We start from the raw sequence: 124,810 nt of genomic DNA, 5'->3' as shown, positions 1-124,810 counted from the left end.
GGAGGAGGCAGTAAGGGTGGAGGAAGGAGGAAAGGGGGAGGATATCCAGGTGAATGTGCAAGGGAGGGGTATGTGGCATCAATGACTGCCTCCTGGGGAGCGAACTGAGGGTGGGTGCAGTAGGAGGGGACGGTGAGCATGAGAGAGGGCACAGTGAGCCAGATGTGACACTAGCAGTAGACAGGACCACGAGGGTGGTTTCTGGGGACTCAGAAGCAGACATAGACCCTGGGTGGGAAGGAGGTCAATGTGGATAGGAGTGGGATTCTCAGGAAGATAGGGAATGTGCACGTTCACCTGAATATTCTGGAAAGACAAGGGTTCTCGTTGATACGTGATGATGGGGAGGTGGAAGGTGATGCCAGGGGGTCAACAGTGGTGGGGAATAGGATATGGGCAATTGGGGGAGGGGAAGGAATGGAGGAGCTGAGGAGAAACCTGACCAGGACCATGTTTTTGAAATCGAAAGTGAGCAGAGCCTCGTGTTGGGTGGGCACAGGTTGTGGGTGCAGAGGTCGGCTCAGATAGACAACTGAAAGAGAACTCCAGCAGGCAGTGCTGAAAATGCTCAGGACAGTGAAATAAGTGTGATGGAGGAAGGCTCCGTGTGCATGTGAGAATGCTTACACAAGGCTCCAAAAGGCCCTGTCACACACTCACTTCTCCCTCCAGAATCACTCGTGCTCCAGCTGCGAGCAGCTGAACTGCTAGTGTGGGGGTGATGCAAGGGGAGGACTCGCGAAGTCTGTAAATGAAGCTGAAAGACAACATTACACATTATTCAGAGAAAGTGAATATATTTTCAGATTATAAAGTGACAAAATGTGTTCATCCCCGTGCAACCATCTGTGATCAGAAATTCTTAACTTTTCCAGGCCAACTATTTCTGCTAGGTGCTGCCCTGACATCCACATCTGGGGTGGATACAGCCTGTGCATGGGCCTCTGGAGAGCCGAGGCTTTAAGGACCATGGCTTGCTTTGGCTGTCCTCCTGTGGATTAGTTGCTCCTTCTGTGGTGACAGAGGATGAGGTTGAGGGGGGTCACAGGCAGAGGGGACTCGGAGGGAGAGGACAACCTGTGAGATTCCTGAGTGGATGATCCTGTGGTGTCCAGCAGCTGCTCCTCCTCCCTCCTGGTGCCCAAGGGCCCTAGTCTGACTCCTTGAGGGGAAGGAGCACTTGGAGGAATGTCAAGGTGCCCCGTTTCCCTCTCGCATTGTCATTGTAGAAACTCACCCATGGACACCCCAATGGAGTGCAGGTCTGTGTGCATCTCCACATGCAGCTGAACAAGTGTTCGCCATCCTGCCCATGGAGACCTCAATGCGCATACATATGGGCACCATTTCATCAGCGAGCAGGCGGACGTACTTGTCTGACTCACAAGCCACTCTGTTACGGGCTTTCAACAGCTCTGCATGATGTTACCCCACCTTCTGCTGACTCTCCACAATGAGTTGGAAGGCCGAATCTAGAGGCTCGTCATCTGACTCAGATCTCACAGATGCCTGATCCCCAGCAATCCTCCAAGTGCCAGCGTGCTCGGCTGAACCTGTCTCCTTCTGCTGGAGACATATGTCTGTGTAGTGACTACCAGATTGTGAACCTGAGCCTGCTCTAGATCTAGGTCCACCTGAGGTGTGTGTTTCTGCACTGGTGGAGGGTGTGGGTAAGCGCTGTGATGGGTCTTCCAGTCTGCTTATTTCTAGCACTCCAATAGAGGATGTGTCCTCTTGCTGGAGGTGAGGAAATGGATAGAGCTGAGGGACTGGCTGGCTGAGGGTGTCAGTCGCCTGGCAGAGCTCCTTGTGAACCAACGTAGAGATAAGCTGTGAATGGCAGCAGAGTCAAAAGCAGGAGAGAGCACTCACAGTTGCGTTGAAAGAGGAATGTTGTGGTGCAGGATCCTCACGTGGAAGTTCACTGCTGACCTCACCGTCACCGTAGGCATGGTGCACATCCTCACCAGTCAGTGGGATGGCACGCTCCTCAAATTGAGTGAGGGGTCTAATGTGGGCCTCTCCACCTTGGTCTGGGACCTCTCCCTGCTGCTTTGAGCCAGCTTCTCCTGCATGGAAACAAATGGAGAAAGAGTGAGCAGGATGCATGGCACTGCATGGAATGTTTGTGTGGAGAGCGGAGCCATGGGTGGGATGAGGACTCGAGCTCCAGAGGATATAAGCCAGAGGAAGATGTGAGGGTGTGTGAGAATTAGTGATGCTGTCCCTTGAGGTGTGAGATCCCTGTGGATGTGTGATGGGTTTGTGCGCATGTGAGTTGAGAATGATGAGATGAGTTACTTACCCTGGTGGAACGGATGAGAGCATTCATCCTCTTCCTGCACTGAATGGCTGTCCTCATTTGCAGGACATTGGCACTGAACACCGTTGCCACCGCCTCCCATGCTGGATTGGTGATCTTGCTTGCTGGTCTTTTGCCCAGAGAGGGGATAGGGGACTTTGCGGCAGGTCTCCACTGCATCCAGTAGACGCTCGAGGGAGGTGTTGTTAAATTTGGGGGCAGCATATTTCCTCCCTTTGACAGCCATCAGTTCCCAGCAGCTTGCTATCCCTTGCAGAGTGCTAGCTCTGTGCAGGGGCAGCCTTTAACTATGGCACCCAATTTACTGAAGGCCTGAGGTGACAGCAGGGCCGGTGAATCAGAGGCCGCCCCACTAGCAACTCAGTGTGTTTCCCAAGGATGTATTATTAATAAGGCGGGATGTACCAGGAAGGGGACAATACAGCACAAAAAGGACCATTGTGACTGGAGGGTAAAACATCCTTTTTCCTGCCTGATCCTGCACTTAATGCAAATCTGGGACGATTCGACCCAAGATTTCATGTTTTAAGATTTCTACCATAACAAAAAAACTAAAACCTGCATAGACTAAACATTATTTAGTAGACAACTAATACACTAAACTACAGAAAATATACTTTCGCCATTAACTGCACCATGCTGTGTTCATACAGTACGCCACATTATCAGCAGGTATGTAGCCTTGTAAGCAGTCCCAAACTCCTCCTGGCTTTCCAATGGTACCCCTTCTCGCTGCCAAACAAGGGCAAGTCTTCCAGTGTCCTTTTAAAAGCTCCTTCACTCAATCTCCTGAATATCAGACTTCCAGTGGCAAGGCACTCTCTGGTGACTCCTTGGTCTATAAATCGCTACAAGCCTTGTCTCTCCATACAGGGATTCTGTTCTTACCAGCTTCTGGCTGTTTGTCAACACAAAAACAGACTTCCTCTCTGCTTGGAACAGCAGCAGCAATTTTTTGTCTTCTGCTCCAGGTCTCTCTGCTTTTCTGACTCTGTTAGTTTTTGTCCAGCAAGACCAGCTGCCCCTCTTTTGTGTCAAGGTGTGAAAATTTACACTTGAGTTTCTGAGTTTCCACCTAAGCCTCTGTCCCCATGACAACAAAATCACATGGACCTGTTTCTGGGCAGACTTCATTAAATTATCCCCCATTCTAGGACATCCTATCTTATCTTAAAACAAATCAGTTTAAAAAATAGCTGCTTTATAAATCCTCCCATTTGTAACATTTGGTTAAATACTTCAAGGGGGAGAAAATTCAGGGTTATGGGGAAAGAGCAGAGGAGTGCGTTTAATTGAGTAGCTGTACCAAAAAACTGGCACAAGCATGATGGGCCTCACGATCTCCTTCTGTGTGGTATCATTCCATGATCAAATAAAAATGGCTTCTCTGTGCACAGGGCCACATTCCCCAATCCTTGCATACAGTGAACTTCCCGGTAAATCATAGTTGCTTTGTTTGCAATTTTCCATTCATTGACATTCATGGGAAGAAAATTATGGGCTGTGCACCTGTGATTTTATCAGCCACCCAGAGTTTCAGGCCTTGTCAATGATCCGAAGCCTAAGACTGTTTCATTCAGGCAATATAGCCAGTGAGATCTCTTTCATTAATATACCACCATGAAAAACTTTGATTCAAGCTGTGCATGCTATTATTTACTCAAGGTTGAAAACTAATTAGGTGCACCTAGGTTGAGATGGGGCAGTGCTGGATCTCAGTATTGGCAATAGCAACTTTGTGCTCCAAAGAATTGATATTTGAGGCAGGCAATATAAGGCAGGCCTAGACTCAGGGTGGAATCGTCCCAGATTTGCATGAAGTGTGGTAGCGGGAGAATAAAACAATGTTTTACCCGCCGTCTGCGATGGCAGGTTTTCACGCTGTATCGTCCCAAACCCGCCACATTACTTATGCATTCCTGGGAAACACGCCATTTCCATGGCATACGGGCTCTCATTTTTCCACCACACCATCACCTCACCATCACACCAGACACCACATTAAAAGTACAGCCCAGCTCAATGCTTCCTGCCCAGGACTGTAGCAAAGAAGACATGGCCCCGAAAGGTAAGAAGACTGCAGCCCTCGAACACTTTTGGACACCATTGAGGGGTGCCACGATGTCCTCAACCCCTGCTCTGGCTGCAGGAGGGGCAGCTACATTACCATTCTGGCTTGGTAGGCAATGGCCGTGGTGATCAGTACCAAAATTGCATAGAAGAGGTCGGCCATCCAATGTAGATAGAGGATGAATGATCTCATCTGTGCAGCTAGGATATGGCAACCATCTCATCACTCTAAACTCGCACTCAAACCCGTCACACATTCACTGGCATCTCACTTACTGCCAGATCAAGAGACATCACCACCCATTCTCACATTAATACCCTCATATGTCCACCTGGCCTCATCTCCTCTGGAAACTACCTCCTCAGTCCTCACCATCTTGAGGCCACTTGCACAGATCAGCATGTGCCCCCACACACACTCTGGGATACCCTCTTTCCCCAGTCCAGCTCTTATCCTACAGCCTCTTCCCCTGCCTGAGGCCACTTATCCCCCTTCCCCAAGCAAGACCTTGCACGACGGGCTGTTAAAAAGCCACACATATGTGGCTGATCTGGTAGGTAGAGACCAACCCATGACCCTCCTAAAAGTGATGTCGTGCTGTCTGTGAAGCCTGACTCTGATGACTGTGAGTGCTGACCGAAGCAAGGTACGCAAACAAACCTTGAAGTCCTGAGCAAAGTGCAGCCCACCATGTGCACGCCTTATATATGCTGTTGTGAAACATGTCGACCTATTTTCCTGCCAACATGGGCAGATGATCCAGCAAGGGCGGGGATGATTCTGGCAGGCTGACCTTATAATGATATGCTGATGTATTATTATGAGATTCACAACGTCTGATGGTAGAGAATGTGGCCCGCCATTGGCGGGCGGAGTGGATGATCATAAACTGGTTTCAAAGCGTCATGAAACCAATTTTTGGCCTTTTCGCCATATTGTCTGCTCATGCCACCAAACACACCCGACACCCAGCGAGCATGGAAAGTCCCAGCCTCAGGATCACGAAGAATCATCTAAAAGCCCATAGCTACCTGTTTATGGTGGGGTTCTGGAAACATTAAACACATTAGAAAAGGAGAAGTGAAAACAGAAAGCTGGAAACCTCTTTGATAATGTCGCACTATCTGCCACATAATCATTTACTGTACATCTTTTAACTCATTTTACCATAAAGGAAAGCCACAGTGATTTAACTTTAATGGAATGGCTTCTTTGTGAAGCAGTTATATTAACAATCTGAAATTTATCACTAAAATAAAATTAGATAATGTTGGACATACTCAGCAGGTTGAAAAGGCAGGGTAAAATTTTGAGTGGGATCTTTCATCAACATTGTGAAGAATGGCCTCCACAATTGTACAATATATTGTCAGTGGTGACTGCTGCATTTACATTTTTGCTCAAATACTGTTGACTCTTAATGTTGCTCTATTCAAATCAATTAAAACAGATCAGCCTTTATTCAAAGATTATTAACACAAAACAAACAAACCTTTTAAAACAAAATAATAGCTTCTGATTCTTTCTGTGATAATATATGGTTTTATTTTATAAGAGTAGTTTTACTTTAGTTTGTCAGATCTACTGTCTGTAAATCTGAAATATAAAACTTGAGCGTGTTGAAAGTCTCAGAGCCTGTAAATCATATTTACCTGTAAGTCTGCTTACTCTGCAGATTATTGACATTAGCAATGGAACTTTTTGCCTTAAAATAGTTCAGACCAGAGAACAATTGCCTCATCAAATGAGAAAACTCTTGGGGTGTTAATGGTTTACAAAGAAAATCAGGTCGCCGTGCCATCAGAATGATGTTGATGAGCAAGCAATATAAGCAACAGAAACAAGCTGAAAAATGCTGTGTATGAATAATTTGCAATGAGAGCCACGGGTATTATAAACTCCCTATAGACTGAAGTTTAAATAAACCAGTGTTTCTCATGAAATAACTGGTATGGAGTTCTTTACTTAAACCTATGCTGTGCCAGGTTACTGAAATTGAACATGTATTTATTCAGGCAACATACACGTGTCATTCCTTTGTGCATGCTTGGAGACTTACAAATCCCACAGAATACTTTTACAAATTGCAGCCAATACATTACAAAATAAAGTGTTGAACAGTATTTTGAAAGATATCCATGTCAGAAAATTCACCTCAAAGATGATGAGACCACAGAGCAGTGTGCTTAACATTGGGCCAACATTGTGTGAGTTAGTGATATACCACAGATCCATATTTGGGCCAGTTTCTGGAAAGCTTGCCAAAAGGGGAACAATTATGTTTGCAAGTAGTCATTAAAAGACTGGCACTAGCACTTAAAGGGTGCTGCAACTTAAAGTTGCCATGGCACCCCAAGGCACCCTCCACAGACTATAAGGTGTATCAGTTGCCTGAAAGCCAGGATCAGTGCTTTATATAGGGCCCATTTACCGTAGAAACCAATGTGGAAGAAAGAATAACCTATTCCACATTTAATGCAGGCCCATGCCAATTTATCACATAATTGTACAGCCCTTTCATTGCTGATTATGCATGCCTATAACTGTGCAGAACACAGATTCAAGCTGAAATTTACAACTGATGTGCTTGGCACACTCATGGTTACAAAGGGATCCACCTTAAAATGGTTACAAAACAACTAATCTGCATACTTAATTACTAATACACAGGATGGTCTGCAGAATTTCAAACATGGAGGAAATGAATGACTCTGTGACAACTCCTTGGAAAAGTGCAGAAATGTGGTGATGCTTGGCAGCCATGTTGGGATGCTGTTCCCAGTCATAGTAAGGCCATGCTGGGCTGTTCATCAGTCACCTGTTTGATACGTGAGCAGCATTAATTAATTAGATATCCACCTTGGAGCAAAACATATGGACATGAATGAAAAGCAGCCTAAGAATAGGGAATGATTCTACATCGATATTGCAACTAGATTTCATTTTGCTGTGCGGAATGTATTTAAATGATCCCAGTATAATGATCCATGTTTTAATATAAAAAATATTTAAATCTAATATAATTTGGAAGGAGTTACCTTCCAAATGGTAAATTTGAAAAAAAGTTTATAACATATGTCAATGTTTAAGGATTGTAAGAATATCACTGCCATAATCCATTAAAGATTTCAGATAAGTCAATTAATGCTGTTACAATAATTTTGACAACAAAATGATTTTTTAAATCTAGTTTTCCAAAAAGAAATTCACTGTATGTATTTCTTAAGTTCAAAACTGTGACTGTTGCTGAACCTTTCTAATTGTATCAGTAGCTCTGTATAAAATATGTTGCCTGCCAGGATAAAGTTGCTGTGATGCAAAAGTAAATGTTAAAGGTTTACCTTTACTTCAATAATCTGGACACTATCAGCGGTACTAGCATTCAATCAAACACACCAGGAAATGTTTTATTTTATAGCTTTTATTTATTGCATTCAAAGTACTCAGCAGTCTTCATGGTATTATCTTTGGAAATTTTATAATTCAGATGTGCTGCCAATTGAACTATTCTGTACTAGATAACCTGCATCTGGCAAATGTGTCCAGACTGAAGGAAATGTGCACTACCCACTGAATAAACAGTTACTACTCACTTTGCACAAGCAATTTCTAGAGTAGCACTGAATACAGCAGCAGTCTAAAGCTAAGAAAGTTGATTTAAGCACTTCAGAGTAACAAAATAGTAAAAATCAAGTTTTCTTAATGATTTTAAAAGCAGTGTGTTTTATTTGTCAACTAGTTTGTAAGAAACTTAATGAAGCCCATATCTGAAGTATGTAATCTCATCAGCTTGGTTACTGTAGAAAGAAAATCTTATTTTGTGAATACATGTTTTTTTCTGTGTGTGTATTTGTGACATTGTAAATTAAACATTTTTGCAAATGTTTCTTTTGTATACTAAATATGTGGGCCTAGGAATTCAATTGTTCCATTGGCATAAAGCAGGTGCCTAACGATTCAGTATGGCATATTGGATCAGCCTGGCTTGGATATTATGGGCACTGACCAAAATTAATGTAAGCGCTGATTATAATGTTAAAATAAGGGTCCTATGATTGTTTAGTACCCTTTTAGGAAATAGATTTGATTGACAATGTGCCAAACCGGGGCAACAAATCCTTCTAACAGTCATCAAGACCCTTCAGGGATGGTATTTACAGGGCACACCCACTCCATAAAGGTTAGTCCTTAGGCTGCTAGCTAACTTCTGGGCCACAAGTAATTTTGATTCTGGTAACAAGATTGATTTGATGCTGCTCTGTTCTTGCCTGCTTTGTAAACAATTTCACTCCAACCATGGATGATTTGGTCTTTGGAGCTCCAAAGAATGTGGAAAAGAACAGGAGCAATTGGACGAAGAGAGGGCATGGGGCAGGATTCCATACCTGCAGTGGGATATCAGGAAGCGCTTTTTATACCTCAACTGTGGAAATGGCAGCAGGGTGTTTATGTTTCTGGATTAGTAATCCAGAGCCCTAGACTAATGATTGAGGGACATGATTTCAATCCCACCATGACTGCTGGAGAATTTAAATTCATCTAATTAAATAACTCTGGCATAAAAAGCTAGTATCAATAGTAGCAACCATGACACGACCAAGTTATTATAAAAACCCATCTGGTTCACTAGAGAACACCAGAGGAAAAGGAATGTGGTTTGGTCTATAAGTGACTTCACAGTAGCGTGTTTGACTCTTAGCTATAGACTAAAACCGGATAGACAATTGAGCAATAAACTATCCACCAGACACAGCAAAGCATATCCAGCTGAGTCAATCCTGTAAAGTACTCCTCATTAACATCTGGGGACTTGTGCCAAAATTTGGAAAGCTGCCCCACAGACCTATTAAGCCACAACCTGATATGATTATACTCATGGAATCATATCTTTCAATGTCCCAGGCTCCTGCTTCATCATTCCTGGCTAAGTCTTGCCTCACTGGAACGACAGATGCACCAATGGTGATGGAAGAGTGAGGAGGCCCTGGGGGAAATCAACTCCAGGCTCCATAATATCTCATGGCATCAGGTTATGCATAGGCAAGGAAAACTTCCACGGATTATGTCCTACTGCCCTCCCTCAGTTCATGAATCAGCACACCTCCATGTGGAAGAAGCACTCAAGGTAGCAATGGTGCAGAATGTACTCTGAGTGGGGGAACTTCAATATCCATCATCAAGAATGGCTTTGTAGCACCACTACTGATGTAGATGGCAGAGTTCTGAAGGGCATACCTGTCAGCATGGGCCTGCAGCAGGTGGTTAGAGAAACATAAGGGAAAAAAGCTTAGGTTCTTATCTTCAGCAACCTTCCTGTCACAGATACACCTGCCACGACAGTATTTGTAGGAGTGACCACTTCACAGTCCTTGGAGATGAAGTTCCGTCTTCACGCTGAGGATGTACACTCAATGTTTTTTTTAAATTTCTTGATGGGATGTAGACAACAGTAGCCAGGCCAGCATTTACTGCCAATTTCTAGCTATTCTTGAGATGGTAATGAGCTTCCTTCTTGAACTACTGCAGTCTGCGCAGCAAAGGCACATGCTCAGTGCTGTTGGGTCGGGAGTTCCCAGGGTTTAGATCCAGTAACAATGAAAGAATGGCAAAATGTTTCCAAATCATGATAGTTTTTGATTTAAGACCTTGCAGGTGATGGTGTACCCATGTGCATGCTGCCCTTGTTTTTCTAGACGGTGAAGAAGGTGCTGTTAAAGGAACCTTGGCTTGTGGATGGTGCACAATGTGGCCAGAGTACTGCTAGTACAGTGAGTGAATGTTTAAGGTGAATGGATGGGATGCTGATCAAGCAGGCTGCTTTTTCCTGACCATCCTCAGTAAATGAGAGTCTAATCACCTTTCCTTGACATTCAGTGGCATTACCAGTGCTGAATCCCCCATCAACATCATAGAGTTACTATTGACCAGAAATACTGTGGCTGCAAGAATGGGCCCCAGACTGGATATTCTGCTGCAAGTGACTCACCTTCTGCCTCTCCAAAGCCATTACAGCATTTACAAGGCACGAGTCAGGAGAGGGATGGAATAAGCACCACTTGCCTGGGTGAGTCTAACTCAACAGCACTCAAGACATTTGACACAATCCAAGCCACATCAACCCGCTCAACTGGCCATCCACCACTTGATAGAGTTCTTCCTCAAAATTACATCTAATCCACTATGTTACATTGTAAGGCATCACCTCAAAAAGAAACATTTCATTTTGGTACTTTTTTTTGTTCATTTACAGGGTGTGGGCATCACTGGCTAGGCCAACATTTATGGCCCATCCCTAATTGCCCTTGAGAAGGTGGTAGTGAGCTGCCTTCTTGAACCGCTGCAGCTCATGTGGTGTAGGTACACCCAGACTGCTGTTAGGAAGGGAGTTCAACCCAGCGACAGTGAAGGAATAGCAATATATTTCCAAGTCAGGATGATGAGTGGCTTGGAAGGGAAATCCCAGATGGTGGTGTTCCCATGTGTCTGCTGCCCTTGTCCTTCAAGATGATAGTGGCCATGGTTTTGGAAGGTGCTGCCTAAGGATCCTTGGTGAGTTCCTGCAGTGCATCTTGTAGATGGTACACACTGCTGCCACTGTTTGTCAAGGGTGGAAGGAGTGAATATTTGTGAAGAGGTGCCAATCAAGGGGGCTGCTTTGTCCTGGGTGGTATCAAGCTTCTTGAGTGTTGGAGCTGCACTCATGCAGGCAATCGGAGAGTATTTAATCACACTCCTTTCTTGTGCCTTGTAGATGGTGGACAGGCTTTGGGGAGTCAGGAGGTGAGCTACGCATCATAAGATTCCTAGCCTCTGACCTGCTCTTGCAGCCACAATACTTATATGGCTAGTCCAGTTCAGTTTCTGGTCAATGGTAACTCCTAGGATGTTGTTAGTGGGGAATTCAGTGATGGTAATGCCATCGAACGCCAAATGTTGGATGGTTAGATTCTCTCTTGTTGGAGATGGTCATTGCCTGGCACTTGTGTAGCATGAATGTTAATTGCCACTTGTCAGCCCAAGCCTGGATATTGTCCAGGTCTTACAGCATTTGGACATGGACTGCTTTAGTATCTGAGGAGTTGCGAATGGTGCTGAACGTTGTGCCTTCATCGGCAAACATCCTCATTTCTGATCTGATGATGGAAGGAAAGTCATGGATGAAGCAGCTGAAGACGTTTGGGCCGAGGACACTACTGAGGAACTTCTGCAGTGATGTTGTGGAACTGCGATGATTGATCTCCAACAACCACAACTATCTTCCTTTGTATTAGGTATGACTCCACCCAGCGGAGAGTTTTCCCGGATTCCCATTGACTCCAGTTTTGCTAGGGCTCCTTGATGCCACACTCAGTCATATGTTGCTTTGATGTCAAGGGCAGTCACTCTCATCTCACCTCTGGAGTTCAGCTCTTTTGTGCATGCTTGAACCAAGGCTGTAATGAGGTCAGAAGCTGCATGACCCTGGTGGAACCCAAACTAAGCATCAGTGAGCAGGTTACTGCTAAGCTTGATAGCACTGTTGAGGGCCCCTTCCATTACTTTACTGATGATGGAGAGTAGACTTATGGGGCAGTAATTGGCCGGGTTGGATTTGTCCTGCCTTTTGTGTACAGGACACACCTGGGCAATTTTCCACATTGCTGGGTAGATGCCAGTGTTGTAGCTGTACTGGAACAGCTTGGCTAGGGGCACGGCAAGTTCTGGAGCATAAGTCTTGAGTACTATTGTTGAAATATTGTCAGGGCCTACAGCCTTTGCAACATCCAATGCCTTCAACCATTTCTTGATATCACGTGGAGTGAATCGAATTGGCTGAAGACTGGCATCTGTGATGCTGGGGACCTTCAGAGGAAGCCAAGGTGGGTCACCCACTTGGCACTCCTGTCTGAAGATTGCTGCAAATGCTTCAGATGTATCTGGCTCCTCTGTCATTGAGGATGGGGATATTTGTGGAGCCTCCTCCCCCAGTAAGTTGTTTAATTGTCCAACACCATTCACGACTGGATTTGCAGGACTGCAGAGGTTAGATCTGGTCTGTTGGTTGTGGAATTGCTTATCACTTGCTGCTTATGCTGTTCGGCATAAGTAGTCCTGTGTTGTAGCTTCGCCAGTTTGACACCTCATTTTTAGATATGCCTGGTTCTGCTCCTGGCATGCCCTCTTGCACTCTTCATTGAAACAGTGCTGATTCTCTGGCTTCATGGTAATGGTAGAGTGGGGGATATGCTGGGCCATGAGGTTACAGATTGTGTTTGAATAAAATTCCGCTGCTGCTCATGGCCCACAGTGCGTTATGGATGCCCAGTCTTGTGTTGTTAGATCTGTTCCAAATCTATCTCACTTAGCATGGTGGTAGTGCCGCACAACACGATAGATGGTGTCCTCAATGTGAAGATGGGACTTCATGCCCACAAGAACTAAGAGATGGTCATTCCTACTGATACTGTCACGGACAGATTAATCTGTGGCAGGCGGGTTGGTAAAGGTGAGGTCAAGTATATTTTTCCCTCTCGTTAGTTCCCTCACCACCTGCCACAGACCCGGTCTAGCAGCTATGTCCTTTAGGACTCAACCAGCTGTGTCTGTGGTGGAGCTACCAAGTCACTCTTGGTGATGGACATTTAAGTACCCCACCCAGAGTACATTCTGTGCCTGGGCACCCTCAGCACTTCCTCCAAGCGGTATTCAACATGGAGTAGTACGGGTTCATCAGCTGAGGGGTGCATGGGGGCTGGTACGTGGTAATCAGCAGGAGGTTTCCTTGCCCATGTTTGACCTGATGCCATGAGACTTTATAGGGCCCAAAGTCGATGTTGAGGACTCCCAGGGCAACTCCCTCCCAACTGTATACCACTGTGCCACCACCTCTGCTGCATCTGCCCTGCTGGTGGGAAAGGATATACCCAGAGATGGTGATGGTGGTGTCTGGGACTCGATCTGTAAGGTATGATTCCTGGAGTATGACTATGTCAGGCTGTTGCTTGATGAGTCTGTGAGACAGCTCTGTCAATTTTGGCACAAGTCCCCAGACGTTAGACGGATTTTGCACGGTCGACAGGTCAGGGTTTAACGTTGTTGTTTTTGGTGTCTAGGTCAATGCTGGACGGTCCATCCAGTTTCTTTTCTTTTTATTGACCTTGCAGCAGTTTGATACAACTGGTTCGCTTGCTAGGCTATTTCAGAGGGCATTTATGAGTCAACCACATTACTGCAGGTCTGGAGTCATATGTCACCAGACCAGACGAGGACAGCAGTTTTAATTCCCTAAAGGACATTAGTGTTATCCATCCTTGGGCAAAACTATTAATGATTGTTGAAATACTTACCTGTTAAAATTATCAAATATTTAATGCATAAATATGAACAAATCAAAAGAACTTCAATTCAGTTACTGAGGAGAATTCCCAATTAAGATAAAGGAAGACATATCAGAAACACTGGTAGAAAAGGAGGCATCTTCAGAACAGGTGAGATGGAGACTGGAAAGAAAGGATTCCCCTCCAGCTTAGTTGACATGGCCCATGTCCATACCATTTCCCACTCTTCTGTTCTTACCCCTTCCCTAACCTCCCAATAACACAATAGGGCTCTGCTTGTCCTCATCTTCCATAACACCGACCTTCACATTCAATGCATCATTCACCCTGATTGGAACATCAAATGTTTCTCTTCCCCTCCCCCCCCCACTTTTTCAGCATCCTGGAGGGACCATTTCCTCCATGATAACCTGGTTCACTCCTAAAATCATCCCTAACACTGCGGCCTCCACCCCACCCACAATTTCTCATGGGACCTTCCTGTGCAAACACACAAGATGAAACATTACCCTTTGTCCCACTCCTTTCCCATGGTATAGGGGCCCAAACACTCATTCCAGATAAAATAGCAACCTAGACATAGGAGAAGGAGGCCATTCGGCCCATTGAATCTGCTCTGCCATTCAATGAAATCATGGCTGATCTGATAATTCTCAATTTCATTTTCCTGCTTTTTCCTCATAACCCTTGATCCCTGACGGATTAAAAATCTGTATCTCAGCCTTGAATATACTTAATGACCCACCCTCGATAGCCCTCTGTGGTAAAGAATTCCACAGATTCACTACCCTCAGAGGGGAAATTTCTCATTTCTGTCTTAAATGAGCAACCCCTTACTCTGAGATTATGCCCTCTGGTCCTAGACTCTCCCACAAGGGGAAACAACCTCTCAGGAGGCTTGACAGCGTTGATGCTAAGAATATTATGTTTCAATAAGTTCGCCTCTTATTCTTCTAAACTCCAACAACTACTACAGGCCCAACCTATTCTACCTCTTCTCATGAAAATCCCTCCATACCCAGGATCAACCTATTGAACCTTCTCTGGACTACCTCTAATGCAAGTAAGGAAAGATTTCCTTAGATAAGGAAACCAAAACGGTTCACAATATTCTAGGTGTGGTCTAACTAGTGCCTTGTATAGTTTTAGCAAGACTTCCCTATTTTTATACTCCATTCCCTTTGAAATAAAGGCCAACATTTCGTTTGCCTTCCCTATTACCTGCTGAACACAAATGCTAGCTTCATGAAGCTATGCTGACACTGTTTGATTACATTATGCATTTCTAGATGCTCTATTACATCCTTTATAATAGGTTCATATATAGGATGAAAACAAAGGAGTAGGCCATTCAGCCCATCAAGCCTGCTCTGCCATTCAAACAGATCATAGCTGATCTTCTGTTCTAAGGCAAGTTTTCTCCACTATCCTCATATCCCTTGATGTCATGAGTATCCAGAAATCTATCGATTTGCCAAACACGTGATAGAGAGCAAGACACACACAGATAGGAAGCAAATGATGGGGTAGATGAACATATATACAGCAAAAGTGAAAGACACAGAGGAAGAGATGGAAACAAGAGGGAAGTCCATGTGAGAGAATCAGTGAAGAACAGATGATTTGGATGTGAGCATGAATGCAACTATAAGAAAGCAAATATGGTTTTAAGTTGAATTGCTAGGGCAATACAGTATAAAATTAAGAATTCTATACTTAAGTAGAAAAAGGCATTAGCAGTCTTGTATGTAGCTTTGGTCTCCATTTGTGTTAAAGAAATTTTGACGACCTGAAGTTATTTGGGTGGGGGGGGCGGGGGTGTGTGTTGTTGGGGTGGGATGGAGTTGCGGGTAACCAAAATGTTACCCAGTCTTGTAGCTAGTTTTTTCATTGTCTGCTAGGTTATTTTGGACGGATGTGAGGGGGGAGTCAGGGGGCATTATCGCAAAACTTAGGTTAAATGCTAGGCAATATTGATATTCAGTTATTGCCCTCTAACTCCCTGCATTCTTCAGTAGTGTGTTCCAAAGTTATAATAGGTGAATTTCATGATACCTGGGATTAGGGACTGAGCAGTTATCACGTTCTTCTGGAGTTCAGTTCATTGCTTTAGAGGATCGGAGAAGAATTTACCAAAACTTCCCCTCTTCCAGGAAAATGCGTGATTGGAGGGTTCGTGCAGTATATAGATAGACTATGTCTGGAATGGAAAAGGTCTTATGTCTTTTCCTACTCTGCTTGTGGCTCAATGCTGTGTGTGAATTGACTCATGTTTCCTAAAATACGATAGTAACTACACTTCAAAATTATTTAATTGGCTTGGTACTTTGCCACTGATAAATACTCATTAAAATATTTTTCTTCAATATGGCTTATGGCTCTCTGCCACGTTAAAAGCAGAAAAACTGATTTTTCAGAGAAGAAATCGACTTATGTTGTAGAAATTTCCATACAGGAAACTGAAAAAAACCTCGGCAATAATAACTATATGGGATATCAGAAGGCGCAGTTTTCCAGGCTTTGTGCATGAGCAATAATGAGTTCAATTCCACACATACTATTGTTTAGCGAGCTCTTTTTTTAATTTATCATTTAAATCCATTACTATGAAACAGTATATGGTGTGCAACAGTTACAAAATTCTGTAGTTAGGCAATTTTACATGAATTAAGTTCTTTGCTGCAGAGCTGTGCAAACTGCTTTTTGAAAAGCGCTGATTTAGTCAGTCATTGGTGTGGTAGAACAATCCATAGCAGTGCAGACACCTGAAAGTTTCAAACAAGCCCTTGGAAGTTCTTAGTCCAAATCTGAAGAACTAAATCACACACTTAGAAACTTTTGGTTACCAGAAATCATTTCTTCTGGTATTTTCTAATGTAGATACCATACCCACTTGAGAAATGCAATTCCCACTTTGGTTGTGATCTTACAAAATAAGCAGGATGTTGATATAACTTGAAAATAAGGGCATTCAAAGAGGCAGAACTTGTCCAAAGAGGTTTGAAGTGGGTCAAAATCATTGTCAATGCAAGCTTTGATAAGATAAAAATTATCAGCTTCCATACTGGGACTTTGGCTGTTTACTGGAATAGTAGAGAATTAGAACTCTGCTATCAAGAGTACTATGCAGTACTGTACTAAAACACTCAAGCCTCCAGGTTCAGCTCAGGTGATGTACGAGATTTTCAGTTTTTACATGGACTGTTATTGTCCGTTTACCAGATCTCAACCCATCTTCAAGCAAACAAAAATAATGTTATTTACATGAAGCCAGTAATTTTGGATTTTTTGTTAACAGTCAGTAAACAGGATACACTGGCATCAGAAACTGATTGTTAGTCAGCTAGTATTGCATTTTGAAATCAAGAAACTATCACGGGTCTGGAATTTTCCTGAAATCTGTTTCATACATAAACACATTCATATGTTGGTTGCTCAAACATCATTTGATAATTGGTTCAAATTTGGTCCAGCTTTCAAAGTGTGTTAGGTTCTCTGGTCTTATCAACTCAGTAACTGATTCATCTCAACTAATACCAGACACCACCACAAAGCCTTTTGTAAGCAGGGCTAAGAAGTGTCTAAGTTTGACTTTTAAGCATCAGAATGACTGTGCATGCATGTTCTAATAGTATTACATCCAAAAATGTGGTTTCTCTATCACCAGTCTTGTGCAGATTACTTTTTGCTGGGCTTTTTCCTTCCATGCTCTGTACAGATTGCATAGAATTTATCTTTCGAAGCAGAAAAATCAGCTTTCATTTGAATGATGGAAATGAAAGGCCTCCATTTGGATATGTACCAAAAACACCCTCATACTAACCACGTTGACTGAGAGCGTCAAACTAAAATTATGGCCTCTACTAATGACCTGTTTTTTTCCCAATAAATTAGAATAGTTACTGCTGCTGGTGTTATCAAACAAAAAATGTTTGGTTAAGACCTGAAACTGGCTTTATTCCAGTACACATTACAATGTTATATTTAAGAGAATTGTCTGCCACCAAAAATCATCCAAATTGCCTTTACATTAATTCTATTGGTGGAATTGCTAATTCAGTCAGCATATATGTGCACTGGAGTGAAAATAAAAATAAGCATTATGATGAATTAATTTACAGCCTGTACCACGCATGTTCTAAGTATGATTAAATATTGTCCATTTAATAAAAACAATGCTATTGCTGTTGTGTTAAATACTTCACTTGAGTAATCTTATTTTTATGCAAGATAACTCATTCATGTCTGGAGCATTTTCAACTTGGGAATCTTCTAGAGCAAGTATACTGTCCATAATATTTACTATTATTTGCTTCAATAGCACCCTCTCTTCAGATTTTTAAACTTTTGCACATGACCTTTAAAATAAATGCATTTTGAAGCCATCCAGATCAAAGAATGCAGAAAGACAAATAGAATGGGATTTGTACCACTTCAATATACCTGTAAGAATGGACATTTGCTGAACCAACATGATGTCAAAATTAGTGTGTATTACGATGGAAGTCAGACAATTGAGGAATTAACAAATAAAAACAAACTTCAACAGGCTGAGTCACCTGGGAGTGGACACCTCGTGTCAGCTTTTGTAACGATGCTTATGCTGGTGCTTAGTGTACACTAATATAACTAATGCAATAAAAAAACATTAAAAACAAGTAATACTGACAAACAAATTGTAGTAATTCTTTGAACTTGGAATTGTGTTTAGTGTACAACTTATGTGCATGAGAATACTGTAGCATTTTAATAAGTCCTTGTCAACTAAAATCCAAGTTTCTATTGTAGTGATTATATCTCACAAACTGTGATCCTGACACGAAGCCTCAATCTTCCTGTGACGAGGAGAAGTGGCTCCCTTTGTTGGTGACTGTGAGGCTGCACCATGTGGTTCACTGCCTGTTTCAGGACCAAGAGGACATGATGCTAACTGCTGGGCTGCAACAATTTTTTTCCTGCTCAAAAACCCTCCTTCAAAACTGTTTTTCTTCTTGTTCTCAACTTTATCAGTTTCTTCATCCTGCACCTTTTTCTTGAATTCAGCCATGCTTTCACTTGCTCTCAGAGCCTCTGGTGCCCCATCCAGACTCCTGCTTGCTCGAGTGTCAGTCACCTGGGTCCTTCTGTCACTAATGCTACATTCAATGACTCCAAGTTTCTTTCCTTTTAGCTCACCTTCTGACTGTGCTGAAGAATCAGTCTCAGAAGCAGTGTTCCCTTTATCCAATATATTTTTACTGAATGTAAATGGCTGAAAGTCTCGGTAACTGTGAAAGCTTTCTGTCCGCCTTGCTCTTGCTAGCAGTGGACTCTCCCTATATGGTCTCACAGAACCATATGTTGCAGTCTCATGAAGAGCATCTGTGGCCTGAAGCTGAAGACTGAGGTAAAATACAAAAAAGAAAATCAGAGATCACTTGTAGTGAACAAAATTATTTTGGCACGTGTTCAACCATTACCAGCAAAATGTTATAGAATATCATTTTTTTTAACGTTTCTGCCAATTTTAGTCTACTTCAGGAGGTCTGTAAAGTGGTGTCCCTGCCTCTAAACCAGGAGCTCTGGGTTCAAGACCCATTCCAAGACTTGCTGGCCATGGAAGAAGCACCCATGGCCTGGTTCAACAGGTTGATAATCAGCCTGTTAATCCTTCCAACACTTCACCACTATTCCCCAAAGGGACAAAAAGTGCGTGAAGATACAAACAAACAAATCCATCACATTGCTAATATATTAGTAAAAATATACTTCTGTGCTAATTTGAGATCATACTTTCATCCTTTTCAGGATGTGAGTGTGTTATGTGGAAGGTGTGGGATAAATTTGTATTCCAGCGCACTCAAATACCACAATACTGCTTAAAAATTGGATGCAACTGCGAGCCTGATGGTGGACTATTATAGTATGTTGTTGCTACCTTTATCATTTTGGAGCTTTCAGCTCCAATGTTATTCCAATACAAAGAAGGATAGGCAAAGCTAAGGAAAAATTGCTGCCTGTGATGTAAATTATATGTCTCAATTTCCAATGTCATTCATTAAAATCACCATTTCCCATTTTTGTAGTGTCCATTGGAAAGACTTATAAATTGAGTACAATGGCATAATAATAATGGGTGGAATCTTCTGGATTTAGTCCCTGCCAGAACAGCGGGACCATTTTCGGGTTGGGAACCCAGATTACTAATGGACAGGCTTAGCTGTGGCTCTTTAATTCAGCTATAGCATCAGCACCCCACATTGAGGTTGCCCAACTAATTGGGAAGAGTGGGCAGAATGATGCATCCATTCTGTGAAAGGAAGATTTGTAATTAAAGGGACCATAGCATGGGTTAAAAGAGCTCATCCAGCACTTGATCACAGCAACTGCAGGAATTGAGATGAGACCTGTGAAAGTTGCTCACTGGGTTTTTCATTCTCACCTGGAGGCCCTGCTGCGGTATCTGTGTAGTTGCAATGACGTGAACTCTCCCAAGGACGGAGTAAGGGGGACAATCTCTCCAACAAGCAGATGTAAGTGGAGGTGGCTGAGTCAGCAGCAGAAGTGTGCCCCCTCCATAGTGAAGGCACTGTACCCAGGGGAGCCAAGAGCGCAAGAGAGGAGAGAAGGACAACATCTGCAGAGAGTGACTCTAGTATGAGGGCAGGAGTAAAATAAGATGATGGCGAGTGTTGGCTGCTCAGGAAAGCAAAGCCTTCCCAGCTTTCAGTTTTACTGAAGAAACCCCCTGCTTTGCACTTGCCTCAAGATTACTGAAAGAAACTATGGCCCTGGCAAGTTGCTGATAGGTTGGAAAAGAGGTGGAAAATTCAGAAATGAGGATTAAAATAGTTCTTATTTGGGCTTTTTAGTTACCTTAATAATTTTCCCACAGATCCAAAGGGGTTCCCTGCTCACCTTTAATCCCACTCTGCAGAAAACCAGAAGAGGGTGGGATGATATTGCGATCCCGTTCAAGTTCAGGGGATTTAACACAGTGTACGCAAGCAAACCTGCCTTCCTTGCCTGGGAAAATTCCCCCGATGGGTAGTTAAGTGCTTTGGCCGTCATTTCTCAAAAACATTGAATTTACAACTACTGCAGTCAGAGACAGACCTATTCTCCTCCAATCAGAACAAAGTGCATTCAAACATTGAAATGAAATTCAATATAGTCTGATGTTACAAATATGAAGTTTATAGGAATGTTATGTTTTGGGATGCATCTTAAATTTAGGGTAACACAGAGGAATGAAAGGGGGCCATGAGATCTGTTCTAACTCTGCTGTCAGTAAACCTGGGTGGTCTGATTGTTAAAGATTAAAGAGGGGACCAGATTGTTTTCTAAGGAATAAGGTGCAAGGTATTCACACTTGCAGACAATGGAAGAAACATCTGTGCTGACAGTGGATGGAATATTAGTCTCCAAAGACCCAGGAAGGAGCTAAGAATGTCAGGTTTTGTAATGGTTATACTTTAACCGTCTATTTAGTTTTAAAATTAAATGGAACAAAAGAAATAGGAGGGGTAGGCCATTTGGCCCCTCAAACCTGCCCCACCATTCAATAAGATCATGGCTGATCTGCTCCAGATCTCAACTCCTCTTTCGTGCCAGCTCCTCATAGCTCTCAACTCCCCGATATTTCAAAAATCTATCTACCTTCTCTTTAAATACTTTCAGTGATCTAGCCTCCACAACTCTCTGGGGTAGAGAATTTCAGGTATTCACAACCCTCAGAGAAGAAATTCCTTTGCATCTCAGTTTTAAATTAGTGTCCCCTTATTCTGTAACTATGTCCCCTAGTTCGAGATTCCCCCACTAGTGTCCCCCACTGATTCCCAGGAATCAGCCTAGTGAATCTCTTCTGAACTGCTTCCAATGCCAGTATATCCTTTTTTAATACGGGGACCAAAACTGTACACAGTACTCCAGGTGTGGTTTCACAAACACCCTGTACAATTGTAACAAGACTTCCTTATTTTTAAATTTTAACCCCCAAAATTTCATTTGCCTTTTCAATTACTTGCTGCACCTGCATACCAACTTTGTGTTTCATGCACAAGAACACCCAGATTCCTCTGTGCTGCACTTTTTGGAGTGTCTCTCCATTTAAATAATAGTCTGCCTTTTGATTTTTCCTACCAAATGTATGACCTCACACTTTCCTATATTAAACTCCATCTGCCAAGTTTTTGCCCATTCACTCAACCTGTCTATAACTCTTGCAGATTCCTTATGTCATGACAACATGCCCTCCCATCTATTTTTGGAATTGTCTGCAAATTTGGATACATCACACTCTGACCCCCTCCTCCAAGTCATTAATATAGATAATAAACAATTGAGGCCCCAGGACTGATCCCTGTGGCACTCCACTAGTTACGTCTTTCCAACCTGAAAAAGACCCATTAATCCCGACTCTCTGTCTTCTGTGTGTTAACCAATCCTCAATCCATACTAATACATTACCCTCAATACCTTGTGCTCTTATCTTGTGCAATGACCTGTTATGTGGCACCTTATTTAATGCCTTCTGGAAATCCAAATACACTACATCTACTTTATCAACTCTACTTGTTATATCCTCAAAGAATTCTAGCAAATTTGTCAAACATGATTTTCTTTTCACAAAACTACGTTGACTCTGTTTGATTGCGTTAAGCTTTTCTAAATATCCTATTTCTTCCTTAATAACGGACTCTAGCATTTTCCCAACGACTGATGTTAAGCTGGCTAGCCTATAATTTCCCGCTTTTTGTCTCCCTTCTTGAACAGGGACGTCATACTAGTGGTTTTCCAATCCACTGGGGCCTTCCTGGAATCTAGTGAGTTCTGGAACATTTCAACTAATGCCTCCACTATCTCTGCAGCCACTTCCTTTGAAAAAAATTGAATGTAAAGGATAGCTAATTAGCATTTCCACCTTGATATATGACCTATGTGATTGATGTTGTCTTGGAGATGGACTTAGAGGGGAAAAGTTCATAGGAAGCCCTCTGTAGGATTGGGTTACAGGCTTTCCAAAAGGCATCCCTGAAACTCTCAAAGGTCAGCCTGCCACGATCTGAGAAAGGGTAGAAGCAGCCAGTTCCTATGGTTCATCCTGCAGGCAGGAACTTGCTCTTGGATTGAAAAGTCCAAATCATGAGGATTTTGAAAGATGTTGCAAGATTTGCCTAACTGAAACAAGAGGGAGAATTTCTAGGGAAAACCCTCTGTGAAGGACAGTTCTGGGGTTAAAAGTTAACCGGCTTGGAAAGGAAAAGAACAGAAGTAAAGCCTCGGGAGCAAAGGATCACATTGTTGTAAAAAAATTCAGATGAGCTTTTGTTAACAAAAAACACATTTTTAATATGGGGTTGCAATTCCAGCCTACAATAGGCAGAACACTCTGCTTGAGTAAGAAGAAGTCGCTGTTCAGGCCAGAACTTCCTTCCAGAAACTAATATCACCTTATTTACTCTCCACTCGATACTGAGGCACAAAAAAGATAATTTCTATAGCTATCAGAGGGTTGAGGCACAAAGTCAGGCCCTAGCTTTCCTTGGCAAATGGAAGTAAAAAGAAACAGTGAGTTCCAAGGGGGTGGGCACGGTAAAGCATAAAAAGTGGGAAGCGAGAGAAATAGGTAGGTATGCATACATTTGGAGGAAGGACGGATACAAAGAAAAGTGTGAAGTGCACACAGATTAAAAGATTTTCAGAAAAGGAATGCAAAAGAGGGAAGGGGAGATTTATTGTCAAGCAAGGAAGCTGAGCGCTGAGGGCAAACAGTAAACATAAAGGAATGGAAACTTCTCAAAGCAAAGGGGTAAACAGGAAAATTAGAAAATAGATAGCTGCAGAAAGTTCCTTTTTCATCTTCCATGTTCGTGAGACAAACTAGTTCTAGTGCGGGCTTTGGTTTGATGAAGCACACAAAATGACTTAACACTAAGTATGTAGTCAAAAAACATTAAAATATACAAAACACGGCTCCTGTTAACCTTCAGCTAATGCTCAATGATTTGGCAACTATCTCCACTTTGTATATAAGGCCATAAGACATAGGAACAGAAATTAGGCCATTCGGCCCATCGATTCTGCTCCGCCATTCAATCATGGCTGATAAGATTAAGGGGAGAATGGGGTTGAGAAACTTATGTGCATATAAGGTTACATACATATACGTATGTAGCCTTATGGGATGAAATAGCAACTGGCTTAAACTTCTTAAGTGAGATAAACATGTACAAAGATTGTATTACAAAGTAGAAGGCAAATTCATGTAATTTTATTTTCTTAAAAAAGGACCCCAACATATTTTTTAAAGAATATTTGTTCATGGGATGTGGCTGTCGCTGGTCAGGCCAGCATTCATTGTGCATCTCTAATTGCCCTTGAGGTGGTGGTGGTGAGCTGCCTTCTTGAACCACTGCAGTCCATGTGGTGCAGGAACACCCTTGGAGCTGTTAGGAAGGGAGATCCCAGATTTTGACCAAGCGACAGTGAAGGAACGGCGATTTAGCTCCAATCAGGACGGTGTATGACTGGGAAGAGAACCTGCAGGCGGTGGTGTTCCCACACACCTGGTCCCTATTCCTTCTTGGTGGCAAGGGTCACAGGTTTGGAAGATGATGTCAAAGGAGCCTTGGTGAGTTGCTGCAGACAATCTTGTAGATGGTACACACTGCTGCCACTGTGTCCCCCGGTGGAGAGAGTGAATGTTGAAGGTGGTGGATGGGGTGTCAATCAAGCGGGCTGCTTTGTCCTGGATGGTGCCAAACTTTGAGTGTTGTTGCAGCTGCACTCATCCAGACAAGTAGAGAATATTCTATCACATGGGATGACAAGGCAGCATTTGCTGTTCATTCCTAATTGCCTTTGGGAAGGTGGTGGTGAGCTGCCTTCTTAAATCACTGCAGTCCATGTGGTGTAGGTACACCTACAGTGCTGATAGGGAGTTCCAGGATTTTGACCCAGCAATAATGAAGGGATGGTGATCTAGGTCCAAGTCAGGATGGTGTGCAACTTGGAAAGGAACTTGGTGGTGGAGTTCCCACACATCTGCTGCCCTTGTCCTCCTAGATGGTAGAGGTCACGGGTTTGGAAAGTGCTGTCAAAGCAGGGTTGGTGAGTTGCTGCAGTGCAATCTTGTAGATGGTACACACTGTGCATCAGTGGGCGAGGGAGTGAATGTTTAAGGTGGTGGATGGGGTGCTATCAAGAGTGCTGCCTTGTCCTGGCTGGTGTTGAGCTTCTTGAGTGCGTTAAAGTTGCATTTATATAGGGAAGTGGAGAGTATTCCATTACACTCCGACTTACACCTTCTAGATGGTGGACAGGCTTTGGGGAGTTAGGTGGTGAGTTGCTTGTTGTCTCTGATCTGCTTTTAGCCACAGTATTTATATGGCTGGTCCAGTTCAGTTTCTGGTGATTGGTAACTCCCAGGGTGTTGATAGAGGGGGATTCAGCGATGGTAATGCCACTGCATGTCAAGGGTAGACAGGTTATTGCCTGGCAGTTTGTGTGGCGTGAAATGTTTCTTGCCACTTATCAGCCCAAACATGAATTTTGTCAAGGTCTTGCTGCGTATGGACACAGGCTGCTTCAGTATCTGAGGAGTTTGGAATGGTGCTGAACATTATGCAATCATTTGTGAACACGTCCACTTGACCTTATGATAGAGGGAAGGTCATTGATGAAACAACTGAAGATGGTTGGGTTTAGGACACTACCCTGAAGAACTCCTGCAACAATGCCCCAGGACTGAAATGATTGACTTCCAACAACTAGAACCATCTTCCTTTGTACTAGGTGTGACTCCAACCAACGGACTCCAGATTTGCTAGGGCACCTTGTTGCCACACTCGGGGTCAAAAGCTGCCTTGATGTCAAGGGCAGTCACTGAGTTCACTCACCTGAGTTCAGCTCTTTTGTCCATGTTTGGACCAAGGCTGTTATGAGGGTCAGGAGCTGACTGGCCCTGGCAGAATCCAAACTGATCATCAGTGAGCAGGTTATTGCTGAGTAAGTGCCACTTGATAGCACTGTCGGCACCACTTTCCATTCACTTTTCTGATGATCAAGTAGACTGTGGGGCGGTAATTGGCTGAGTTGGATTTGTCCTTTTTGTGGACAGGACATGCCTGGGCGATTTTCCACATTGCTGGGTAGATGCCAATGTTGTAGCTGTACTGGGGCAGCTTGGGTAGGGGCGCAGATAGTTCTGGAGAACAAGTCTTCAGTACTATTGCTGTCAGGGACCATTGCCTTTGCAGTACCCAGAGCCTTCAGCCAGCAAAGCCCACATCCCCTATAGCAATAAAAAAAATCATGTAGAGTGAATCAATTTGGCTGAAAACTGGCATCTGTGATGCTTGGAACCTCAGGAAAAGGCCGAGATGGATCATCCACTCGGCACTTCTGGCTGAAGATGGTTGCAACTGCTTCAGTCTTTTGCACAGATGTGCTGGGCTCCCCCATTATTGAGGATGGGGATATTTGTGGAACCTCCTCCTCCAGTTAGTTGTTTAATTGTCCACCACCTTTCACGAATGGATGCAGCAGGACTGCAGAGCTTAGATCTAACCTGTTGCTTGTGGGATCGCTTATCTCAATCGCATGCTGCTTCCAATGTTTGGCATGCTAGTCCTGTGTTGTAGCTTCACCAGGTTGACACCTCACTTTTAGGCTATTCCTCAGAGTCATAGAGGTTTACAGCACAGAAAAAGGCCCTTCGGCCCATATAGAGTGCACCGGTCAAACGAGTATCTAACTATTCTAATCCCATTTTCCAGCACTAGGCCCATAGCCTTGTAAGCTATGGCACCGCAAGTGCACATCCAAATACTTCTTAAATATCATGAGGGTTTCTGCCTCTACCACCCTTTCAGGCAGTGAGTTCCAGCTTCCCATCGCCCTCTGGATGAAAAAATTCTTCCTCACATCCCCTCTAAACCTCCTGCCCCTTATCTTAAATCCGTGCCCCCTGGTTATTGATGCCTCCACAAAGGGGACAAGTTCCTTCCTGTCTACCCTATCTAGGCCTCATGCTGCTCCTGGCATGCGCTCCATCACTCTCCATTGAACCAGGGTTGAACCCCCAGCTTAATGATAATGGTAGAGTGGGAGTTATGTCAGGTCATGAGACTACAGATTGTGTGGTTGTATACAATTCTGCTACTGCTGGAGGTCCACAGCGCCGTGAGGGACGCCCAAGATCTGTTCAAAATCTTTCCCATTTTGCACATGGTAGTACCACACAACATGAAGGAAGTATCCTCAATATGTAGATGGGACTTTGTCTCCACAAGGACTGTGCGGTGGTCGCCCCTACCAATACCATCATGGACAGGCGCATCTGCGACAGGTAGACTGGCGAGCACAAGATTAAGTCGGTTTTTCTCACTTGTTGATTCCAACACCTGCTGAAGACTCAGTCTAGCAGCCAGGTTCTTTAGGACTTGGCCAGTTCAGTCAGTGGTGGTGGTACTGAGCCACTCTTGGTGGTGGATAACCAAGTCCCCCACCCAAAATACACTCTGTGCCTTTGCCACTCTCAGTGCTTCCTCCAAGTGGTGTTCAAAATGGAAGAGTACTGATTCATCAGCTGAGAGGGGACAGTAGGTGGTAACCAGGGGGTTTCCTTGTCCATGTTTAACTGATGCCATGAGACTTCAAGGATCAAAAGCTGATATTGATGACTCACAGGGCAACACCCTCCTGATTGTATACCACTGTGCCAGTGCTTCTGTCCTGTCAGTGGAACAGGACATACCCAGGGGATGGCGATGGTGGTGTCTGGGACATAGAATTTTTAAAAAAGACATTCATGGGACGTGGGAGTCGCTGGCTAAGCCACCATTTTTGATGCCCAGCTCTAATTGCCCTTGAGAAAGTGGTGGTGAGCTGCCTTCTTGAACTGCTGCAATGTGGTGTAGTTATACCCACAGTGCTGTTAGGGATGGAGTTCCAGGATTTTGACCTAGCGAGAGTGAATGAACAGCAATATAGTTCTAAGTCCGGATGGTGTGTAGCTTGGAGAGGAACTTGCAGGTGGTGGTGTTCCCATACATCTGTTGCCGTTGCCCTTCTAGGTAGTAGGGGTAGAGGGTTTGGAAAATTTGGCTCTGTGAACATGATTATTCAGGCTGCTGCTTGACTTGTCTGTGGGACAACTCTCCCATTTCAGTACAAGCCCCCAGAAGTTACCAAGGAGGATTTTGCACAGTCAACAGGGCTGGGTGTGTTGTCATTTCTGGTGCCTAGGTCAATATTGGGTAGTCTTCCGGTTTCATTCCTTTTAGACTTTGTGGTGGTTTGTTACAACTGAGTGGTTGGCTAGGCCATTTCAGAAGGAATTTAAGAGTCAACAGCACTGCCATAGGTGTGGAGTCATATGTAGGGCAGACCACATAAGGATGACAAATTTCTCTCTGTAGAAGGACATTAGTGAACCAGGTGGGTTTTTATGAGAATTGACAATGGTTTCATGCTCACCATTAGACTACCTTTTAATTCCAGAGTTATTAATTAACTTTCAATTCCAGCAGCTGCTGTGGTGGGATTTGAACCTGTGTCCTCAGAGCATTAGCCTGGGCCACTGGATTACTAGTCCAGTGACATTACCGACACGCCACTGCTTCCCTTCCTGCCACTACCTCAGAATTGGTTCCAAGATCTAAACAAGTTATCTGTTAACTAGTCAGTAGAGAATATTTATGGTGTTGAGTATATTCATTCACAGGATGTGGACATTATTGGTAAGGCCAGCATTTATTTCCCATCCCTAATTGACCTTGAGAAGATTGTGGTGAGCCATCTTCTTGAATACAACCAAGTGCCTTGCTAGGCCATTTCAGAGGTTAATTCAAATTGGCAAAGGTAGCCTGGAGGATGAGTTCATAGAGTGTATTCAGGACAGTTTCTGAAAACAATGTGTTCTGAAACCTACAAAGGAACAGGCCATTTTGGACCTGGTAACATGTAAGGAGATAGGATTAATTAAAGACCTCATAGTAAAGGATACTCTGGGCAAGAATGATCAAAACTTAATGGAATTTCACACTGAGTCTGACAGTGAGAACTGTGGGTCCAAAACTAGTGTCTTAAACTCAAATAAAAGCAATTGCAAGGATATAAGGACGGAGTTGGCTTAAGTGGACTGGGGATAAATAGGTTAAAAGGTAAGATGGTAGAGAAGCAATGGCAGACATTTCAGGAGAAGTTTCATAACTCTCAACAAAGATATATTCCATTGAGGAAGAAAGATTCTACCAGAAGAATGCATCATCTGTGGCTAACTAAGGAAGTTAGGATGGTAACACATTGAAAGAAAAGACATACAATGCTGCAAAGATTATTGGTATGCCACTAGGATTGGGCAAGTTTTAGAAACCAACAAAGGATGACTATAAAAAAAAGGGAGAAATTGGGAGTATGAGAGAAAACTAGCAAGAAATAGAAAAACAGAGTAAAAGCTTCTATAAGAAAGAAAACAGTAGTTAAAGTGAGCACTGGTCCTTTAGAGGGTGAGACTGGGGAATATAGGAAACAAGGCTAAAGAAGAGGTTTTGAGCAAGGGTATTTTGTATCTGTCTTCACAGCAGAAGACACAAGAAGCATTCCAAGAATAGTAGAAAATGAAACGGCAAGAGGGAGGAACTTAAAAAAAATCACTATCACGAGAGAAAAAGTAATGGGAAAACTATTGGAACTTAAGGCTGATAAGTCCTGGATTTGATGGCCTGCATTCTAGAGTCTAAAAAAAGTGGCTGCAGAGATAGTGGATGCATTGATTGCCATCTTCTAAAATTCCCTAAATTCTGGAAAGATCCCAGTGGACTGGAAAACCACAAATGTGACAGCTCTGTTCAAGGAAGGATGGAGACTAGAAGGCAGGAAACTATAGACTAGTTAGCCTAACGTCTGACATCAGAAAATGCTAGAATCCATTACTGAAGAGGTAGTAGCGGGGCATTTAGAAAATCATAATGCAATCAAGCAGAGAAGACATGCTTTTGTGTAAGAAGAATCGTGTTTGACAAATTTATTAGAGTTTGTTGAGGATATAACAAGCAAAATGGATAAAAGGGAACCAGTAGATGTAGTATATCTGGATATCCAAACAGCATTTGATAAGGTGCCACATAAAAGGTTACTACAAAGATAAAACTTGTGATGTTGGGTCATTTTCAGGTTGGCAAGCTATAACTAGTGAAGTGCCACAGGAATCAGTGCTGGGGCCTCATCTATTTACAATCCATACCAATGACTTGGATGAAGGAGCTGAAGGTACAAAAGCAAGTTCTGAGGAGGATACATAGAGTCTGCAAAAGGATATAGATAGGTTGAGTGAGTGGGCAAGAATTTGGCAGATGGAGTATAATGTGGGGGAAATGTGAGGTCGTCCACTTTGGCAGGAAGAATAGAAAAGCAGAATATTATTTAAGTGGAGAGACACTACAGAAAACTGTGGTACTGAGGGATCTGGGTGTCCTCGAACATGAATCACAAAAAGTAGATATAAAGATACAGCAAGTAATTAGGAAGGCAAACTGAATGTTGGTCTTTATGCAATGGGAGTATAAAAGTAGGGAAGTCTTGCTACAACTGTACAGGGCGTTGGTGAGAACGCACCTAGAGTACTGCATACAGTTTTGGTCACCTTACTTAAGCAGGGACATACTTGCATTGGAAGCAGTTCAGAGAAGGTTCAATAGGCTGCTTCCTGGGATAAAGGTCTTAAGAGGAAAGATCTTATTGAAACATTAAGATTCTGAGGGGGCATGATAGGGTAGATCCTGAGATGATGTTTTCTCTCATGCAGGAATCTAGCACTAGGGCGCATAGTTTCAAGGTAAAGGGTCTCCATTTAAGATGGAGATGAGGAGGAATTTCTTTTGAGGGTCGTTAGTCTTTGGAATTCTCTTCCCCAGAGACAATTGCCTATTCCTGCTCCTATTTCTTATGTTCTTACGTTAAGATATAACCACATTACTTTGGGTCTGGATTCACATGTAGAGCAAATCAGATAAGAATGGCAGACATCCCCCACCCACCCGCCCCCCACAAATAACAACAATCTAATAGTTTCATGGTTTTCCATTATTGATGCTAGCTTTTTATTCCAAATTGTACTTAACTGATTGAATTTAAATTCCCCAGCTGCTGTGGTAGGATATGAACCCATGTCTACTGATCATTAGTCCAGTCCTCTGGATTACTCATCCAGTAACATAACCACTATGTTTATTTTTTTATAAAGCAAGTGCATTTTTTCCCTATGAAATCCTTGAAGCCTCCCCAAGTTAGGGGAATCCAATTAATAAAAGCAGATTTATACAAAATATGTTGGTTCACCACTCAATTCTTCCCCAACCTCATAGCTTTGCAGTACTTCCAAGAACTGTATGAAAAAATGGACAGCTTTACAAGTTATGGAAATTAGATTTAAATAAAAACAAAGTGCTGGGAAAACTCATCAAGTCTGGCATCTGTGAAGAGAGAAACAGAGTTAATGCTTTGAGTCCAGTGTGACTCTTCCTCAGAACTGGATTCTGAAGAAGTCATATTTGACTTGGAATGTTAACTCTGTTTTGCTCCACAGATGCTGCCAGACATGAATTTTTCCAGTACTTTTGGTTTTTATTTCTGATTTCCAGCATCCACAGTATTTTGCTTTTATTTTAGGAATTAGGCTTTGTTTATTTCAAGTAGAAATTAGGGACCCACAACGATAATATGAGGCGCAAATATCCAAATAAGAACATGTTTCATAATAACTCAAAAAGCCTTTAACAAAAATGCTGTGACAGCATTTCTAATGACATAAAAGTGTAGAATTTTTAAAAGAAGCTAGAAAAGCCTCTACCTACACTATCCACTGGGACTGTCTTTTTTCTTCTTTGGAAAATCTGCTCCTGCTGTTAAAAGATAGCAAATAAAATAGTCTGTTTGATAACCAATACCTTGAGCTTGACTCCCGCAGTTTGGTATGTTGTACTAGAGAGGCAGCTGGACTGATGTTAGGAGTAGCACAGCGGGATGTGCTCAGATCACACTGATCCAGCAACTTCAGCAGCTCTTCTTCAGTGGGGCCTCCAACATCTAGAAGAAAAAGAATTGATTATTTCATGAACCATACATGTCCTTTTACTGATAGTGGTTTAAATTAGCCATCTGTTGCTATATAAAAGGGCACCAAAACAGACAATTTCACAACTGTGTAAAGTGCTTTGCTTTTAACTGTAGCTTTAAGTTAAACTCTATACTAATTTCTGTATTTATTTCAGCTATGATCTTAAGAGATGCAGATGTGCTTTTAACAGATCCAAACTGTCAGATCACTTCATTTACATTATGATTGTACACATGGCAAGGAATCTGAACTGTAGCAAAAATTACCATTAAAAATAATCCAGCAATACACATAATAGACTCTCATGTGTGCACAGAAGCATACACATGATTGCACATAATACCAAATAACAGTAAATGGCTTTAAGTGCCTTTGTATAATTTTCTAATTTAAAGGTGCTATATAATTACAGTTTATTATGGGTGAAAGGGTAATCCAATTTCAGGTTTGCAATAACCACAAAGGACCCAAATTTTGAACTTGTCACTTATAATCTCTTGTAATTCCCTGATTGGATTATGTCTCTTCCTCTTGGGGATGCGCTATTCCTAATAGGTTCTCAATGGGCATTATCCATTATTTGAAATGGAACTCACTAACAGCCAGCCTTTTTTTTTTAACAGAAACAGAACTTCCACAGGACTCTCTGGTGTTCCATATTTAACATTCTTTGCTGAATTCATGAGAATATTAGTTCCAGTCTACTGGCGGCAGAACATCAGAGATTTGTACTTTTTAAGTATATGCTATTTACCAGTTCCTAGAGCTGGAATTTGGTTAGAGGTGGTAACTCGTCATTGGACCTGTCTTAAAAAAAAGCACCTTGACACACATGGGCCAGGATTTTCCTGTCGGCGATTTGGGGACGGGGCCCGCTCACCGACGGGAAAATGACGCCCGGAGGAACCCCGTGGGCTCCTGATTATACATGAAACTTCATCCATTGGCAGGATGAGGTTTCATGTCCGTTTTTAAGAAGTTTCATAAAGTTTATATGTTTCTTATTAACATGTCCCATCTCGTGTGACATTGTCACATGAGGGGGACATATAGAAAAATATTAAAATTATTAATTTTTGGAGTTTGTTTTTTTACCTGTCAGTAATCTCCCTGAGACAGCACTTGGTCTCGAAGCAGTACGTTCTTTTGCATGCATGCGTGAAAGAGCGCACTTTGACAGATGGGGAATCCCCCCCCCCACCCCTTGCACAGGAAGCGTATAGTGCTTCTTGTCGGGCAGGCCGCTGGGCGGGCCTTAATTGACCTGCCCGCTCAAAATGGTGGCGGGCCCCGTTTCGGAGGCGGAGTTCGGCTGCCCGCCCACCACCAAGCCGGTGGAGCCCACCCACCCACCAAGGGCAAAATTCTACCCATGATCTTTGTTCCAGGGGACGGGCAGTCAGGGAATGGAGTTGAGCATGCTGAACCCAGAAGCAGGGTGTTGGGGTACATGGGGGTGCGCAAGTGCCAAGGCAGGCTGGTTAGAAGGCCCACCTCTATTCTCTGCAACATCATCCCAGTTCTATTAGAAGATTTTAGGCCCTCTAGCTGTGACCCCTCATACCCTCTCACCCCCAACAATTTTATGTCCAATTTGGGGGAGGTGGTGGCATAGTGGTATTGTCACTGGACAGTTAATCCAGAGACCCAGGTAATGCTCCGGGGATCAGGGTTCAAATCCCACCACAGAAGATGATGGAATTTGAACTCAATAGAAATCTGGAATTAAAAGTCTGATGACGACCATTGTTGATTGTCGTAAAAACCCATCTGGTTCACTAATGTCCTTTAGGGAAGTAAATCTGCTGTCCTTACCTGGTCTGGCCTACATTTAACTCCAGACCCATAGCAATATGGTTGACTCTTAACTGCTTCTGAACAAGGGTAATTAAGTATGGGCAATAAATGATGTCCTAGCCGGCGACACCCACATCCCATGAATGAATATATTAAAAAAAATTAAACTTATCATAGCAGCTACCTTTGGTTAACATGCCAAAAAGGTGGATAATACACTCTGAACTGCATTTATTTTTTCCCCTAATTGCAATAGATTTTCATCTCACCTCTCTCTTCCCCTTTGTTTACCATGTCCATGGCAGTCGTCAGGTCCCACATCTGAATGCTTCCATTTCCATGACCTGTGAAGAGGTACCTCCTTGGTCGAGAACCCATCCGACTAGAACCTTCACATTCCCTCACAGTAAATGCGGTTATTGTCATGCCATCTACTGCCTGGATCTCACAAATCCTGCAATCAAAAATATCGAACAGCAGGATTTCTAATGTAATTAGGTGTTAATCATAGTATATGAATCATTCCTGAAGATGCAGGAAAAAAAACTGTTAGAGACTTACCTTTTCCCTGTAGAGGACAATCGAACAAACAGCTTGTTAGTGACTGGAACAACTTTCTGGATGAAAACCTGTTGGTCATCCCTCTCCCCAAATGGTCCTATAAATCATGAAATACTCAAAGTTGCAATCAAACAACACACAACGTCAGCTCTTAATAGTTTAGTTTGATGCTAAACAGTTAACTCACGCAGCCTGAAAATTGCCACATCATTTCCATCAAAGGTCATAAGACAAATGCAAATAAGGAATGCTATTTGATCCATCTATTTAGGCTCTCCAATCAGTCACTGCATCCAACAGATTCTTAAATGCAAGGTTTTTGCACAATTATCTTTTTCCAAAGTTCCTTTGTATGTGTTGATCACCCCCATGTGTGTAAGTAAATTCCTGATGTCCTATATTTGTCTTTCACTAACTTGAACCTGAGGCACTTCTTCTCTCATCAGGGTTCAGCTTGAAAAAAATGTTCTGGATTTACCTTTTCTAATCCATTTACAATAGTTTAAGAAATTGAGAGATTCCTTCTTTTGGCACATCAAACAGGCATTTGTTTCCAAACCAACTGATGTTTTCTGATTTACACCAAAGGAATGAATGATGCACTCTACAGCGCAAAGCAGGTGGGAAATGAGGCCATCTTTACACTGTGCCAACAATGCAATTAAGCCATTCAAGTGCCATTTCCATTTGTTATACCTGCCAACCTTAAGGCTTTTCAGAAAGAAATGATAAATTAGTGAAACTACAGGAACTTTTACAGATCAGCATCTACTAAAAACTGAGTTCACATTCTCGATCTGAATTCATTTTTGATCATTTAATAGTGATTAGGCAGGGACATTGATCCTTCTAAACACATTCATTTCTTGTCTCTGCGGTGAAAGAACAGAGTTCCAATGTTGTAAAGCAATGCAAAAGGTGGGGAAAAGAAATTAATACTGAGGTATTGTCAAATGTTGGAAATTAGCACATCCGAACAACATTTAACTTCTGCTATGATTTCTAAGTATTTTAACGTCAATAGCTTTATCTCTGAAACCCTGATATTTACCTATGTCATTTCCAGCTGCATAACTTCCATGGCTCTCTGTCTCCTCTAATGAAAGTATTTTGAAAGAGGCCAGTGGGGTGGAGCCTGGCTGTGTGGAGATCATCCCTCTGAAACGAGTGACTGTCCAAGTTCTCACATGATTATTATCGGCACACACTGCACGACAAAAGCGGTTAATCATATCAGCTCACATGCAACGTTCAGAGATAAATAAGGAAAGCAAAAAACATTCAGATTCATTTCATAAATATTTACAAATATAGAAGTATACAGCTTTTACCATGTGAACACCATCAGTACAGAACAAAACAGCACTCCCTTTCAAGCACTTCACATTAGCAGTTAGAAGAGGATAATCCCAATTACTGGAGAAAATACATGTGCCATCTCAGATGTATATATGAAGACTGTCTCTAGTCAATATTTCTTGTAAGATAAAAGTTTTTTCAAATGCACTACAAATATAAACCAGAGGAAGTATTTATCAATGCTTTTAATTCATGACAAATAACAAACAGAACAATTCTTCTCCATAGGTTAGACTCAGAAGCCATTCATAATATTATTGTATGTAATTTTCATCAGTGTATAAGCAGAAAGACAGGTACCTCAAGCAATAACCCAGTGGATAAGTATTATGAAAGGTGGATTATTAAAATCCAAACATGTCAAATAGAAATCTGCTTTTGGCATAATAAGAAGTAGGAAATCTACACTGACAACTCACAAGTACTACACAAGTAAAACAAAAGAAAATAGAATTATACAGCATAGAAACAAGTCCTTTGGCCCACTGTGTCCACGTCGGCCAAAATGTTGCAGCAATTCTTGTTAAAGACGAGCGTTGGCAATGCTCCTTCTGAGTTTTGGTATAAAACTCAGCCTGACCCTACTAATTCATAAAAATGACAGCACTGGTTTCACTGCACCAAGTACACTCAGCAAACATTTAATGCATTCAAGCATCAGGTTTGCACAGAATTGCTCAATAAGTCCCTTCATATGTAACATATCATGCAACCATCAGCACAGCAATTATATGCTGTATGTGATGTGTAAGGATAAAAGTACAAACCAAATGTGGTGGTGGAGGTAGTTTTATAAGGCATAGGTCAGATCCCATCTCGAATTGTGTGTGATCTTCCAGTCACTTCATCACAGAAAGCATGTTATTGCCCTCCCGACTGGTAAGGAATAATGATGATTCAGGGTATCAGGAATTTCTGTTATGAGGAAAGGTTAAAGAGAATCCAGCTTGTATTTACTGAGTGGACACTCTAGTAGTTGAATTGAAGTTGAAGATTATGAAGATCACTAACAATGCTCCAGGTAACTTAACTTAGGTGAGTAAGATTCCAAGTACCAGAGGTTAAAATTAGAAACAGGAAGCTAAGTGAAATTGATCTTTCTATTTGAAGGTCTATGGGATGGTGGAATGAAGTTACCAGTAAAAACTACTGAAGTGGAAAATATCAATTGGTTCAAGAGACAACTAGATAGATCTACTTCTGAAAAGAGAAGACATTGACATATATAGTGAAAAACTGCATAGGAGGGGTTAGTCCAACTAAAAGAAAGCTCTGCTCCATTCCTATAATTTCCTATTACGATCTTGATCTGTCTTCTCACCTTTCTAATTTCTGTGGAACTACATTTCCTAATTTGTCTTCTTGTTAGGTTATTTGTATATTTTTTAATAACTGAAAATTAAAAAGGCTTACAACAGCTACCACACACTAGGTTATACATAAAATTTAATTGGGAAGACATTAATGCAGACACTATTAAAAATGTAAACACAGTCATCTCATATCCAAACAAAACTCAGAAGCTTACCAGACACCAGATATTTTTCAGACAACATGATTTTAGTTACTGGGCTGCGGTGAACTGTGAAGGTCTGAAAGAGCTGGGGACCTGACCCTACAGTTTCAGGATGTTGGACTATTACACGCACTGCACCAGAACTGGTTCCATATGCAATCTCAATCCAATTGCCACTCACACCTAAAAATGGAGCAAGAAGCATTTGTTAACCATGTATTAGCTGAAACTTTTTAAAATTTGATTATATCCAAAGTCTCCAAGTGTGATAATTATTCAGCCAGAACCTGTTCCTTCTTTTCTCTTTTCTCGTTTGACAACTGACTTGTGCTGGGGTACAGCTTCAGTACCTTGCCTGGCCAACTCAAGTAAGCCCATGCAGTGAGTAGTGGAAAGCTATTCTATTGTTAAGGATATTACCTTAAGGCCCAGCCTTATCTCACTAACATACACATCTATTTTGCAGCAGGGGCATCAGTAATGTTCAGGAGTGAGAATTCTGATTGATTTGTAAGTCAAGGGGGCAGCAAGTGCAACAAGTTTTACTTCTACTACCCACTCCTGCTTAAATGAGACCTTAATAAAATTGTTTCCTCCGAGCTTCACTGTATCTGAGCACCACAACTGAATCTACCCCCACAATCTCTCACTGACATTAGCATTTCCGTTTCCCATCACATCATTCAATACCTAGGAAAGCTGGTTGCCCACTGCAGCCTCTTAAATGGTACTGTCTGCTGTTTTGCCTGGTAATCTATGAGTGATATTAGCAATGGCTTAGTACACACTTCTGTGAGTTTAATTAACAGACTATGTTATATTGGTCATTGGCAATGTACATACTTGTTTTTGGAGTGAGGTACACACTTAATGCAGTGATGGCATCGTTTGATGGATCATGATAAAGTTCAGTCACCAGAAGATCATTATCCTTCATCCTTAATGGGAATTTCTGCATATCTACAACCCAGAACAGGATCAATATTATTATTAACCAATGTGCTATAATTTACAGATGAAAAATAAAACATTAAATCAATCAAGTCAGAGGGTAGATGTAGCCCTTTAAGCTTACATTTTAGAATAAAATGCACAAGGGGAATTGTTTGCAGGGTGGAAAAAACATGTCAGGAAACAAATGGCAATATTTAAGGTCAAATAAAAAAAAGAGGTAAGTGTCAAGTAAGTCACTAGACAAAGTGCATAAAGGTCAGCAACAAGCTTCAAAGATGTAAGCTGGCACACTGGCAAGTAGCTCATAATTTGTATATTTGAAACTGCCATAATGCTAATCAGATAGAACAGCTACTTTACTGCAAGAATGAGAAATAAGGTAAAGTGAATCTAAACGCAAATGAAGCATCAACTTCCTTGGCAAGCATCAAATGAGTGAGGTGCTTATAGTGGAATCTCTATTATTCACCATTTCGGAGTGGCCCAATGGTGGGTAATGAAAATCAGCAAATAATAGATGGTCTACAATGTTTTACCATGTTCTTATGTGAATGTCAGATGTTGACTGTGATGCTGCACAGCTAATGTCCATTATTACTGTGTAGTCTCCGAATACTGACTCCATGTTGACTATCCATCATTGGGGTAAGTAGCAAAAGATTTCAAACAATTACAACAGACTTCTTACCTATGTAATATACTGATCCATTGTTACAGCCCAGCAGAAGGAATGTCCCCGCTGTGTCACAGCTTGTGATAGGAACGACCTCCTGTACCTGCATATTTCAAGAGAATTTTAAGGAAACATGGATCATATTGCAATTATTGATATCTTCACTTGGCGAAGGTAATATTCAAAACCAAAAAAGCAGTGAAAATTGTTGTAATGGAACATATTTAGGCTCAATTAAAAACTGAGTTTTGAAAGACTACCAAAAAGATAGATTATAAACAAAAAGTTACACTTACCTACATACAAACAAGGAGCCGGAGTAGGCCACTTGGCCCTTCATGCCTGCTCCGCCATTCAACAAAATCATGGCTGATCTGCTTGTAACCTCCCGCCTACTGCCGATAACCTTTCACCCCCTTATTAATAAAGAATCTATCTAGCTCTGTGCTAAAAATATTCAAAACCCTACTTATACTGTCTTTTGAGGAAGAGTTCCAAAGACTCATGACCCTCAGAGAAAAAAAATTCTCATCTATCTTAAATGAGCGACTCCCTATTTTTAAACCGTGACCTCTAGTTCTAGGTTCTCCCAGAAGAGGAAACATCCTCTCCACATGCACTCTCTCAAGATCCCTCAGGGTCATAATTCTCACCGATCATGTACAACAATCCACACCAACGTAATCTGTCAATTTGTATTGCACTCATGTCTATCAGAAACCGAGTGTGCCAGAATTATTTAACATGGAACACCTATAGCCAGTAGGCAGAGACTAAGTTACACAACACTTGTCAAAATAGAGGTAAAAGAACAATGGGGTTAAGATTTCAGTCCTTGCAGCTGTCTGTGCCTGCCACAGAGGTAGGAAACTGGAGACAGGAATCGTGCCCAGACTGCATTTTAAATATGCTGCCTCAGGTTTTTTGTTTACTGGGGACAAGTAACTTGTACCAATCCACTGCACATGCCTAATAAAACCTCCAAAATATAATTACAACCCTATTCTTCAAATCCTGGTGGCTTGTATCAATCTGACGACAGTATGCACAGCTCCTCTCAGTAAGCAGAGTAATTGGAAGTGACTAAAGATATAAAAACAAAAAACTGCAGATGCTGGAAATCCAAAACAAAAACAGAATTACCTGGAAAAACTCAGCAGGTCTGGCAGCATCGGCGGAGAAGAAAAGAGTTGACGTTTCGAGTCCTCATGACCCTTCAACAGAACTGATTGAATATTAGGAAAAGGGTGAAATATAAGCTGGTTTAAGGTGAGGTGGGGGGGTGGGGTGCAGTGCAGAGAGAGAAGTGGGGGGGTGGGGGGGTTGTAGGGACAAGCAAGCAGTGATAGGAGCAGATAATCAAAAGATGTCACAGACAGAGGAACAAAGAAGTGTTGAAGGTGGCGATATTATTTAAACGAATGTGCTAATTAAGAATGGATGGCAGGGCACTCAAGGTACAGCTCTAGTGGGGGTGGGGTAGAAAGAGTAGCAGGGCATACAAGATTTAAAAATAATGGAAATAGGTGGGAAAAGAAAAATCTATATAAATTATTGGAAAAAACAAAAGGAAGGGGGAAGAAATGGAAAGGGGGTGGGGATGGAGGAGGGAGGTCAAGATCTAAAATTGTTGAATTCAATATTCAGTCCGGAAGGCTGTAAAGTGCCTATCGGAAGATGAGGTGCTGTTCCTCCAGTTTGCATTGGAGAGACCAAATGTAAACTGGGCGACCGCTTTGCAGAACACCTGCGGTCTATCCGCAAGAAAGACCCAAACCTCGCTGTCGCTTGCCATTTTAACACTCCACCCTGCTCTCTTGCCCACATGTCTGTCCTTGGCTTGCTGCATTGTTCCAGTGAAGCCCAACGCAAACTGGAGGAACAGCACCTCCTTTCCGTTTCTTCCCCCTTCCTTTTGTTTTTTTCCAATAATTTATATAGATTTTTCTTTTCCCACCTATTTCCATTATTTTTAAATCTTGTATGCCCTGCTACTCATTCCACCCCACCCCCACTAGAGCTGTACCTTGAGTACCCTGCCATCCTTCTTTAATTAGCACATTCGTTTAGATAATATCACCACCTTCAACACTTCTTTGTTCCTTTCTATGTGACATCTTTTGATTATCTGCTCCTATCACTGCTTGCTTGTCTCTACAACCACAACCCCCCCACTTCTCTTCCCCCATCGCGCCCCCCCCCCCCCCGCAACCTCCCACTTTAAACCAGCTTATATTTCACCCCTTTCCTAATATTCAATCAGTTCTGTTGAAGGGTCATGAGGACTCGAAACGTCAACTCTTTTCTTCTCGCCGATGCTGCCAGACCTGCTGAGTTTTTCCAGATAATTCTGTTTTAATTGGAAGTGACTTCCTGCTTCTCTTGAAACTGTATCTGCCTAGGACTACCAAGTAGTTTTTCAATCTGACTCCAAAACTTTGGTTTCTTTTGTTAAATTTATTTCTGACCTTTGTTTTAGTTGTGTTTCAATTTCATTTACTTGGTTTTCATGTTTCTTATTCCCCATATAACCATGCATGAAACAGGGTGTTTTGTTTAATGTGCAGCAGCCCTGTTGGTTGAATAGAAATTCCTGTGGAATTCCTCTTGCTTTCTAGGGAGCTAGAAATCAAGAATCATCAGAGGGATGAGTCTGCCTGTACCTGAGACAAGTGGCACACATCCATCATTACCCAGATAGGCTGGTCCACAGCTTTCACCAGCAATTCTTGGTCATGTCATACAAGGCTTCACAAGGAACTTGGTTTTCTAGTTTGGAATTGAGTCCTCAAGGTGGCCTCTGTTCCACCAGCAGAACATGTGTCTCAGGAGGTTGGAAAATAAAATAGCATACGCAAAGTGACAGGCATATACAATTTGTATATTAACCTCCGTGTCAGTAATTGCGATTGCATCATTTAATTTGGTTGATCTCAAATAACTTGATTTAATGGCTTGAAAGATGTGACTACTGTGCGGTTCACTACTCTGTATCTTGCAAGGAGTGTTCGCCTGCACCATGGGTATGATTGTGATGCAAAGTCTGGGCTGTAAGGTTGAGAGAGAACATTGCCTGGGTGAGAAGAACCTAAGGAACAAACCACATTTTGTGGAAAACAACTGTTCAATTGTCGAGATGCATTTGCTCTGGGGCCATGTTTGATTGACCAATTCCTATATGTGGGCCAATTCTGTCTCTTGCTAATTCTAGCTCCTGGATATTTGGGTATAGTAACAGGAAGAATGGAAGATTTTGGTAAGAGTTGACTACAGTCTTCTTAATATGAAGAAATACAGAGATCAGAAGCATGGAACAGAATACTGTTTTAAAACTGAGGAGCAAACAGGCCACAGTGGATTTAGTGTTGTGCAACAAACCAGAATTAGTTAACAATCTGACAGTAAGCAACATCTTGCAATAACTCAGGATAATACATCGGAATTTGATAGAAGGTCAGAGGTGCAGCTGGCTTTAAATTTAAGTAAGGCAAACTTTGAAGAGATCAGATCCAAGTTGCCCATAGTAAACTGGCTGAACAGTTAATGGGTAATTTACACACCAACACTGGGAAGTATTTGATATGATAGAAAACTAGGGGATAGAATACCCTGAAAAGGCAAAGGTCCCACATGTAGTTAAACAACCATGGTCAATAAACAAGCTAAGGAGAGATAAAAACAAATGCAAAGAAAAGCAGACTATGAGAGCTATAAAAAGCAACAAAAAAGACAGTGAATGGGTAAAGCTATGGTAACTGGAGTTCAATGTGGGGAAGTATGGGATCATTCACTGTGGCTCTGAGAAAGGTAATTTGAATATTTTCTTAGGTGATGTGAGGCAAGAAGCTGTGGAGGAGCAAAGGATTTGAGTGCACATATAAACACATCCCTGAAAGAAAAAGATTAATTAAAAAGGCTGGAAAGGAATGGAATGCTGGGTGTTATCTCAAGGGAATTGGAATTCAAAAATGAGGAAATGGTGCTTCAGTTGTACAGGTTCTTGTTCAGACCCCATCTGGAGTACTCGTTCAGTTTTGAGCACCAAACTTCAGAAAAATTATATTGGACTGAACTCCCTACAGCACAGATTCACCAGAATTATATCAATGTTTGAAGAGTTAAATCATGAGTGCAGATTGCAATAACATGCTTGAATTGCTTTGCATTTAGAAGGTGGAGGGTCAATCTAATTTAGGTCCTTAAATGATAAAGAGATTCCATTGTGCAAATTTAAAGAACCTCATTCCTTTGCTGTGGTAATCAAGAACAAGGGGACATAATCTTAAAATTAGAGCCAGGCTATTTAGGATTGAAATCAGGAAGCATTTTTTTTCACACAAAGGGTAATGGAGATCTGGAACTTTTCCCAAAGGGCTGCGAATGCTCAGTTAATTGAAATTTTCAAGGCTGAGATTGTTAAGATTTTTATTAGGTTAAGGGTATCAAGGGATGTGGGCCAGAGACAAGCAAAGGGGCTGAATGGCCTATTCTTGCTCCTATTGTCCTATGGAAAGCACATAGTGTTAAAGTAGCTTATCAATGTTGCAAGAAATAGAAACTCTGGTATCCTCTAAATTGCATAATTGAGCAAAGCTCCTCAGACCCATTTTAAGCAGCTACATATTAATTTAGCCATCCTTCAACCAGGGGAATTGGGCGATGTTTCACTACTTCATTTGCCCACAGAACTTGCTTTGTCTCTAAATTGGATTTCCTTTCACTTAATTTATTTACAACACTTATCCTGTCCCATCTTTGGCAAAGGCTGACAAATGTCTGAAATTCATTTAAGTTTGAAGACTGAAAATAATATTTGTCCACATGTGCAGATATTTAAATTCAAAAGGGGAACACAGCTTTTTAATTTGGTCTTGCTGGCTAGAATTCCCATTTATCTTGCCCCCCACGCAAGTGTAAGGCTGTACTGGCAGCTAGGTATAATTATTTGAATGAACTGAAACAGTTCAATTTCAACAATGAAATTTTGAGCAGTTGGTACATTGCTTAAACTTTTGCACCAACAATACTACAAAAAGCCTAATTTTGTGCTGGTGACAGTATTTCAGCCACATTGGGCAGGATTTTACCATCAGCAAGCGGGGGCGGAGCCTGCTCGCTGACGCGTAAAATGACGTGCGGTGACGTTGGGCGGAACTCTTGACGTCGCCGCTCCCTATTTAAATTTTCAGGAAGGCGGGGGTGCTGCAAAATCAGCTGCCCGCCTGCCGACCTGTCAATGGCCAATTGAGGCCATTGACAGATCAATTAAAGTAATTAGTGGACCTGCCCATCCAACCTTAAGGTTGTTGGGCAGCCTAGGAGCCCTGGCGGGAAGTAGAAAAAACATGAAACCTCATCCACAGGCGAGATGAGGTTTCATGTAGGGTTTTAAAACAAAGGTTTTTTGGGAAATTATGAACATGTCCCAACTCATGTGACATGAAAGGGAATTTTTAAAAATATTTGTGAAAGTAGAGGTGATCTCCCTGAGGCAGCACTTAGTCTCAGGGAGATGAGTGTGCTCTTTTGTGCGCACTCTCAAGTTTAGATATTCCCCCACCCGCACAGGGAGCGAATAGTGCTTCCCTGCAGACATCACGCTGGGCGGGCCTTAATTGGCCCACCCAAGTAAAATGGCACGTGCCTCCGATTGGGGGTGCCAATCGGAAGCGCGCCCGCAAGGGTCCACCCATCATCCTCTCCCCCACACCCTCCCATTTCTGGCCATTATGTCTAACTCACTGAATCAGCTGTTTTGTACTCGGCAACACTTTCAGTGAGATTATGAATAGAAGAATTTCATCCCACCCCACCTTCCAATGGTGGTTGGAACATAGGACTTAGGAGGAGTAGACCATTCAGCCCTTAGAGTGCTCTGCCATTCAATAAGATCAAGGCTGACCTGGTTGTGGCCTGAACTCCACTTTGCTCTCTGTCCCCCATAACCTTTGTCTATATAAAATCTAACTCTGCCTTTAACAAGTAACAAGTAACCAGTCTTCAATGCTTTTTTGCCACTGGATTTTGCATATCTTAAGGCATGAATGAACACAGGAGCTTTGATGCAGTATTGCCAAATTACTAGTTTGCTAAGCGTGACAAAAAAAAATTCAGCACCCTGTTTGTTCTGACCATTTGCGCACACGAAACCCAATGGATTAGATTTATACTAAGCCTGCATATTTGTATGAATGAATGATCCTGGATACAGAAAATAATTTACTCAGCATCTTACAACATTTGCAACGAATGAACGTGAGGAGTCAGCGAAATAGATATGGTCACCTTGTTCTATTCTATCTCCAGCATAGGATCAAAAATGGTAAAAATAGCTAATGAAAGTTAACAAGATTTCCTTAAGATTGTAGCTCACCTGCCAGTGTTGGGTGACTGCATTCCACACTCCTACTTTCCCGGTGTGACTGGTTGCAACCAGCTGATTTCCAATAAAGAAGAGTGCATCCACTGGGACGCCAAGACTAAACACACCTACAAAACAAAAAAGCAGACAAGTTTGTTTCTACATTTCGCAGCAATTCCCTCATTTTAGAGCTGGCAAATGTAGTAATGAATAGGATCTCTCTTTTATCGAAACTCAAGGTCATGAGGTGGTAACATCACTGTGCGATGAACACCTTTATCTGACATAAAAACTGTCTTTACTCCTTTCAACTGACAAACATTTTAATAAATGGTATATCATAACTTTGCTTAAATATGTGGATTATGTGGAACTACTGTACAGATAAATGCCTGTGATTGTTGTTTTGTTTTGCACTTCTATAAGACCAAAGAATGACAACCAGCCTGCACATTTTTGAGCCATGCAACAGAGCTGCAAACAGCTAGCAGATCCAAAAGTAAATAACAGGCCTACGAGCATTGCCACTCTGCATTTCTTTTTAATTCATGTTTACAGGGTTACAAGGGAACAGAGAAAATGAATGCAAAGAGCGCAGATTACTCCAGAGGGAGGACACACTCAGTGAAAATTACTCACAACAGCATGTCAACTCCTTCCATATTTGAAGTGTCTCTCCTGTTTAGTTTAAGCAGTCTTGAAAGCTGCCAGAAAAATAAAGTATTTCATGAAGAATGACAGGATTGCTGTCCTGAGGGTGACAAAGGGTGGGGTGCAGCGCAAGTATCCCAAGGAGCAGTAATGGAATTGTGTTTCCTTTTAGGAAGGAGGGTGCAAAACCACAGGAGGCAGACAGTAATAAATACAAGCAGAAAAGAGTTGACGTTTCGAGTCCTCATGACCCTTCGACAGAACTTGAGTTCGAGTCCAGGAAAGAGCTGAAATATAAGCTGGTTTAAGGTGTGTGTGTGGGGGGCGGAGAGATAGAGAGACAGAGAGGTGGAGGGGGTTGGTGTGGTTGTAGCGACAAACAAGCAGTGATAGAAGCAGATCATCAAAAGATGTCAACAACAATAGTACAATAGAACACATAGGTGTTAAAGTTAAAGTTGGTGATATTATCTAAACGAATGTGCTAATTAAGAATGGATGGTAGGGCACTCAAGGTATAGCTCTAGTGGGTTTTTTTTTTATTTTATATAATGGAAATAGGTGGGAAAAGGAAAATCTTTATAATTTATTGGGAAAAAAAAGAAGGGGGAAACAGAAAGGGGGTGGGGATGGGGGAGGGGACTCACGACCTAAAGTTGTTGAATTCAATATTCAGTCCGGAAGGCTGTAAAGTCCCTAGTCGGAAGATGAGGTGTTGTTCCTCCAGTTTGCGTTGGGCTTCACTGGAACAAGGCAGCAAGCCAAGGACAGACATGTGGGCAAGAGAGCAGGGTGGAGTGTTAAAATGGCAAGCGCAGGGAGGTTTGGGTCATTCTTGCGGACAGACCGCAGGTGTTCTGCAAAGCGGTCGCCCAGTTTGCGTTTGGTCTCTCCAATGTAGAGGAGACCACATTGGGAGCAACGAATGCAGTAGACTAAGTTGGGGGAAATGCAAGTGAAATGCTGCTTCACTTGAAAGGAGTGTTTGGGTCCTTGGACGGTGAGGAGAGAGGAAGTGAAGGGGCAGGTGTTGCATCTTTTGCGTGGGCAAGGGGTTGTGCCATAGGAGGGGGTTGAGGAGTAGGGGGTGATGGAGGAGTGGACCAGGGTGTCCCGGAGGGAGCGATCCCTACGGAATGCCGATAAGGGGGGTGAAGGGAAGATGTGTTTGGTAGTGGCATCATGCTGTAGTTGGCGGAAATGGCGGAGGATGATCCTTTGAATGCGGAGGCTGGTGGGGTGATAAGTGAGGACAAGGGGGACCCTATCATGTTTCTGGGAGGGAGGAGAAGGAGTGAGGGCGGATGCGCGGGAGATGGGCCGGACACGGTTGAGGGCCCTGTCAACGACCGTGGGTGGAAAACCTCGGTTAAGGAAGAAGGAGGACATGTCAGAGGAACTGTTTTTGAATGTAGCATCATCGGAACAGATGCGACGGAGGCGAAGGAACTGAGAGAATGGGATGGAGTCCTTACAGGAAGTGGGGTGTGAGGAGCTGTAGTCGAGATAGCTGTGGGTGTCGGTGGGTTTGTAATGGATATTGGTGGACAGTCTATCACCAGAGATTGAGACAGAGAGGACAAGGAAGGGAAGGGAAGTGTCAGAGATGGACCACGTGAAAATGATGGAGGGGTGGAGATTGGAAGCAAAATTAATAAATTTTTCCAAGAAGTTCCTCAAGTTCTGTCGAAGGGTCATGAGGACTCGAAACGTCAACTCTTTTCTTCTCCGCCGATGCTGCCAGACCTGCTGAGTTTTTCCAGGTAATTCTGTTTTTGTTTTGGATTTCCAGCATCCGCAGTTTTTTTGTTTTTATTATAGTAATAAATACAATGTCACTGGGCACAATTTCCTTTTAGGAATATAGTTTTGGAAGATGTTTGCATAAATTTCTTTACACTGACAGTGTAAAAGTAGTTCCCATCTTTTGGAATTTTGAGTCATTTAACAGTGGCCTTCAAACTCTTTACTGTCAAGGACCCTCAACTAAAATTCTGAAAGGGATCAAACTCCCACTGACACGTTGGAATGTGGGGTTCTGTACTTTTTAGCGCACCACCATTTTATCATCAAAGCCCCACTACATTGTGCTAAGTGTTCCCTTTTTAGAAAGGCTTACAGGATTACACAACTGGTTGGCTTGTTTTATCTACAGCAACTTTATTTATAAATTGTGTATGATAGTGGATTTTAGGAAACTAGGGACTGTCATAGGAGAAGGAAGAAAGGGTGTTACATCAAAATAAACACACACATTAGTGAATTCAATAAAGCCATTAACTACCAGCATTACAGTAAATTAAGACTTGAATTTGTTTTCAGTAATGACCCAGGCTTACTGCTACCATAGAATGCAGTGTATCTTTGATGTGGTAGAAATTATGGTAGTTTTCCTAGCCTTTAGTGGGCTTTGGAGGGGCCTGTGGCCCTGATCTGCCAGTTAATCTTTTTTTAAAAGGAAACTTTTAATTTGATCAAAATTGTAGTCTAAATATGTGCAATTGATCTTCCTATGATGAATGGCATTAGCTCGACAAGCCTTAAAAAATTAAACACTACTCATATAACAATGCTGGATGCAAAGGGCAAGTAGATGTCTTCTGAATTCAGTGCTATGACACAGATGACAAAAGAATATTCCCATTATTTGGATATTAAATATTCCTGCCCATATTTGGATGGATGTACTGTATGCCACCTGCCACTTGCAGAAGGAAATAGGTCAACTATTAAAACAGACAAGGAACTGATTTAATGTGTCTGCGGTCCATTTCTTGTGGGTGGTGGAAAATCCCAGCCATTACCTCAAATTCAGAGAAAAAAAGTGGTATGTGTGTGTGTGTTTGTGTTGGAAATAAAATCAAATATTGTGTAGATCAGAGATATTTGTCTAAAAAAACTAAGATTCCCTTATCATCACTCATATCTAATTACATAGAATTGAACAAAACGTGCATATATTGAGAAAAGGATGCTTACCATGCCAGTAATTTCTCTGGCACAAGATGAAGCAGAATTCAAATACAATCCTTGCTGTGATAAAAACATAATGCAATGCTCGCTTCAAGTCATTGATATAACTGAATTACAATTCTAAAAACTTTACTTACTGATCTATATGGATCTGATACACTCGATTGGAAAGGGTATTAAACTGCATCAGACTTTAAACACTGTTCAAACCAGGAATGGTCACCAGTTGGAGAAAAAGCAAGCAGAATATTTGAAAGAAGGAATGCAGATGATAAAACTAGAGATTTCAGTCTCAATGAGAATGTTTTTTTTAAATGCTTTACAATGGTATGTTAGCCACTTAACGTGACATTGAGGTCAAAGACAGACAGCAAGGCTATTTCACAAATCTTTATGTCAGTCGTTAGCCTACAATCTCTCTATTGCTATGTTTTCATTATCACTGTTACTATACACACTTAAATTTGATGTTTCAGTATATATTGCAAAAAATTTAAAATGAGGCATTTCATTAACTTATGGATTTCACTTAGCTCCCCAGACAATATGTAATGTATATAAATTTTCATGTAAGAAACTTGCAACATGTTCCCACTGTCGGAGTTAGTCAAAATCAGAACAAAATTCAGATATTTGAAGAACAATATTTTATGCATTTTCCTAGACTTCAATATATTTTATTTCAGATGATATTGGACATTTAAAATGCTATTTGGAAGTTATGCCAAATGTTAAGTTACTGACTTGAAATGTAGATTCTCTATAAATGTTATAGTAAAATTTTAAACACAAATACCGTCCCCACTGCATATAGTGAGCTATATTCCAGTGAGAATTTGCCTGCTATACACAGCAACCAATGTCGTCCAAAATCTGAATACAAATTGCAGCTAATGTGTCTCCAGTTTCCAACTGTTTCCCATAGTTGTTACCAGCAGAAACAGTGACTGAAGCCGCTTGATGATCTAATTTTCTCTGAAATAAGCAAAGCGTTTAAAATAGTAAGTACTGAACGGCCAAAGTAGCCAGCATGCTTAATTAGTTTTAAGTGATGACTTTGCAATTGACATTTATGGTTATCTCAAAAAGTTAATGCCATTTGCCTGATATAGCCTGCTGTTCATAATAAGCTTAGACAATGCAAGTCACGGGAACTTTATAAAGAAAGCATTTATGATTTCACTGCAAAGAATAAACAGTAAATTTCCCTCTTTTTAACATGCAACCGTGGGAGGCAGGGAACAAGGAGAGCAAGCAGTGGCTAATACAGAAAGGAAGGGAAAATAAATAAACTAAGCAATCTGATGGGTCATGTCTGCACACCCTTAGGACAACTTTAAAGGTGACATTGGTGGTGAAGATCTGGAAATAGGCTGCTGCTCACTGCCCATTCTTTTGATGTGTTATGGTGCTGCAGAAATTATAAACAAATATTAACAAAGAGTATCTCAGCCTCAGAATAAACAAATGCCATATAACCACATTAGGACATTCTGTAGCTTTATCATCATTATACTACATGAAAACTCCTTCATGAAGAGATATTTCTCTTACGCATTAGCAATATTTTTCCTTCTGACTTCAAGCCATTATTGTGACCATAGGTTCAGCAGTTTATTCAAGTTTATCAATCTATATGATCTTCATTAGGAACTGGTGTGACCCTTGGAGTGGTCTAAGCACTTTTTTGACACGTGCATCTGTTTAAACTCTCACAGTAGGATATGCAATTAAAACAATGTTGTCATGTGTATAACTTTTAATACAATAATTAAGAAATTTAAACCTAGTTGGTGCCCTTCTTCATTCCTGACTCAGTGAAATTCAGTGTTACCATGACAGTGAGTTGTCTCTTACTAATGACAAATTAAACAGACCATAATTCTTTAACATGTGAAACAAAAACCTATACAATGAAATATTGCAGATACATTAGTGAGAAGTAGGAAGCAGTACTTTAAAATCCCTTTTAGGGAAGTCAATCTTTCCTAAGCAAAACTACTTGCTGAAGAGCACCCACCATGTTTAATTCCACTTCCAGCCTCATGCACGTCAAGTGTCATAAATATTCATGCCAATTAAATAATGCTACAATTTACATAAACATCTGTTGTGCATATTAAACCCCCTTTTTCCAATTGTATGTTGACAACTGGTAACTTGTAATAAATTCACCTGGGGAGAGGAACCATCTCCCAAGCTCAGCAAAGGAATGACAGCCTTACAGGCAGGCACAGTAATGGTGATAACTTGCTTTAATTTATTTTCAAAATATGCATTAGAAGCTATTCTGAAATAGATTTGGGTTGACACATAAATCTGCTTATTTGCTGGGTTTGTCCCTGTAGAAATCTACTGTGCAGCTTGCAACAAAGAAACAATAGGTATGAAAAATGCAAAATCAGGGATTTTCAGAAACATCTCTCTCTCTCTTAAGGAGTCTTGAATTAAAAGGCTAAAACTGCTAGAAACTTCACAAAGGCAAAATAGTGCAGATGCTGGAAATCTGAAATATAAACAAAATGCTAGAAAGGCTCAGCAGGCAATGAAGCATTAATGTTGCCTGACCTGCTGAGTATTTCCATCATTTTCTGATTATAAGCTAGAAACTTCAGATTTCATCAAAATAAAGTTAAGGAAAAGAATGCCTCAGACACAGTTGATTCGCACAAAATACCAATTCTTTGAGCAATCTGCCAGATTATCGTGTATGCAATATAATACCTTTTCTTTCTGCAACTCCTACCCCCTTAACCCTGCTTCAACCTTCAATTCTCCAAAAGTTGGTAACTCATGTTAAACTATCGTTCCATGGATGCCTTCGGCTCTCTGGTGCCTGTCAAGTGACTATTCTTACCAGGTGACACTACAGTGTTGGCAAGCCAACTCCCTGCTAGCACATCACAGCTGAGACCATTACTGCCTTTACAAGACATCCCACACATGCAAGGTGCAGCACATATTACGGGACACCTTGAGAATCATCTAACATTTCCCCTCCCTAGAGCAGGGGTTACAGCCAATTATAAGCACCTTTACAGACACCCCAGGAATGGTTAGCTTACTCAACATACTCCAAGAATCAAACCTGGGATCTCCTGTACCGTAGGCTCAATATCATGCCAAATGGTGCAACCTTTAGATTACCCCAAAGTCCCAGTCCAAATAAAGCTAATTCAAGTTACTGCTGCCCAATTGATCCTAGTGCTGGTCTCTTCATCATCTGAATAATAGCAAAAAAAACCCAAAAATAAAACAACTCTATTCACTCCACAATATAGTTGGTAATCACTTTCAAAAACTATTTTTTGTTAAGTAGATTTAAAAATTAGCAACAGAATCTTACAATTGATAAAGTGCCTCTAAGGCAACAAAAAATGCCAAGATACCGAGATGAATGGTGGACATTAACCTGGAATTAACAGAAATTGCAAGACCAAAACTGAAAGGCTGGTGTTAAGGCAGCTTTTATTATAAGAAAAATTAAGAGGTTTAGGGAAACAGAGCTTGAGTATGCAACTGTGCCAGCTAATGGCTTTGCTACCAATTGTGTAGTAAGTGTTTGGTGCCTGAATCCAAGAAACAGATTCAACAAGATCATGGCTGATCTACCCAAATTCCAGTGTCCTGCAATATCCCTCTTAATTCCTTTAGCACCCAAAAATCTATTGATCTCTGTCTTGAATATACTCAATGACTAAGCATCCACTGCTCTGTTGGGTAAAGAATTTGAAAAATTCACCACCCTTTCAGTAAAGAAATTTCTCACCACAATCGTAAGTGGCTGACCCCTTAATTTAAGACTGTGATCATGTAAGGTTTTGATAATACTACTCATTTTTAAGGTTCAATGTTGATCTGAAAGAACATTTATGGATTTTAACTTGACCACTCTTTAAACAGTTCAGTTTGAATTTCTGTGAGTGAGATAATTAACAGTTAAGGTAGGCTGGGAACGGGAAGACAGTTACTTGTAAGAAGCTATTCTTGATGAACTCCTTCCTCCTTCTGTACCATGCCCTAAGAGAGCATTGGCAACCATGGACTTCCATTGTTATAACAACGTTTGTTATAATTATGCTTGACAAAGTACTGCAGCGGTTTGCCATTGCCTTCTGCAATATGGCTGACCAGGAGACTCTCCCATTCTTACTGCCTGCCATTAGACATATTGGAAGGATTTACACGCTGATAATCAACCTGTTTGGCACCTGTGGCTATCAAATCCTGAAGTGGGATTTGAACCCAGAGCTTCTGGCTCAGAGGTAGGGATGCTACCACTGTGCCACAAGACCTCACTGATGAGCCTAAATTACCTAAAAGGTGCCAAGATATCTGGGTTCAAGGATTGTACTTGCTTTAAATACACTAAGTGCAATTGAGGGCTTCTTTATGAGCTTTAAAGAAATAAACAAAAGGTTTGAACATAGCAGTTTGAACTTAGTATAACACCTTGTCTTTAAACAAGAGCCACGTGTATTATTAGATTTTGGTTTACTAACTGCCTAAGCGATTAACCATATCGGTAGAACAGAACATCAGTATTTTTAAAAGTGCATCTTTTTCTGACATTATGGTCGGAATTATTACTCTAGTTATAGAGGTGGGGTGACACCAGATAACCCTCAGCCTAAGCCTAATGAGAAAGGTTAATTTTGACTATTTGCTAACAAGGAAGAGCAACAGTCAGAATTAGGGGTAAAAGTAGGAAAATCAGAATCTTTGTTGGCACAGTTTTACCATTGCATTTGTTATATGATTCTTCTGAGACACAGTCCAACATTAATTCAGAGACAGAAGGGGGAGGGAATTGCCTGTGCTGGCAGTATCCAAGGAATCCTAAGGCCTTGAGAGATAAGAACTTCCATGTTGTCTTCACTGCTTCTGTGGATGCATATGTAACATCTTGCTTAATAAGTTCTACTTGAATTATAAATACTAGTTATTTGTAACTTGTTTGGTCAGGCACAACTGAGGACCCCATTGTTATAAATTAAGAATTCAGAACTTAGATATTTTAAATAAAGGGGTTTTAAACCTCAAACCCCCCCCACCCAAAACTTACAATCATTTGCTCTACGTTCCCCAGTGAGGTGAAACTTTTCAGAATCTACCCTGCTAAGCCCTTTAAGAATTTTATACCTTTCAATTAGATCACCTCTCATTCTTCTAAACTCTAGCAAATATAGATCTAGCCTACCCAATCTCTCCTCATAGGGCAATTCCCTCATCCTCAGAAACAGTCTGGTGAACCTTTCGCTGCACCCTCGAGGGCAAGTATATCCTTCCTTAGGGAAGGAGACCAAAACAGCATACACTATTCCAGGTATGACCTCACCAATGCCCTATATAATTGTAGCAAGACTTCTTTACTCTTGTATTCCAACCCTTTTGTAACCAAAGCTAGCATACTATTTGTCTTCCAATTGCTTCCCATATTTGCACATTAACTTTCATAATTAATGTCCAAGAACACCCACTGAAAGCAAACATTTCCCAGTTTATCATTCAAAAAAAATTAGTTATCTGTCATGCTCTTGCCCACATATCTAAAAAGCCTTTTGCCCTCTGCAGCTTCTTTGCATCCCCTTCACCACTTACTTTCCCAGGAACTGTCTGTGGGGTGGAAGGTAAGTATTGGAGAATGGACTATGAATTAGAGATGCAAACTGGGATATAGGACTGGAGAAGGTTGCCAAGGCAAGATGGAATGAGAGCATAGAGGTAGCTGAATAAAAGGATGATTTTAAAATTAATACCCAGAGAACAAGGTGTATATGAGGCTGATGAGGGTTTAAATTACAAGGACAACTTGTACAAACATTGTTTGTATTTTGAGTTTAGAAGGTTGAGGGGTGATCTAAGTGAGGTCTTTCAAATGATAGTGATTCCACAGTGTTCAACCAGAGCACTATTTCCCCTGGTGGGGGAACCCACAAAGAGGCATAACCTTAAAATCAAGAGTTGGGCCATTTAAGAGTGATTTAAAGGAGCAATTTTTCACACAAAGTGGAATACTGTTCCCCAAATGGCTACAGATGCTGGGCCAATTTAAACTTTCAAGATTGAGATTGATAGATTTTTATTAGGTAGGAATATCAAGAGATATGGAGAAATGGCAAATAAATGTAACTCTTTCGAGTACAAACCCGTTTCCATTCAGATGTAGTTACATTGTTTCATAGTTTGCCATTGTAAGATTTGAACTCTTGATCTTGGGGTTACAAACCCAGTACCATAACCACTTGGCTATTTAGGCCAAGCCCGGCAAATAAATGTAACTCTTTCGAGTACAAACCCGTTTCCATCTGTTTCAGATGTTGTTTCATAGTTTGCCATTGTGAGATTTGAACTCTTGATCTTGGGGTTTCAATCCCAGTACCATAACCACTTGGCCATTTAGGCCAAAAAAATGATGTAACTCTTTCGAGTACAAACACGTTTCCATCTGTTCCAATTCAGATGAAGTTACATTGTTTCATAGTTTTGCCATTGTGAGATTTGAACTCTTGATCTAAGGGGTTACAAATCCAGTACCATAACCACTTGGCTATTTAGGCCAAGCCCTGCAAATAAATGTAACTCTTTCGAGTACAAACCCGTTTCTATCTGTTTCAGATGAAGTTACATTGTTTCATAGTTTCCCATTGTGAGATTTGAACTCTTGATTTTGGGGTTACAAACCCAGTACCATAACCACTTGGCTATTTAGGCCAAGCCCTGCAAATAAATGTAACTCTTCTGAGTACAAACTCATTTCCATCTGTTTCAGATGAAGTTACATTGTTTCATAGTTTTGCCATTGTGAGAATTGAACTCTTGATCTTGGGGTTACAAACCCAGTACCATAACCACTTGGCTATTTAGGCCAAGCCCTTATAGTTTGCCATTGTGAGATTTGAACTCTTGATCTTGAGGTTACAAGCCCAGTACCATAACCACTTGGCTATTTAGGCCAAGCTAGAATGTAACTCTTTCGAGTACAAACCCATTTCCATCTGTTTCAGATGAAGTTACATTGCTTCATAGTTTGCCATTGTGAGATTTGAACTCTTGATCTTGGGGTTACAAACCCAGTACCATAACCACTTGGCTATTTAGGCCAAGCCCTGCAAATAAATGTAACTCTTTCGAGTACAAACCCGTTTCCATCTGTTTCAGATGAAGTTACATTGTTTCATAGTTTGCCATTGTGAGATTTGAACTCTTGAGCTTGGGGTTACAAACCCAGTACCATAACCACTTGGCTATTTAGGCCAAGCCAGAAGCTAACAGCCAGGTAATCTGTTTTAGCGATTGCTGCCTGAAAGGTAAATATTGGCCAGGACACTGGGGATAGCTCCCCTTCTCCTTGAAATAGTGCCATTGAATCTTTTACATTTAGCTAAGACAGCATGTAGGGCCTCAGTTTAACATAAACATTTATTGTAACTCTTTCGAGTACAAACACATTTCCATCTGTTTCAGATGAAGTTACATTGTTTCATAGTTTGCCATTGTGAGATTTGAACTCTTGATCTTGGGGTTACAAACCCAGTACCATAACCACTTGGCTATTTAGGCCAAGCCTGCAAATAAATGTAGTTGCAGTACAGTTTAGCCATAATCTAATTGAATAGCAGAACAACTTCAAGGGGATTAATAGCCTGCACCTGTTTCTATCTCTTCATGTCCATAGGACAGGGGTTGGTGACAGTGCAGACTTTTTGCAAGACAGATTCCAAGACACAACCTTGAGTTGGAGTTTGTGCAAGGCTGAAAAAAGCGATCCTTGAAGCAATAGATATGATTTTGGTGGTAGTGAGGCTGGAGTATGGGCTTAGGTAGGATCACCAGTCTGATTCCGAAATGGTTCCACTTATTCATATTGAATTTTCTTCTGCCTACGCTGAAGATCTAGTTAATGGTAAAATTGGGCCATTGTATTAATCACCTCTTATGTAGAGGCCAGCCTACACTAGCTTGCAAAGAGACCACGGAAGTTGTTCCACTCGTTCAACTTCTGGGAGCTATGAATCATGTTTAAATAGCCACATCCCCATGAAAGACAAAATAGAATTCTGTTTTATTCTATAAATGCGCAATACATACCTATTTCATTGCCACTGCCTCCATCCTGAATGCTCCACAGGATTATGCTACTCTCAGATGCCACAGCTACCATCTTGTCTTTATCACCAAAAGGTCCTCCAACAACTTTGGCATTAACTGCTACTCGTTCTATCGTCCAGTCCAAGTATGGACTCGTGAAAACCTGCTGCCATCCAGAAGACTCTTTAATTCTAAAAGTGAACAAGAAACCTTACTCAGTAAGGAATTTTCATCAATATAATGCATACAATGCTTTAGAAACCAGAACATTTTCTAACAATTTGCAACAGATTAACTTAGTGGGTTGACTACTATCCTCAAAAGGATAGAGAAGTAAATTATGAAAATCTATGGAAGTTGAGCTCATTTTCTTTGGAACAGAGATTTCAAGATGAAATGCTAACTTAAATTTTTAAGATGACCAAGGAATTGATAAAGTTGATGCAAAATATAGCATGTGTTCAAATACCATAGCATACAAATTAAAAATTAAAAAGCTGGGAGCTAAAAGGAAAATAAAGTAACACTAAAGAAAAATGATCAAGAATAATTTACCTCAGATGAGTTCATTTCTGGAGAAAGTGAGGATTGAATATGGCTTAATAGTCTTTGCCAGTTTCTAGAAATTCAGATGTTAACACATTCTAATAGACTGGTCAGCAAACACTAATCCCTGATTAAATGCTGCATTCCACAATTGGCCCTCTTAAGGCTACAGTTTAAAATCTAACCAGGCAATACTGATCTACTAGCAATAACAGAGCTAACCTGAGTGGCTTTTATCACCTAAATAAAAGCAAAATACTGTGGATGCTGGAAATCTGAAACAAAAACAAAAATTGTTGGAAAACTCAGCAGGTCTGACAGCATCTGCGGAGAGGAACACAGTTGACGTTTCTAATTTGTATGACTATTCATCAGAACTAAGGAAATAGCGAAATGAGGTGAAATGAGCTGGTAGAGGGGGGTGGAACAGATAGAGCTGGATAGAGGGCCAGTGATAGGTGGAGGCAAAGAAGAGATTGCCAAAGATGTCATAGACAAAAAGACAAAGGGGCGTTGATGGCGGTGATAGTATCTAAGGAATGTGCTAATGGGGACATTAAGGGTAGCAAGCAGGACAAGCTAAAGGCAGATGGCCTTAGTGGGGGTGGGGTGAGGGGAAAGGATCGAAATGGGATAAAAGGTGGAGATAAAATAATAGATCAAAATAAATTTAAAAATAGGTGGGAAAAGTATATTTTTTTAAAATTATAAATTATTGGAAAAAGGGGGATCGGAAAGGGGGTGGGGATGGAGCAGAGAATTCATGATCTGAAATTGTTGAACTCAATATTAAGTCTGAAGGGCTGTAAGGTGCCTAGTCGGAAAACGAGGTGCTGTTCCTCCTGTATGCGTTGAACTTCACTGGAACATTGCAGCAGGCCAAGGACGGAGATGTGGGCATGAGCAAGGTGGTGTGTTGACCTTCCGTCTGTCCGCAAGCATGACCCAGACCTCCGTGTCGCGTGCCATTTCAACACCACCCTTTAGCACATTCCTTACATAATATCACCACCGTCAACACCCCTTTGTCCTTTTGTCCATGACATCTTTGGCACTCTTCTTTACCTCCACTAATCACTGGCCCTCTATCCAGCTCTACCTGTCCCACCCTCCTCTTCCAGCTTATATTTCACCTCATTTCTCTATTTCCTCAGTTCTGATGAAGAGTCATATGGACTCGAAATGTCAACTGTGTTCCTCTCCACAGATGCTGTCAGACCTGCTGGGTTTTTCCAGCTATTTTTGTTTTTGGTTTTTATCACCAATTGTTATAATCACCTCTTCCACTGTCTCTACGTCTTGCCAAAGGTGGAAGTTCCAGAGCAAGCTCAGTTCCTCAAAACCCCTTGCGATGTTAAAAATTTCCATCCCAATGTCGCCATTTTATTTCTACCATCCACACCGGTCGTTCTCATTTTCCCCAATGATATTTGAAGCAGTTCTTTTCATCATTCAGACTTTCTTTGCAAGAAAGCATGCAAGTGTAGTACCTCCTCAATGGTTCAACAGCAAGGATCTGCAGGTGGCATAAACTCACCAATTGCACATCTCCTCAAACTGTTGCTTTGGCTCCTCTAGTATCAGTCAGGCCTATATGCCAATCAGCCATCCATGTTCTGTGCCTTGCCTACTTAGCCCGAAACCACAACTATCAGCCAATGAGCAAATTCCCAAACCCTGAATTATTGAGATAATGAGGCACCAGAGAGTCTTTCAACCTCCCACAAGGTCCTTGACTTTCATCATGATTGTCAATATGGATTCAAACCCAAATAATAAGTCATTATATGCAACTCAAGACTATTTCTCTGTCACTTCCAAACAACAGGAACTCTCCTCTGTTGATTAGTCGAGTCCTTCACCCCCATTATAACGTTTCTCACTTTTTTTTCCTCTTCCATGTACTCTTGATCCTACAACTCATTCACTGCTATTCCCCTGCTGATTGGGTTTCTTGTCGTCATCTCAGGTTTGAGTTATGCTATCCTATACTAGCTCAATTCTCCTCCATTTCAATAGCAATCTTTCCAACTTGCACCAGTCCCTCTGTATCTTTCTCTGTGGGTCCAGTATTCCTACCCATTCTGCACCGATAATCAAAACGTCCCTTCCAAACATCTTCAATTCTGAGGCTTGGGAAGGGAATCGGAAATTCAGAGACCTGGGGTGGGTGCAAAAGAAAGGGAAATCAGGGATTCAGGGGTCTGGAGGGGAAATTAAAGGCCTGCCTGGGAAGCAAACCAGATGGCTGGGGAATGGGGTTTGGAAAACCTGGGTGCTAATACCTGATAGCTTTGTCCACACAGGTATGCAGGATCCAGCAAGTAGGTGTAAAGGCAATTATCTCCTGGATCAGGCACCCACATCTGGGTGCAGCTGTTAAATACAAAAAGTTGAACAACAATGAGGCTCACAGCCTCATTATCAGATTTTAAGTGCCCAACCTACCACCTTGGAACAGGTTGGTCACCCATCTACCTTCCCACCTTCATTAAAGCCGGAACCTGGTTGCAGTCTGGATTCTGATTTTTAAGGCTTTAAAACCCATCTGACACAAATCTTCTGCTTTTGGATGGTTAAAATTTCCTCCTTAGCTGGGCTATTGATGAATCATCACATTATAAAATTTAATGGAAGTGTTAATGGGAAATGATGAATTTTTCCTGATTGCTGGACCAACATCAAACTTTGTCTTATCTCATTCCTCTGCATTTTAACCCTCATTCTCTAGCTCCCTGAGGGCAAGAGGAATTGCCAGAAAATGCTATCTGACAACATAAATTACTTTAAGTGGGTTTAAGTTTCAATGTCAAGATGTGGAATAACACACAAAAGCCAAAAATGCAACAAAAGTCAAAAATATTAAACAAAAACAAAAATAGTTGGAAAAACTCAGCAGGTCTGGCAGCATCTGTGGAGAGGAGCACAGTCAACGTTTCGAGTCCGAATGACCCTTCAACAGAACTGTTGAAGGGTCATTCGGACTCGAAACGTTGACTGTGCTCCTCTCCACAGATGCTGCCAGACCTGCTGAGTTTTTCCAGGTATATTTTTGTTTTTGTTTTGGATTTCCAGCATCCGCGGTTTTTTGTTTTTGTCAAAAATATTAAATCAAGCAACAAGTTGTAATAAAAAAAAAATAGCAAATCAGAAACACAATTATCTTCAAAATAATCCCAAAGCAGCACAACTTTAAGGACTTTTTTTTTTAAGGGCAGGAAATATTTCCGTTGCAACCTAATTTTGATACTCTTAGAAATGCCCATGCATTTCCAGGGTAATCCTTTTGTTTCCATAATATTTATAGCCTTGATGGGGTTTTTGTTCACTAGTAGTGAAAGCCTTCAGTGACAGCTAAGCTGCATAAAATAACTCAGCAATTTTAGCCTGATTTTCCACTTGCCCTACAGGTGAAAAAGAACTTGTATTCCTACCCACATATTTTAACCTTCAAAGAATGTCACAAAAGAAATATCACACCCTACAAAATTCCTCACTTCATCACATGTATATATTAAGAGTTGCCAATGAACTGTCAAAAGATGGTGAATAGATTTAAAAGTCACTGTAGGAAGGTGCATAATTTACAGCATGTCTGGTTACCTACATTATTTTGATCCCTTTATCAATGCTTGCCTCGATTTTCCCGAGGTGCTGTATGAGATTTATTTCATTTATGCAGCCTTTCATCTTCAAAAATAAAAGTCTATTTATTCTAGAATTACAGAGGTTACTGACTGCCAGTCTCTTAGATTGCAAGTTTTTATCCTTTATATATTGGGAGAGAAAAGTACTTAAAATTCAAACTGGCAGGAATTAAAACACAAGTGAATTCCTTTAAGTACCCAAAGACTAAGGAAACAATTGAACATGAGGATTCCCAAGTGAGACTGTCAGAATATAAATTGTTTCCTGCAATAAAATCAGAAAATGCTGAAAATATTCAGCAGGTCAGGCAGTATTTGTGGAGAGAGTAGCAGAGTTAACATTTCAGATGACCTGACATGTTGGGGAGAATTTTCTCCTTGTTGGGCGGGCCGGTCGCAAGCGGGAGCTGCCTGCGGTCGGCTGCGCACTGCCATTTTACATGGGCGGGCCAATTAAGGCTACCTGTGTGGGCAGGGGGAGCAGGGAGAGTCGTGGCCTGCGCTGCAAAAATCTCCAAGGCATAGAGCTGCCTCAGAGATTATGTTCATTGTGAAACATCAAAATTAAAAAAGTTAAAAATCATTTACACATGTCCCCTCATGTGACAACATCACATGAGCTGGGACATGTTTATCAAATGTTTAAAAAATTATTATTAATTTAATAAACCCTTCATGAAACCTCATCCCACCCGTGGATGAGGTTTCGTGAAAAATGCAAAGGCTGCCTGGGCTCTTTGCCTGCCTGCCAACCTTAAGGTTGGATGGGTAGCCTTGACAATTAGGTTGATCAGTGTATTAATGGCCTTAACATGCCTTTGACAGTTCAGCGGGTGCACAGCCGACTCTGGTGCATGCCTGCCGAATGAAAGATTGGAATGATGTGTGGTGATGTCAGGACTCACGGCCAACGTCACTGCGCATCATTTTACACGTCGGCGTGCGGGGCCCACCCCCGCACACTGAACAGAAGATTCTGCCCATTAACTCTCTTTTTATCCCCACAGATGCTGCCTGACCTACTGATTATTTCCAACGATTACTGTTTTAATTTCAGATAGCCAGCATCCATAATATTTTACTTCTGGATTGTTTCCTGTAGTTATGTCATGTCATGCCATAACACAAACTGCAGTTCAAGTGCACAAGAGAATCATCTAAAATATGAAATGAATATGTTTTCATAATGTTAGCAAATTCTACATACATGTTAATGTGTCAACCAAGATAGTTAGTCATAATCTGAAACTGGATTGATATCGTGGTTGGAGGAGATAAAGAGCATGCACAGGATTGGAACCAAAATTAGAAGAGGTCTATAAGAGAATAGTGATGAAATCTGTAGAGTTTGAGACTGTTAAGATGCTGGAAGTTGGAGGTGGCCTTAGCAGAGATAAGATGTGGTTGAAGCCTGAATGGACAGAGTGTCTTAAGGAGGCTATAAGAAGAACAAGGATTGGTTTCATGATGAAAAGGACTAAAAACTCCATGAGTAGAGTAGATGTCAGAAAGGATTACTATCACGAGTCCAGAATAAAAATGACTATGCAGGGGCTGTTAGGGATGTCTGCTGACAATCCCTTTAGCTGATTTCCCAGGTTGAATAGTAATAATGCAACGGCCATAACAGCAATGTTGCTTGGCAATGTAAGACTACCTGGTATAAGCTGCACTCTTTTGCTGCTTGGGGGATATAACGGGTGCTATGATACAAAGCCTCTATTTTAAAATAATGATAACTGATGAGAGTATTCAAGAAAATCAGAGGGGCCGTGTTACATTTGTGCATTAAGCAGGTGCCATCACAACTCTGGAATAACTCATTTATGCCGAGATGGAGTGACAAGCAATCTCCCAGATTCCTCATTAAACACGATCAAAAGTATGATTAAAAATATGAAAAGTGATCAAAACTATGAAGAAAGAAAAATACAGAATGTTGAGAAACATATAGCAGGTGCAAAGGTTGTGCTGAGATGTTAAGTTGCTCCCCCTTTCACATGATGGAGAATCTAATTCAAGCAATTTTTAAACATCAATCCGTACATCTTTTGTTGTGTTCCTGATTACATATGTTTATCCTGTTCTTGTATCTCTTCAATCCTTTTTTCTTTATCCACCTATCCAACCTAATCTTGACTACTGACACGTTCTGTCCCAACCACTAACCCTGGATGTGAATTCAACCTCAAGTATGAGTGAAGAATTTTCTCTTGCCCTCTGTCCTACAGCTTTTACATGTAACATTGTACATACTGCCATTCATTTTAGACTCAACTAACAGAAACAGTCTGTTAGAATGTTAAATACTTCTATTATATCACTTTGTAATCTGCAATGTTTTAATGAAAAGTATCCAACTTTTCAAGTCTTTCTTTGCATTTGTATTTTCTCATACAACAACTTATAATTGCATTTAACTTTTAACAATTATAAATCCCAAAACACTTTATGAGGGCATTACAAAAAAAAACACCAGGCAGCACCCTGGTGAACCTGTGTTGTACTCTGCCTAAAGTCTCAATATTCTTCCTTTAGGTTGAAGTCTAATATTGTATACTGAGGTCTTTGGAGGTACTTTTAAATGATATACAGAAATTCTACAGAACTGAGTTCTCATCAGAAGACTCCAATTGCAATTTCTCTCAAGAAGGCAATTTACCAGGCTGTCCTGTAAACAGCAAAATTCTGCCATCTTTTAGCAAGTTGATTTTTGACTCCTGTTAACAGAATGATACATTAACTGAACTGACACTTTGGTACCTGTAACAAACCACGAAGTGTGCATAAGCTACAACAATCCAGTTGTGATGACCAGCTACTATCAGAACTTTCCGGGGATCCACTACTGTGCCTGCCAAAAACATAAAATGTAAGAAAATTACAAAAAAAAATTAAAATTCAATTTCAAACTGTGTAGATACATTACGCTTCATAATTTCATAAAGAAATATTGGAATATATTTCACACTGTTGACCATTTGTTTCTTTAATGATATCTGAAAGAACAGTAAAAGGCACAATGCATAATGTATATTTGTGAATATAGAGGATGGTTCTCTGGGTATGTTAAAAAAAAAATTAAATCTTAATTTCAAATTGTGTATATACATTTCATTTCAGTAAAATGCATGCATGATCCTGATACCAATATGTCAAAACCTGCTAGCAATGAATTGGTGATGGGGAACCTGCTGCCAGTGGATATCCATGGGCGTTATGTCCATTCTTCATGAAAATATATGCATCATCGCAATATCAATATGGAAAAACCTACTTGTAATGAAATCAATGACTGAAATTTGAATTAATTTATAGTGAAAACTTGAGCTTTCAACTGTTTAGCCTATAAGGAGCAATGGGATAGTTGTCAGTGGAACAGTTCAGTCCTCCACAATCAAAGCATTTTGAGTTCTCCATTTCTATTCAATTCAGAGTTAATCATCTAGTGAATCAGAACCAATGTGATATACCCTGAAGAACAGCATATAATATTCAGATTCCAAACCATACCTCTCACATATCTCATTTCTTGCCACTTCAGCAGTGTTAAAGTATTACCTCTTGATTTTGTTCAAAACAGGAACAAAGCTCATGAGGCCTGAGATTGTTACCGATAGAATGTTAAGCTCACCCAGAGAATGAAAATCACCTGGACATTTTCCAGTTTCTCTCATGGGTGGAAGCAATTTCAAAGCCTGTTAAGTACAAAAGAGAAACATCCAAACACGAAAAGGCTTTAATACTCCTGTACATCACCGGTTGATCAACAGGTCAGATTTGTAATCTGGTAGCTCTATAGAGGCGAGTCTCATGAGTGCATGTTAATAAACTATTTTAATAGTATGACCTTCTTATTTAATCGAGACTCCATAACATTGCATTCCAACTCTAACTACACTAGTCATCCACAGTGATAGTATATTGTATGAATAAATATCAATAATTTGGCACGATGGTATAATTTTCTGAGTGCATGCTAGTGCAGCGAACTTCGCTCACCAGCAATGCATGCCACAGAACCATGGATATCCACTGGCAGCAGATTCTCCATCACCAATTCATTACAAGTAGGTTTTTCCATATTGATATTGTGATGATGCATATATTTTCATGAAGAATGGACATAACGCCCATGGATATCCACAGGCAGCAGGTTCTCCATCACCAATTCATTGCAAGCAGGTTTTGACATATTGGTATCGGGATCATGCATGTGTTTTACTGAAATGATATGTATATACACAATTTGAAATTAAGATTTAATTTTTTTTTGCATACCCAGAGAACCACCCTCTATGTTCACAAATATACATTATGCAGTGTGCCTTTTATTGTTCTTTCAGATATCATTAAAGAAACAGATGGTCAACAGTGTGAAATATATTCCAGTATTTCTTTATAATTTAATGAAAGTGGCGTCTGCTCAAATGAGCTCAAGGTCCAATTTAAAGGAAACATTTGATTAAAAAGCAGATGGTGGAGTGGTCTAACTATAATCATTCAGCTAGCTTATTAAGAGATAAATATTTGTGCATGTGTGTGTGTGTTTTAGAGGAAAAGGAAGTATGTCTCTTCTTACCCAATCTGGCAGACCCTTCAGTCGAGATAACTCCAGCTGACACGGAAGGAGCTATGTTTGAACGAACCACACCCTCTGTTGTGCTCTGTCCAGCTTTAATTTCCTGTGAGGGTCCGGGCCCTCCAATACTTCCTTTTCTACTGGGAATAGCTAGCAGTGTTAAACACATCAATCTTTAACTACTTAAAAAAAGTGAAACATGTGAATATTCTCCTAATACCTAGAAGACAGCACTTACACCTGCCACATACAAATTTAGTCAATTTTCTTTCACAGCTTCTCCACTACTGTGTCTTTCTCATTTAAAGAAGAGTCACAGTCAGTGCCACTTTGCAAGCACCTGGCACCCTCTGTTCTAATATACTGTGCTACCTGAAGTCACCTAAATCACTGACAAGTATTCCTTTTTCCCTTTTTCTATACTTGGGGATATCAAATGTTGTATTTTAACAGATTTGCTTCTACAGCCTGTTATAGAATGGTAGAGTTCTGCAGTCAAGGTTCTTTGTTATCACTATCTGTCTCCAATTTGTACTGTTAGGTTCAACTCTTGCACACCAGTCAGTATCATATAAAACACTTGTATTTGGGGAAGCCTTTCCACATCTCTCCAAGGCACCCAGACAGATAGTTGATGAAGTTTTTTGCCTGATGGGCAATGAGTCCCTGATCTCTTGTCTCCAACCTCTCTCACCCCTATTTTAACCTATCCTTGCTCTTCTTTCTCTATTTTATCAATATTGTAATGGTCAGTACCCCAAACAGCATTTCACTCATTCCTCCCAAGTCCTACTCCCTAGCACACCCACACAAAAACACTTAAATACAATGGCCCAAGTCTTTCAGTATAGGGAGCGGAGAATGATTCAATTTAAATTGCTGATGCACCTCAGGACCCTGAGGAAAACCCAATGAGTGCACATGCGGAAAGTTTAAACTTCCAACTGCTGGTTTTACCATGCCCGTATTGTTGCAAGATAATGGCTGAGGCTAAATGGCCATAACCATAAAGACTTGGGCTGTTTGCTCTATATTTTGGTGGGTTTTTACACTGGTTTACTTAGGGTTTTTCAGAGCAGGTGTAAAACATGCTGAGCAGAGTAACTCTAAATCAGCTGCAATGTAAAAGGACAATGGCAACCACAACTACGTTCACCCCATCCCAACACTGCTCAACACGCCCTCAACGATATATAGTAAGCCCCCAGCCCCGTTCTGGCAATGTTCGCCCCCTGCTGGCTCACCCTTCCCTCACCAACCCTCCAAGCAATGCCACCCCATCCCGTACTGCCCCTCCTAACTCAACTTCCAGAATTCCTCACTCCTATCTAGCCAATGTCAGAACAATCAGCATTGTCAGAGTTCTGAAGTGGGGGAGGGTGGACACTGTTGATGGTGAGGGGGGAGGTTGAGCACTGTTGGGTTTGGCAGGGTGGAGTCAGCACTGTAGGGGTGTGAGGGATGGAGGATGAGAATTTTTGAGGTGAGGAAGAGGACTGAGCATTGTTGGGAGTGTGAGGGAGGAGGCTGAACAAGTTTGGGGGCGAGGGAGGGTGAGCACTGTGGGGAGGGGTGCAGGAGTGTGTTGAGCATTGTCAGAGTTTGAGGGAGGGGTTTGAGCCTTGCTGGGGGATGAAGGATGGTGAGCATTGTCATTGAGGGGAATATGTTCAATGTCGGAGGTGACAACTCCATTTAAAACAGTGTAAGTCATTGAACTGAAGACAGACATTAAGGGGCATGTCTTCAGTCCATGATGAAACAAGGGCCATGTTTTCACTGGAATTACACTCACCACTTGGGCTCTTCACTCTGTTCATTAGTGCATCCCTGCTGGAGCTGGCATTTGAAAGTGCAAAGGCTCCAAAGTAAAATGGTAAGTGGGCAGATTATATAGCAGTCAGTGGCAGACACACCATCTCTGCCATTGATCAGAAGATCTGGGCCAATTTAGGTTTCTGATATATTGGTAGCAAATCACAAATGGATCCTTGCACTTCCTATCAAAAAAATGTTCTCTCATATATCTCCATGTCCACAATTATAATAAAAACTGCCCATGTAAAACTTGTCTAGCTGTAATTGGGGAAAGGTGGGAGTATATGGCTAAGGGAGAGAGAAAGCGAGAATGGGCAGGCAGAAGAGGTCAAGGAAACTGTGAGCAAAAAAATATTGCTTGGAGGAAAGCCGGAATAAGAGTCTGTGATTAGAAAAGCAGGAAACAGAGCAAAGGAGGCAGCAGGAGTGAAAAAAGTAAGCTTTAGGGAGCAGGTAGCAATCATAAGCTGGGCGATTAGTTGGAAAATTGAACCAGCTCTGGGAGATTGGGGAGGGGGAAAAAAATGGCAACCAACAGCCTTTGTAAGCAGTGAGACACAATGAAAATTGAAACCATGGTGATGGAGGATGGTTGGCAGGAAACTATACTCATCAGGCAGCAACAAGGGAAAGTTGCAGTCAGTAAGGTTGGAAGCTGCGATCAATACATTAGTGCAATGTTGTACATAGATGCTGCGGGATAGAGAAATATCAGGAATTCTATTTGAGGAAGCAAAGCTAGGCAGCAACAAGAGCCAGTTGGTTTGGAGCAACTGCACATGTTACTGGCTTAGTGTGGGGGAAAGAAGGGTGTTGGCAGCAACAGGAGCTACTGGAAATGGCATATTAATGAGATAGGAAGAATGGTGGTAATGGAGTCATAGATCCACTGCATACAGGCAATTTGAAGCAGGGCAGAAGACAATCAGCAGTGTGGGAAAGATGATACACAGCAAGGGGAAAAATAATTTTTAAAATTCAATCTAGCTGCAGATGTTCCTGCTTGTTTCCTTCACTACTCTACAGCAACATAGCTTTTGGTTAAAGTAATAAACGCTCCACAGTGACATTCAGTGGTCAGAGCCTGTAACTGTGTGCAGATTTCTCTTTTAACTAGCATTGTTTTAGCAGTGAATCTTCTGTGAGATTAACATTGAAATCCTCTATCAGATTGCCATCTACAGGTACAATAACCATCACTTATACAAGTTGCAACTTTTATAATGGATTTTGTCGTGAATGCAGGCTGAAAAAAAAAGTTCTTCGGTGTAATTGATTGTTCAGGACTAATCACTTTAATTCTTAATTTCTGAATGTTGAATCAAAATATTACATTTAAATCACCAAAGGTAAAATAGCAGCTGATGTAGAGGTCCGTTCAAAAATTCTGAAATCTTCCTAATGAACTATGGATAACCAGCTGTAATATTACTGATGATGGAAACCGAGTTTTGTAACTCAGTAGTGTTCCCTATTTGCCACAAACTGCCCATTAATGTTAAACGTTAGTCATTTTAAAATTTGAATTGGGAAGTTCAAGCTCATTTAGAATTTGCCAAATGTACAGAATTTAAACTAAATAACTTAAAAGTTCAAATTAAATCTGAAGTCTGGATCTAGATTATTTATATCATGCCTTGATCTGACCTCAATAACCCCAAACTTACTTCTACTGATCAGTGAGGGAAATGCCTTTATACTTCAACAATAGCAGCTTGCATTTATATAGCATCTTTAACATTGGTGCATTACAAAATTGTTACTAAATCAAAATTTGACACCAAGTCACCAAAGGAGCTATCAAGGCAAATTGTCAAATAGGTAGGTTTTAAGGAGCATCTTAAAGGAGAGGTAGAGAGGCAAGGGGCTGAGAGGGGGCCAGGGCAGCTGAATGTATGACCAACACTGGTGAAGCAACTACAATCCAGAATGAACAAGATGCCAAACTTGGATAAGCGCAGAGTTTTCAAAGGTTTGTAGGGCTGGAGGAGGCTAGAGATATGAGGAACAAGGCCACGGATGGATTTAAAAACGAGGATGGGAATTTTAAAGACAAGACTCTGCCAGGCCTAAATTCAGTCTTAAACCTGCTTTGGTGGATTTTTAAACCTGCATAATGAAGTCTCAGTTGTCAAATGTTAAACATTGACACAATGTGGTAAAGTTTGAATCACACTTCATGTTCTATCTTAGGTTTTTAGTCTGATTGGTATATGAATTGCCTTTCAGAAGCGGTGTCAGAACTTGTATTAAGGGATAAAAGAAAGATTTAAAATAATAAGGACAATAACAACTGGCTAATAACTACACCCCGAGTGACAAAATACATCATTTTTGGTCAACCCAGAACAGTGTTGTGGAGAAACCTGTAGCCTAGACTATGCCACCTGCCCTACAACAAAAGTAGCACTGTCATGGAAAGAGTTAAAGATAACAACCAAATAAAGCACAAATAATCAACATGAAAAAGGAATGCATGTTATTAGCTCGCATATTTATGAAGTAGTGGTATATTACTCAGAAGACTATTGACCATGACGGTATGAAGGGAAAATTATTAGCAGAGCCATGGTCCCACATGCTGAAATATTCAGTTCCAGCTTAAAATAAAAACAATGTACCTGGAGGTGGCAGATAGCCATGGAAGAGAACACTGCCACATGATGACCGCTCAAGTTCTTCACACAGCAACAGACGCCGAACTAAGTAGATTAAAAAAAATACATAAAGCAAATGGTTCTATATAATATTTACCTTCTCAGGCATCAACCATTTCCAATTAAAAGTTCATGGAACACACTGCTAGCATTTAACAAACTCTGGCATTCTTTTTCGTTTAAAAATAAGAAACTCCATTGGCAAGTAATGACACAGGTGGCACAAATACAAAACAATTCCTCAATCTCAAAAAAAATACCCACAGAAGGAAAAAAAAATCCAATTTAAATTTAATCTGAACAAAAATTAAATCTTTGTTTGTAGTCAATCCCAAAACCCTGATTTTTATCAACTCAAATCCAAAAAGCCCGAGAGGGTAAAATATAAAAGAAAGGTATATTTGAAGAAGGGATTAATCCTCTTCAAGGGAGGTTTTATGAATGGACTCAATTCCACAGATAACTTGTGCCAAACTACTTAGATCCATAATAGGTATAGCTTCTACTGAGTGTTGGTAGAAAGGTTATATTATATATTTAAAAGAAAAATTTATCTATAGTTATAAAACTAAAGTGAAGGGTTGAGATTGTATACAGGATAATCAACAGAACTGAAAGAGAGAAGTCAAGCAAAATTGGGAAGCTACTGATTAAATGACATCATCATAGATAGTGGGGAAAAAGTAAAGACAAGGAGAAATAAAAAGTTCCACAATTATGCACACTTGAGATCCTGAAAAAGAAAAGCAAGAGATTGAAGAGTTGACTGTTAATACAGTGAAGGTGTAAAACATTGCACTTAGACTTTAGCAGAAACAACAGGGAAAATTTAGAGATTGAAAGCTAGAGGTAAGTGAGAGATCAGGCTCATCAGTTGACAACCTTTACTTGCATTCAGGTATGTAAGAAGTATTAGAAATGCCTGTCCAGATATGGGAGCAGTATCCAAGTTTCAACACACTTTTTTTTAAGAAGTTAAGTTGAAGGAAAATGAAGTGTTTAGCAATAAGGAGAAAACAAAGATAAGCAAGGCTTTAGCTGTGGAGAGAGGAGCACTTCAGTTAAGTGAGAAGCAATAGTGAGGACAATTCTATTAGTAAATGAAGAAAGACTAAGGCACAAGGTGGAAGCTACAACTGAAAAGTAAGATATTCTACCTTGACTTTGTAGACAACAATTTTTACAAATTTTTAAATTTCACCATGGTATGAACAAACTATACGAATGAACAATTGAATGTCAGCATACCACACTTTGCTAAAAAGATTCAAGACTGGTTATTTGTGGAATATTTAATAAATCTGAACCATGCTGCACAAGCAGAAATTGTTAAACAAGACATACTAAGTACTCAATAGATGTTTGTGCATTCTTCCATTCATTGAGCGATTTTTTTTTCACCTCCCTCAATTTTGATTTACCAGTTCTAATTTTATATTCTCTGCCAATCATTTTACAACTTAGATTGCACAGTAGAACTATAATGAACAGTATAAATTCATCCGATTGAACCGTTAAAGAGGAACTTTAGTGTTGAGACAAGTGACTAGAAATAGTAACTGCTTACCCCTAGGTAAGTACTGTAACATTTGTTACCTGGCTTTCTCCCTTCCTCAGAGCGCTGACTCATTCTGCTGCAGTTTCACAAGTGTGAGCTATCCTCCAGTACCTTAATTAAGGTAATTTCCCATATTTAAGTCTAGACATTGAGTGTTCCTAGACAATTAACCAAGGAGGGTATCAAAGACTAACCCAATCCTGTTCACTCAAATGTCCACACTTTGCAGCAGACCTCAGTCAACAGAAATTACGGGTGTATTTCCTGGTTTATTTTACTGCCTCCATTTTCCCAAGCCCCCAGACTAAAGTCATCGGTCAGAACCTTACCAGCGCACCGTGAGTCCCAATGTTAGTCTAAAAGCAGCTCCCAAGCCCATGCAGTCAGATTGTGGAACTGCAAGGGTGAGTGGCGGTCAGTTAAGAGGCCTGTGCTGCACTGCCCTTCAATTAAGATCCAATCAGAGGGCCACCATTACTGCAGCCTCACCAGCACCACTGATAGAGGTAGCCACGTCTGAGGCTGCAAGGAATAGGAGAGGGCACCGCCACATAGAGGCTGGTGAGCGATTGCTGGATGTGTCAGGGCCAGTCAGCAGGAAACGAAGGTAAACGAAGCTGTGAACCTTCCAGTGGCAGTTTCGGAGCCATGGGGTGGCCATTACTGCCCTTCCTTGGTTCATGAAGCCTTCAATAAGGACCCCATCCCTTGAAAGTCGCAAGGAGGCCATAGTTGACGGACTCATCATGCAGTTGGGGGGGCGGGTGCATTTTGAGGCTTGTAAAATCCTGGTGGGATCGTAAAATGGCCGACAATAGGCTAATTAATTGGCCACCTGCCTCTGGCAGGCAGATAAGTCACTCCCATTCCCACCTTTGGAAATATCCCCTAACAGCTGGTACACATGGGCTGTCCTCCTGAAGCCTTCACTATCATGTTATCCTGGAAAAATTCAGCCCAATGAGTTTGAGTAGTCCCAAACTGAGATAAAGTAATTTACCATGGGTTAGAGATTGAATTTCAGACCTGCCTTCTTTGGACTCCTCAGTCCTATACCAGGTGGTACATTTAAGCAATTATTGGGATGAACTCCAATTGAACATTTTTTAATGTATTTTACTATTTATTAATTACTGCCCTTTAGGCTCCTCCATTTCACTGGACCAGCACATTTAAAACAATGGAGGTCGGTTCACAAAAAAATAGAATTGGTCTGTGAATTGACTAAACCAATAGATCACAACATTAGGGAGCTGACACACCAGTAGAGCCCTTATAATTTCGCCAGTGAAAAGGATGAATGCAGGTAAAGTCCTATAAAAGATGTCAAACAATAGATGGATAGTATGAGGACTTAGCCCTAGAATAACATTCTGCTGTACTGTGAACAGCACTTAGAGTAATAATCAGAGTTAATCATCTATGGACTATATGATTTCATTTATTACATAAACCTATACCCTGCAAAATAGCTTTTCATATATTGCAACAACAGAATAATGATAAATCCTACCTAACGGAGTAATCCCGTAAAATTCAGCTTCATGCCTCAGAACATTGATGTTTACTCCCCTGCATGATAAGCAAAGTTGTATCAGCATTGTTTTTAAATCAACGTCTCTTAACAAACCATTTAAGAGTCAAAATGACATACAATATTAAATCTGGAATTCACTTCCCCAGATAGTTTGTGGATGCCAGTCATTGAATATATTCAAGGCTGAGATCAATAGATTTTTTAGATTCCAAGGAAATCAAAGGATTTGGGGATCGGGTGGGAAAACGTACTGTGGGTTGAGGGTCAGCCATAATCTTATTAAATGGCAGAGAGTCACAAAGGGCTGTAATAGTCTATTCCTGCTCCTATTTCTTTTGCTCTTATATGGTGCCTCAAGATGTCTTCAGGACCTCCCAAGGGGTTTCATGCACTTTTTAGTCATTATGAAAGTAAACAATGTGCATGACGTAAAGCCTCACCAACAGCAAACGAGATGCGTGGCCAGTTAAGTATTTTTGGCAGCACTGGTTGAAGGAGAAATATTGGCAGGACATTGGGAGAGCTTGACTTATCTCTCAATAGAAGCATGGGATTTTTGATGTTCATCTGAACCACGGGACAAGCAGACAGCACCATGGTCTTTATACCTCATCTGAAATAAATTCCCTCAGTACTGTAATGAGTCAGTCTGGATGACAAATTCAAGCTTTAAGAAACCCCAGAATATGTATTCACTGGAATTAGCGCATATATACCAAATAACGAAAGTGTATGCTCTCCATATGAAGCTTGCCCATTGCTACTTATACTTGGCCCAATTCTCCCTACAGATGTTTAAAGAATGAACAGTATTATATTTAACTGATATTTCAATCCTACATTCTGATTAATGTGGATAGTGAACAATGAAACAAAAGGTTAATTTAAGACAATATTAACAAACATTTCATTGGAATATATATGCATAAAAAGTGAATTTTGTGCACTGAAGTAGAAAACACTAAATTTGGTCCATGCGACAGCACACATCAACTAAACAGTTTACACCTGATCCTGATAAACAGCCTACAAGATTCCCAATAAGACAAATTTACTGAACCTAAAACACTTAGAGAAAATAAAACTGCAATAGTCAGGATTCTGAATCTCGGTTAGGTCAGGAATCGAGAGCGAAATTCAGTGGCAATAATAAGATTTGCACTCACGAGACTCTGAGGTCTACACTTCATATAAATTCTAAAATAAAATTGTACAGCCTCAACTTACTTTGAAATTAGTATTCTAGATTTGTTCTGTAGGACCCAATGCAAAGATCACAGGGAAGATATCCTCCGTTCACGACTTCACTATTTCTACTGAAATCATAATCATGCTCTCTATACTCATAGTTGATTTTGCTACAGATATCAAAGAATGTAAAACTTATCCCATGTAATCAAACATATTCAATGTGCTCAGAGGCATCACTGGAAATCATTTTAAGAAATAAACTTTTGAAGGAACGAAAAACAAATCAATTACATTGCGCATTTCTGTTGGGTGTGTTGATTATTACTTATGTGTAGCTAGTGTTATAATTTTGAGAAAAGCTTTCCTTACCTTAAATCTAACTCTTTTGTCCGAAGAAAATTTAGAATTGGTGCAAACGCTGTAGGATCTCTGTCAATAAATATCTATGGGGGAGAACATACATATTTTAGCAGCAATGAAAGGTATTATTTTAAATATTTAATGAGGCACTGAACGCTCATACCAGCACATCTACTGTACATACTACTGTAAGTGTAATGCAACATTGTGACCATAAAAGAAAGGGATTTTTTTTTTAAGCTTCAAAGCTTTGGATGATATTTTGGGATCCTTCTGGAAGATAAACATTGAACAAGAACGAATATTCTGAAAATGCCAGTCCTGTTTGACATAATAAGTGACTTGATTGCTTGCTTATTCATTGGCCAAAGAATCAATAAAGGCCAAGTACTTCCACTTTGGGCACAATGGCCAATCAAAGCACAATCTGTTCCAATCATTTCCTGTTTCGAGAAGTCTTCTCTTTTCTCCAGTTTCCATTCAAACCCATTTACTTGCATAGTGCCAAATGCAAAATCTGCTATGAACCAGCGCATTTGGGCAGAATTTTACAATCACCAACACCCCCCCCCACCCACCCTGGGTGGGAGGGGGTTGCAGGTGGAAGTGCCTGTAAAATTCCCCAAGAGACTTTCCCTCTACCTTCCCCAGCCTGTCCACAATTTTACAGGCGGAGGGTGAAGTCTAGGTCAGCCCACCTGCCCTCAAACCAACTAAGGCCCTTAAGCGGCCAATTACTGTCTGTTTATGGGCTGCTTCCCTCCCAGCTCCAATTTTGACTCCGGTGGGAGAAGTACAGGGGGGGGAGAAACCCAGTAGACCTCGATTGGGGAGTGGGAGCGACTCCTTCAAGGGCCCCCTTGCCACATCACGTGCGCTGCCATTGCCCCCACCACCCAAAGGTCTGCCCACCGTGGGTGCCCCCCCCGCCCCCGGCCTCTCCATCAAACATCCCACCTCTTTCCCAGTCACACCTCCCCTCCCTGCTATGAGAGCCTCACACCATCTTCCTCCCCCAACTCTCACCACACCTGTGAGTTCCAGGTCTCCAGCTCTGCTTGAAATTCCAGTCCTGGCCACTGCTGCCGGTGGCACTGATGGGACAGCTAATCAGATTGGCTGGCAGCTCTCTGAGGTGGGACTTCCATCCAAGTGAGGGAACTAAATGGCTGCAGGGCTACTGTGATTGGCAGAGTTGCATTCCCTGCTGACTCCATGTAGCAGAGCAGGAAACCCTGCTGTCTGAAAAATCCTGACTGTAGTGTTTTTAAAAAAAATGTTCCTTCAAAATATTTTTGTTGATATACTTAAAAGTGGTAACTTGGTACAGTTTGATTAAAACAACTGAAAATGTATTTATCACAAGCAGCAAGCATTTTTACTCTGTGATTTCGCAACCCAACTCAATTTTAAATTACAGATAACAGCTTAAGTTTTATTGGGGTACAGTGGTCAGTTTTCTGCATTACACCTCCCAATATCTAAAAGTTAGAATGGACTGAATGTTTACTTACCTGACCTGACAGAAACAGGGGATCAGAAAATGTAGGGAACCTGGAAATTAGGATTCCTCAGGTTCACCTGCACGCAGTATGAGTTATTTGTTCGGGTTACACCATTGTTAAATACCCCTCCCAAAGCCAAGCTTAATCAGCAAGCTTAACTTCCAGTCTGGCAGGGAGCTGGGCTGCAGGGTCAGCAAAGTCTATGCTGAAGTGTGGCAGTGAACTCAGGCAAAGCAGCTTGATTGCTTAGGAAAGGGTGCCCCAAAGCTAGGAGCAGTCACTGATTAATTTACCAATGAAGCATAACATATTGATACAATACTGATCTCTTGAACTGTAAGGGTAAGTACATAATACAAAATCTCTATTAGTACATGGGGGTAGGTGGTGGCGAGGTGATATTGTTATTGGGCTAGAAATCCAGATAAAAATCTGGATTTAAAAGTCTGATGATGACCATGATTTGATTGACCTAAAAACCCATGTGGTTCATTAATGTCCTTCAGGGAAGGAAATCTGGTGTCCTGACCTGGTCTGGCCTACATGTGACTCCAGACCCACAGTAATGTGGCTCATTCCCCCGAAATGGCCGATCAAGCCACACAGCTGTAACAAACCACTGTGAAGTCTAAAAAAAAAGGAATGAAACCAGACAGACCATCCGGCATCCGACCCAGGCACCAGAAACGAAATTGGCAAAGGCAAAGTCCTCAGGCAGGCATACTGAATCCAGGTGGGTGTAAAGGCACACACCTTCTGTATCAAGTCCTCACCACAATGAAGCTCTTGGGCACAGGTATCCCAGTTGGCCAGGGGTACAATTGAAAAACTGAATGACAACGAGGCGCAGAGCCTTTTAATCATGTGAAGTTCCACACTGCCTCTTTAGAGCAGATTGGCTGCTCTATTGGAAGTGGGCAGGCTGGAGGAAGGAATCTGATTTTAAAACTTTAAACCTACCCCTCAACATTTATTTTTAGGTCAAAATTCCATCCTATATTTCCATTTTTCAGATTCTGATCAAAAAACATCTGTACTTTGCCTGTAGTCTTGTTTTCACTTTATTCTCTGTGGCTACCATTGCAACCTAGACACATGGTCATTCAGAGGTATTATATAGTGACACTGAAGGCTTTTAATTTGTTATTCACTGTGTAACTCTTTCGAGTACAAACATGGTTCCATCTGTTTCAGATGAAGTTACATTGTTTCATAGTTTACAATTGTGAGATTTGAACTCTTGATCTTGGGGTTACAAACCCAGTATAATACTGAAATCCTGCTTCTCTCAGCTCAAATCTGCATTTGTCTTCAGAATTCACAGAACATTAAGAGGATCTTGAGCTCCACTCAATAGCTTCTGACAGAAATAATTCTTGATTTAGAACCCAATTTCTTAAAGCTTCCAAGGAGGCATATGACCTGCCCCACAACTTATTTTCTCTCTTCTCCAAACACTCCCCAGCCCAATCTGGAACTGTATTTTCTACAAGCCTGACTAGACCTCCATTTGTTATACTAATTTTGAAAACATCTGCTTTTGTTAGATTCATTTAGAAAACCAGACTTGAAGGGGAAGCTGATTTTTTCCAGTTTTATCCTTAAGGTAAAAATACATCTTTTCCAAAGTAGCACTGATCAGAAATAAGCTACTTTGTATACTTTTATTATAATAAGGAAGGATGCCAAGGCCTTGGACAGGTACAAAGGTGAATTACCAGGGTGCTGCCAGGGATTAAGGGTTTTGGTGGAGATTGGAGAAGCTGAGATTGTTTTCCATAGAGCAGAGGTGGTGAAGCAGAGAGGCATTTAAAATTATGAATTGTTGGTAAAACTCTTTCTTCCAACAAGTGGGTCAGCAACCAGGTGTCACAGATTTAAAATAAATGGCAAAATAACCTAAGAGTAAAGGAGGATATTTTTTTTTTCACGGTGGGCTGTCAAGAATTAGAGCACACTGCCTGATAAATTGGTGGAATTAGGTTCCATTGGAAAATTCAGAGGGCATTTGGACATGTCAGGGGTATGGAGATAAAACTGGAGTATGGCACTAAATTGCAAAGAGCCACATTGGCATGACAGACCAAATGGCTTCCTTCTGTACTGTAACATTCAATGATTCGATAAGTTAGTTTATTTGCCAATTTCAAAAAATGAAGCTGAAATGCTAAACTTCTACCACCAGATGGCATTAAAGGCTACAGTTTCTTGCTGAAATTGAGCTTTGTTGCAATAGACTTAGCATCACTACAGGAAAGGTTGCAATCTTTTGCCCAGCCCACAATCACACAGCTTATGCAAGAGGAGATAATTCCATAAATAAAAAGCGGATCTTCATACATTTTTAACAAAACAAAACCAGAATGTTATTGCCTCATTGTCAGAAACATGTTTAATTGCTGTGGAATCCAACTGCCAGATATTTGCCTGACCACAGGTCTAATATCATTACCCTGACATATCACAGGACAACATTATCCATTATATACATCAGAAGATAGTTAACTTGAGATTATAGCTTGAAATTTTGCTTTTTAAGCAATTCAAGGGGAAAAAAAAAGCACCATCCAACCAACACCTACTACTGAAAAAAAACTCCCACTAGAGCTATACCTTGTGTGCCCTACCATCCATTCTTAATTAGCACATTCGTTTAGATAATATCACCAACTTTAACTTTAACACCTATGTGTTCTATTGTACTATTGTCGTTGACATCTTTTGATGATCTGCTTCTATCACTGCTTGTTTGTCCCTACAACCACACCGCCCCCCCCACCTCTCTCTCTCTCTCTCTATCTCTCCGCCCCCCACACACACACCTTAAACCAGCTTATATTTCAGCTCTTTCCTGGACTCGAACTCAAGTTCTGTCGAAGGGTCATGAGGACTCGAAACGTCAACTCTTTTCTTCTCCGCCGATGCTGCCAGACCTGCTGAGTTTTTCCAGGTAATTCTGTTTTTGTTTTGGATTTCCAGCATCCGCAGTTTTTTTGTTTTTACCTACTATTGAAATGGTTTTCAAAATTTTGACCTCGTCACTGAAAAGGCTGAAACCCCTACTCTCCTGGGGTACAATATCATAGCAATCATTCCCAACAGCACTGAAGCACCAGAATGATAATCTACTGGAAATGCAAGGTCCAGTTATGCAGTCTCTTTTCACTAAGTTCAACACCAACTCATGCAATTTATCAATGAAAACACATTTTCTCTAGCAAAAGCAGAAGAATTAATTGATTAACACTGAGTATCTCAAAAATCCCCCACATTATTTTTTGAGAAACCATTCAGCAGGTTGTAGTGTTTAACAATTTCAATCCCAATTAGACAGTATAGTTACCTGTCAATCAACCTAACAAGTCAAAATGTGTGTAATCTGAATTTAAAATTAATGACCCAAGTGTATGTGCACATACTATAGAAAGGTCCAGTTAAATAATTACTTGGAGCCACAGAATATGTTCAAGTACCATTCATAGCACAACTTTGGGGTCAATGGGGCTTTTCTCCCCTTCACCTGTGGTCCTCAGCTGTTGTGGCTCCATTCATAGCATGCTTGATATGGGATTCTCAGGTCACAAAATAGATACAGACAACAAAGGCCATTCAAACAATCAAAGCTCATTCGTGTAGGGACACAGTATTCCACTGATTCTTAAATTATTCAAGACTTTTAGCTTTCACTAATGTACTTGGAAATTTATTCAAGAATTATCTTTTGCTGGGCCAAGAAAATGTTCTCACATCAATCCTAAATCACTTGTTCTATAGTCACAGTTTAATGTGAAATAAAATTTCAAATAAAACATTTTCAACACTGTACATATTCTTCATGTAAAAGTCAAAAGTTTCTTAAACCAAATTTTTTAGGCCATAAGTCATGGGTCGACTTTTACATGAATAATGTTTTTGAGGGATTGACAGGCATGTTTGATTTGGGCCTAAAAATGACCATCGCAATGTAATGTAAAAACAAACACCACTAAAGAATATTAAATCTCTAACATTTATTATATAAAATTACAAACTATATACCATGACAAATTAACTACAATATTTCATATTGCAATCCTTTGAACTCACTCTGATCACTACCTCAATCACCAAACTATTCATCCCAATAGCCTGGTTGTATAACATCACTACATGGATCTTCCTCATCTTCGTTATCATAATCGAGAGTACTGGTAACCTCAGAATCATCATTCTACAAGTAATCATCCTCGGTACCATTGGGCGCATTCAATATTGCACATTTTAGAAATGATTTTTTGACAACATTGGCATCTAGTTCATGCCATTCGTCTATGACCCACTGGCACAATGTTGCTAGTGAGGGTTCTGCCATTAGTGGATGGTTTTTCACCTTCCAACATCCAATGGTTTCACAGCTTTTGAATACTGCTCACGAGAGGGTTATTTATACAGACATCCAAAGGTTGAACAACACTGGCAGGAATAACTGCCACATCGGCGTTGATTGATGTCACATTATGAACTACATCATTGACAAAATGGAATTTGAACATGTTCCAAATGAGCAAACCTTTTCCTTTGCATAGTCCTCCTGGTCTCAAATTACACACTTTTGATCCATTTCTTGCAACTGTCCTCTTCCATCCAGTCTCTCTCACGAACATGGACGACAATGCATTTCTGAAATTTCTCTTTGGGAAGAGTTTTGCACTTGAAGATCACTGTCCACTGTAATTTTATGCCATCCGCCATAGAAGATGGAACCACGAACCAAGTCTTTGCACGGTCAGTCATCTTTACAGGGGAGGCTTTTTCACCAACCTTGGTAACAGTGTTGTTTGCTGGCATGTCAAAGTTCAATGGTGTTTCATCCACATTTCCCATGCAGACCATCAATACACATTCTTCTCTTGATGTCCGATGACAAAACGGTGGAATTTGATGATTTTATCGTCAAGTTCAGGGGGCAGATGCTGTGAAATTTTTCTTTTCTCAGTGCTAAATCATGCCCTTTCATGAATCTTGAGTACCTTCTAGCACTGGCCTTGAATTCCAAAATACCATCTTACTTTGTTTCTGAGGGCATAGAGTCAGATGGTTCTGCAGGTGATATGACCATTTTGCCAATGCTTGTTAAACCATTCCGCCACTTTTTTCTCCAGTTTAAAATTGAGTTACGTACTTATTATTCTTTCAAGAAGGCATGATAGATCATATGGCACACATTAGTTTTGCTGATTGGTTGGCAGATTGCTGCTAGAATTGACGGAAGGAAAGTCTAAAGATTCTTGCCTGTACCTTTAAATTAATGAATCTTAGTAATTACCGGTAAGTGATAATCACAACGCAGTGAAAAATTATTGCTTGTAACTTCTGAACTCTGGGGAGTATCCAAAGCATGCGCTGCGGATCACCACCCAGCAAATGAAGTCCCCAGGTAAGGATAGCCCCGCGACTGCCTGGGAAATTCAGACTTCCATTGGGCAATTGCCCTGCAATGAGAACCATCCAAATGTATGATATAAATCAAACAATGGATAATTCCGACTGTCTTAGAGTAATAGTTACCCAGAAAAAGTTAGAAGAATTAAAACCACTTTTAACTTCTGGTAACTATAGTGCTGACTAAACCCCATTGACAACCCCTCCCCCCCCACAGGTCTCCCCACAATCGCCCCAACCCTCCCAAACAATCCCTCATCCCCACCAAATCCCCATCTCCCATGGGACTGGCCCACCTCACCAACCCAACATGGGGCCACCCAACCACCCAACACATCCCTGACACCCCCCCCACCCCCGCAAAGGGCAACCCCTGAGCCCCCCTGCAAAACCCCCGACACCCCCTCAAGGGACTCTACCCCCCCCCCCACCGCCTTCCACAAACCCCTCCACAAGGGATTACCACCCAACCCCCAGGCCCCCCTATGGGACTCCCACCCCACAAACCCACCCGCTTGAGTCCCTCCCCACAAACGGCTGAGCCCCCAATGGGATTTCCCCCGGAAGCCTGAGAACACACCCCCACGAGAACACTACCCCCTCAACAACCTGCCCCTGCCCCCCCAAATGGGACTTCCTCCCCAGAACCCCCCACCCCAACTCGCCCTTAGAACCATCCCACCCCCGACCCCTCACCCCAAGGGACTCCTCCTCCACAATACCCTGACCACCCCCACCACAGGACTCCCTCCCCACAATCCCACCAAACCACCCCCCACCCCTCCCCTCAACCTCCAAACCCCGCATAGCGCTCCGCCAACACCCACCCCTGGCCTCCCAAGGTACCGTCCACACAGGACTGCCCCAACACTCCCGCTCCACAACCCCCCATGTAACTCCCTCCCACAACCCCCTGGCACCCCCACGGGACTCCCCCCACCCACAACAACCCCGTTACCCCTCCCCCCACCCTCCCCATTAACCCCCCCTCCCAATGGGACTCCCTCCCCACAATCCCCCGACACCCACACCCTCATGACCCAACGGAACTCCCTCCCCACAACTTCTAGGCCACTCATGGACTACCCCCCACTCCCCCAAAGCAACACCCCGCTCAACAACAGCCTCCCGTGGGACCCCCCCTTCCCAACAGGACTCTCTCCCCACAACCCCCTGACGGGACTTCCTGCCCACAACACTCCTGACACTCAATCCCTCCACGGGACTCCGCCTCTCCCCACCCACAAGCCCCCCACCCCCTCCAGAACGCCCCCATGTGACTCCCCCCCCACCCCCCCCAAACCAACACCACCGCCCCATGGGATGCCCTCCTCCACAACCTCCAGGGACACTCACCGACCCCCCCACTGCCCCCCCCAACCCCCCCACTCCCCCCCCCCCCCCCCCCAAAACCCCAACTGTACCCAACTCTCCCCGATGGGACTTCATCCCCACAGACACCCCCCCCCCCCCCCCAAATTCGGGTTGCCACTTCATGCAAATTATGGGCCTGTTATTTTTAGGCCAAAAGTTGTGGGGTCAACTTTTATGAGATTGACTTTTACAAAAGTATATATGGCATATCTATAAAATTACCTATCAATCACTTTCAACATCAAAAAGTCCATGTCCCTGCAGTGTTTCCTCAAGTCACTGCTCTGATATTAGTGATCAGTCATGTGATTTTTTTTTGCTAAACAGCCTTCAGAACTTGACTACCTTGCTTGTGCATGTGTCTTAATGACAAGGCTCAGGCACAATGCCTTGGTGTGGTCTGAGTAGAGAACAATTTCCTCTAATTGATAATCTACTGTTCAAGCTATATGGTTCATCATTCAAATTGCTTTGTTGACAGTTTCTGCACATCAATTCAAATCTGGGCATCAAAAGGCGCTAAAACAACTCGACTTTTTTAAATTTCAACTTTAGCTATTGTTAGCTGGGATTCAATGTCATTCCCTCTCCAAAAACAAAATAGCTGTTGGGAATGAGGCTATTCTAGTGTCAACCCAGAAAGTGAAAGGGCATGAATAACATAGTTATTATTGTCATTTCCAACACTACTTTCTTCCTTTTCTAGTAGGAAAATGCCTGGCCTCCACAGTGGCATAATTGTAAAAAAGATCATTTGTGTGGGGAAATAACAGCACTGGTCCTTGGCAGTCCTTCCCTGATGCAAAATTCCTACTGATCTTCAGGACTAATTAATGGCTGCACCTATTGGCACTGCAACATTCGCAGAGGACTTCCCATACATCTGGTAAGTAACCATAACCCATGCATAAAAAAAGATGTAACAACTTGAAATACAATATCATTTACATCTGAGTATTCCAAGATAAGTAACAAGGATAATACAGTGTAAAATGTTTTATAGATTAACTAGAGATAGTTATTTACTAGGAATATCAACAACAGTAAGGAGGGAATGGTATATCTTCTGTATGCCCTGAAATATTTTCTGTATTTGGAACTTTTCCAGATTAAAAAAAAAATCAATAATGATGATCAAATCCATGATTTCATATTAGAGAGTCGCCGATAGTATGTGTGAAGACATGCTGACCATGGGGAGTGACACAGAAGGAACCAGAGAAAAGTCCTCGAGTCTCATTATTAGGCACCCTGTTAACTGATATAAGTTACATTCACTAAGCAAACACAGTCATTGCACCATTGTCAGAACACTTGATTCCTTCGAGAGCCAGCGCAGGCGCAACAAGCTGAATGGCCTCCTTCTGTGCTGTGACTATTCTGTGATTACTACAAGAGTCTGGCTCACATTATACATCGTGCATCTGTGGGCACTGGTTTTGCTGATTCCTATTTTGAGGATATAGCCACCTTATTCTGCGTAAGAGCAAATAAGGCTGGCAAACTATGTCGGGAGTTGCTTTGGTAATCAATAACACTGTATAAAAGGAACAGCCATCCAAGGAATCTTCCACTACAAATCTCTTTGTGCAACTAACACAATCACTGTTTTAAAAAAATATGCTTACAATAAACTAATGCCCCTGTACACAATGTAACATTTGACAATTTTAATCACCTTAACAAGTATTTTTTTTGAAAAGGGATTCTGGTTTTCCAGAAGTTTGAGTCTTTGGCGGTTTTGATAGTGGAAGTGTATGTAAATACAATGCAGCCATATCAAATTTTATATACTATCAAGTCAGGAAAGGAGAAATTAGGAGTGTGCATTATGTAGCCATGAAAAATACATGTTAACATCATAACTCATGACATCTCTATTGTGTAGCAAAGCCATCCAGGAAGTTAATAAGCAGGGTGATCAGTTACACTGCTTTGTACGAAGTGCAAATGGCCCAGAGTAATTTGCTGAGTTAGCTGTGGGCACTTAAATTCTTGGTAATCAGTTCCAAAGCACTGTTCAGGTGCCTGGGAGTAGAAAGTGGCAAATAGTTAAGTGAAGGGGCAAAAAAAGGTTAGTTAATATTAAGTTTTGAAAAAAAATCATTACGAATGAAAAGAAAAAGGGAAAGCAGCAATGATGACTTCTGTATTTGCAACTTTGCTGACTAAAGTAACTAAGCATGATTCGTTATTTGTGCATAAATGAATGCAGGCAGATTCTTTATACAGTGTGCTCCTTCAGAAGGATTAAAGAACATTCATAAGCAACAATAGCGCTTTGCTTTAAAAAAAATCAAATCAAAAGTATCAGCTTACCGCTCCAGTTTCATCCCGTAGTGTTGAGATTCTCCCACTCAGCAAGCTGGAACAAAACAGTTACTAGTAAATTAGTATGAAGGTCAGTCCTTTCTCTAATTTGAAGAGACTGTTCAACAATTTTGAACAACATGTACTTGTTTATATTAGAGGATGAACTGCCACAGGAGGTTATAAATATAAAGTTAGATCCATATGATTGGTACACGCAAATATTAACAAAAGCAATGGTAAAAAGGCCCTATTAGGGCAAAAAGCAAAATATGGCAAATGCTGAAAATTTAAAATCAAACAGAAAATGCTGGAAACACAGCTGGCAGTATTTGTGAAGAAAATAAAAAGTTAGGATGGATTTCCATTTAGGTCTATGACCCTTCGGCAGAACCAAAAGATATGAGACATCTGTAAACTCAGATGAGCCTCCAACCTCATTCATGCCATCATTCAGAGTCTTTTTCTATCTCCGTAACATCACTCAACTTTACCCCTATATCAGCTCATCTGCTGTTCAACCATGTCTTCATTATCTTTAGCAACAAATTCCTGGTTGATCTCCCACATTCAACCCTCCAAAACTCTGCTGCCTGTGTCTTAACTCACAGCAAGTCCCAATCTCCTATCACCCTTGTGCTCTCTGACCAACATCAGCTCCTGGTCAAGCAACATCTTGATTTTACGTTCCCTCCCTTGTTTTCAAATCCCTCCGTGGCCTCGCTCCTCCTATCTCTGTAATCTCCTCCAACACCAAAAATATCTGCACTCCTCTAATTCTGGTCTCTTGTGCATTTCTGTACTAACAGTAACATAAATATGAAAACAAGATACTGCAAATACTGGAAATCTGAAATAAATACCAAAAAGGCTGGAAATACTCAGCCAGTCAAGCAGCATCTATGGAGAGAAAGAGTTAATGTTTCAGATCAATGATTTGAAAGGTCATCAACTTGAAACATTTACTCTTGCTTTCTCTCCATAGATGCTGCCAGACCTGTTGAGTATTTCTAGCATATTTGTTTTTTTCTTTTCAACATTATGTTAAGAATAACTTTTGTCTTATTTTTACTTTTTTAAAAGCTGTCTAAAAATTCAAGTTGTCATCCTGATTTGTTCGGACCAGGAAAATTTGAGCTAGCCAATCTTGTTCAAGTCAACAACAAAGGAACGACAACCAGCATTCCGTCCCATCCTTGGGGGGAAAGGTTTCAGTTACCGATCACGATTTAAGAGACCACTGCTGGAGACTGCACTTTGCTTCTATGTCAAGTGAGGGTATTTCTTGCCTAAAATGATCTGGAGAGAGTACCAGAACTCTGGTGAAAAGCTACTTAAACGTTTCTCTCTGCACAGATGCTGCCTTACCTACTGAGTATTTCGAGCATTTTCCATTTTTATTTCAGCTGTCCAGCATCTGCAGCATTTTGCTCTGATATAACCTGGCCTGCCTCAGATGCCCTCTCACACTCAATATCTAAGCTATTGAACAACAAATGAACATTTAGGTGAGACGCCATGGGGCTGCTTTGGAACCATTCTGAAGTACCTTCAGAAGTGGGAGGAAAAGAAAAAGAATAAAATTCATCTTCATGTAAAAGCTGCACGCCTAGAAAATCTTCAAAGCCAGAGTAAATTTCAAAAAATGAACAGTAGTTAAAATAGTCATTAGTAATACATACCACCACGTTCACATCAGTGAAAAAGTGGAAGTATATCTCCAGACTCAGGTCAGCAATCTGATTACTGTAATAAAGCCAAGATTTAAAAAACTTCCAGGAAGCACTTTTAGGTTTTGTATCACCTGCAACATAACTGCATCAGAAAGGGCCAAAACATACAATAAATTCCCTTTGAGTTTAGGTAAGATAGTTAGGGCAAACAAGTAGGAGGAATTGCAAGACAGCTAAGGTCTAAAATTGGTAATGGTAATGTTTAGAACAGAAGGCAAAAAAATGAGACAAAATGTTGGGAATACTCAGCAGGTCTGACAATATCTGTGCAGAGAGAAGCAGAGTTAACATTCCGGTTGTTGAATGTTCTCTCTCCACAGATGTTGCCAGACTTGATGCGTCTTTCCAGCATTTTCTGTTTTTACTTTGGATTTCCAGCATCTGCAGTATTTTGCTTGTAAGAAAGATGACACTGTCCTGAAGTATAATATTCAACACTAACCATTAACTTACCCTGCACATAAGTTTGAACAAAATACGAAGAGAAACAACACAAATCTATAGTTAAGAATCGCTGTTATCTTCACTTTGTTTACAATCAATTAAAAAATATGCATTTATGCTGCGTTAAATAAAATTGAGCAAATCTGGGAACAGTTAAAGCAACTTTAATCTTGGTAAGAACAGTGTTAAACAGCCTTACAGAAGAACATTATCATGCTCTTTGATATGCCATTCCAAATTGTATATATTTTTTAAATATGCTCGAGGAAAAAAAGATTTTTTTCCCCAAACAATACACATGGGTCATTTCAGGCTGTTCCCTGGACTATAGCAGTGACTACAGAGTTAATCAGAGAATGTAGTAGCCTCGGGAAAAGGACCGACTTGAAATGAATAAATACTGATGTAGTCAGAAAATCAAACATTTTAAACTCATTTTACTTCTGGTAAGTTTCAGGAATTTCCATTTTTAAATGGACATTAGATAATTAAAATGTCAACATACATTTCTGGACTTGAGCAATTGTTAATCCAATCCAAACAAATGGAACCTTGGCAACTGTATCACCTGGTAGTTCTGTGGAGTCACATTCATAGTCTTGGGGACAGCCTAAATGTGTCCCAAGTATGTATTTTTCCTCTCTTTGTAAATATTGGTAAACTGGAATGATTTCTAAAGAACATTATAATGTTCCCATGTCAATTAGGATCATAATACAGTCAAAGCCGTTTTTCTATATTGTTTTTACATTTCCACTGCAGCTTGGAGGATTTTTTTTTTTTTACAAATACTCTTCATAGATCTAGCTTTGTGAGAATTACAATTTGAACCTCAATCTTACCTAGAGAAAAAGGAGTCTGGAATCCACATTAGTGTTTGTCTTGAGGTGCTGAATCTACAACCACAAAAAAGTACTGTTTTATTTTGCAATGTAGCAATAAATTGAAGACATCAAACAACGCTTACCAGATTCCTCATAATGAACTGCTTAGTTTTTCAATTTTAAGTTCCTACCAAACGAATAATACAAATCTGGGTTAGCTTGTGATCATGGCCTGGATTTTCAATCACCCATGAGGACGAGAACAGAAGCTAGCACTTTTTTGAAATTGGTGTTCTTGAAAGGTGTGTCACTGGCCTGATGCTTCCGGGATGAAGTGGTATTTTCAAAATGAGGGCAGGAGAGTGGAAAAGAGCTGGGAACCCATTGGCTTCAAATTTGGGACCTATTAAGCTCCTTGAGGAGCCTGTTAACAGGCCAGAAGGCAATTTTCCAATCACAAGTTGCTAACTCAGTCTGGTACACATTAGGGCACAGCTGTTGGATTCAATGTGGGGAGCTATTTTAATCAAAGAGTTTTTGGCACTATGGATTTTTAATGAGAGATCCGACGCAGTAACTTTTAGTTGGCCACTGATCACTTCTCTGCATAGTGAGGTTGCTGGCCCTCAGATGTTCTGCCTCTTCTCTTCTGCAAGGCAGAAGCAGGCCCTGTCATGCCATTTGCCTTTGATGATCATGCTCAGCAAGCAGCTCCAGCCTCCTAGTAGGCTTTGATGCCACTAATTGGATGCCTAGTTTGCCATCAGCCCAATTAGGGCATCTACATTTGAGGATTGTTTCGCAGATGTGGGCGTGGTAAGGACCTGGAAATTATTCAGGCATCAAGTTCCTGACCACCAGATTTAAAATCAAGCCACAAGTTTCTTAATTTTAGTCTTTCCCCTTAATAAAAGAAACACATTGGGTACAGACCCAGTGGATGCCATAGGCTGCTCAGATTTATAGATTATATTGTCAACACTCAAGTATTTAATTTGCCTCCTATTCACTGGATTTTTTTTTACATTTGAGATTATGTTTGCCTATTATTAATTGCATATCATGTGTGGGGAGGGAGGGAGGGGTGATGGTGAAAGGGAGCAGATGCATTGTTTAGGGACAGTTTTATATCCTTTTTGCATTTTATAATAAAATTACTGTAACTGTCAAAGATGTAACTGATGGCCAAAACAGTGTGGCATCTCAAAGCACAAAATGAACCACCGCAATATTACAAAATGATAACATGTAACTAATTGCCAGAAAGCTATATAGAGGAAATGGCGTAACAACATTCTCAAAAGTTGAACATTAGCATTCTGAATATCAACAGTCCTAGTCCATAATATACTCTACTATAATATTATGGCATAGTGTTACTGTTTACATTGATGCAAAAGTTAACATTGTTGGAAACTATGTAGAACAACTTGAGTGTAAGATCATCCAAATCCACTTAGGCAAAGTACACCTTGAGGAAGTAGTCTGACTATGCTTTGGCTTCACAGTAGCTTCATTATTTTTAATCTTTCAATTTCCTATTGACAAGTACACAGCCGCTAGAACAGAACTCAATTTCCCTGACCAGAAATGACAAACAGCCAACAGTGTAATTCAGAAATAGTAATCAAGCAGTGCTTCCAGCAGGTACCAAACCATAGGGAAGAACTGTGTGCTAATATTCAATTTTTAACGAACTGGATCACTACAACATTCTGGAATGACATGGTAGATATACAAGACTCAACCAGAAGGGGCTAGAAACTGACTCTCAGCTTAAAGACATATTTGGCAAGTTGGGGGTTTGGCAGGGGGGTGTGGAGTGGTGGGGGAGAAGCAGGGCGGTGCCATCGACAGTGATATGTGAGATGTCTAAATCCAAACATATTTTCTCCCAGCTTAAGAAAACACGTGGCATCAGGCTAGGTATAAAAAAAACTGAATGGAAGGAAGCCATGTGCGGAAGGGAAGAATAGATATACATTTTAAAATTTTATTCACATGGCTACACATTGCAGGGAATTAGGAAAAATATCCAAACAGATATAGCAGAGGATTGCAAAGAGGAGGGATTCAGTGATTGCATGCAGTCAATGTTATGACAAATCTCGTGCTTATATGCTAGTCTTTTGTTTTGAGTGCCAATTCCGTGGATAATTTGTTGGTTTCAGTTTTGACACTTATTGCAGTTGCAGAATCAGAAAGCCACTTTTTCACGGATTTATCACTCTGGCCTGAAGTAAAAGCAGTGTAAGTGCAGGAAACAGGCAAGTAAATGCCAACCTCTGGTACTCCAAACTAAACATTTGTCAGGGTAAAGTTCTGTCTGCATGGTGACGTAGAGTAGCCAGAGGTGAGCAACAGTGAGCTACTGAGAAAGATCAAATGTCCGTTTAAGTTCCAAAAGCTACTCCTGCACTATGGGAGAGGAATAGGGACTTTGATAAATGCAAACTGTCTTTCTTAAAATACTTATTTTGAGATCAAGGACATTGCACTTGTTTATATAGTATGAGTGTGTGGAAATAGCTAATCTACACCAGCCATGGGAACAATTCAAACATTTCAATATTCTCGGACCAGGGAGGATTAATTGTAAACTTCTGAGTAACAACAATTGTCATAGGCTACTGCATCCCAGCAAACACAAAGGGGGAATGAGTGCGCACAGGGAAAACTGTAAAAAGGTACGAGGAAACATCAAAGAAATTATGCTGTTCATCCAAATATTATATTCTGCAAGTAGATTAACAACTTGATTACTGCAGAGCCGAGCTGATGCAAGTGGATCGTCTAACACTTTCCCCTCCTTGGTAATGACATAAAATGAAATGATGTGTTACTAATGGTAGTTCTTACATAAATGGGCTACAGTGGTTCAAAGCGTGGGCTTACCACCACATTATCAAGGGAAATTAGGAATGGGAAACAAATGCTGGCCATCCCAGTAATGCCCACATCCCGTGAATGAATAATTGTTTTAAAATGGAACCGACCTCAGATCCAGTGCATTTCTATTTCCACTTATGAATAAGCAAGAAATGCATAATTTACATTATAGCACCAAACTTGTTTTTGTGGCCTTGAGAGATCGGGACCACAGTCTTATGGCCATTAGTAAGCTTAAAAGAAATGTTCTCATTAATTGCCTATATCTCAAGTTGCCAGTTTTGCTTTTATTAAATATTCAAATAGAGAAGTTTCAAAACATGTTCTGTAACCTTAATCTTGGAGGTAGAATTCCAGAATAGGAGATATAAACACAAACAAAAATTGAGCTGGTGGGACTTCACAGATCAGACAGCCATCTGGTCTGCTGACCACAGCATCAACATCCAAGACTTATATAAATTAATAGGTGTTTCAATGGTTGAAGCAAAGCAACCTGGCAAAATATTCAAGGTTTTCATAAAGGGATCTTATATGCAAAGATAAATCTCAGGAATTTGCTACAATGCTGCAACACTGTTATTTGAAAATTTATGTAAAATTCAGCAATTACCTGAATCCCAACAACAACAAAGGGCAAAGACATGTCAGTCACCAATCATAAAATGTGCCTGATTAGATTTTCCATACAGTTCTGTTCTAATCTTATCATTGAATGTACATCAAAATGGTGGTGTGATTTTAACTTAAATCAGAGTTTCAGAAAATGTGTTTGCCCTTATTTCTTCTACCATACCTCTAGCATATTGCACATTACCAAAGTGAAAAGTAAACTAAGTATATATTTTCTTCTATATCTACAACGCTACATCATTTTACAGGTGGGACCCAGGTCATTAAACTGCAGTCTTTGGCTGGGTTGGAAAAATCTTTTTTTTTTTTAAAACCAGGTTTCACCCCACCAGGAAACGAAACATCAAGTACATGCGAAATGGTGATGTAATGGGAGCGTCAAATTTCCCAGGAACATGGGTTCAAATCCCACCAAGACAGGTGGTAGAATTTAAATTCAATTAATAAATCTAGAATTGAAAAGCCAATCTCAGTAATAGTGACCTTGATACCATCAATTGTCATTTAAAAAAACCATCTGGTTCACTAATGTCATTTAGGCAAGGAAACTTGCCATCTTTACTTGATCTGGCCTACATGTGACTCCAGACCCACAGCGATGTGGTTGACTCTTAACTTCTGAAACTGCACTGCAAGCCGCTCAGTTCAAGGGCAAATAGGGATGGGCAACAAATGCTGGCCTTGCCAGCGGCACATGAAAGAAAAAAACCCTAACATGCTCACATGATTGGAGCAGTGATACAACATTGGTTCATGTCTAGAACTTTTTTTTTAGAAAACCATAATTTTAACAGAAAATTTAGAAAACAACATTCAAGTTTATAGCAGTGCCCAAGGCAGTGTAAGCTTTCCCAAATGGTCACAGTAGCAATGCATTCAAAACATACTGTTACAACATCGAATTGTGTCCATTTGACAAACTTATTTTGAGATCTCTTTTCATAATTATGATGTATCTTTCAAGTCCAGGGAAATAGATACATTGAAGCAACTTCCCATTAATGGCTGCCCAGGGTTTCAAACATGTTCAGTCACATTTCAAGGTGTAAAAACCTTTATAATAAAGCATTCTACTGAACACGAAGGCGATGCTTACAGTTACTTGAGACGACTTCCAGTAACTCAACATACATGCCAAACACCAGTTTGTATTAATTAGTACAACAGTACAGTACTTTCTAGCAGCTTCAGTTCATGTTCTGAAAACTACCATGTTGGCTAATTAAGAATATAACTGTTGCAATGAGTAGGTATCTAAAATTTTCTGCAACGTTTCATTAAAATAAAGACTTTAATTTTGTGCTCAATGAAATGTATTTGGCACCGGAACTCTTGCAAGTTGGGTCACCCAATGTCACCACAAGATACTCCATAGCTCGGAGCTTTGTCTCCAGGGAGCAGACTTGGAGGGAGGAGCACCGGAGCAGTGAGTATAAATCTAGCTTACCTCGGGGATTTGTGGCCTTGTCTCCAGGGAGCAGACTCGGAGGGAGGAGCACCGGAGCGGTGACCTCGGGGCACAGAGTAACTGAAGCCAAAACTGAAAAAAGTGCGTCACAGGAAAGCTGTGACCTGATTGGTTGGTAGGAAATCTGCACCAAATTTGGAAAAAAAACGGCAAAGCTAATTAATAAATTAATTAACTAAGTAGAGATGGCTGGGCTGGTGATGTGCTATAGCTGTATGATGTGGGAGTTGGCAGATCCCATTACGAGCCACAATGACCACATCTGCAGCAAGTATTGTTTGCTGGAGGTACTCCGCCTCAGAACTGATGAGCTGAAATCCGAGCTCCGGATGCTGCAGCACATCCGGGAGGGGGAGAGTTACCTGGACGCTTTGTTTCAGGAGGCGGTTACACCCGGTAGATTAAGTACCTCAAAATCCTGTGCACCGTGGCATTCAAGAGGGGGGAGCAAAAAGACAAGTGGCAGTTGTAGGAGATTCTATAATTAAGGGAATTGATAGCATCCTTTGTAAGCAGGATCAAGAGTCCCGCATGTTATGTTGCCTGCCCGGTGCCAGGGTGAGGGACATTTCTGACCAGCTTGAAAGGATATTGGAAATGGAGGGGGAGGATCCAGTTGTTGTGGTCCATGTCGGGACAAATAACATAGGTAAGACTAGGAAAGAGAACCTGTTTGGGGATTATCAGGAACTAGGAACTAAATTAAAGATCAGGTCCTCAAGGGTTATAATCTCCGGATTACTACCCAAACCACGTGCAAATTGGCATAGGGATGTGAGAATAAGGGAAGTAAACACATGGTTAAAGAGTGGTTCCATTTCGTGGGGCACTGGTATCAGTATTGGAACAGGAGGGATCTGTACCATTGGGACAGTCTCCATCTGAACTGATCTGGGACTAATGTCCTAGCGAAAAGGGTAAATAGGGTGGTTAACAGGACTTTAAACTAGAAAGTGGGGGGCGAGGAAGGGAAGGGTAAAGCTCCAAGAATTATGACTAATGGGAAACAAAGCAGCAGTTTAGCATCTGGCGGGGGGTAGTGGATTCAACTTCATGGAAAATTATGAAAAAACTGAAAAGGAGAGCCCAGGAGAGGCTATTAAAGTCTCCAGAACACAAAATAGGACAGAGTGTTTGGAAAGGGCTAGGAATCTAACTTCAAGCACATCAGATAAAGGGACGACAAGGAGAAGGGGGACAGGAAATATGGGACTGAAGGTGTTGTATCTGAATGCACGCAGTATATGAAATAAAGGTAAATGAGCTTGTAGCACAGATTGAAATTGGCAGGTATGATGTGGTGGGCATCACAGAGACATGGTTGCAAGGGGATCAGGACTGGGAGCTAAATATCCAAGGATATAGATCCTATTGAAAAGATAGGCAGGTTGGCAGAGGGGATGGGGTTGCTTTGTTAGTAAGAAATTAAATTAAATCGATAGCAAGAAACAACGTAGGGTCAGATGATGTAGAATCTGTGTGGGTAGAGTTGAGGAACTGCAAAAGTAAAAAAAAACATAATGGGAGTTATGTACAGGACTCCAAACAATAGTCAGGTTGTGGGGCACAAGATACACCAGGAGATAGAAAAGGCGTGTAAGAAAGGCAAGGTTACAGTGATCATGGGGGATTTCAATATGCAGGCAGACTGGGAAAATCAGGTTGGGAGTGGATCCCAAGAAAAGGAATTTGTGGAATGTATATGAGATGGCTTTTTGGAGCAGCTTGTGGTAGAGCCCACTAGGGAACAGGCAATCCTAGATTTAGTGAAGTGTAATGAGGCAGATTTGAGAAGGGAGCTTAAGGTGAAGGAACCCTTAGGAGGAAGTGATATAATTTACCCTGCAATTTGAGAGGAAAAAACTGGAATCAGATGTAACGGTATTACAGTTGAATAAAGGCAGCTATAGAGGCATGAGGGAGGAGCTGGCCAGAATTGACTGGGAGATGAGCCTAGCAGGAAAGACAATGGAACAGCAATGGCAGGAGTTTCTGGGAGTAATTTGGGAGACACAGCAAAAGTTCATCCCTAGGAAGAAGCATACTAAAGGGAGGATGAGGCAATCATGGCTGACAAGGGAAGTCAGGGTCAGCATAAAAGCTAAAGCTTTCGCATTTTTAACATTTGTATTTATCTAAACATTAAGCATGTTTTTACAGCAGATATGTAGTCACTTAGCAATAAGCACACCTACAGACTATTTCCCATTCTTTCTTTGGTCAGAAATTTGGGTTGAAGCAGTAAGCGCGTTGCTGCTGGAAAGTGCTGGAAGGTCAGCCGAGCAAAAAATTGGCAAACATTATGCTAGCCTGCTCATTTCTTTAGCATTGGGACCTGAAAAGTTTAGTTCATGTCTTGTGCTTAATTTATTGTTATATGTGAAGGCTAGTTCTACATTTGCCTTAATTCTCTTTTTCTTCCCATTTTGGATCAGAACCTCTTAGCAACCAAACAAAAAAAAAAAAATTCATTTCCTGGTTCTCGAAATCCCATTTGTAAGCAAGCTTGTTTAGATTCTTTTTTTACAGGTATCTGCAAAGTTTTTTTTTAACATTTTAACAATATCAATTTGACTTTTAAGGTAGGGTGACCTAAATCGATTAGTGTTTCTTTAAATTTTATTCATTCACAGGATATGGATTCATCCCTAGTTGCCCTTGAGAAGGTGGTGATGAGCCACCTTCTTCAACTGTTGAACTTCATGTGGTGAAGGTACTCTCAGAGTGCTATTAAACATGTAGTTCCAGGATTTTGATCCAGTAATGATGTATGAGTGATGGTATATGTGACCCCAGTTATCTTTACTGTAGATATTCCTAGCTCATGGATTTAAAATTTTTGTCAAGTGCATAATCCTTCTCAGTAACTGACTTAATGACACTTGTTTCCACTGCCTTCCATTGTTATAACTTTTTAGCATGTAAAATCTCTTCCAGAATTAACACAAGTGTGAAAAGTGATCCTGCCCATTAGAAACTAGTGATCAGTGTTAATTCTGAATGAAAAAATCATGCTGCAAATAGCTGCCGTCCAGTCTTCATGGTTTGTGGAAAATTTATGAAAGCAGCCATGACAGCCTTTGTTTCCACTTGACCTGAAATTGTACTGGGTTCCAAAATATGTGATTTGACCTTTAATTAAATATATTAATGAGTCCCCTCCCTGTTGTCGGTGAAAATGCTGGCCCTTAAATCAAGGTCCACCTGAAAATCAGAACCGGTGGACCTCATGTCACAAAATAGGACAGAGTGTTTGGAAAGGGCTAGGAATCTAACTTCAAGCACACCAGATAAAGGGACGGCAACTAGAAGGGGGACGGGAAACACAGGACTGAAGGTGTTGTATCCGAATGCACGCAGTATATGAAATAAGGTAAGTGAGCTTGTGGCACAGATTGAAATTGGCAAGGATGATGTGGTGGGCATCGTGGAGACATGGCTGCAGGGGGATCAGGACTGGGAGCTAAATATCCAAAGATATACATCCTATTGAAAAGATAGGCAGGTTGGCAGAGGGGATGGGGTTGTTTTGTTAGCAAGAAATTAAATTAAATCGATAGCAAGAAACGACATAGGGTCAGATGATGTAGAATCTGTGTGCGCAGAGCTGAGGAACCACAAAGGTAAAAAAACCATAATGGGAGTTATGTACAGGCCTCCAAACAGTAGTCAGGATGTGGGGCACGATACACCAGGAGATAGAAAAGGTGTGTAAGAAAGGCAAGGTTACAGTGATCATGGGGGATTTCAATATGCAGGTAGACTGGGAAAATCAGGTTGGGAGTGGATCCCAAGAAAAGGAATTTGTGGAATGTCTATGAGATGGCTTTTTGGAGCAGCTTATGGTGAAGCCCACTAGGGAACAGGCAATTCTGGATTTAGTGATGTGTAATGAGGCAGATTTGATAAGGAAGCTTAAGGTGAAGGAACCCTTAGGAGGAAGTGACCATAATATGATAGAATTTACCCTGCAATTTGAAAGGAAAAAGCTGGAATCAGATGTAACGGTAATACAGTTGAATAAAGGTAACTACAGAGGCATGAGGGAGGAGCTGGCCAGAATTGACTAGGAGATGAGCCTAGCAGGAAAGACAGTGGAACAGCAATGGCAGGAGGTTCTGGGAGTAATTTGGGAGACGCAGCAAAAATTCATCCCTAGGAAGAAGCAGCATAATAAAGGGAGGACGAGGCAACCATGGCTGACAAGGGAAGCCAGGGACAGCATAAAAGCTAAAGAGAAGGCATACAATGCGGCAAAGAGCAGTGGGAAACCAGGGGATTGGGAAGCCTACAAAGATCAACAGCGGACACCTAAAAAAGAACTGAGGGAGAAGATTAAATATGAGGGTAAACTAGCCAGTAATATAAAAGAAGATTGTAAGAGTATTTATAGATATATAAAGAGTAAAAGAGAGGCAAAATTGGACATTGGGCTGCTGGAAAATGATGTTGGAGAAGTAGTAGTGGGGAACAAAGAAATGGCGGAGGAACTGAATAGGTACTTTGCGTCAGTCTTCACGGTGGAAGGCGCGAGGAACATCCCCAAAGTTCAAGAGAGTCGGGGGGGCAGAGGTGAGTATGGGGGCCATTACCAAGGAGAAGGTGCTAGGAAAACTGAAAGGTCTGAAGTTGGGTAAATCACCTGGACCAGATGGATTACACCCCAGAGTTCTGAAGGAGATAGCTGAAGAGATAGTGGCGGCGTTAGTGGTGATCTTTCAGGAATCACTGGAGTCAGGGAGGGTCCCAGAGGACTGGAAAATCACTAATGTAACCCCCCCTGTTTAAGAAGGGAGTGAGGCAAAAGACTGGAAATTACAGGCCGATTAGCCTGACCTCAGTCGTTGGTAAGATTTGAAAGTCCATTAATAAGAATGAGATTTCAGAATACTTGGAAGTGCATGGTAAAATAGGGCAGAGTCAGCATGGTTTCATCAAGAGGAGGTCATGCTTGACAAATCTGTTAGAATTCTTTGAGGTGGTAACGAGCAGGTTAGACAAAGGAGAGCCAATGGATGTTATCTACTTGGACTTCCAGAATGCCTTTGCCAAGGTGCCACACAGGAGGCCACTCAGTAAGATGGTGTTAGAAGCAAAGTACTAGCATGGATAGAAGATTGGCTGTCTGGCAGGAGGCAGAGTGGGGATGGCGGCTGATGACTAGTGGAGTTCTGCAGGGGTCAGTGTTGGGACCACAACTTTTCACTTTATACATTAATGATCTAGATGAAGCAACAGAGGGCATTCTGGCTAAGTTTGCAGATGATACAAAGATAGGTGGAGGGACAGGTAGTATTGAGGAGGCGGGGAGGCTGCAGAAGGATTTAGAACCATAGAACACTACAGCACAGAAAACAGGCCATTCGGCCCTTCTATTCTGTGCCAAAATATTATTCCGCTAGTCCTACTGACCTGCACCTAGTCCATAACCCTCCAGACCTCTCCCATCCATGTATCTATCCAATTTATTCTTAAAACTTAAGAGTGAGCCTGCATTTACCACGTCAGATGGTAGCTCGTTCCACACTCTCACCACTAAGTGACGAAGTTCCCCCTAAACCTTTCCCCTTTCACCCTAAAGCCATGTCCTCTCGTGTTTATTTCTCCTAATCTAAGTGGAAAGAGCCTACTCGCATTTACTCTGTCTATACCCCTCATAATTTTGTAAACTTCTATCAAATCTCCCCTCATTCTTCTGCGCTCCAAGGAATAAAGTCCTAACCTGTTTAATCTTTCCCTGTAACTCAACTCCTTAAGACCCGGCAACATCCTAGTAAATCTTCTCTGCACTCTCTCAATCTTACTGATATCCTTCCTGTAGTTAGGCAACCAGAACTGCACACAGTACTCCAAAGTTGGCCTCACCAATGTCTTATACAATCTCACCATAACATCCCAACTCCTATACTCAATACTTTGATTTATGAAGGCCAGTATGTCAAAAGCTTTCTTTACAACCCTGTCTACCTGTGACACCACTTTCAGGGAATTATGTATCTGAACTCCCAGATCCCTTTGTTCCTCCGCACTCCTTGGTGCTCTACCATTTACTGTGTATGTCCTAACTTGGTTTGTCCTTCCAAAAATGCAACATCTCATACTTTTCCGCATTAAATTCCATCTGCCATTTTCCGGCCCATTTTTCCAGTTGGTCCAGATCCCTCTGCAAGCTTTGAAAGCCTTCCTCACTGTCCACAACGCCTCCAATCTTAGTGTCGTCACCAAACTTGCTGATCCAATTTACCACATTATCATCCAAATCATTGATATAGACAAAACAACAATGGTCCCAGCACAGATCCCTGAGGCACACCACTAGTCACAGACCTCCAGTCTGAGAAGCAATCATACACTACCACTCTCTGTCTTCTCCCACACAGCCAATTGCGAATCCAGTTTACAACCTCTCCATGGATACCAAGTGTCTGAACCTTCTGAACTAACCTCCCATGTGGGACCTTGTCAAAGTCCATGTAGACAACATCCACAGCCTTTCCTTCATCTACTTTCTTGGTAACCTCCTCGAAAAACTCTACAAGGTTCGTTAAACACAACCTACCACGCACAAAGCCACGCTGACTATCCTTAATCAGCCCTTGGCTGTCCAAATAATTATATATCCGATCTCTCAGAACACCTTCCAATAATTTACCAACTACTGACGTCAGGCTCACTGGCCTATAATTACCTGGTATACTTTTGGAGCCTTTTTTAAACAACCGAACAACATGAGCTACTCTCCAATCCTCCGGCACCTCACCCTTGGCGAAGGACATTTTAAATATTTCTGCCAGGGCCCCTGCAATTTCTACACTAGTGTCCCTCAAGGTCCGAGGGAATATCATGTCAGGTCCAGGGGATTTATCTACCTTTATTCGCTGTAAGGCAGCAAGCACCTCCTCCTCTTTAATCTCTATATGTTTCATGACACTACTGCTTGTTTCCCTTCCTTCCTTATACACTATGTCAGTTTCCTGACTAAGGTTATTTGGACAGGTTAGGAGAATGGGCAAAGAAGTGGCAGATGGAATACAATGTGGGGAAGTGTGAGGTCATGCACTTTGATAGGAAGAATAGAGGCACAGACTATTTTCTAAATGGAGTAAGAATTCAGAAATCTGGAGTGCAAAGGGCCTTGGGAGTCCTGGTCCAGGATTCTCTTAAGGTTAACTTGCAGGTTGAGTCAGTAGTTAGGAAGGCAAAAGCAAAGTTGGCATTTATTTCGAGAGGACTAGAATATAAAAGCAAGGATGTGCTGCTGAAGCTTTATAAAGCTCTGGTCAGACCACATTTAGAATATTGTGAGCAATTTTGGGCCCTGTATCTCAGGAAGGATGTGTTGGCCCTGGAGAGGGTCCAGAGGAGGTTCACGAGAATGATCCCAGGAATGAAAGGCTTAACAAATGAGGAATGTTTGAGGACTCTGGGTCTATACTCGATGGAGTTTAGAAGGATGGGGGGGGGGGGGGAGATCTGATTGAAACTTACAGAATACTGAAAGGCCTGGATAGAGTGGACGTGGGGAAGATGTTTCCATTAGTAGGAGAGACTAGGACCCGAGCGCACAGCCTCAGAATAAATGGAAGACCTTTTAGAACAGAGATGAGGAGAAACTTCTTTAGCCAGAGAGTGGTGAATCAATGGAATTCATTGCCACAGAAGGCTGTGGAGGCCAGGTCATTGAGTGTATTTAAGACCGAGATAGATAGGTTCTTGATTGGTAAGGGGATCAAGGGTTACGGGGAGAAGGAGGGAGAATGGGGTTGAGAAACTTATCAGCCATGATTGAATTGCGGAGCAGACTCGAAGGGCCAAATGGCCTAATTTCTGCTCCTATGTCTTATGAACTTACGGTGATGTGTAAAGCTCTCTCTAATCTGCTGCAATATGCCTCAGCCCCAACCTCATAAAAGTACCCTTCTGCAGCAGGGCGACATCCTTTTTTCCATTTCCCACACAAGCTGCACCTTCTGATTAAGGTCAATGAATGCCCAATTATACAGCTTTATCCCATGAGGCCCATGACAAGTTGGATTTAGAATACTCAAAGTCATTTCACATAGAGCTCTTAAAGCCTGTCAATTGACTGGATGTGAATCTGGGTTGAATGTGAAATGATATTTCAGGGTGCAAGCTCAGTGTCCAACCAACTATGCAAACAAGCTCCTGGAAAACGTATTTTATAACTATTTCCTGTTCCACACATCACTGTACGCTCTCTATATGCACCATGGTCATGCATAATGCAAGGTGACAGCGTCCCTTTAAATAAAATCTGACTTTCTGCATCTCAGAAACATTCTGTACAGCAGAGTAGTATCATACATAATTAATTTATCCAATATGAAGATGACTTGTGCCAAATGAATGCCAAGGGCCATCAAATAAATTACAATGGCACCAACAAACAAGAGGTGTTTCAAAGGGATCAGCTGTTCAGTTGGATTGGTTTCTGTCCCCACTTCCCCATGGGACAACACTAGTTACTACTTTTGACACTGATCCAACTTCCTTTACAACCACTCTTCACCTTCTTTATTTCAGACAATTTTTGAGATCTATTTTAGAGGCACATCTATACACCATGGATGGATTCTATACTTGTGGACAAATCTCCTATGTGACTTTGTATCAGCTTTGCTAAAACCTAAATAAATAACATTCACAGAGTTCCCTCCTTCTATGAAGCTTGTTATCTCCTCAAAGAACTCAGATTTGTCAGCTATATTCTTAGTTCCCAACAAACTGGTTCCTTATTATTGCTCTGTAGTTCTCTAGGTGGTTCATTACTTGTTCCTTCAAGATGCACATCAGTTATCTCCCTATGATGAAACTATTCCTTTTACTCCAATCTTCGAGTACAGACCCCAATTCCGGGGATCCCCTGAAGATACCCACTAGAACTTGTCCATTCATGGTCTACTTCCTTAAACTTCTTGAATGCAACCTGTCAGGACCTAAATTCTTGGCTTCCTTCCTTCAACGTTTTCAGACTATCATCTCTTTACTGGTTAAACCCATTTTCCTTAGCATCTCATCGCCCTGCACTTCCACCCAATTTTCTTAGAAAGACTTTAAGTTTCATCCATGAACAGACATTAAGAATTAATTTATTATACTTGCCTGCCCTTGATCATTCCATATAATGTCACCTTCAGAATATAAATGCTTTCCTCACTACTTGTTTGCTACAAATGTGTTAACAAAAGTCATTCATTTGGGGTTAATATTCTCAACAATCCTGTGATACTATTTTTGCTTTACTGACCAGTTTCTAAGCCTCCCTAAAATCATTCTTACATTCACTCTAACCTCATCTACACCAGTTGAATTCTTGAGGCAAGGTGAGAGCAACTGCCCTTCACATCAAGGCAACATTAGACAAGGGTTGCACCAAAGAGCCCTAATAACATTGGAGTCATTGCAAATCAGCAGGGAAACTCTCCATGGGTTGGAGTCCTACTCAGCAGAAAGATGATGATTGTGGATGTTGGATATCAATCATCTCAGCCCTGGGACATCACTACAGGATTTCTTCAAGGCACTCTCCTAGGCCCAACTATCTTCAATTGCTTTATCAATGGCCTTCCCTCCATCAAAAGATCAGAAGCTGGAATGTTCGCTAACGATTGGACTATGTTCAGTTACATTCACAAGTCCTCAGATAATGATGCAATCTGCATGCAGCAAGATCTAGACAACATGCAGGCTTCTGCTAATGTGTGGTAAGTAACATCACACCACCTTTATTCATCAGAGTTTACAAGAATGAGGGGTGATCTTATTGAAACATACAAGGTTCTGAGGGGGCTTGACAGGGTAGATGTTGAGATAATGTTTCCACTAGTGGGGGAATTTCAAACAAGGGGACATTGTTACAGAATAAGGGGACACTCATTTAAAACTGAGATGCGAAGAAATTTCTTCTCTCAGAGGGTAGTGAATAACTGGAATTCTCTACCCCAGGGTTGTGGAGGCTAGATCACTGAAAGTATTTAAAGAGGTAGAAAGATTTTTGAAAAATCAGGGAGTTGAGGTCTATGAGGAGCTGGCACGAAAGAGGGGTTGAGGCCTGGGGCAGATCAGCAGGTCAGGCTTGAGGGGTCGAATGGCCTGCTTCTATTTCTTATGTTATCCACCAAACGCACGACCTCTATCGCCTAGAAAGACAAGGCAGTAGCCATGCAGGCAATGCACACATTGACCCTTTTAAGATACCATGGCTATGCAAAAAAGAATTAAAAGGTACTGCACATTTAAGTAGGCCACGCACAACAAAAAAAGTTACATGGGATGTTGAACACCACCATCTCCAAGCTAAACACCATCCTGATTGGAAAATATTGCCGCTCCTTCATTGTTTTGGGGTCAAAAACCTGCGACTCCCTTTCTATCACCTTCACCATATGACTGAAGCAGTTCAAACTGAACTGAAATCATCGCACCACAATCTTCTTGATGGCAACTAGGGATGGGCAATAAATGTTGGCCTCGTCAGCAACACCCATATCCCAAGAAGTAATACATTTTCTGAAGAGCTTTTTTTCCCCCCCTACTTCTTGCAACTGTTTCCTTTGTCACGGACACCCGTCCACTTCTCTCTCTAACTGATATGTAATTGAGTATAATTTATTTCCGAAGATTGAGCTGTTGTTGCTCTCCCCCTATGGCGCTATAACTCCACAGTATTTGGTGGTCAATAACAAATAAACAAGGAAGCTGCACAGACCCATAAATCAATCTATAACACTGGAAATATTTTTTTTTCCCTAACCGCTGCTGGTCCTTCAATGGTTGCAGGTTTACAGACGAGAGGAACTCGGGGCAGAGGCACCACCCAGCCTGAAGCCCCCTTGGGAGAACTTCTGTCACCCGCCGTGGCACAATGAAGATTTAAACGAGGCTGTAAATGAGAAAGATGAGGGTGAAGATGATAAATTACCGAGTGCCACCCAGTAAAAGGCTGTAGGAGAGATGCTGGTTACAGGGAGCTCAGAGGGACCCGACCCGAATGGCTATCTGAGCAGGCGGCAGAGCAGCAGCAGCAACATGCCCTCCTCAGTACCAGGCCGGCCCGGTGCCCGGCTCCTTGTTTACCTGGTGCCGCCTACATTGAGCTGGATGATCTCTGCAGCCGCCGCCGCCGTCGTCAAGTTGCTGCAGCTCCTCGCCATTTTCGGCCGCACTCTCCTTTGCCCCCCCTCCCCTCCCCGCCCCGCTCGGCCCGGCCGACACACCGAGCTCGGCCTCGGCTCACACCGTCGCTGCCCGACTCTGGCTCCACCCCACGGCCCCAATAGACAGCATAATCTCCCTGGGGGTCCTGGGCCTGGCCTGGCTTGGCTTGCCCTGCCCTGCCTGGGCCCAGGCACTCTGCAGCTGACGACAACCTCACTTCGCCCCGCCCGGCCCTGGGCCCATCACCCGCCGCCGCCGCCGCCTCGCAGCTCAGCAGCGCCCCCCAGCCGCTCCAGTGCCCATTTGTCGCTGACCGTGCCCCACTCCATCTGGGTCCACATTCCTCTTTCCTTCACTCTGTGTTTAGTTCATCTTCCTTTAGAAACTTCACCACCATGATGTTTATCTTCATTCTTTTTTTTAAACCCCTTCCCATTTATATGTTTAAAATTTACATCAATGGTATTTACATCCCTAGGTAAATCGAATCCCTGGTTTACAAACCTCGTACTTGAATAAATAATCCTACCTATTAGTGGTTAAGTGGGTTCAAATCAGGAGCCTCATGATCTCGAATTGCCCCGCGGTCAGCCAATAAAGAGGATGGGCTGCATAGCAGGACACACTTCAATTGATAGGAGGGATGTCAACCTGCTTTCTTGGACCAGCAAAATGGGCTTTGCTGTCTCAGACTTATCCTCAGCATCTCTTAACAGAACAAAGTTACGAACTCAGAGATCCTGGATTCATCATCATGCACTCATTGCTAAGCTAACAATGTTAGCACTGGCTCGCCCATGTACATTGGATGGATGACAGGCGTATACCCAAAGACCTTCTGTCTGGCGAAGTGGCCACTGGGTCACACCCTCTTGCGAGTCCAGACCTCCACTCAAGGACACCAGCAAGCGAGATATGAAGATGATGGATATAGACACTGACAACTGGGAGACAGTTGCCAATGGCCATAACCTTTGGAGGCTGACTGTTGGAGAGGCTTGGGAAGAGGTGAGTAGAAACAAAAAGCTTAGTTGGTCAAGAAGAGGGCCCAGAGAAAACAGAGGCCAGCGAATCCTGCATCCCCTCTGCTAACCCTCTTCCTCTGCAGCAATTGCAGCAGAGACTGCCATGCCAAAGTGGGGCTCCTGAGGCACTCCAAGTGATTCTTAACAAAGAGTTGACCACCACAGTGCAAACCATCATCTTACGAAATAAAAGGCTGCCAATGGAGTGGCAGCTGGGGCTGGGCCATGTCGAAGTCCCAGGAACTGAAAGAGCATTCCGTTGCCTTGAATGGTGTTTGTATCAGGCTGTCCCCTCCTCAAACAAAAATTGTGTCACTTTCTCATGAAGACAGTACCTTTTATGCTGCACAATCAAGTGAAGAAATGATGGCAACATAAGCCTAAGCTTCTTAAAGGTGCTGTGTAGTAAATTCTAATAACAAATATCAGTAATGTAAGTTGCTGCTTATTTGTATGGCAGTCCGTGTAATTAACAATTTTCATAAAAACGAAAAAAATCTTAATGACAAAAGTAAATTTTACTGATTGACAGCTGGTAAGTTATAGTACTGGAAACAGTGCAAAATAAGATGTTTTAAATGAGCTATTGTTGGCAGTTTGTCTCCCTCAATATGTTAAGTGAACAAAGAAAGAGCTTGCTTTGATATAGTGCATCTCACAACCTGAGGTTGCCCCAAAACTAGTTTGTAGCCAATTCCCGTTGAAGTATAGCCACTAGAGTAATGTAGGGAAACACAAATGATTTGCACACAGAAAGATCCCACAAGCAGCAATGTAATAATTTGTTTGTAAATTAACATGAGTTAATCTATTAATCAGGGGAGTACACCCCTGCTCCTCTTCAAAACAATATTATGGGGTCTTTTACATCCACCTGAGAGGCCTTAGTTTCATTTCTCATCTGAAGGACAGCACCTCTGTCAGTGCAGCACACCCTCAATACTACACTGGAGCATCAGTCTAGATTTTGTGCTCAAGCCTCAGAGTGAAATTTGAACTCACAATCTCCTGATTTAGAGGTAGGAGTGCTACCACTGAGCCAACCTGGTGAATTTCAGGAGTCCCTTCTTGAAAAGCTAACCATTCAGCTCTTGCTTTTATTAATGATTTGGCCCATGTTAGTCCAATGTCTATGAGCAAACACAAACAACAACAAATTTCTTTGATATAACTCTTAATACAAATGTTCTCCAAATTCTTTCAAATGTTAGAAAAATTACTTGTCTTTCTTTGATAACAGTCCATAACACTTCGCTTTATACCTGTTGCCTTCCAGACTATCAGCAGTAGTCTACCTCTACATACCAGATTCATGGGTGTAGGATCCTGTGCTGAAAAATCATTACTTTCACTTTGAGGAATTATTTAAAGTAATTAAGTTCTAAGTCAATTCAGAGCATGCTTTTACCAATGAGATACTAGTTTCATAGTAAACCCTTACTAATCAATGGACTTCACGGAAATTGTGAGAACAATGTGCAGTGAGCGTTGCATTCACTATACTCACCTAGACTCCAGAACAGAAGATTCTACCCTAAGTCCAGTGGTGGTGGGAAAGTAGGCATGATTCCCGCTGGGCGGCAGGATGGCTGGATATGCACAAACGTCAGCTGCTCAGCTTATTAATTATGCATCTGCGAGGAGCTTAGTGAATCTCATGGCATGGTGGGCAGGAAGTCACCCGCCCTGCCGTTTCCTCATGCGGTCCAAGGTTCTGGCATCATATTTAAAGGACATCCAGATAGCCATTCACTCTTTGCAGGCCAGGAGTTCCACATTATTCCACATTGCGGCTGGCAGCTCATACTGGAGAGGCTGGCAGACATGAGCAATCACATCCTGGAGCATATGAGGGCACCTCCAGCACTGCCTTTCACTCATCTCTAAATAAGAGTACCGCCTGAGATACATCCATGGTTGGGCCAATGCTCGCCTTTGCAGTGTTCCATGGTTGCCAGCCTCTTGACCTTATCGAGGCCCTGCTGCCTCTTGCTGCTCAGGCCCTTGCTCCTCCTGGCTGTGTGCCAATAGACAACAAGCCCTCCTCATCTGGATGAGAGCCATTACCAAGCCAGTGTTGCCTGAAGCCTCAGTGGATGTGTTTTTTCCTAATCATTCAAGAGATGTAGGTTTCACTGGCTAGGCCAGCATTTATTGCCCTCCCTAATTGTCCTTGAGAAGGTTGTGGTGAGCTGCCTTCTTGAACTGCTGCTGTCTATGTGGTGTAGGTATACCCACAGTGCTGTTAGGGAGGGAGTTCCAGGAATTTGACCCAGCAACAGTGAAGGAATGATGATATATTTCCAAGTCAGGATGGTGAGTGGCTTGGAGGGGAACTTCCAGGTGGTAGTGTTCCCATGTATCTGCTGCTCTTGTCCTTCTAGATGGTAGTAGTCGTGGGTTTGGAAGGTGCTGTCTAAGGAGCCTTGGTGTGTTTCTGCAGTACATCTTGTACTTGGTACACACTGCTGCCACTGTGGTGGACAGGGTGAATGTTTGTGGATGGGCCAATCAAGCAGGCTGCTTTGTCCTTGGTGGTGTCAAACTTTTTCAGTGTTGTTGGAGCTGCACTCATCCAGGCAAAGGGCAAATTTTCCATCACACTCCTGGCTTGTGCCTTGTAGATTGTGGACAGGCTTTGGGGAGTGAGAAGGTGAGTTAAGTGCCACAGGATTCCTAGCCTTTGACCTTCTCTTGTAGCCACAGTATTTATATGGCTAGTCCAGTTCAGGTTCTGGTCAATCGTAACCCCCAGGATTTTGATAGTGGGGATTCAGCAATGAACCCCCTATGTTATGGGGTGATGGTTAGATTCTCTCTTGTTGGATATGGTCAGTGCCTGGCATTTATGTTGCTTAAATGTTACTTACCACTTGTCAGCCCAAGCCTGGATGTTGCCCAAGTTTTGCTGCATTTGGACATGGACTGCTTCGGACTGAATGAATTGAAGTGATACGTTTGCTCAGCATGTCCTTTACGGGCTTCCCCTCAATCTCAAAGCCAGCAGGCTAGTGCCAAGCCCTTCAGCTGGCCTGCGTCTAGACATGGCATCTCTAACCAACCCCTTCCAGGTAAAGGACATCTTGGAGGACCAGAGATGTGTGTTCCTCCCGTTCATACATGACTGCACATGGGGACATTGCTCTTTGACCAGGGTGAGGGACACCCAGTTGCCTCATAATTATTAGGATGACCCTTTAGTCAGGCACATGTGAAAGAAGCCTCCCTCTGAACTATTCCATTGGCTCCACTACCCTTGAGACTCTAAAGAGAGACCATTACCTTGCAGTATTGAAAGACAAACCATGTGAGCCCTTGTCAGTCATGACCATTCACCCCAGGACAATGGAGGTTTGGAGCCACAAGTTGGCTGCCATCCACTAGCCGTGCACTTTGCAGGCATTCCACCTCCCTCCCTGCATCCTTGCCTCTGATTGCAGCCGATGGCAAATAGCACAGAATGAATGGCAGGTCCAGACCATGCTGGAGTTTAGAAGATATGAGACCCATGAGTCGGGAACAAACCTGCTGCCGTGTGGCCTTCACCATAGAGAGGAGAACACACCTAATCATTGTTGACACCCAGTTGCCGCATAATTAGTTGGCTTTCCCTTTAGTTGGCCACTTGTGTTGACCTTGAACTCCACCCACCCAATAAGACCATCCTCTTGCTTTGAGACATCTCACAGACTGACTAACTACGTGGTCAAGGTGAGATTTGAAAAATGGTGCACATCACCTTCCAGGCTCAGTCCACCATATTTTACCCTCCCCCTATCACCGACCAGCATCCCCCCCACCCCATCACCCTTGACCCACCCTATATCACGTTTCCTCTCCCCTGTGTCAACCTTGAACCTTCCCCCATTAAGTTGAACCCTATAACGATCCACCTCCACATGCCTTCCCTCCCCTCAGAGCTGACACCTATTGCTATCCCATGCCCACACTGATCCTACCTCCTCTTGTTAACTGACTTACCTGTCCAGTGACCTCCACCACACCCCCATGCAAACCTTCGCTTATCAGACTCTCACCCTGGACCTGCCCCCTACCGCATTTCACTACACCCTCTGACTCAAACTGTTTCCTCCAGCACTGAGTTCATCACCAGAGTTGACACCACTAACCCCGCCCTCTAAGACACTGCCTCTTCTCTCCAGCGTTTGCTTCCCCCTTCCACCCGATACCCCCTCCCTCCAACATTTCAGCCCTCACCTGCCTCCTGTGCCCAGCCTTGGAGCAGCTTTTGCTACCAGCACTCAACATGAATGAAGCTAGTTGAGTTCCCCAAGAAGGCAAAAGCAACACCTACTGGCCATAACGTCGTGAAAGAGGTGAATCTCAACAGGTGCATGCCACTTATATACAGTCATAAAACTGAACATTCTAATTTTCGCTGCTGGGAAACTTAATTTGGAGGACAAACTTAATTCTGTTGAGGTGGCCTTTTAATGAGCATACATGAGTTGCTAATACTTGCAAATGGGATTCTTGCCATTGTTCATTGGGAAGCTTGAACCATCTTGAACCCACTTGAAGGCCGGAAGAACAAAATTCAAACAGTTTATCCTGCTGTCGGGGAGCAGATTTTTTGCTTCCCACCAAATTAAATGCCCTCTCCCGCCACGATTCCCAATGCTGGTGGGATCGGATGATTTCTCCCATGGTCTTGACACTACTCCTACTGAAACTTCTGGGATGAAGTCTAATTAAATGTGCATTGTGCCCTCTTGACATGTACATCAGTCAGTGGGAGCTTTTTAGCAACTGTGTATATACTTTGCAAATGCAATAGATGTCCATATTTTAGCAGGGCACTTTGCATTGGCACAATGACAACATGTTTGACTTTTAGCCCATAAAATGCCTCAAGAAACAAATACCAAGCCAATAGGCAAATTAGTGAGAAATATGTTATATTCAGAGGTCCTGATGTTAGGTTAGAACATGGGACATCATACTTTATTTGTCCAGGGTATTAAGCATGTATAGAAATGGCTTGTGTTTTTGCAGTTCACTGTCTGGTATTACATATTACCATATCACTCTGACTGATTGGATGAACAGGTGTAAGGTCTTGGATGAATAGCTTTTGCTGTGTGTCATCTGTAATCTGCTATGTGGTAATGTAAGTTAACAAGAAGAAACCACAAAAATGTTGGACATTTTTCCTAGGCTGCACCATAGTTCTCCCCTGATCAATCCAAGTATCTGAACCTTTGCTTCACAATACCATTATTTTACTCTACTAAGGTTATGGTGGCAGCATATGATTCATTATATCACTCCTCCATTTTTGTGTTTGGCTTGTTTAATGAGATAATCACCATTGGCTGGCTATCCCATTTTTCTGCTCATATAGATAATGTAAAAGGAGAAATGAAAAATAATTGAGAGCCAGAGAGTCATTTACAGCATAGAAGGATGATTTGTAATGTGTTGAATGTAGTTCATTAGGCCTTATTAAGGTATTCATAGTCTTAGGTAGTTCAACAGTAAGTATTTATTAACCACTAGAACCTACAGCAAAGGTCCAAGCTAGGATCTGTCTCCATGCTTGCTTCTACACATGGCTCTGTCCAACACTACCCCTAGATGTGGATCATGCATTCTCTTACATTACTGTGTGGGCAGTATTGTACGGAGTCCCAAGTTAAGCGCTTATGTGTCAGACCCTTATACTACACCTCCCCTCAAGTCTTTATTCAACGTATTTACAATCTATTCCTGTTTACCCCATATATTTACATCATTATTACTACCCCATCTCCCTCCACCCCGCACCCCGCCAAGTCCCTGAGTTCATAGGTTCAGGAGGTCTGGAGGCCTTTTAACCTTTCCATATCTTGCTCTCACTATCGTTGGAGTGGTAGGCTCTGTCGCTGCAGGTAAATTTTGATGAATTTGAGGTTCTGGCACCTGGGTATCACCCTCAATTTCTCTTCACTGTACAGTGGCAAGAGCCCTTTGAGGTATGAGGAGGAGGCTCCTCCGTTTCTTCTGACAATACCCCCTGGGGTGGCAACCAGGTATGACCGGGGTTGGTCATTGTCTTTCCGAATGATATGCCCATTCTCTCTCTCTCTCTCTCAGTATTTAATCCGGACCTTGTTGTCCTTTAATAGTTGTGGCAAGCGTTTGGTGCGGTTCCTTTTGTTTAACGCAGAAGCCTTAGTTTCTTCGGCAGGATTGAGAGCTGTGTGCAGAGTTGCCTGGCCAACAGGAATTTGGCTAGGCTAGGCCACATCGTAATTTGGTGGACCTGCAGGTTAACAGTGCCATTTGGAAGTCTAGGTTCTTTTTTAGGAGGCCTTTTATAGTGAAGACCCCTCCTTTGGCCTCCCAGTTTGAGCTGGTATGGTGGTGGAAGCCAGATGTGATGGCAAATTGGGCGAAGTATTTGTTTGAAAATTGTGGGTCATTATTGGACACAATCTCATCCGGGATGCCATGGCCTGTGAACATCTCTTTTAGTACTTTAACTACTGCACCTGTGCTTATTGTGTATAGTTGCTTCACTTCAGCCCATCTGGAAAAGTAATTGATCACAATAAGGAATGATTTGCAGTTGGAGACAAATAAATCGATGTCCAGCCCCTCCCAGGGCCTGATAGGGAACTGTGTGGGGATAAAGGGCTCCCCTTGGTCCTGCTTGTGCAGCCCACACATCTGACAGTTTACTATTGTGCCTTCAATTGCCCTGAAAATCCTGGCAACCAGATGACAGCTTGGGTGCATTCCCTGCACTTGGTGATGCCCAGGCAACCCTGGCATATATTTTGGAGGATCTCGGGCCGAAGAGAAACTGGGATGCCCAGCCGCTCATTGTAGACCAGGAGATTGTCAATGACAATAAAGTGTATTTGTTGTTCGAACCAAGCTTTCATGGCGCCAACATGCAGTCTCTGTTGTGACCACCCTTGTAGGCAGTAACACCAGTTGCGGGAGCACTCCTCATCTCGCATTTGTTCCTGACGAATCTGTTGGAGTTTACTTGCAGTTGCCAGCAGGTACTTCCTTGTCAATTGGGAGGGTGCTTCATGCTCCTTGTTCAGACTGACATCCTGTTTTTTGGAAGGTCCACTGTGGTCCTGGAAAGTGTGTCTACCATTGTTTTGTTTTTGCCCTGAATGTATACCATCTCGTAGATGAACCTCATGAGGCATAGACGGAATCTCTGGATTCCGGGAGGCATCTTTGCCAGTTCCCTTTCTTCTAAAAATGAGACCAGTAGCTTATAGTTTGTTTCAATTGTGACCTTTAGCCAATGATGTAGTCTGAAAATTTCTCACATGCCCCTGTGACTGCGAGGGCTTCCTTTTCAATGGTGGCCTGCCTCATCTCTGTGTCCAATAGTTCCCTGGAAGCGTAGCAAACCAACTGGCAACTTCCATCCAGATTCTCTTGAAATAAGACTGCTCTGAGGCCTGTGAATGAAGCATCCCACTGCTATGGTAGTGGGCAGGGATGGTTCATAGGGGCTAAAATGTCGGTTGACAGCAGCATCATTTTGATACAAATGAATGCTTGCTCTTGATGTGAGCTCCAGCACCATGCTTGGTCTTTCTTAAGTAGATGTCTCAAAGGTTTCTGACCTGTGCCAGATTTGTTAAGAATTTGGCCAACTGGTTTACCATCCCCAAGAATCTCTGGAGGTCCAGAATCAAGGATGGGGTTGGGAACTCAGTAATAGCTTTTGTTTTCCGTGGGTCCACAGTGATGCCATTATTGCTTATGATGTGTCCCAGGAACCGAATTGGTGTCTTTGGGAACTCTTATTTCTCATTCAGCGTCAGGCCTGCTTCCTGCAGGTGTTCTAGGACTGCTGGGAGTCTTTTGTCATGTTCCCCCACTTTTGTACCATGAACTAAAACATTGTCCATATGGCAGATGACATCCTGTAGCACTTGCAAAATGGCCGACATTGTACATTGAAATATTTCCAGTGCCAAGATAATTCCAAATGGCAGACGGTTGAAGCAGAAACTGCCAAAGTGGGTAATGAATGTAGTCAGAAACCTGGACTCTTCATATTGGGGAAGATGTCAAAAGCTACTGTTTGGTGTTGAATTTTGAAAGCACCATGTTCTTTGAGAAGTTAGTCAGACTTTTGTCCATTGAGGGCATCGGTTGTACTTCTCTGACTATGGCTTTACTATTGTGTCAAGTTGACACAAATATGAATGGACTTATTCAGTTTTGGGATTGGGACCATCCCGAAACACTGTGCAGTTGGTTGTGTGACTGGGGAAATGACCTCCATTTGTCAACTCATCCAGCCACTGCTGCATTTGCCTCATGAATGCGTGGAGAATCTTACGTGGCATGAACTGACACACAGGTTTAGCATCCTCCTTCAGTGTGATCTTGTATGCATTCTTCAGTCACCCCAATGCTGTAAAGAGCTTCAGGAACCCCTTTTTATACTTGGAGCCAGGCATGTGTTGGTTTACCTCATCAATTTTTTGTAAAAGGTTAAGATCAGCGCAGGCTTTTCAGCAGAGCAGCGAACAGTCCTGGTTTTGGACTACGACCAGGGTTTCTCAGATTCTTCTGTCTTTGTAACTGAGTGTCGCCTGCAGAATACCATTCATTGGTTGTTTGATGCCTACTGCTCCATACAAGTGTGTTGTGGGTGGCATCAACCATTGGGTCACTAGCCATGGTTCTCTGTCCGCTAGGACTGTACATTGGTCCCTGTGCCAACTTAAAGTTTGTAAGATGGCCATTAACCGAGATGTCCATGTTCCAGAATGAAAATTCAAAATCTTTTGACCTCACCGAAGAAGCATGGTTGTTTGTCCTCTTGATATGCTGTCTTGACCTTGTGAATCCTCTTGGGATCTTCTGTGCATTTTGATGTTGTAGCTTTGCACAAGTGGCCTATTTGGTTACATTGAAATCATTGGGCTGAAATTGCTAGATGTCGATGACGCCTGTGGGGGGGCGGGGGTGGGGTGTGGGTCGGTGGGGGAATTTGCTCTGTGCAGTCACACATGCACTGTAAACCCAGTTAAGACCTCATTGCTGTTCCTCTTATTCTGAGCTCACCTAACACCTTACTAGTTCTTACTGTAGTGCCTTCTGTCTCTCCCAATTCTTTATGCAGCTTGCTTCTTCTTTCTAATGCTACCCGCTGGTTCCCATCCCCTGCTAAATTAAATTAAACCCTCCCAACAGCACTAGTAAAATGCCCCACAAGGAAATTGGTCCCAGCTCTATTCAGGTGCAACAGATCTGTACTGGTTCCACATCCCCCAGAACTGACCCCAATATGCCAGGAATCTAAAGCCCTTCCTCTTACACCATCACTTCCACCACACATTCACCTGCTCCATCCTTCTATTCCTATACTCACTAGTTGGAAGTAATCCACAGATTACTATCTTTGAGGTCCTGTTTGCTAATTTCTTTCCTAGTTTCCTAAAATCTGCCTGCAGGACCTCATCTTTGGTTTCCCTCTGTCAACTTTCTTAAATAGCGGAGTGAAGTGTGCAGTGTTCCAATCTAAAGGAACTATTCCTGAATTGAGAGAACTTTGGCAGATTATAATTAGGGCAGCTGCAATGTCCTTGCCTACTTCTTTGAAAATCCTGGGATGGAAACTATCTGGTGCTGGGATTTGTTGCCCTTTAGTGTCATTAATTTCTCTTTTACTGTCATCTTGTTTATGTTAATTCTGTTGAGTCTCTTCCCTGATTTAATAATAACTTCCTTGAGATGACTAATATGCTGACCCACATATACTGATGCAAAGTAATTATTCAGCATGCCACTATTTCCTTACTTTCATTGATAGCCTCATCCTTTTCAGTGTCAAGGGCTGTACGTTGCTTCTGGCCACTCTCTTTATCCGAATGTAATTGTAAAAGTTTTTCATGTTGATTTTGATACACATTGCAAGTTTCTTTTCATACTACCTTTTTGTTTCTCTTACTATTTGGTTTATCACCCTTTGCTGCTCTTTGTATCTTTGCCACTGACTAGTGATGCAATCCTAGGGTGGACCTCCAAATTTTGTTACAAACCAGTTAGGGACCAGTAACCTCTTGCTTAAAACAGATGAAATTTGAAATTCCAGTTACTTACAAGAATAAAACCACAAAATTCCACAGTATCAAACAAACAGAAGGAATTTTACTATGCAAGAGTCAACAAAGCAAATGGTCAATACTATATTTTTCATACTTTAACATTCAGGATTAACAAGAAGTAAACATGAATTACCAGGCAAACTGTGGTCAAACACACCACAAACTGCACATTAAATAGCAGACACAACCAAGGCAGATCCCCTGAATTTCTCAGCAACCCACCCAGACGCCAGTCATCACTGTGCGTCACAAAAATTCTTTAAAACTCTGTCTTCCTTACATGGAATTTCAGCTCCTCTCTTTTGAGGATCTATCCTATGAGTTCCCTCAACAGCAACCCTAATTCAGACTGACCGGTGACTACTTCCCTCGTTGCTGCTCAATCTCTTCTCCCAAGACTGTGTCTCGCCATGCTGGCCAAGCTACTCTCCACAGGCATGGTCTGAGCTATCTAGCTGCTCTGAGTAGAATGCCACTGTTTCTGGGCTTCCCTGAACCCCAATCTTCCCAGCTACACCGAGCCTCTCCAAGCTCCAGCTGCAGCGAGCCTATACACAACTTCTGCCACAGTCTTAAATCCTTTTTCATTAATTCTGCCCAAAAAGTCTCCACTGCCTGCTTACCTCCTGTTAAATCCTCCCTCATCATTGAAGTGGTTTCATCCTTAGTCTTTAAGGCTACTTCTTCCCCTCCACCAATTTCTCTAACATTCCTGTAGATCTTATAACCTGATATACTTAATTCCCAGTCCTGACTGTCTGGCAGCCAGGTCTCCATAATGGCTACCATGTCATAACCTCCAAGTTGAATTTGCGCCTGCAACTCATTCAATTCATTCCTTACGCTCTGTGCATTTGTGTAAAGAGCACTCATTTGGGCCATACATCCTAACCTCTCTTTCTGTTCTAATGTTTTACCCATACATTTCCTATTTCTCTCTCCTCTTTTAAAGGGTTTACATCTTTTAATTTCCTTTTACCTGCAGTACCTGCAATTGAGGAGACTAAGGTGAGGAGAAATTTTTCTCTCAGAGGGTCATTAATATGTGGAATTCTCTTTCCCAGAGAGCAGTGGAGGCTAGATCATTGGATTTATTCAACGCAGAGTTACACAGGTTTCTGATTGACAAGGGAATCAAAGGTAATGGGGGTGGGGGTGCGGCGCAGACAGCAAAGTGGAGTTGAGACCACAACCAGATCAGCCATGATCTTATTGAATGGTGGAGTGGATTCGAAGGGTTGAATGGTCTACTCCTGCTCCTAATTCCTATGTTCCAGTACCTAAAGCACATTTTTTGACTGTGGACGGGATTTTCCCCTCTGCACATTAAGTGCGGCAGCGAGAGGCAAAAGCAGTGTTTTTCCCGCCGGCAGCAATGGCAGGTTTTCACACCGTATTGTCTGCTCCTCGCCTCATTAAATATGCATTAGCAGGAAACATGTCATATTGTGGGCAGTTGGCCTCTGATTTGCCCATCCCGCCGTGATGTCAGCTGATCATTGCTCTGGGCGCCATATTTAAACCACACGCCCATGCACAGATTTCTCAATGTCTTCATCCCAGGACTGCTCCAGGCGAGAGATGTCCCCCAAAGGCGAGAAGCATTCAGCCCCCAAGTTCAGCAATGCCTTGCTGAGCCACCTTCTGGATGCCATGAAGACCCACCAGCAGATGTTCTCCCCCAGTGATGGCCAGAGAGGTCCACAAACCTCTCAACTGTGGCCTGGGAGGCAGGGTCCACAGTGGTGAGTGCAAACGCTGCACAGAAGAGGTCAGCCATCCAGTGCAGAAAGAGGATAAATGATCTCATTCCACCAGGGTAAGTGAACCAAGTCTTCACTCTCAACCCCCACACATCGCAAGCCCAACAGACGTTTGCAAGATGACGTTCCACAGGGATCTCTCACAATGCCAACTCAAGGGACATCACCACTCACCCTCTCACGTACATCTTCACATCTCCATCAGGGATCATATCCTGCATAGCTCACATCCTCATCCTGTGCACAGCTCCACTCACCACCCACACAAGGCAGGCATCCTTATCCTCTACCTTGGCATGGTGTCCTAATCGTAGTCTCTTCATCTGTCTTGATGCAGGACAAGCTCACTCTCAATAGGAGGGAGAGGTCCCAGACTGCTGGAAGAATGACCAAGGTCAAATCTCTCACTCCTTTTGAGGAGTGGGCTATTGAGCTGGCTGGAGAGGGACAGGACCGATCATATGGTGATGGTGAGGTCAGCGCTGCACACCCTGCACCAGCTAATTCGTCAGACAGTGACTCTCTGTGTCAATTGTCCTGTTTTCAAGTCGAGTAATTTTCTCCACTCTCTTTCATAGGCAGTTCTACAAAGCATCCCAGGGACATCACGAGCCAGCCCTTCATTTTCAACCCTGAGGACACATCGGATGAGGATGCTGAAGAAATGCGTGCAGAAGACCCATCACAGCATTCACCCATACCATCCACCAGCACAGAGACACACATCCTGGTGGCACCTAGTACTAGAGCAGGCTTGGGGTCACAAACTGGTGAGCACACAATCTGATCCACAGCAGGCTGAGGCAGGGACAACCAAGGTAGGCAGCACTCAGAGACAGCTGGAGACCAGGATTCTGCTGAGTCTAAGTCAGATGACGAGCCTCTGGACTCAGTCATAGCTCAGTTGGTGGAGCTGCAGCAATAGTCAGGAGAATATCAGGAAGGGTTGTCAGCTGTTTTCCACAGATTGCAATGAACGATGGAGGAGTCTGTCTGCGTTCTGTCTGAGGTAATAATATCAGCATGCCAGTGCAATACCGAGGTCAATACTGGTGGGATTGCGGCAGTAATGGACATCTTGGCACCTGTGCTGCTGCAGGAGTTGCACACCATTGCTGTAGGAAATGGTGGCATCCAGCACTGCCTATGTGAGAGGAGGCCAGGGCACCTCAATCTCACTCCAGCTGTCCGTTCTGCTCAAGGAGTCAACCAGGGGCCTTTGGGCACCCATAGGGAGGAGGACCAGCAGCTGGAACCCCGGGGCCATCCATCCAGATGATTCCGGGAGTGTCCAGCTGATATCAATCCCCTTTTCCTGTGATTCCATCACCTCCAGCTGCGCAGGGCCAAGAGGATGCACCTGCCCACATCAAGAGATGCAAAGCAGGCCGGGGCCCACCAGGTCTCGGCCCTCCAGAGGACACCCGCCAAAACCATCACAGACAACAGGGTGTAGCAGTCATCAGGCAGACTCTACCTCCGCTATGGATGTTTGGGAAGCACCACGACGTAGCAGCAGGATTAGGAAGATCAAGAAATATTAGGAGTACAAATGGTGGCACGTGTGTTCACCACATGTATATACTTCTCTGCATTGTAAATAGAAAGGCATCCATTTCACATGTCTTCTTGTGCATGCCTCCTCTTTATGCAGAGCTGTGTAACACCATGATCCCTCCCTCTACTTATTGCAATGTCGCTATCATGTGGCACTGATCGATGTCGTGTGCATCCATCTCACCAGAGCGTGTGTCCATTCTCTGATAATTTCTGACATCAGTGATGCCTCACCCTCAATGTAAAGTGTTCTTGTTGAAGTCACCTCGTTCACATGCTTGCTGGATCATGTCAGGTTCATTCTTGGCTGTGTAAGATTGAGCCTGAGATGTTCATCTGACTCGTCTTCATTCTTGAAAGGTGAAGGTGTAGTGTTGAAATACCTGGAGAAGGGGAATAGTTCCTGTGATTCCATGTACTCTCTGTCATCCAGCAGGGTTGTTAATCTAAGAGCCCGTTTTCAGAGCTCGTGTGTGCTCCTTTCTGCCTTGCGTGTTGCTGACTCTCCAAGTGTACATCTGCTAAGCTCACCAGTACAGGTGAGCACCTTCTCACCTCAATGAGTCAGAGATCTGCCCATCATAGCCACATTATTGTCCTGGCGCCTGAACCTACAACAATGAGCATTTCCCACTCTGTAGTTGTCTGTATTGCAGCCACAAGGCTCTAGTTACAATGTACGGATGCAGCGTTGGGTCATACGTTATGCTCAGTGTCCCCTCACCTAAACACCCACCGAGGTCAGCAATGATAAATCTAAATGGTAATATGTTGCTGTCTCTTTCGATGTGCATACGTTCACTTGATGGAAAGACCATGTTAAGGGCAGCAATGGGCTAGGAGGAAGGATGTAACAAAGCCACTGTGTGCTCTTTATTATCAAAGAGGTGTCACCTTGAGGGCTCCATTGTATGTTCGCACTTTTGAGTTTGTAAGGGCCAGGACTGGCCATTAGGGGAAACTGATTGTGTTACAGAGGAGGCATTTGGATGCATGACAGGCAAGTGTGTGAACATGGTCATGTTGAGGTGCTCCAGCTCCATTGGAAGGTCCAGCTAAATGTGGGCCTGCATTAATATCTGAGAGTACTGGATATCAATGTGTTGGAGATGAAGATGAGACAGAGGGTTGAGTGCTCTCAAAATGAATGAACACCTGCAGAATGTCCTCGGCTGCCTTGGCACAAGTGCCAACTATTAGCATCACCATCGAGGTGACACAGGCTATGTTGTTCTGTTGCTGGAGATGGATCTCCTTGAGGAGCTTTGTCAGACTGAAGGCATTCTGCTACGAGCTCACTCAGTATTGTAGAACAGGTCCTGTTTCTTGTGGGGTACCCTTGCGACTGGGATACTGGAGAGACACTTGAACACATAGCACCTTCTGATGTCTGATGTTGGGAGGCCCTCCCCTAAGTAGCACCCCATCTCAGCAAAGACACATGCTCCTGAGGCTTCATCAGACTTCAAAGGATTAGGACAATGATGAACCTAATGTGTAACTGCTCATTGTCAGATTGATGTGGATGGTTGAAATGAGAGGAATAGCAATGCTGGTATTCATAAAGACAAAATACTGTGGATGCTGGAAATCTGAAACAAGCTGGTGTTCATGCTGGCCCATGATGGAGGGCACTTGCCCAAGAGGGTACTGACTGCAGCTCGTCATCCTCCCCATGAAATCTGGTGGCAATGAAGGCCTCGAATGCATGCCTGCCTTGTCTGGCCCATGCTATGGCCTTTTCCCCTATAGCCTCTTCTTCCTCGAACTCGTTGCCCTCATCCCTTTTGATATCCTCCTCATTGGAGGAGACGTGCAGCTCCTTCATGTCGGCATCTGGCAGGTTCTCCCCCCTTTGCAGCGCCAGGTTGTACAGCTTGCAGCAAGCCATGATGATCTGTGAGACCCTCTGGGCAGTGTACTGGAGAGCCTCGCCAGATCTGTCTAGGCATCGGAATCGCATTTTCAAGATGCCAATGCTCTGCTCTACCAATGTTTAGATAGTGGCATGAGCATTATTGTACTTTCTCTCAGCTGGATTTTGTGGTCACTGCATGGGCATCATCAGCCACGTCCTTGGCGAGCAGCTTCTGTTACCAAGGAGCCAACCCTGGATCTTGTGTGTTCCCTCGAAGATGCCTGGGATCTGTGATCTACTCAAGATGTAGGAGTCATGGCAGCTTCCTGGGTATCTCATGCAAACCTGCATGATCTGTTTCTTCTGGTCACAGACCAGCTATACATTAGGCGAGTTGAAGCCTTTCCTGTTAACGTATTGGAGTGCCTGTTGCCAGGGAACTTTTACAGCCACATGAGTGCAGTCAATGGCACCCTGCACCTGTGGGAATCTGGAAATAGCTGCAAAGCCCAGGGCTCTTGTGTCAACATAGTTGTAGGCCTTGGCAAAAAGGCTGTTGGCGAGCTCCTGTATGTACTTGTGGGTGGAAGCTTGAGAGACCCTTCAGAGGTCCCCGATGGAGCCCTGCAAAGAGCCACATGCATAGAAGTTAAGGGCGGTGGTGACTTTCAGAGCCACTGGCAATGAATCTTCTCCCAGTCTCCATGACATTAACTCTTAGAGAAAGTAGCAGATGTGAGCCACCAGATCCCTGGACATGTGGAGGTGTTGGTGACACCATATCTTGCTCATCTGCAGAAAAGACATTCATGGTCTTTAGACCATCTTCAGATTGAGTTATCTTTCAGTTTTATTCTCTACTGCGCCATCGTTTCAGTTTAAGATTGGGATGCTGAGGTTCAACTACCAGTCCAACTCGGTCCCTCCCTATGTGAGTGTGGAAATCCCTCCCATCTTCCTGGGGGAGCTTAATGTTCAGGTTTCCCTGCCTCAAATAACTCTTGGCCCTCCCCCTGTAGTCCTTAATCCCATTGCAATGATGGTGGATATCCCTGTATGATTCTTGAATCCTTTGAGGTGGATATGCCTTAGCCCCATGTGGACCTCACCCATCCTTATCTTGAAGCTTATTACATAGTGACATATAGAGATTGCCCCATGAGACTTTTGAGTGTTCCTACACTACCTTCCCCCCCCATCCAAGGGCTGCAGTTGCTTCCCCTGACTGTGAGTCCACCATCTGCTGCCCAGTATTATGCTAGAGACCCCCCCCACCCCGGACCAACTCTCAAGATATCATGACCACAACCTGCACACAGCATGCTCGGCACGACTGACACTGGACCGACATGCCCTCCCCTCCCTGGACTTGGACCAGGACAGTCTTTGCAAGCTCAAGCACTTCTTTACTCAGTGATCCTCCCATTCTGGCCTCGACTTGCTTACGTTCTTCTGTAAGAGACTTTCTCCCTATTGTGACCCAGAGGATGCTCTCCCTCCGCACAGCCTCCCATAATGTATCTGCGTAACCTTTCCCAGTCTCTCCTCCACTCCAAGTCGAGCCCATTCACTGCAGCCCATTGCAACCTGCCCCTGCCTTACCACTGGTCTGGTATATAGATCTTTGCCTCTGAAAGTGCCATGAAAGCAATGTGGTGCTGCCTATGAAGCCTAGCATGGAGTCAGAGTTGCCACGAGTGCTGCACGATGCAATATCGTTGAACAAACCTTGAAATCACGAATGAAGTGCAGGTCGCCATGTGAACGTTGCTTATATGTGGTTGTGAAATGCGCTGGTCCAATTAGACACTGGCATGGCCTATTAATATAGCATGGGGGTGTGATTCCGGCGAGGGTCCTTTGTAATGAGCATTAATGACATTCAAATCTATTCAAATTGTGTTCCCGACATGGCGCAGTGGGAAATGTGCACTGCCATTGAGGTCTGCAGTGGACAATCGCAACCTCGTTTCAGTCTGATGTGGAATTGATTTTTCTTTTCGCTCCCACGATATTTTCTGCTTTCACCGTGAGAGGGAGCAGGAGGTCCTGCCCAATTACTCTATCCTCTTCCCTGTTGTTTGTTTTTGAATTATTTCTATACAACCTTTTTCAGTTGAGCCCTCCCTGCCACCTAATAGCTTAAAGTTCTTGTGACCAACCTAGTTAAACTTTCCACTAGCACCCTGGTCCCAGCCAAGTTCACATGGAGCCTGTGCCAGTGGAACAGTTCCTTCCTGAAACACCCCATGAAATGGAACCCATTTTTTCAAAACCACACCTTCAGGCCTGTGTTTGCTTCCCTCATCTGTTTATCCCATGCCAATTTGCATGTGTCTCAGGTAATAATCTAGAGATTATAACCCTTAAAGTTCTGCCCTTTAAATTAGCTCCTAGTTCCTGGTACTCTCTACACAGGACCTCTTGCCTACTCTTTCCTATGTTGTTGGACCTTACATCGACCACTTCTCCAATATCCTTTCAAGCTGTTTCGAGATGTTCCTCACCCTGGCACCAGCCTTGCAACAAACCTAGTGGGATTCACAATCCTCCACATAAAGGTTGAATCTGTCCCCTTAATAATTGAATCCCCTACAACTACCACTCTGGGCTTCTTTCCCCCTCCCTTTGTACAGCCTCCTTCTCCCGGGTTGCACAGTCCACCTTCTGGCTGTCCTTCTGATAATTTTTATCCTTACCTTCACAAGTAGCATGTGCATTGTACCTGTTGGATAGAATATTTCTGTGGTTCCTCCTTCTCTAGCTCACCTAGCTTCTTCTTATTCTGTACACCATTAGTCACATCAACCTGAACTTGTACTTTCTTTGAGGTAAAACTGAAGTCTGAAGCAAACTGTCCAGATATTGCTCCCACTTTGTTGAAGTGTCTCCTTGTCAAAGTCTCTCCATCTCACACTGCAGCTCAATGACTCTGAACCAGAGGGATTTGAGATGCAGGTTTGTTCGCTCAGGACAGACTTGCTGTCCACAAATCCCCACATAACTGCTGTTCTGGCATGCTTCCTTCTCCCTATGCACTTAATTCCCACCCACACCAAATTCCTGAGTTTAGCACTCTGCAAATGAGGCATTTAGTTTTGCAGTCATTCTGTCCACCCCATTCTGGGTGGTAGCAAATCCTGTTTATTTATATAGGGCTTATCACTCACACCCAAATTATCTCTGAAATCTCTATAATTACAGCCCAACAATAACTATGAAGCATTAACTGGGATAGGAATAAGTTAGTAAATTGACAATTAAATGTGATCAATTATATAAAATATTACAAGTGTTAAATTTAGTTAGTGCTTTGCCACAATTAAGCTCAAATGAGTTTATTGAATTATAATTGTGAACAAACAAAAACTGCAGAACTTACTATAATTTAAATACATACATAGACACAGGCATTTAAATATTGGGAGAGCCTATGATTTTGCAGACAGCCTTGATCGTGATCGTGATCGTGTGAGACCAAAGAATTTCCCAATATATGCAATGCTTTTGAAAGTCCAGAAGATGGCACTCAGTGATTAACAAAGTACTTCAGTGGTATAAGGCAGCTTTCTACCAATATTAGTATTGAGTTTGTCAATAGTCTTTTATTTATCATAAAAAATTATGGTGAGTACAAAGGTGACTTTTATTATAATCCAGAGTACAATTTCTCTGTTATTTTGCTGTGTTTGTGACGATAATAACTGGAATTTTCTGGATACCGCTTCAGAAGAAATTTAAGCATGCAAACAATAATACCCTGCCCTATTTAAGGCTGAAAACAATGCTGCTTTTCTTTTGAATCACAGCTTAGTTGAAAGTGTGTTGGCCAGGTAATAGGTTACAGTTGTATGTCATCAACATTCGTAGTCACTAACAGCATCAAACAAGGTTGTGTTCTTGTCTTAACCCTGTTCAGCAAACTGTTTGCTGTAATACCACTCAAGGTATTCAAGAACGCACAGCCTTCTGACTCAGACTTGTAAGTTACCACTGAAATAGATGTTCATATTTATTCAAATTAGTGCCCTTCAATTACAAAGCAAAAGTCATAAGTCAGAAATCAAACCATACATATTAACTAATAT

At 42.1% G+C, this 124,810-nt stretch overlaps 1 protein-coding gene across 5 annotated transcripts; it reads right to left on the bottom strand.

The window, feature by feature from the left end:
* Nucleotides 1-16,271: 16,271 nt before the first annotated feature.
* Nucleotides 16,272-104,681, bottom strand: kctd3 (potassium channel tetramerization domain containing 3). Of its 5 annotated transcripts, none has more exons than XM_041175831.1 (19): nucleotides 104,342-104,681; nucleotides 88,273-88,326; nucleotides 85,263-85,308; nucleotides 74,653-74,726; nucleotides 73,069-73,127; nucleotides 69,962-70,042; nucleotides 65,523-65,672; nucleotides 63,704-63,794; nucleotides 56,748-56,938; nucleotides 48,663-48,716; nucleotides 45,045-45,160; nucleotides 38,687-38,774; nucleotides 37,888-38,004; nucleotides 37,057-37,227; nucleotides 35,221-35,376; nucleotides 34,170-34,266; nucleotides 33,878-34,062; nucleotides 31,642-31,780; nucleotides 16,272-19,092 (listed from the first exon to the last, which is right to left on the bottom strand). In XM_041175831.1, exons 1-19 carry the CDS (start codon nucleotides 104,416-104,418, stop codon nucleotides 18,510-18,512), a joined length of 2,529 nt encoding a protein of 842 aa, XP_041031765.1. In that variant the 5' UTR covers nucleotides 104,419-104,681; the 3' UTR covers nucleotides 16,272-18,509. The 5 variants fall into 5 exon arrangements, with proteins under 5 accessions (XP_041031765.1, XP_041031784.1, XP_041031775.1 ...); XM_041175850.1 differs by having other exon boundaries at nucleotides 104,187-104,345; XM_041175841.1 differs by lacking the exon at nucleotides 48,663-48,716.
* Nucleotides 104,682-124,810: the final 20,129 nt, after the last annotated feature.

The sequence above is a fragment of the Carcharodon carcharias genome, chromosome 2 (genome assembly GCF_017639515.1).
Source record: "Carcharodon carcharias isolate sCarCar2 chromosome 2, sCarCar2.pri, whole genome shotgun sequence".
Lineage (NCBI taxonomy): Eukaryota > Metazoa > Chordata > Chondrichthyes > Lamniformes > Lamnidae > Carcharodon > Carcharodon carcharias.
Note: the sequence above shows the minus strand (reverse complement) of the source record. Positions and strands in the feature narration are given on the sequence as shown.

Coding starts and splice junctions, on each gene's coding strand:
- kctd3 (XM_041175831.1), bottom strand. CDS start 104,418: ATGGCGAGGAGCTGCAGCAACTTGACGACGGCGGCGGCGGCTGCAGAG. Junction 56,939..63,703: donor CACTTCGTGGTTTGTTACAG/GTACCAAAGTGT, acceptor GTTCACTTTTAG/AATTAAAGAGTCTTCTGGAT. Junction 45,161..48,662: donor CCAGAGAAATTACTGGCATG/GTAAGCATCCTT, acceptor TTTGTTTTGTAG/GTGTGTTTAGTCTTGGCGTC.